The sequence below is a fragment of the Oncorhynchus nerka genome, linkage group LG17 (genome assembly GCF_034236695.1).
Source record: "Oncorhynchus nerka isolate Pitt River linkage group LG17, Oner_Uvic_2.0, whole genome shotgun sequence".
Classification (NCBI taxonomy): Eukaryota; Metazoa; Chordata; class Actinopteri; order Salmoniformes; family Salmonidae; genus Oncorhynchus; species Oncorhynchus nerka.
The window spans coordinates 17,535,123-17,656,401 of record NC_088412.1 but is presented as its reverse complement, the minus strand read 5'-3'; the positions used below and the strand labels follow the sequence as shown (position 1 = coordinate 17,656,401).

At 44.2% G+C, this 121,279-nt stretch overlaps 6 protein-coding genes across 8 annotated transcripts; 3 read left to right on the top strand and 3 right to left on the bottom strand.

Annotated features, from left to right (window-relative positions):
* Positions 1–10,275: 10,275 nt before the first annotated feature.
* LOC115144800 (deformed epidermal autoregulatory factor 1 homolog) lies at positions 10,276–46,979 on the bottom strand. Its single transcript, XM_029685870.2, is given in 14 exon segments — positions 10,276–12,618; positions 12,963–13,052; positions 13,520–13,618; positions 13,836–14,104; positions 28,483–28,620; positions 30,604–30,733; positions 33,660–33,704; positions 33,903–33,968; positions 34,434–34,573; positions 34,974–35,105; positions 35,108–35,119; positions 35,791–35,917; positions 45,546–45,634; positions 46,549–46,979. Coding segments are annotated over 14 exon segments (1,650 nt in total). The 5' UTR covers positions 46,757–46,979; the 3' UTR covers positions 10,276–12,513.
* A 6,258-nt stretch (positions 46,980–53,237) lies between these two features.
* Positions 53,238–55,110, bottom strand: bet1l (Bet1 golgi vesicular membrane trafficking protein-like). The gene is made up of 4 exons (XM_029685869.2): positions 55,029–55,110; positions 54,601–54,686; positions 54,382–54,438; positions 53,238–54,246 (listed from the first exon to the last, which is right to left on the bottom strand). Exons 1-4 carry the CDS (start codon positions 55,045–55,047, stop codon positions 54,079–54,081), a joined length of 330 nt encoding a protein of 109 aa, XP_029541729.2. The 5' UTR covers positions 55,048–55,110; the 3' UTR covers positions 53,238–54,078.
* Positions 55,053–61,036, top strand: ticam1 (TIR domain containing adaptor molecule 1). Of its 3 annotated transcripts, none has more exons than XM_029685866.2 (2): positions 55,053–55,149; positions 56,937–61,036. In XM_029685866.2, exon 2 carries the CDS (start codon positions 57,078–57,080, stop codon positions 59,076–59,078), a length of 2,001 nt encoding a protein of 666 aa, XP_029541726.2. In that variant the 5' UTR covers positions 55,053–55,149; positions 56,937–57,077; the 3' UTR covers positions 59,079–61,036. The 3 variants fall into 3 exon arrangements, with proteins under 3 accessions (XP_029541726.2, XP_029541728.2, XP_029541727.2); XM_029685868.2 differs by having other exon boundaries at positions 55,089–55,193; XM_029685867.2 differs by having other exon boundaries at positions 55,112–56,482.
* A 2,082-nt stretch (positions 61,037–63,118) lies between these two features.
* On the top strand, positions 63,119–73,289 carry LOC115144797 (uncharacterized). Its single transcript, XM_029685864.2, has 4 exons — positions 63,119–64,002; positions 64,290–64,342; positions 64,477–64,565; positions 66,977–73,289. The coding sequence occupies exons 1-4, from the start codon at positions 63,128–63,130 to the stop codon at positions 70,148–70,150; spliced, it is 4,191 nt and encodes a 1,396-aa protein (XP_029541724.2). The 5' UTR covers positions 63,119–63,127; the 3' UTR covers positions 70,151–73,289.
* Positions 73,290–91,140: 17,851 nt separating this feature from the next.
* LOC115144795 (gastrula zinc finger protein XlCGF57.1-like) lies at positions 91,141–100,192 on the top strand. Its single transcript, XM_029685862.2, has 2 exons — positions 91,141–91,422; positions 98,464–100,192. Exons 1-2 carry the CDS (start codon positions 91,233–91,235, stop codon positions 100,098–100,100), a joined length of 1,827 nt encoding a protein of 608 aa, XP_029541722.1. The 5' UTR covers positions 91,141–91,232; the 3' UTR covers positions 100,101–100,192.
* A 4,915-nt stretch (positions 100,193–105,107) lies between these two features.
* Positions 105,108–121,071, bottom strand: LOC115144793 (dihydrolipoyl dehydrogenase, mitochondrial-like). The gene is made up of 14 exons (XM_029685861.2): positions 120,962–121,071; positions 117,125–117,197; positions 116,399–116,478; positions 114,042–114,110; positions 113,850–113,919; positions 113,619–113,719; positions 112,877–113,020; positions 112,672–112,773; positions 112,150–112,340; positions 108,042–108,212; positions 106,046–106,235; positions 105,642–105,779; positions 105,461–105,550; positions 105,108–105,357 (listed from the first exon to the last, which is right to left on the bottom strand). Exons 1-14 carry the CDS (start codon positions 120,998–121,000, stop codon positions 105,292–105,294), a joined length of 1,524 nt encoding a protein of 507 aa, XP_029541721.1. The 5' UTR covers positions 121,001–121,071; the 3' UTR covers positions 105,108–105,291.
* Positions 121,072–121,279: the final 208 nt, after the last annotated feature.

Genomic DNA, 121,279 nt, shown 5'->3' with positions numbered 1-121,279 from the left:
TATACTATTTCACAAAAGTTCCGAACCTATATACATTTTACAGATCCCGTATGTTTTACATTGTTTATCTTGTTATTAGTCCCACCCTTCAGCTCCATTCAACCCCTCATATCTATCTCTCAACATAATCCATTTCGGATTTCTACTTGCCATATATTTTAACTGTGCTGTGATGCTTCACAAAAGAATTGAACCTTTCTATTCTCATAGCTTCTACAGATTGTAAAACAAAATAAAAACATTTTTGCTATAATAATTATTATATTATTGATTGATTATGGCTTTTCAAATCACCCAGTATTGCGGTCTGCAGCATTAGTTCTAGGCAAATGTTGCAATTCTTCAGCCATTCCTGGACCTGTGACCAAAAATGAGCTACATATGGAGAATACCAAAATAAATGATCTAATGTCTGCCTCCTCACAGAAGAATCTGTAGAGCTGGGAAGATTGTATCCCCCATATATATAACATTCTATTAGTTGCAAGAATTTTGTATAGTAATTTAAATTGAAAAATTTGAACTTTTGAATCCGGAGTTGTTTTGCGTATCAATTCATAAACCATGTGCCATGGAATGGGTACATCGAAAATCTCTTCCCAACTATTTAGCAATTTATATGGCACAGTTGTCAGTTTTTAGTCCTTAAATGAAATTGGTATATGTTTTTATTTATCACACTTTTCTTTAACCATTTATGTTCTGTAATACAGGGCCGACATACAAGTTCCTTACTTTTTTCCCCTTCTGCAATTAATTGGTTGTAATTTTAGGTAGAGCAGACATTTCCATATGTCTGTGTTAGCTGCATGTGACATAACTCCACCAGTCCTATTTATGATATCATTCACAAAAATACCTTTTTTAAACATTTCTTCGAAAAATACAGTTTATACAGTATATTTGAATTTAACCACAATATTTGTTGTATTATTTGTTCTGTCTTTTCAGGTGGATTAAACTGAAATTGCAACCAACTTTCTAAGGCTTGTTTAAAAAATAAAGATATTTTGGAGATGATTTCCTTTTCAAACAACCCAAAGTGAGCAGGTGTAATCTGAATAAAGGGAAAAAGGCACTTCTTGAACATGGTATGAATGTCTCATCCAAATTTACTAGAGAACCCGTTTGGATTGAAGTATAACTTTTGTATGACTGATGCCTTTAGTGAGACGTCTAATGCTTTAATATTTAATCATTTCTGCCCTCCGAATTCATATTCGTTATATAAATAGGCCCTTTAAATTTTATCTGGCTTGCCGTTCCAAATAAAATGGAATATTTTCTGTTCATATAATTTAAAAAGCAGGTCACTAGGTGTAGGAAAAACCATAAGCAAATAGGTCAACTGTGATGTGACTAAAGAGTTAAATCAGGGTGATTTTTCCACAAATAGACAGGTATTTTCCTTTCCATGGTAGCAAGATCGTATCTATTTTTTGGGACTTGTATACCGAGTATGTCCACATCTCCGTCAGACCATTTAATTGGTCAACTACATGGTAATATAAAATTTGCATTTTTTTTTAGTGATCCAATACGTAAAATAGTACACATATAATAATTTGGTTTTAATCCAGAGAAGATAGCAAAAGTATCTAGATCCTCTATGAGGCCGTGGAGAGACTAATTGTGGTTTTAAAAGAAAACATGAATCATCAGTGTGACAACTTAGTTTTTAAACCATGGATTTATAATCCTGCCAAAGCCCCCACCATTTCTCCTTTACCCAAATCCAGATAGCTGATGTTCTGAAAGAGCTGCAAAATCTGGACCCCTACAAATCAGCCGGGCTAGACAATCTGGACCCTCTCTTTCTAAAATGATCTGCCGAAATTGTTGCAACTCCAATTACTAGCCTGTTCAACCTCTCTTTCGTATCGTCTGAGATTCCCAAAGATTGGAAAGCTGCCGCGGTCATTCCCCTCTTCAAAGGTGACACTCTAGACCCAAACTGCTACAGACCTATATCTATGCTACCCTGTCTTTCTAAGGTATTAAAAGCCAAGTTAACAAACAGATCACCGACCATTTAGAATCCCACCGTACCTTCTCCGCTATGCAATCTGGTTCAGAGCTGGTCATGGGTGTACCTCAGCCACACTCAAGGTCCTAAACGACATCATAACAGCCATCGATAAGAGACATTACTGTGCAGCCATATTCATCAACCTGGCCAAGGCTTTCGACTCTGTCAATCACCACATTCTTATTTGCAGACTCGACAGCCTTGGTTTCTCAAATGATTGCCTCGCCTGGTTTACCAACTATTTCTCTGATAGAGTTCAGTGTGTCAAATCGGAGGGCCTGTTGTCCGGACCTCTGGCAGTCTCTATGGGCGTGCCACAGGGTTCAATCCTGAGGCCGACTCTCTTCTCTGTATACATCAATGATGTTGCTCTTGCTGCTGGTGATTCTCTGGTACACCTCTTCGCAGACGACACCATTCTGTATACTTCGGGCCCCTCTTTGGACACTGTGTTAACTAACCTCCAGACGAGCTTCAATGCCATACAACTCTCCTTCCGTGGCCTCCAACTGCTCTTAAACGCAGGGGAAACTAAATGCATGCTATTCAGCCGATCACTGCCCGCACCTGCTCGCCTATCCAGCATCACTACTCTGGACGGCTGACTTAGAATACGTGGACAACTACAAATACCTAGGTGTCTGGTTAGACTAGTTAGACTCCTTCCAAATCTAGAATTGCCTTCCTATATCGCAACACAGCATCCTTCACTCATGCTGCCAAACATACCCTTGTAAAACTGACCATCCTACCGATCCTCAACTTCGGTGATGTCATCTATAAAATAGCCTCCAACGCTCTACTCAACAAAATGGATGCAGTCCATCACAGTGCCATCCGTTTTGTCACCAAAGCCCCATACACTGCCCACCATTGCGACCTGTATGCTCTCGTTGGTTGGCCCTCGCTTCAAACGCGTCGCCAAACCCACTCGCTACAGGTTATCGACAAGTCTCTGCTAGGTAAAGCCCCGCCTTATCTCAGCTCACTGGTCACCATAGCAGCACCCACTCGTAGCACGCATTCCAGCAGGTATATCTCACTGGTCACCCCCAAAGCCAATTCCTCATTTGGTCGTCTTTCCTTCCAGTTCAATGCTGCCAATGACTGGAACAAACTGCAAAAATATTTGAAGCTGGAGACTCATCTCCCTCACTAGCTTTAATCCCCAGCTGTCAGAGCAGCTCACAGATCACTGTACCTGTATATAGCCCATCTATCTACCTACCTCATCCCCATACAGTATTTATTTATTTATCTTGCTCCTTTGCACCCCAGTATCTCTACTTGCACATTCATCTTCTGCACATCTACCATTCCAGTATTTAATTGCTATTTTGTAATTACTTCGCCACCATGGCCTATTTATTGCCTTAACTCCCTTATCTTACCTCATTTGCACTCACTGTATATAAACTTTTTGTTTTCTTTTGTCCTACTGTATTATTGACTGTATGTTTTGTTTCATCCATGTGTAACTCTGTGTTGTCTGTTCACACTGCTATGCTTTATCTTGGCCAGGTCGCAGTTGCAAATGAGAACTTGTTCTCAACTAGCCTACCTGGTTAAATAAAGGTGAAATAAAATAAAAAATATTATTGTTTGATCTAATTTTAACAGCTAACATTTCGATGGGTGCGTCACCTGAGTGGGTTGATTCACTGATGTGGTCATCCTGTCTGGGTTGGCGCCCCCCCTTGGGTTGTGCCATGGCGGAGATCTTTGTGGGCTATACTCAGCCTTGTCTCAGGATGGTAAGTTGGTGTTTGAAGATATCCCTCTAGTGGTGTGGGGGCTGTGCTTTGGCAAAGTGGGTGGGGTTATATCCTTCCTGTTTGGCCCTGTCCGGGGGTGTCCTCGGATGGGGCCACAGTGTCTCCTGACCCCTCCTGTCTCAGCCTCCAGTATTTATGCTGCAGTAGTTGGGGCTGGGGTCAGTTTGTTATATCTGGAGTACTTCTCCTGTCCTATTCGGTGTCCTGTGTGAATCTAAGTGTGCGTTCTCTAATTCTCTCCTTCTCTCTTTCTTTCTCTCTCTCGGAGGACCTGAGCCCTAGGACCATGCCCCAGGAATACCTGACATGATGACTCCTTGCTGTCCCCAGTCCACCTGACCGTGCTGCTGCTCCAGTTTCAACTGTTCTGCCTTATTATTATTCGACCATGCTGGTCATTTATGAACATTTGAACATCTTGGCCATGTTCTGTTATAATCTCCACCCGGCACAGCCAGAAGAGGTCTGGCCACCCCACATAGCCTGGTTCCTCTCTAGGTTTCTTCCTAGGTTTTGGCCTTTCTAGGGAGTTTTTCCTAGCCACCGTGCTTCTACACCTGCATTGCTTGCTGTTTGGGGTTTTAGGCTGGGTTTCTGTACAGCACTTTGAGATATCAGCTGATGTACGAAGGGCTATATAAATAAATTTGATTTGATGGCAATAATAAATAGATATGCCGATAGTGGACAACCTTGTTTTACTCCTCTAGATAGTTTAAAACTTTCTGATATGTAGCCATTATTTACTATTTTACACCTAGGGTTACTATACATAACTTTAACCCATTTTACAAGAGATTCCCCAAAATTGAAATATTCTAGGCATTTATATACACTGCTCAAAAAAATAAAGGGAACACTTAAACAACACAATGTAACTACCTCCGCCTCTGTGCAAGGAGGAGCAGGAGGAGCACTGCCAGAGCCCTGCAAAATGACCTCCAGCAGGCCACAAATGTGCATGTGTCTGCTCAAACGGTCAGAAACAGACTCCATGAGGTTGGTATGAGGGCCTGACGTCCACAGGTGGGGGTTGTGCTTACAGCCCAACACCGTGCAGGACGTTTGGCATTTGCCAGAGAACACCAAGATTGGCAAATTCGCCACTGGCGGCCTGTGCTCTTCACAGATGAAAGCAGGTTCACACTGAGCACATAACAGACGTGACAGAGTCTGGAGACATCGTGGATAACGTTCTGCTGCCTGCAACATCCTCCAGCATGACCGGTTTGGCGGTGGGTCAGTCATGGTGTGGGGTGGCATTTCTTTGGGGAGGCCGCACAGCCCTCCATGTGCTCGCCAGAGGTAGCCTGACTGCCATTAGATACCGAGATGAGATCCTCAGACCCCTTGTGAGACCATATGCTGGTGCGGTTGGCCCTGGGTTCCTCCTAATGCAAGACAATGCTAGACCTCATGTGGCTGGAGTGTGTCAGCAGTTCCTACAAGAGGAAGGCATTGATGCTATGTACTGGCCCACCCGTTCCCCAGACCTGAATCCAATTGAGCACATCTGGGACATCATGTCTCGCTCCATCCACCAACGCCACGTTGCACCACAGACTGTCCAGGAGTTAGCGGATGCTTTAGTCCAGGTCTGGGAGGAGATTCCTCATGAGACCATCCGCCACCTCATCAGGAGCATGCCCAGGCGTTGTAGGGAGGTCATACAGGCACGTGGAGGCCACACACACTACTGAGCCTCATTTTGACTTGTTTTAAGGACATTACATCAAAGTTGGATCAGCCTGTAGTGTGGTTTTCCACTTTAATTTTGAGTGTGACTCCAAATCCAGACCGCCATGGGTTGATAAATTTGATTTCCATTGATAATTTGTGTGATTTTGTTGTCAGCACATTCAACTATGTAAAGAAAAAAGTATTTAACAAGAATATTTCATTCATTCAGATCTAGGATGTGTTATTTTAGTGTTCCCTTTATTTTTTTGAGCAGTGTATAAACTCCAGTCATACTTTATCAAAAGCCTTTTCAAAATCAGCTATGAAAACCAGGCCTGGTGTCCCCGATATTTCATACTATTCTATCGTTTCCAGTACTTGTCTTATATTATCTCCATTGTATCGCCCATGTAAAAAACCTGTCTGATTAGGATTAATAATATCTGAGAATACTTCTTAAATACTATGCGCCAAGCATTTCGCTAGGATTTTTGCATCACAACACTGAAGTGTAAGAGGTCTCCAATTTTTTATATACACCACTTGAGTCCTGTTTCAGTAATAATGATATCAGACCTTCTTGTTGCGCATCTGATAATCTACTATTTATATAGTAGTGGTTAAAACATGCTAATAATGGTCCTTTGAGTATATCAAATAAGTTTTGTATACTTCCACTGGTATGCCATCCAGCCCTGGAGTTTTCCCATCCTCAAAAGCCCCAATTGCCTCAAGCAATTCCTCTGTAATTTGGCCTTCACATGAGTCTTTCTGTATGTATGTATGTATGTTAATTTTACATTATCATTAGGGAAAAAATCCATACAATTAGCTTCAGTTAGTGGAGATGGAGGAGACAAACAAAAACATATTCTTAAAGTACTTCCGCTTTCAAAATATCATTTGGTAAATCAAGCGTGACTCCATTTGTAACAAGTTTGAATACATTTTATTTGGTAACATTTCTATATTGAAGATTGAAAAAGAATTTGGTACATTTTTCCCCATATTCCATCCAGTTCGCTTTATTTTTACAATATATTACACGGAGGAACTTATTCAAGAAATATCCTATTTCTTTTTGTTTTTCCTCTAACTTGTTCTGTGCCTCTATGGTACCATTTTTATTGCTTTCTAATTGTACTGTTAGTCCTTCAGTTTCCTTTGTTAATATGGACTCTTGATCTAAATTGCTTTTGTTATATAGAGGAGTAGTGAATTGCATGGCCTCTAAAGGCACACTTAAGTGTCCCATACAATATGGGGATCTGTTGTACCTATGTTATGTCTGGAAAAAGTCAGTTGTAAATTATTCTGTTTAGTCCTAAACAATTTATCATCGAGTAGGCTTTGATTACATTTCCAATATCCTCGCCCACGTGGAAATTCTGTAAGAGTCATATATATGCTAATTATGTGATGATCCGACCGCATTCTGTCCCCTATCAACACTTTTTAAACTTTTGGTGCCAGAGAGAATGGCATAAGAAAGTAGTCAAGACGACTAGCTTGATTAAGCCTCCGCCATGTATATCTCACTAGGTCAGGGTATTTAAGTCTCCATATATCCACTAATTCCAATATATCCATGACATGCATGGATTCCCTTAAGTGCCTGAGGGTGATAGTTTGTAGTGTGATTTCCTTTCCGGTCCATAGAGGTATTTAAAACCGTATTAAAATCTCCCACCATATTTAAAGAGTCTAGTGTTGCTTGTAGAGTTAATAAATTATATATATTTTCAAAGAAGCTTGGATCATTATTCGGACCGTATAGGTTAATAAGCCATATCTGTTTATTGTCCAATAACATATTTAAAATAATCCATCTACCTTGAGGATCTATTTGGACAATTTGCACATTTAGATCAAAAGTATTGTTAATTAAAATCATCACCCCGTTTGAATTTCTTTGCCCATGGGAGAAATATATATTTCACCCCCCCGGTTCTTTTTCCACAAAACGTAATCTAAAATTGTTGAATGGGTTTCCTGTAAACAATAGAGATTATATTCCTTCTCTTTTAGCCAGGTAAATACTGATCGTCTTTTCTTATTATCTGCTAGGCCATTAGAATTGTAACTGGCTATACTTATTTCAACACTTACCATAATGAGACAACTTTCAATTATTTTTATCAAAATCTATGTTTGTAAACGTACCATTAAAAAGTAACATGATGATTGAGTGTCTATGTAGCTGTAACATGATATTTGCATTGCTACTAAGTAAACCTCCAATTGGTCCCTACTATTCTACCCACTAAAAGCCCTCCTCATCCCGAGTTGGGTTGTCATCCCAATGCCTGGCAGACCACCCTCGACCCCCTGTACCCCATAGTCCTGAACCGACTGGGATCCATCCTTTGAAAAGAACAGTGCCATTTACCAAATTGAAGTAGATCAACTGCCAAATGCATTTCCATCGCCCTCACCTCGATGTGTATTATATATAGCTGTGGATCATCCTCTATTGTCCCTAACATCTTTTACTCCTTCCCAACAGTTGTGGAATACACACATACACACACTCAACCCTTTCCTCCCACACAACCATAAGCTCACATTCTCAACAAATGCACCATCCCAGAGCCCACCTCAAGAAAGGTCTCGATTTACAAATGCACTTGATTTTACAAATGCACGAGAAGGCCTGCAAGACCGCGCAAAAAAATGGGCAGAAATTGAGATTTTATTAACCATTGTCACATCCTAGATGATGGAGGTCAAATGTACACCGTTTCCCTGAAACACCCACAATACGGTCCCCCGTATTGACCATATTCCCAAGCATCTCCATGCAGTCAGACTTCGATTTTGTAATAATATACCCCTCTCTGAATGTATGAGTGTGACCCCCCCCCCCCCCCCATGGGATACTGCAGCTAGTGTTGCCAGCACTGCCACATTCATATTTTACCTGTAACCCCCACCCACCCAACCCCAAGAAATTGACAAATGCAAATAAACAGTGATTTTTTTTCTTCTTTTAAAGATAGGTGTTGATCAGAGGCATACAAGAGAATCATTACATTACATTCATAGGAGCTCACAGATCTAGAAAATTGACAAATAACCGCCAACCAGAACCTCATCTTGAAAGACTAATACAAGGCTCCAAATAACAATGCCAAACGACCCAATAGTCGTAGTGTCTTTCAGGGTTATTTCCTCTGGTCAGGTTTCTCATAAGCCGTTTTGATTTAAGCTACTAGCTTGGGTGCTTTTGAGGTGTGCAACATTCCACGAAAAAAGTTCAAATCTACCTTGAGAAAAGCATTAGGGGTTAGAGGGGAGAAGGGAAAACATTGTAGAGGGCTTACACATCCTCCTCCATGGAGGTGGAAAGTGGTAGAGGGTATTTGTCTCACCACATCCATATGGGCCCATCTGCAAATTTCCTCCCCCTTTCTCCTCTACCTTCACACTCTCCCCTTCCTTGCAGCTGAAGTACTTGTCAAATATACCAAATGGGACAAACTCAGAGTGGCTCTCAGTCCAAGGCATCAGATTATAACCACTGTTAATTTCCTTCCACTCTCCCTCCCTGTGCGGTGGACACAGGCTCAGCCCAGTGGTGGTTGGGCAGCCACGGTGCGGTACAGCAGCAGTCCTTTCATGCCTGATACGGAGAGTGACGTGTGAGTTTGACAGATGCAGGGGATTACAACGCCAGACAAGACAAGGATGTGTGCTCAGTGTTGGAGAGCTGAGGCTGGGGTCATTGTGCAGTGCTCCATTGCATAAGGAACATTTTTCTTCCATGAGTCATTCTATTTGGTTAGTTCTCTAATCTAACTAAACGAGGAACAGAAGGGGAGAGTGAGAGAACTCATTGGTGACAACAGCATGTGTCGAGGTGACCTCACAAGAGAACATGACTGACCTCTGTATCTGAAACATTGAAACGGACATACCTGTCAAATTAATATACTGGATAAGGTTAACCTTTCATTCCCAAAATCTGGTTGAAGGGCTTACTGTGATTACTGCCTCCAGAGGCCACAGGAAGTCAGGAGGACTCCCCCAGAAAGTTGGGTAGGTCATTGTGGGTCTCAAAACTCTTCCAATCCCTGAACAGCAGTCTTAATTTATCAATGTAATGGACCCTCTTTTGGACGGGTAGCTGTTGCTCAAATTGACCCTCATTTTTCATACTAGTTCTCCGGTGAGTAGTGATGTTGTTGGTCTTCACAGAAAGATAGCGGGTCGTACTGTATGCAGCACACACATCCTCCCCTCCTCCAGTCACCTGACAGCTTTAATCCATTGGATTAATCCACATCAGTGCAGCTGTGTGGCAGTTGACAGCTATCACTGAGAAAAACTCAGATAATCTCAATCATGTCCACCATCCATTAAATAATAACCATGGCAGTAACACACTTAACGATGATGTCCACAGAGACAGTGGGTGGGTGGATGGCAGTTGCCTATGTGTCAGACAACTCTTGCCCTGCATGAACTCCTGACTCAGGGCAAAGTTCATTCACCATCTCAAGTCAATATCCTTGTGGAAATGTACAAATGAAAAATGTGTTGAAAATGCATTGACTGTATTGCTGTGTTGCAATGTAATCAAAACATATTTTCACCCAGTCAAAACTCAAAGCAAGCTGGTTTGAAAAGCAGTTTGCAGGTTTGTTGCAAGTTACATAGAAAATATGTTAAAATGACAAGCCGTGTGAAATTCTCAGTAGTCATTACCTATCAATGTGACTTTGCAGAATTATTTAGGTCATTACATCCCATAATCTCTCACAGCAGGCAGTCATTGGGAACAAGCAAGAGGACAATCAACAAGGTCATTTATTTGTCATTGTGTTTTATATACACTCCTCAAAAAAAATAAAGGGAACACTAAAATAACACATCCTCGATCTGAATGAATTAAATATTCTTATTAAATACTTTTCTCTTTACATAGTTGAATGTGCTGACAACAAAATCACAAAAAATGATCAATGGAAATCAAATGTATCAACCCATGGCGGTCTGGATTTGGAGTCACACTCAAAATTAAAGTGGAAAACCACACTACAGGCTGATCCAACTTTGATGTAATGTCCTTAAAACAAGTCAAAATGAGGCTCAGTAGTATGTGGCCTCCACGTGCCTGTATGACCTCCCTACAACGCCTGGGCATGCTCCTGATGAGGTGGCGGATGGTCTCCTGAGGGATCTCCTCCCAGACCTGGACTAAAGCATCCGCTAACTCCTGGACAGTCTGTGGTGCAACGTGGCGTTGGTGGATGGAGCGAGACATGATGTCCCAGATGTGCTCAATTGGATTCAGGTCTGGGGAACGGGCGGGCCAGTCTATAGCATCAATGCCGTCCTCTTGCAGGAACTGCTGACACACTCCAGCCACATGAGGTCTAGCATGGTCTTGCATTAGGAGGAACCCAGGGCCAACCGCACCAGCATATGGTCTCACAAGGGGTCTGAGGATCTCATCTCGGTACCTAATGGCAGTCAGGCTACCTCTGGCGAGAACATGCAGGCCTGTGCGGTTCCCCAAAGAAATGCCACCCCACACCATGACTGACCGACCGCCAAACCGGTCATGCTGGAGGATGTTGCAGGCAGCAGAACGTTCTCCACGGCGTCTCCAGAATGTCACGTCTGTCACATGTGCTCAGTGTGAACATGCTTTCATCTGTGAAGGGCAAAGGGCACCAGTGGCCAATGCCAATCTTGGTGTTCTCTGGCAAATGCCAAACGTCCTGCACGGTGTTGGGCTGTAAGCACAACCCCCACCTGTGGACCTCGGGCCCTCATACCAACCTCATGGAGTCTGTTTCTGACCGTTTTAGCAGACACATGCACATTTGTAGCCTGCTGGAGGTCATTTTGCAGGGCTCTGGCAGTGCCTCTCCTGCTCCTCCTTGCACAAAGGTGGAGGTAGCGGTCCTGCTGCTGGGTTGTTGCCCTCCTACGGCCTCCTCCACATCTCCTGATGTACTGGCCTGTCTCCTGGTAGCACCTTCATGCTCTGGAAACTACGCTGACAGACACAAACCTTCTTTCCACAGCTCGCATTGATGTTCCATCCTGGATGAGCTGCACTACCTGAGCCACTTGTGTGGGTTGTAGAATCCGTCTCATGCTACCACTAGAGTGAATGCACCGCCAGCATTCAAAAGTGACCAAAACATCAGCCAGGAAGCATAGGAACTGAGAAGTGGTCTGTGGTCTCCACCTGCAGAACCACTCCTTTATTGGGAGGGTCTTGCTAATTGCCTATAATCTCCACCTGTTGTCTATTCCATTTGCACAACAGCATATGTGAAATGTATTGTCAATCAGTGTTGCTTCCTAAGTGGACAGTTTGATTTCACAGAAGTGTGATTGACTTGGAGTTACATTGTGTTGTTTAAGTGTTCCCTTTATTTTTTGAGCAGTGTATAACCTACAGTTGTTTACCAGCCTGTCCTGCTCCATTCAACGTAGGACAGAGCCAATGTAATACATAAAACATGTTAAATAAAATAAATGTATTGATAGAGCAAGTCTTTTTTCGGCAACAGGCATTCTGTGTTTTTAAACCCTGGTAGTGGACTACATTTGAAATGTACAGTCATTCAGTAATTGATAAATTTACAAATCTAACTAGACACCAGTGTGGGTTGAGGGAAGCAATCACTACTCTTCAAATACTTGATCATCTGAAGCACACAGGCCTCGGAGCTGCATTTGTTAGAGGAAACACATTGACAGAGGTCCCGGGGTGTAATGTTGTGTTTTCAGGAGTCAAAATCTTCACATTTATTTCTTCAGACAGCAGACAATGTAATAGCATACTGCAAAACCTCTGTTTGGTGTAAAATAAATCCCAGCTATCATCAAATGCATGCTCTAGGGACATGACAAAGTCTAGCAACTATCTTTGATGTATTCAAAAGAGCAGCAGCAGCACTTAAATTCCAGCTGGCTGAGTTCTGAATGAGAGGCCATGCTCAAGTCTCCAAGGTATTGAAAGGAGGCCTTTGCTGTTTTTACAGAATCTGTTTTCAGTGTCTATACCTGCTAGACCTTGACTTTGTCCATATCTATGGTTGACATGGGCACCTCCTCCTGGACAGCCACAGTCCCACTGGTCTGGCAGCAGTTGTGCTGGTGTTCCTTCCAGTCCTGCAATAAGAATAAGGCAGACGAAAGGAGTGAGACAAGTGGTCAGTGGTGGGTGAGTTGAGGGGGCGATTCAATCTCGACACAATTTCAGGAAGTAATGTTTTTCCCTCATTTTGCCTGTTTTTGGTTCCTAAGAGTAGGCTGTTTGATTGAATCACACCCCCACCACTGACGAGGGATCAGTAGTGGGGAGGGTGGTGGGCTGTGATCCAATACACAGACTTGATGACATGTTCATGGGTCCTAAGAGACCTTTTATGCCCTGCAGAACGAAATGAAGCCGAGCTGACACGACCCCTGACAACTTAGTTCAGTGACACGGTCTGTAGAGGGTTAAGTCTCACCTTTCTCTGACAGAAGGTGGAACAGTAGTTGACCTTGTGGCATCCCGTGCATTGGCTCATGGCCTCCCGTCCACAGTTCACGCACATTTGCTGTGGGAGAGAAAGTCACAGAATGGAATGGAATTACAATCTAAAAAAGGGATAGAATTGATTTGAAAATGAACTGGAAATCAGATAACGCAGGTCATACTTAGCATGATAGAAGACTTTGCTTCTCCAGGGGAACCAAGAGGCACAAAATGTCACCGCTGGCTTTTTTGTTGATATGATACCAGGGTTACATTTCCCTTTCCCCCATTCTATCTAACAAATGCTCTTAGGTGGGATAAGTCATGTAGCTTCAAGGTTGTTTGTTTCTCTCGTATCTATATTGTTTGTGTGTGTGAAGTAGCAGGCATGATATTTCAACCAGCTCTGACAGTTTTATCCTCCAAGGGGAGACTTGGATAAAATAGTTATCTTTAATGGACTGAATGGAACACAGCCAAGAGAAAAAGAAAGAGAGAACGACAGAAAGGGAAAATGAGAGAAAGAGAGTAAGAGGTCTCTCCATGTACCTTGATGATGATCTCTGTAATTTCTGAGCCTCTCTTCCCCTCTGGGTCGTCTGGGTGCTGGAATGATATCTGACTCTGGAAGGGCTGGGTGAGTGTACACTGCAGGAGGGAAGACCGCAAATAGAAGTCAAACTAAAATTCTTTATTTAAATTTTTTATTTTTTTAAACACCGCAAGACACCCAGCATTTCCCCATGGTCATGTTCAATAGGCACAAAACAGAAGAAAATGCTACAGTGCGAAAACGTTTCACTACATTGTGCCATAATGACCATGACCCTGGACTAACCACCAGGGTCTCCTCCAGTCCCCTCACCTCCTTCCTGCTGCCGTGGATCTTGTCCTGGCTGAAGGCATCATGGCCTGCCTGGCAGTGGCAGGCCTGCTTGGCCTGGTCGATCAGTGCCTTGAGCTGCTGCACCGTGCTCAGCAGGCTGTTGGCCGTCTCCTCCAGGTAAAGCCATGTCCTCTGGCTCTCCCTTACCCCAGACACCTCCAGCCCCCCGTTCACCAGCCCCGGGGATGAGGATGGAGACTCCACCTTGGCCTGGGGGGCCATGGCCAGTGCCGGTAGCGCTGTCAACACTGTAGGGAGGGAGGGAGGGGTTAGATTAAACCTTTCCATTCCAAACGTACAATGAGAGTATTCAATAATAATTTCTTAATCATTTGGAGGCAAGGAATGTAGAATATGGATTATGAACCAATATACTCTCAATAAGGGCATTGGTATGCATACAAACAATCAATACATTGTTTGACAGAAAACAAATATATGCATTTAAATGTGTATTTATTGATAATAGCGATTGATAAGAATGTTAGGCCCGTCCAATTAATATGTAAGCCAGATAAATAAAAGAAATCAGGGCAAAAACTACCTTCTGAAATCATGTCAACCCCAACAATAGCTGCCCTTCCTCAAACCTTGATCGCCCCCACACCTAGTAACTCCTGACATGACTCCTTATTTTATGCTTCCAAAATAAGACTGGAAAAGGGGGAAAACGTGGGTGGAACGAGGGAGAAAATTAGGCCAGATAAGCCTGCGTGCCCCACCCATTGTCCAAGCATCATGGAGGAGGAGAGATACGTCTGTGGCAGTGGCGGTCAGTGTCTTTTAAGATGAGGACAAAAAAAATATTCATGAGCATGTCCTTATTTCTATTACAGCATATTGGATGACTGTCATTCATATTCCATTCACCCAGTTCAATGTAACAGCGACAGGTTTAGACTACTTCATGATACTCAAATTTTCCCTATACTCATCATGAGGTTGCTACAACCTAGCATATGAATGAACATTTACAACGTAGGTGCAGACAGGTCGAGAGACAAGTACAACAGTTGCAAAGTTTCTATTGGCTAAATTAAAGTACATTTATCCCTGTTTTGTTCCCTTTGCTTCAGTTTAAGAAAAGTTTTTCAACAGAATTGGCAGAATGAATACACCCCTGTTCACACTTAAACACAGTTCACTTTCATAGCAGCCATGTTGTATTCCTTCTCGCGTCTATGCACTTTCCTCCTCTCACCTCTTCCCTTCGCTTTTGGACTTAAGTGCACAACACATCAGCTGTATGTGACCAGGCGAAAAAACCTTTCCAAAAAAACCGCTAACAGCCTACATCGTTCTCACCATATTAGCTAAAGTAACATCATAGTTAGCATAGCTAATAGAACTAACGCTGTGCCACTCGGGGCTCCCAAGTGCTTTAGGTAACACTACAGACACCCTGGTTTGAATCCAGGCTGTATCACATTCGGCCGTGATTGGGATTCCCATAGGTCGGCGGCGCACAATTGGCCCAGCGTCATCCGGGTTTGGTCGGTGTAGGCCGTCAATGTAAATAAGAATTTGTTCTTAACTGACTTACCTAGTTAAATAAAGGATACATTTTTTAAAAACATGTTAGTAAACCCAATAGAATCAAGCAGTAAGGTTACAGTGTACAGTCAGTAAGAGTTACACCGGCGGGCCCCGGTGGCAATACATTTGTAAAACCAAAAGCTTACCTTGACTGTTCCAGTGTTGTGTTGGAAAAATATAGCCAGCTAGCTAACATAGCATCCCTCTCTTTGAGCAGGGTGTTTCAGTAGGCTAAACTAGCTAGCTGCATCTAGCTAAGTGACCCTGAAAAAAATACTCTCTTTCATTTTGGATTAAATTAATCTGTTAAAAACTTAAACTATTGTCTCTCTCTCTTTGAGTCAACTACTGACCACATTTTATGCACCGCAGTGCTATTTAGCTGTAGCTTATGCTTTTAGTACTAGATTAATTATCTGATCCTGTGATTGGGTGGACAAAATGTCAGTTCATGCTGCAAGAGCTCTGATAGGTTGGAGGACGTCCTCCAGAAGTTGTCATAATTACTATGGAAGGTGGCGAGAACCATGAGCCTCCTAGGTTTTGAATTTAAGTCAATGTACCCAGAGGAGAATGGAAGCTAGATGTCCTCCGGCTACACCATGTGCTACCCTACAGAGTTCTTTTGAGGCAACTGTAGACCTTCTTTGCAAAATAACAAGTATTTGGTGACACGTGAATATATTTAGTTTAGTTTTACCTAAAAAGGTTAACTTTAATGTTTTACCATTTTTTATTTTTTATGAAATTCACTGAGGAGGATAGCCCTCTCCTTCCTCCTCTGAGGAGCCTCCACTGGTCTGTGGCTGTGGCTCAGGGAAAGGTTTAATAATCATAGGGTTCCACCAAGCAGCACACCGTTGGAGAGATAAATCACTAGTGGGCTTTCATCTTCCTCCAACTGTACCAGAGAGCACAGCAGAACAGACAAAGAGCAACAACAGTCTAAACAAAGAAGCCCCATCTATTCCGGTGGGAGAGAGGGAGATGGAAGGACAGAGAGCGACAAGCGTCATCACATACATCACAGGAGCCCTAACACACACACACACACAGCATGAGATGAGGCTCAAGACACACACAAACACGCACCCTGCATGCAGTCATACGCTCCCCATCCAACCTGAAAGAGCTCAAGAGGATCTGCAGAGAAGAATAAGAGAAACTCCTTAAATACAGGTGTGCGAAGCTTGTAGCGTCATACCCAAGAAGACTCAAGGCTGTAATCCCTGTCAAAGGTGCTTCAACAAAGTACTGAGTAAAGTCTGAATACTTTTGTAAGTGATTTTTTATTTTATTTATACATTTGCAACATTTCTAAAACCCTGTTGTTGCTTTGTCATTTTGGAGAATTGTGTGTAGATTGATGAGGGGGAAAAACGATTTAATCTATTTTACAATAAGGCTGTAAATAATAAGGCTGTAAAATGTGGAAAAAGTCAAGGGGTCCGAATTCTTTCCGAATGCATTTTGTGTGTCACTATGCAGTGTAGTCTCCCAGGCCCTGCCGCTGAAAAACATCCCCACCGCATGATGCTGCCACCACCATGCTTCACCGTAGGAATAGTGCCAGGTTTCCTCCAGATGTGACGCTTGGCATTCAGGCCAAATAGTTCAATCTTGGTTTCATCAGACTCAATCTTGTTTGTCATGGTCTGAGAGTCTTTCAACTCCAAGCAGGCAGTCATGTGCCTTTTACTGAGGAGGGCTTCCATTTGGCCACTCCACAATAAAGGCCTGATTGGTGGAGTGCTGCAGAGATGGCTGACCTTCTAGAGCTCTGTCAGAGTGACCATCAGGTTCTAGGTCACCTCCCTAACCAAGGCCATTCTCCTCAGATTGCTCAATTTGGCCGGGTGACCAGCTATAGGAAGAGTCTTGGTGGTTCCAAACTACTTCCATTCAAGAACAACTGTGTTCTTGGAGATCTTCAACGCTGCAGACATGTTTTGGTACCCTTCCCCAGATCTGTGCCTCGACACAATCCTGTCTCTGAGAACTACAGACAATTGCTTCAACCTCATGGCTTGGTTTTTGCTCTGACATGCACTGTCAACTGTTGGACCTTATATAGACAGGTGTGTGCCTTTCCAAATTATGTCCAATCAATTGAATTTATCACAGGTGGACTCAAAGTTGTAGAAAAATCTCAAGGATGATCAATGGAAACAGGATGCACCGGAGCTCAATTTCGAGTCTTATAGCAAAGGGTCTGAATTCATCTGTAAATAAGTTATTTATGTTTTATATTTGTAATACATTTACAAAAAATTTAATCTGTAAATAAGGGATCCGTTTAATAAACGTGCAAACATTTCTAAAAAACTTTTCGCTTTGTCTTTATGAGGTATTGTGTGTTGATTGATGAGGAAAACATTTAATTTAAACCATTTTAGAATAAGGCTGTAATGTAACAAAATGTGGAAAAAGTCAAGGGGTCTGAATACTTGCCGAATGCACTCTATATACAATGCATTGGGTGGAAAAGAGGACATTCATTTGAGCAAGGAAATATAACAAACAATGACCAGTCCCATCATATCACATCACCAGGTGATGCAAGCTTGTGATTGTTCATTCAAAACAAGGTTTTCCCCCTTCAAACAGCTAACATCTTCCACCTAATCAAACAATGTGTGTGTGTGTGTGTGTGTCAGTGGAGGCTCCTCAGAGGAGGAAGGGGAGGACCATCCTCCTCAGTGAATTTCATTTATTTTTCAAAGCCAAACATTTAAAAAGTTATAATTTTTAGATAAAACTATACTAAATATATTCACTTCAACAAATAATTCAAACAAATTGTTTAGCCATGAAGGTCTACAGTAGACTCAGCAGCACTCTGTAGAGTAGCACCATGGTGTTGCTGGAGGACAGCTAACTTCCGTTCTCCTCCGAGTACATTGACTTCACTATAAAGCCTAGGAGGCTCCGTTTTCAACCCTTTCCATAGACTTACACAGTAATTATGACTGCTTCCAGAGGACATCCTCCAATCTATCAGAGCTCTTGCAGCATGAACTGACATGTACCTAGTACTGAAAGCATATGCTACAGCTAACAAATTAATTTCTTCAAAAATGAAGGTGGAGAAAGAGAGATATTTCAGAATTGTTTCTCTTCTCACTTATCTAGCAAATGCAGCTATCTAGTTTAGCCTACTCAAACACCTGGCTCAAACAGAGGGATGCTATGTTAGCTAGCTGGCTATGATTATCAAAACACTGGAACTCTTTCAAGTCAAGGTAAGCTTTTGGTTTTACTAAATTATTGCCACCGGAGCCGCAGGTGTATCTGTTAAACTGCTTACTGACTGTACTGCATGATTGTAACAGGTTTACTAACGTGTTAGTTCTATTAGCTATGTTGACTATGATGTTACTTTAGCTAATATGGTGACAACGATGTAGGCTGTGTGTAGCAGTTATGATATGAAAGTATGGATTGGAAAGATTTTTTGGCCTGGTCACAAAAAGCTGATGTGTTGTGCAGGAAAAGGTGAGAGGAGGAGAGCGTGAAGATGCGAGAAGGAATACAACGAGCTGTTTGTATGTTTCTATAGAAGTGAACTGCTTGTATATGATTAGGGGTGTATTCATTCCGCCAACTCTGTTGAAAAACTTTTCTTAAGCGGAAGCAAACAGAACAAAACGGGTATAAACATACCTGAATTTGTTCAATAGAAACGCTTGCAACTGTTGGACTAATGATTACACCCTAGATCAGCTAGATGCAGGCAAGAGTGTGCAAGGCGATATTGAATGTGTCACTGTCACCTCAAATGTTTATCTTGACCTGTGTGCACCAACTGTGTAAACTTTCATTTATAGGCAGTAGCAACCTCATGATGAGTATTGGGAAAATTTAAGTAGCCTTAAACTGTCACATTGAACTGGGTGAATGGAAAATGAATGACAGTAATCCAATATGCTGTAATAGAAATAAGACCTTGCTCATATTACATGTTTTTTTAAATATACATATATATACACAAATAAATAAATAGACGTCATCTTAAAAGGCACCGACCGTCACTGGTGTGTGTAGACATGCATGCGGGTGTGTGTGTACGCTTGAGTAAAAGAGATCTGCAGGGAGTACATCAATGCACTTGCACACAGCACGGCTACAGACAAAAGGCTATATTTGCAAACAGACTGATTGTATGCAGTTTCCAGAGCACTGAGACAATCACTCCGGCTGTGTTGATGGACGGCCTGTTTGTGTTGGGGCATCGTAATACAGAATTATTTAAGGATGCTGAGAGAAAGAAAGCGAGAGAGAGAGAGAGAGAGCGCAAACAAGAGAGCGAGATAAAAATAGCAAAGTGAACTATAAAAAGTTGGGGATGAGACGAGATAAATATATGGAAGAGAAAGAAAGTGAAGGAAACAGAGAGAGAAATATGTGGGAGTCAAAGAAAAAGATACAGAATGAGAGCAAAGAGAAAGCGAGACAGAGAGAGAGTGAGGGGAAGAGAAGGAGAGAGAAAGTGTGAGAGGAAGAGGAGAGAGAAAGTGAGAGATAGCGAGTGTGCGAGAATTCAAGAGCTAAAGAGAAAAAGAGAGGGACGGCTAGAGAGAGACTCCTGAGAAGAGTGACACCTGTGATCTCCACCTGTAAAGCCTTGATTAGAGGATCAATGTCCTGGAGGTGCACAACGCCCCATAACATCCACTACAGAGGGAATAAAAGTCAAAAACACTCTCCTAGGATAGGAGAGAAATAATTCCCTGAATAAACTTAGTTCCTCATTGTTCACTTGAATAGACAGACGCATCAGGGGTTGAGAAGAGGACTATAGAACAGACAGTACAGTGCAATCCTAACTAGTTGGCCATGTAAAGAGGGGGGCAATGAAAATAGTCTGGGTAGCCATTTGACTGGATGTTCAGGAGTCTTATGGCTGGGGGGGGTAAAAGCGGTTTAGAAGCCTTTTGGAACTACACTTGGCGCTCCGGTACTGCTTGCCGTGCGGTAGCTGAGAGAACATTCTATGACTAGGGTGGCTGGAGTCTTTGACAATTTTCTGGGCCTTCCTCTGACACCGCCTGGTATAGAGGTCCTGGATGGCAGGACCTGGTCCGTTCGCACTACCCTCTGTAGTGCCTTGCGGTCGGAAGTCGAGCAGTTGCCATACCAGGCAGCGATGCAACATGCTCTCGTGGTGCAGCTGTAGAACCTTCTGAGGATCTGAGGACCCATGCCAAATATTTTCAGTCTCCTGAGGGGGAATAGGTTTTGTCGTACCCTCTTCACGACTGCCTTGGTGTGCTTGGACCATGTTAGTTTATTGGTGATGTGGACACCAAGGAACTTGAAGCTCTCAACCTGATGATGGTGTTGATTTGAGCCATAACCAGCCTTTTCAAGCACTTCATGGCTACAGACGTGAGTTCTACGGGTCGGTAGTCATTTAGGCAGGTTACCTTAGTGTTCTTGGGCACAGGCACTATGGTGGTCTGCTTGAAACATAGTTGGTATTACAGTCTTGGACAGGGAAAGGTTGAAAATGTCAGTGAAGACACTTGCCAGTTGGTCAGCACATGCTCGCAGTACACGTCCTGGAAGTCCGCCTGGCCCTGCGGCCTTGTGAATGTTGACCTGTTTTTAAGGTCTTACTCACATCGACTGCAGAGGGCGTGATCACACAGCTTGTGCTCTCATGCATGTTTCAGTGTTATTTGCCTCGAAGCGAGCATAGAAGTAGTTTAGCTCGTCTGGTAGGCTCGTGTCACTGGGCAGCTCTCGGCTGTGCTTCCCTTCCTAGTCTGTAATAGTTTTCAAGCCCTGCCACATCCAACGAGCCGGTGTAGAACGATTCGATCTTAGACCTGTATTGACGGTTTGCCTGTTTGATGGATCGCCGGAGGTCATAGCGGGATTTCTTATAAGCTTCCGAATTAGAGTCGCGCTCTTTGAAAGTGGCAGCTCTAGCCTTTAGCTCAGTGTGGATGTTGCCTGCAATCCATGGCTTCTGGTTGTACGGTCACTGTGGGGACGACGTCATTGATGCGCTTTTTGATGAAGCCAATGACTGATATGGTGTACTCCAATGCCATTGGAGGAATCCCAGAACATATTCCACCCTGTGCTAGCAAAACAGTCCTGTAGCTTAGCATCTGACCACTTTTTTATTGATCTCATCACTGGTGCTTCCTGTTTTAATTTTTGCTTGTAAGCAGGAATCAGGAGGATATAATTATGGTCAGATTTGCCAAATGGAGGGTGAGGAGAGATTTGTATGCTTCTCTGTGTGTGTAGTAAAGGTGGTCCAGAGTTGTTTCCCCTCTGGTTGCACATTTAACATATTGATAGAAATTTGATCAATCGGATTTAAGTTTCCCTGCATTAAAGTCCCCGGCTACTAGGAGCGCAGCCTCTGGGTGAGGGTTTTCTTGTTTGCTTATGGGGGAATACAGCTCATTCAATGCTGTCTTAGTGCCAGCCTCTGACTGTGGTGGTATGTAAACGGCTATGAAAAATACAGATCAAAACTCTAGGTAGACAGTGTGGTCTACAGCGTATCATGAGATACTGTACCATAGGCGAGCAATAGCTCAAGACTTCCTTAGATATCGTGCACCAGATGTTATTTACAAAAATACATAGTCCGCAGCCCCTTGTCTTACCAGACGCCGCTGTTCTATCCTGCCGGTACAGCGTATAACCAGCCTGCTGTATGTTGATAGTGTCATCGTTCAGCCACGACTCCATGAAGCATAAGATATTACAGTTTTGAATGTCCTGTTGGTAGTTTAATCTTCCACGTAGGTATTTATTCTCCAAAGACTGCACGTTTGCTAGCAGAATGTAAGGAAGTGGAGGTTTATTCAATCGCCTATGAATTATCATAAGGCAGCCCGCCCTCTGGCCCCTTTTTTGTCTCCTCCTCACACAAATCCCAGGGATCTGGGCCTGTTCCCGAGAGAGAAGAAAATCATTTGTGTCGGGCTAGTAGTTGTTTAATAACCGGGGGGAGAACAAACACTAAATCCCAGAAACATCCTGGTGCACTATCAACTATTGGTGCACTATCAACCACCAACTATGGTGAGGGGCTACCTTTCTCTTCACTAGGCGGCTCCTAAAATAACCAGGCATCCATCAGGCATCCATCAGCCGAGAGAGAGAGAGATGGGAACAGAGAGAGAGAGAGATGGGAACAGAGAGAGAGAGAGAGAGAGAGAGCGATGGGAACAGAGAGAGAGCGATGGGAACAGAGAGAGAGAGAGAGTGTGTGTGTGTGTGTGAGCCTATGTAGAGAGAAAGGGGATCATGACAGTACGTCAGAGCAGCACTCTAAATTAGGATGGGGCATCGGTCGGAGGCAGATTCTGCTGACAACCGTCATCCTCGGGCGACCAGGATCTGAACGATGCAGGGAGGAAGAAAGGCTTCTGGAGGACGCATGAGCAGGTAGGAGATGGAGGAGAGTGTTAAGAAACTGGGACTACAACTCAAGGTTAAAACAAAGTACTTTTAAATATCTTTCCATACAAGTCTCCTCCCCTTCTGGCCAATGATCTCATTCTGAAAGTACCACATAGGGGGTAGCGGTATGACCTACTGTATAAGTTCACTACCAAAAGAAGGAACAAAGTACAGGAGAGATGTTAGAGAGACTTGGGACATGGACTCAACACCGCACAGCAGGATCACCATCACAAATCTATACAATAATATCAAAACAGAGAAACGTCATCCACCTCCATCTTTTGAGACGTCTGCGTTCACAACCACATCTTCCACCATCCTCAAAGAGCAGCGTGTCATTTAGTGGCTGCCAGGCAGCCATCAAGGACATAACAGCATTACCATTCAACGCTTCGCATTAGTCGCTTTACAAGAGGGCTCTCTGCCATCCTGAAGAACCACCACTGACACAGAGTTCACTAAATAACTAGAGAAGTTCATTACTGGCCAGGAAAGTGAATTACTGGCTAGCCAACCAACCCACGCTAGTCAGGTCCGTGCTCTGCTCTGCCCGCCAACCAGATGGCTAATTAAGCCCAGAGATCGTCATTAACCTTAACATTAGCAGCAGTCACACAGAGGATGTGGCTCACACCATTACGGCTGGCTGAGTACTCTGTTGGATACCTGTCTTGCTCACAGGGAGGGAGGATGAGTGCGTGGGTCAGTCCCTCTTCTTAATGTAGAGTGACTGAGCAGCAAACGCCAGCCATTCTGCACAAAATGGTTTAAAATCCAGTATAGACCACAGAGAGCAAACTGCAGTTCTTTAAGAGAGGAAAGAACAGTGCAAGCCTGAAAGACACAAAGGGATGCAAATAAATAGGAGAATATCAATGGGGGAGAGGAAATAAGGGGGAGGTTAAAATGGTAATTGTGGCCATTTTTCACACGGGGAGCGGAGCGCGTCGGTCAGACGGGTATCCCTGACAGAGACGCTTAGTTAATATGGAGGCGTCCCCCGGGAGCTCGTTAGCTAGACAGAGGAACGGAACGCACGTCGCTCACACTCAAACCAATCAGGACACATACATGGCCCGGGCATCCCTGGGTTCTGATAGGATGATTAATAGGGGGTGTATACAGACTGCTGTCTGCCGGGCACAGACAGGCAGCCAGAGCGCAGTCTAGTAGAGATTCCACCACTCACTACCAACCACAGGTCACATGACCCTGTCCCCCCTCACTGTCTGTCAGACACACAGAGCAGAGGACTCAAGGACCACAGCTTTCTTAGGGCAATATGTTAAATGTCACACTGGAAACCAGGTTAATACATCTATAGAGTCCACTTTGCTTGTGGAAATAGCTAGCTATGCATTTTGGATCCAGCTGTTAATTCAAAACCACTTTGTTTAATCCGAGGGACTCTGTGATATATCCTCTCAACTGAAGACCTTTGAGAATTCAAATCAAATCTTATTTGTCACATACACATGGTTAGCAGATGTTAATGCGAGTGTAGCGAAATGCTTGTGCTTCTAGTTCCGACAATGCAGTGATAACCAACAAGTAATCTAACTAACAATTCCAAAACTACTGTCTTATACACAGTGTAAGGGGATAAAGAATATGTACATAAGGATATATGAATGAGTGATGGTACAGGGCAGCATACAGTAGATGGTATTGAGTACAGTATATACATATGAGATGAGTATGTAGACAAAGTAAACAAAGTGGCATAGTTAAAGTGGCTAGTGATACATGTATTACATAAGGATGCAGTCGATGATGTAGAGTACAGGATATACGTATGCATATGAGATGAATAATGTAGGGTAAGTAACATTATATAAGGTAGCATTGTTTAAAGTGGCTAGTGATATATTTACATCATTTCCCATCAATTCCCATTATTAAAGTGTCTGGAGTTGGGTCAGTGTCAATGTCAGTGTGTTGGCAGCAGCCACTCAATGTTAGTGGTGGCTGTTTAACAGTCTGATGGCCTTGAGATAGAAGCTGTTTTTCAGTCTCTCGGTCCCAGCTTTGATGCACCTGTACTGACCTCGCCTTCTGGATGATAGCGGGGTGAACAGGCAGTGGCTCGGGTGGTTGATGTCCTTGATGATCTTTATGGCCTTCCTGTAACATCGGGTGGTGTAGGTGTCCTGGAGGGCAGGTAGTTTGCCCCGGTGATGCGTTGTGCAGACCTCACTACCCTCTGGAGAGCCTTACGGTTGAGGGCAGAGCAGTTGCCGTACCAGGCGGTGATACAGCCCGCCAGGATGCTCTCGATTGTGCATCTGTAGAAGTTTGTGAGTGCTTTTGGTGACAAGCCGAATTTCTTCAGCCTCCTGAGGTTGAAGAGGCGCTGCTGCGCCTTCTTCACGACGCTGTCTGTGTGAGTGGACCAATTCAGTTTGTCTGTGATGTGTATGCCGAGGAACTTAAAACTTGCTACCCTCTCCACTACTGTTCCATCGATGTGGATAGGGGGGTGTTCCCTCTGCTGTTTCCTGAAGTCCACAATCATCTCCTTAGTTTTGTTGACGTTGAGTGTGAGGTTATTTTCCTGACACCACACTCCGAGGGCCCTCACCTCCTCCCTGTAGGCCGTCTCGTCGTTGTTGGTAATCAAGCCTACCACTGTTGTGTTGTCCGCAAACTTGATGATTAAGTTGGAGGCGTGCGTGGCCACGCAGTCGTGGGTGAACAGGGAGTACAGGAGAGGGCTCAGAACGCACCCTTGTGGGGCCCCCGTGTTGAGGATCAGCGGGGAGGAGATGTTGTTGCCTACCCTCACCACCTGGGGGCGGCCCGTCAGGAAGTCCAGTACCCAGGGTCTCGAGCTTGATGACGAGCTTGGAGGGTACTATGGTGTTGAATGCCGAGCTGTAGTCGATGAACAGCATTCTCACATAGGTATTCCTCTTGTCCAGATGGGTTAGGGCAGTGTGCAGTGTGGTTGAGATTGCATCGTCTGTGGACCTATTTGGGCGGTAAGCAAATTGGAGTGGGTCTAGGGTGTCAGGGAGGGTGGAGGTGATATGGTCCTTGACTAGTCTCTCAAAGCACTTCATGATGACGGAAGTGAGTGCTACGGGGCGGTAGTCGTTTAGCTCAGTTACCTTAGCTTTCTTGGGAACAGGAACAATGGTGGCCCTCTTGAAGCATGTGGGAACAGCAGACTGGTATAGGGATTGATTGAATATGTCCGTAAACACACCGGCCAGCTGGTCTGCGCATGCTCTGAGGGCGCGGCTGGGGATGCCGTCTGGGCCTGCAGCCTTGTGAGGGTTAACACGTTTAAATGTCTTACTCACCTCGGCTGCAGTGAAGGAGAGACCGCATGTTTTCGTTGCAGGCCGTGTCAGTGGCACTGTATTGTCCTCAAAGCGGGCAATAAAGTTATTTAGTCTGCCTGGGAGCAAGACATCCTGGTCCGTGACTGGGCTGGGTTTCTTCTTGTAGTCCGTGATTGACTGTAGACCCTGCCACATGCCTCTTGTGTCTGAGCCGTTGAATTGAGATTCTACTTTGTCTCTGTACTGACGCTTAGCTTGTTTGATAGCCTTGCGGAGGGAATAGCTGCACTGTTTGTATTCGGTCATGTTACCAGACACCTTGCCCTGATTAAAAGCAGTGGTTCGCGCTTTCAGTTTCACGCGAATGCTGCCATCAATCCACGGTTTCTGGTTAGGGAATGTTTTTATCGTTGCTATGGGAACGACATCTTCAACGCACGTTCTAATGAACTCGCACACCGAATCAGCGTATTCGTCAATATTGTTATCTGACGCCTTGTCGAAACATGTCCCAGTCCACGTGATGGAAGCAGTCTTGGAGTGTGGAGTCAGCTTGGTCGGACCAGCGTTGGACAGACCTCAGCATGGGAGCCTCTTATTTAAGTTTCTGTCTGTAGGCAGGGATCAACAAAATGGAGTCGTGGTCAGCTTTTCCGAAAGGGGGGCGGGGCAGGGCCTTATATGCGTCGCAGAAGTTAGAGTAACAATGATCCAAGGTTTTACCACCCCTGGTTGCGCAATCGATATGCTGATAAAATTTAGGGAGTCTTGTTTTCAGATTAGCTTTGTTAAAATCCCCAGCTACAATGAATGCAGCCTCCGGATAAATGGTTTCCAGTTTGCAAAGAGTTAAATAAAGTTTGTTCAGAGCTATCGATGTGTCTGCTTGGGGGGGATATATACGGCTGTGATTATAATCGAAGAGAATTCTCTTGGTAGATAATGCGGTCTACATTTGATTGTGAGGAATTCTAAATCAGGTGAACAGAAGGATTTGAGTTCCTGTATGTTTCCTTCATCACACCATGTCTCGTTAGTCATGAGGCATACGCCCCCGCCACTCTTCTTACCAGAAAGATGTTTGTTTCTGTCGGCGCGATGCGTGGAGAAACCCGTTGGCTGCACCGCCCCGGATAGCGTCTCTCCAGTGAGCCATGTTTCCGTGAAGCAGAGAACGTTACAGTCTCTGATGTCCCTCTGGAATGCTACCCTTGCTCGGATTTCATCAACCTTGTTGTCAAGAGACTGGACATTGGCAAGAAGAATGCTTGGGAGTGGTGCACGATGTGCCCGTGTCCGGAGTCTGACCAGAAGACCGCTACGTTTCCCTCTTTTACGAAGTCGTTTTTTGGGGTCGCTGCCTGGAATCAATTCCGTTGACCTGTTTGTAAGGCAGAACACAGGATCCGTGTCGCGGAAAACATATTCTTGGTCGTACTGATGGTGAGTTGACGCTGATCTTTTATTCAGTAGTTCTTCTCGACTGTATGTAATGAAACCTAAGATGACCTGGGGTACTAATGTAAGAAATAACACGTAAAAAAACTGCATAGTTTCCTAGGAACGCGAAGCGAGGCGGCCATCTCTGTCGGCGCCGGATGCCTGACTATGGTTGAGGGCTAACCTACTGTAGCTACCTTCTGTGTGATGGTGGTGTGGTAACCTACTGTAGGTGCCTTCTGTGTGATGGTGGTGTGGTAACCTACTGTAGCTACCTTCTGTGTGATGGTGGTGTGGTAACCTACTGTAGGTACCTTCTGTGTGATGGTGTTGTGGTAACCTACTGTAGGTACCTTCTGTGTGATGGTGGTGTGGTAACCTACTGTAGCTACCTTCTGTGTGATGGTGGTGTGGTAACCTACTGTAGCTACCTTCTGTGTGATGGTGGTGTGGTAACCTACTGTAGCTACCTTCTGTGTGATGGTGGTGTGGTAACCTACTGTAGCTACCTTCTGTGTGATGGTGGTGTGGTAACCTACTGTAGCTACCTTCTGTGTGATGGTGGTGTGGTAACCTACTGTAGCTACCTTCTGTGTGATGGTGGTGTGGTAACCTACTGTAGGTACCTTCTGTGTGATGGTGGTGTGGTAACCTACTGTAAGTACCTTCTGTGTGATGGTGGTGTGGTAACCTACTGTAGCTACCTTCTGTGTGATGGTGGTGTGGTAACCTACTGTAGCTACCTTCTGTGTGATGGTGGTGTGGTAACCTACTGTAAGTACCTTCTGTGTGATGGTGGTGTGGTAACCTACTGTAGCTACCTTCTGTGTGATGGTGGTGTGGTAACCTACTGTAAGTACCTTCTGTGTGATGGTGGTGTGGTAACCTACTGTAGGTGCCTTCTGTGTGATGGTGGTGTGGTAACCTACTGTAGGTACCTTCTGTGCTGGTGAAGACCTCGCCATGTGCCGTGCCCTCAGAGAGAAGGGCTGTGGCGTCCCCGGGAGACGTCCGGTCGAAGGTCAGGGTCCCTGACGTGGTGATCTGGCCTGACGGAGACACTGTGACTGGAGTGGAGAAAGAAGACAAAGACAACGCATTGATTGATTTCAGAATAAAAACATTTGAGTGCTTTATATTGTCCCCAACTACAGGGTCAGTGGGACTTGGGAACAACTTTTTATAAGACAAGATACATTGTGTCATGTCATACATAGATACTTTTTTTTTTTTTTTTAACTTTATTTAACTAGGCAAGTCAGTTAAGAACAAATTCTTATTTACAATTACGGACAGGGGACAGTGGGTTAACTGCCTTGTTCAGAGGCAGAACGGCAGTTTTTTTTTTACCTTGTCAGCTCTGGGATTCGATCTAGCAACCTTTCGGTTACTAGTCCAACGCTTTAACCACTAGGCTATACGGCCAATAGAGCTGTGAATCATCTAAAATAAAAACTGGTCTCAGAACATTGACAGCCAAAAACAATGCAGTGTCATAAAGATATGGTCCAATATGCAGGAGATCTAAAACAAATGTGAAAACTATTATATTGGTAATAAAACAATTCAAAAGACTTCGAGTCTGTTTTGGTAGAGAGCAGGATAGAAATCAATTGCCTCAACACAGCAACTGAAGATAAACAAAAGGAAACAGACTCACTATTACAATGGTAAGTGATAAGATAAGAAAATATGGAGCTGGATTGAGGCACAAACAAGCTTTATTTCCCCTGGGACAATGTTGCTCTCAATGGCTATGTTACAGATACAGTTATCCTGTGTGTGTGTGTGTGTGTATCCTGTGTGTTTCTTTTCTCTCCTTCTCCCCTCACAGGTGAAAATCATCACTCCCCAATCAGTCAACAATCAATCATCAATCAGAAGACACACCTCCTCCTATTTCCTACCCTATCACAGTTCCTTCCCCATGGTTTAAAAACCCCATCATTTGTTTGCTCTGGAGCAATCTCTAGCTCAATCTCTAGCTCAATCTCTCTGTAAATGCCATGTCTGTAGGTCTCTGTGTTTCACTCTCGCTTTGTGTCTTAACCTCTCTTTTGTTTAAAGCACCTCCATAGCACTTTGTCATCACCTGTGAGTATTGTTTTGGTTATGGTGTTTTTGTTTGTTGCTGGTGGGAAAAGGGGGAAACCAAGACAAGTCGCCCATGGGCATACACTACCCGTAGGTGAACTTTGTTAAATACACTAGTTAGAACTGGGCGGACCACCCACTGTATTTTTGGTTAGTTAGTTAGCTGTTGTAAAAGTAGGCTAGTCTAGCTTAGGGGTGTTTTTGAATACTTATTGTTTCTTTCCTTGGGTCCAGCTCAGCCCCTTTTCCTGCTCCCCCCATTACCGTGTGTTTATAAATAAACCTGGAGTTTGACGGTAGATTTCTGTTGTCGTGGTTATTTCGTTCACACTTTAATTTGTCACAATAATAATTTGCATGAGTTATGTTACGGGTCTCATTACCATCCCCCCTAGACTGTCGGGCCAAAAGGGACTCGTAACAGGCTAGCTCAGTAGTAGTCCAACTTGTTCAGCGGGGACACCAGTTTTTCACGAGACCTCATTTTTGCACCAGAAATTCTGGAAACCCCAAATCTAAAGTCTGTACATTTTCATGTCAACAAATAACATTCCATTCATTGCATTTTAACCAATAAATGCACATACTCAATAGAAATCTATTTTCTAAATGATCTTTCTCAAAAACATTTGTATATTGTCTTATAAAATCTGCACTCTCAATTCCCCCAAAACGGTGCCAACAGCTACCCCGTGGTCCCATTTTGACAAGGTAATCACAGATGATGACCGAGCAGGATTTACTTTGTCTTCTGTCCTGTGCTTTGACTCGTCTGTAACATATTTAAAGACTTCCCTCTGAATGACGGGACCCATGTATGTCATTCAAGAGGTTAAGGGGAGGACGTCAGAACGTCTGTCTGTGGTATCTGAAGAGTATGTGAGATTAAAGTTGTATTAGTCATCTTCTTCTTCTGTCCTAGTAGACTCATTTAGCTGTGTGTGTGTGTAACTCACATGTTGCCCCCGGTGCCAGTGTGATGTTCTTGGGCGGTGGGAGGGGGAGGTCCTTCTTCTCTGGAGTGGTCGGCTGCTCGTTCTCCTTCTTGCGTCTCTTGTAAGGAACAAACAGTCTGACCGGGCCAGTCTGGACCAGAAGGAAAGGGGAGAATCACAGACAACAGGGGAGACCAGAGTCTGAAGCATCCGTTTACAACTTCCACTCACCACCAAGTCTGGTGGCGGAGATGAGAGAGAGTCTAGTGGCGGAGATGAGAGAGAGTCTAGTGGCGGAGATGAGAGAGAGTCTAGTGGCGGAGATGAGAGAGAGTCTAGTGGCGGAGATGAGAGAGAGTCTAGTGGCGGAGATGAGAGAGAGTCTAGTGGCGGAGATGAGAGAGAGTCTAGTGGCGGTGATGAGAGAGAGTCTAGTGGCGGTGATGAGAGAGAGTCTAGTGGCGGTGATGAGAGAGAGTCTAGTGGCGGAGATGAGAGAGAGTCTAGTGGCGGAGATGAGAGAGAGTCTAGTGGCGGAGATGAGAGAGAGTCTAGTGGCGGAGATGAGAGAGAGTCTAGTGGCGGAGATGAGAGAGAGTCTAGTGGCGGTGATGAGAGAGAGTCTAGTGGCTGTGATGAGAGAGAGTCTAGTGGCGGTGATGAGAGAGAGTCTAGTGGCGGAAAGTAGGAGAAGATGGAGCCAGATGAAACCTTGCCTACATTCTGCTAATTTTCTCATCGATTAAACATTCAATCGCAATACAGTTTTCTGTTACCAAAATTAGAATCTTTTACAAACAGAGTGCACTAACTTTTATAGATTTCGCCCTTTGCAAAGGTTTCAAGAAATTGCGTAGTTTAGGAGTGCAAGGGCGAATTGAGTTATAGAGTACCACAGTATGTGGTCATAATATCCATAAAACCTAGCGGTCAAACAAGGAAAGGGTTCCAATCGTTTTACAACAATTACATTTATCCCATAGGGGATTTTAGATACATGATGAGCTGGATGAGACTCCCGAATCGAGGCAAAGGTAAAAATCTCTGGATTAACCATCTAATGTTAGCTAAATGTAGTAATGAATACATTTAAATAAATGTACAATTCTGTGAACTGTCTTATGCAACTTTTAAATTGACACAATACCTGTCAGCAAAGGTGTCAGCTAGAGATGATGTGCAGGAGCTTGCAGGGATTTGTCTACTTTGATGCTAATTTGCATTTTCAGATCTGAGCGTCAAGAGATTAATATATTGATAAAAGTCAACTTGTCCGAAAGAGATTTAAATGGTTATCAAAACACAGCCCATATTTTCAGTGTTTCTAAAATTCCCTATGGGAAAAATGAATGAATGGTGGATAAACGATTAGAACCATTTCCCTGTTTGAGTTTATTTTTTTATTTTTACAGGGACAGTGCACATTAATCAACGTTTCAGTAAAAGTGCCGGTTTTAGCCAGCCGGCTAATTTTCAACCGCAGTCCCTGGGCAGGTTATTAAAAACAATTACAATATAGACAATAGTAACATAGAACAAGCAAGACATAGCAACATAGGACAAGCAAGACATAGCATACAGACAGAGCAACATAGGACAAGCAAGACGTAGCATACAGACAGAGCAACATAGAACAAAAAGCAGCAAGACAAAATTCATAAAAGCAACAAAGTGTTTCCACACCTCACAAGCTACAGACAACAGACAACATGGAAAGCGGCAACACACAGCTAGGGACCATGTTCACAAATCTGATTGACCTTTAGCCATGTCTTCAAGCATTTTGTGAAAGTGTGATATGTGGTGCAGTTATGTGTGTCTGATGGCCGTGTATTCCAGACATGGGAAGCTCTCACAGAGAATGCAGATTTACTAAAGGTGCTTTTCCTTAGGGGAACTATACAGTCACCTCTCATGGCAGACCTTGTGGATCTGCTGCCATATGTCTGGGTTTTCTGTTTAACAAAAATATTGAGTGGAGGGGGAGCCAGGCCATTAAGGATCTTGAATACAAGACATGCGTCGGTGTATTGCACAAGATTTTCCCAACTCAAGAGCTCATGCTTTCTAAGGATGTGACAATGATGATGGCTAGTGGGCTTCCTATCAAGCACTTTGAGAGCCTGTTTGTAGACAGACTGAATAGGTTTTAATGTTGTACAGCAAGCTTGGGCCCAACTAGTCAAGCAGTATGTTAAGTGGGGGAGTATCATAGATTCGAAGTACAGTTTTGCTACCTCTGTAGTCAAACAATTTCATATAAATCGGAAATTAGCTAGGTTGAATTTGGTTATTTGAATTACCCTTTTCACATGCTTTTTAAAAGAGAGGTTGGAATCAAGTATGATGCCAAGGTACTTAAAATCGGATACCACCTGGAGCTTCTCCCCTGACACATAGACATCTGGCTCAGTAGCATCTGTTGCCCTCACTGCTAGGTTTTATGGGTATTATGACACTTCCACTGTAGGGCTCTATTGCACACGTGCACTTCAGAGTGGGCGTTCCCTAACAGAAATATGCAAATACATACTAAAACACGCCAATAGAATCTTGCTAGCTCGGGCTTTGCTCTGCCCACCTCCTTGCTTGTTCTGCCCACTGCTTCATTTGCTCCCATTGGAAAAGACACCAATGACAAATCTTGGATTAGTTGCCAGTATCTTTGGTATAATGATTAGTCAGCAATAGTCGTGGTAGAAATAATATGTGATCAGTCTTTCCCACACCTACGAGGACTGTTGGTCAGCTTAATTAGTTTCAGTAACAATAAGTAAAAAACAGTTAGCAGTTCTATAACAGTAACGCTTACAGGCAGCTGAATGTTCTCTTTCATGTGATCAACAAAGTTATGAAAGATTGCATTTGATGCAGATGGCAAAAGCAGCTGTGAAACAAAATATATGTTGTACTGTAGGAAACAATTTCTCCCCTTATCTTGCAAACAATAAACCAGTCCCCCAGAGTCTATCCTTTATGTCTGCAACAACTATCACACACTTAGCAGAGACACAAGATTGGCTCATTATTGTTTATATTATGGCTGGCAATGCATGTCATAAATAAATGGTACATACCATATTAATGTTCTCCCCTGCGTAAGATGGACTATCCTTGGTACACTAGGGGAAAATATAAGACAAAGAGAATGTGATTGGACAAAACGTACATGTCATGCAAACCGCACACTGAGAGCCTGTACTGAGCAGTTCTGTTTGTTACACCTATACCCTTGTGGCGTCCTATCCATAGAGCTACCGGCATGTTCAAAAGACATTCATTCACCGACATCTTTGTCTCTGTGAAGTCAATTAACTCACCAACGAGAGGTCGTCACAGCAGGCCGCACAAGTGCAGGACGCGGCATGGGGGTTGAGGATGCGCTCCTGAGAAACCAATCATATGGCTGGTTACTAAACAATTATATATATATATCCTTAATTATATACAGTGGGGCAAAAAAGTATTTAGTCAGCCACCAATTGTGCAAGTTCTCCCACTTAAAAAGATGAGGCCTGTAATTTTCATCATAGGTACACTTCAACTATGACAGACAAAATTAGGGGAAAAAAATCCAGAAAATCACAGTGTAGGATTTTTTATGAATTTAATTGCAAATTATGGTGGAAAATAAGTATTTGGTCAATAAAAAAAGTGAATCTCAATACTTTGTTATATACCCTTTGTTGGCAATGACAGAGGTCAAAGGTTTTCTGTAAGTCTTCACAAGGTTTTCACACACTGCGCCACTGTATATACACCCTTAATTGTCTTCTGACCGCAGGTGGCAGAGTTCCATCAGAGCCGGTCACGACTGACAGACTGTGGCCTGAGTGGACTGGCTTGCTCACCTGGATTAGGCACTGCAGGGGACGGCCTGCATAGCGGATGCTTCTCTTCCAGTCCTTGCTGCTCGCCCGGCCAGACATGCCCTCAAACTCAGTGGGCGTGTACCAGTGGTTGCTGTGCTTGATGCAGCGTCCCTTTCCACCTGGTTGTCAGTCGATTGGACAGGCAGCAGAGACAAGACAACACGGCCGCAATTATTTACATGGAGATGGACATGCATAGTTAGTTATTTAGACTATCCTAGCCCCTTCATTCACCATATCCCATGTATTCTCAAGTTGAGGGAAGAAAATCTGTCATCTGTCAAATATGGCTTCTTTCAGACAACTTTTAGCAGCTGGATTTGTTAAAACAATCAACTCCAGAGAACCACCCCTATTCTGCCACTCCTCAACTTTGTCAACAAGTTCACACATTTATTTCTCCAGTCTTGATACTTCAACTACAGGCCATCAGGGTGGCTGCGGTTTCCAGCCAGGGCTGAGGAAAGCTGTCCTCATCTTCAAACCAAGAGCTCCACCTTGTGGCCCAACTAGCCCTACCTGAGCCCAGTCTGTTCTTGTACAACATGCCGCTGGTGTTCCTGCAGCGCACTGGCAGCTCGTTGTTGTACACAGATGTATCCCAGTTGTACTTGGAGCCATCTTTCTCCTGCCCTGGATTCATTGGGGTGGGGGAGTCTGGGGGGCTGGGGACAACACACAACACTGAAGTTACAGAGACACCTGAAATGTATTTCAGATAGCCTGACAACTCACTAAATTCTTCCGCTGTTCTGTCATTCACTACATACTTTAGTCTGAGACTGCCATCATTGAAGTCATTTGTAGTGAGGGGGGAGCATGAGGGGCGTTGTACAAAACAAAGTCAACAGCAATCGGATCGTCTCTAACCAATCAGAGTATTAAAGCCAATGACATTTTCAAACCGCTGTTTTACCAATGTGTTTACTGACTCTGGCCCAACCCATTAGTTTCTGGACCAATCAGATGGCCCTGAATGTGTTCGCATTCAGTGAAGGGTTGGGAAGGTACTCAGATAGACTCATTGGGGAGAAGAAAGTAACGTCCTTGGGCGTGGCGTAGCATTTGGCCAGAACAAGGAGTCTGGTGGCCAGGCAATATTTTAGCGGCCATATACAGATTTATACATTTAATTTATCCTGTCTTGGTTAGGCATCTCTGGAATATAAGCACACAGGTCAAAGCAGATGCTGCTATCTATTGGCTACAAGTCCATTACAACAACTTTCCCAGCACAGTAATGATAGGTGATGGTAGGAATTTGATACAATACTTTCTATGAAAAGTATCATACAAAATACAGGTCAAGAGCACATTGAGATTCCCTGGTGCATACCAGAGGACAAGGCGGCTGCAGCGTTCTTCAGTCCTGTTGCGTCCACTATTCCTTCAGTGTGAACCACTATCAGAGTGGCCTTCTGGGGATTGAGACCGTCGCCAATCTGTAGGGTGGTCCTGCCAGTCTGTCATGTGATGGAGGATCAGAGAGAAACATTACATTGCACAGTCTGTGCTGCTGGGTAGGTGATGTGACATATGAGTCTAGTTTTCCACGGTCTGTTTCTTTTCAGATTAGTTGTTGGAAAATCTGACACAAATGTGGTCCTATAGTCTAGACGATATACGCCTAGTGAGTGGTCCTATAGTCTAGACGATATACGCCTAGTGAGTGGTCCTATAGTCTAGACTATATACACCTAGTGAGTGGTCCTATAGACTATATCTAGTGAGTGGTCCTATAGTCTAGACTCTAGACCGCCTAGTGAGTGGTCCTATAGTGGTCCTAGTGAGTGGTCTAGACTATATACGCCTAGTGAGTGGTCCTATAGTCTAGACTCTAGACTATATACGCCTAGTGAGTGGTCCTATAGTCTAGACTATATACGCCTAGTGAGTGGTCCTATAGTCTAGACTATATACGCCTAGTGAGTGGTCCTATAGTCTAGACTATATACACCTAGTGAGTGGTCCTATAGTCTAGACTATATACACCTAGTGAGTGGTCCTATAGTCTAGACTATATACGCCTAGTGAGTGGTCCTATAGTCTAGACTATATACGCCTAGTGAGTGGTCCTATAGTCTAGACTATATACGCCTAGTGAGTGGTCCTATAGTCTAGACTATATACGCCTAGTGAGTGGTCCTATAGTCTAGACTATATACACCTAGTGAGTGGTCCTATAGTCTAGACGATATACGCCTAGTGTATGGTCCTATAGTCTAGACTATATACGCCTAGTGAGTGGTTCTATAGTCTAGACTATATACGCCTAGTGAGTGGTCCTATAGTCTAGACGATATACGCCTAGTGAGTGGTCCTATAGTCTAGACTATATACACCTAGTAAGTGGTCCTATAGTCTAGACTATATACACCTAGTGAGTGGTCCTATAGTCTAGACGATATACGCCTAGTGTATGGTCCTATAGTCTAGACTATATACGCCTAGTGAGTGGTTCTATAGTCTAGACTATATACGCCTAGTGAGTGGTCCTATAGTCTAGACGATATACGCCTAGTGAGTGGTCCTATAGTCTAGACTATATACGCCTAGTGAGTGGTCCTGTAGTCTAGACTATATACGCCTAGTGAGTGGTCCTATAGTCTAGACGATATACGCCTAGTGAGTGGTCCTATAGTCTAGACTATATACACCTAGTGAGTGGTCCTATAGTCTAGACTATATACGCCTAGTGAGTGGTCCTATAGTCTAGACGATATACGCCTAGTGAGTGGTCCTATAGTCTAGACTATATACACCTAGTGAGTGGTCCTACAGTCTAGACGATACACGCCTAGTGAGTGGTCCTATAGTCTAGACTCTAGACGATATACGCCTAGTGAGTGGTCCTATAGTCTAGACTATATACGCCTAGTGAGTGGTCCTATAGTCTAGACTATATACGCCTAGTGAGTGGTCCTATAGTCTAGACTCTAGACGATATACGCCTAGTGAGTGGTCCTATAGTCTAGACTATATACACCTAGTGAGTGGTCCTATAGTCTAGACTATATACGCCTAGTGAGTGGTCCTATAGTCTAGACTATATATGCCTAGTGAGTGGTCCTATAGTCTAGACTATATACGCCTAGTGAGTGGTCCTATAGTCTAGACTATATACGCCTAGTGAGTGGTCCTATAGTCTAGACTCTAGACTATATACGCCTAGTGAGTGGTCCTATAGTCTAGACTCTAGACTATATACGCCTAGTGAGTGGTCCTATAGTCTAGACTATATACGCCTAGTGAGTGGTCCTATAGTCTAGACTATATACGCCTAGTGAGTGGTCCTATAGTCTAGACTATACACACCTAGTGAGTGGTCCTATAGTCTAGACTATATACGCCTAGTGAGTGGTCCTATAGTCTAGACTATATACGCCTAGTGAGTGGTCCTATAGTCTAGACTATATACGCCTAGTGAGTGGTCCTATAGTCTAGACTATATACGCCTAGTGAGTGGTCCTATAGTATAGACTATATACGCCTAGTGAGTGGTCCTATAGTCTAGACTATATACACCTAGTGAGTGGTCCTATAGTCTAGACTATATACACCTAGTGAGTGGTCCTATAGTCTAGACTATATACACCTAGTGAGTGGTCCTATAGTCTAGACGATATACACCTAGTGAGTGGTCCTATAGTCTAGACGATATACACCTAGTGAGTGGTCCTATAGTCTAGACTATATACACCTAGTGAGTGGTTCTATAGTCTAGACTCTAGACGATATACGCCTAGTGAGTGGTCCTATAGTCTAGACTCTAGACGATATACGCCTAGTGAGTGGTCCTATAGTCTAGACGATATACACATAGTGAGTGGTCCTATAGTCTAGACTATATACACCTAGTGAGTGGTCCTATAGTCTAGACTATATACGCCTAGTGAGTGGTCCTGTAGTCTAGACTATATACGCCTAGTGAGTGGTCCTATAGTCTAGACTATATACACCTAGTGAGTGGTCCTATAGTCTAGACTATATACACCTAGTGAGTGGTCCTATAGTCTAGACGATATACACCTAGTGAGTGGTCCTATAGTCTAGACGATATACACCTAGTGAGTGGTCCTATAGTCTAGACTATATACACCTAGTGAGTGGTCCTATAGTCTAGACTATATACGCCTAGTGAGTGGTCCTATAGTCTAGACGATACACGCCTAGTGAGTGGTCCTATAGTCTAGACTCTAGACGATATACGCCTAGTGAGTGGTCCTATAGTCTAGACTATATACGCCTAGTGAGTGGTCCTATAGTCTAGACTATATACGCCTAGTGAGTGGTCCTATAGTCTAGACTATATACACCTAGTGAGTGGTCCTATAGTCTAGACTATATACACCTAGTGAGTGGTCCTATAGTCTAGACGATATACACCTAGTGAGTGGTCCTATAGTCTAGACGATATACACCTAGTGAGTGGTCCTATAGTCTAGACTATATACACCTAGTGAGTGGTCCTATAGTCTAGACTATATACGCCTAGTGAGTGGTCCTATAGTCTAGACGATATACGCCTAGTGAGTGGTCCTATAGTCTAGACTATATACACCTAGTGAGTGGTCCTACAGTCTAGACGATACACGCCTAGTGAGTGGTCCTATAGTCTAGACTCTAGACGATATACGCCTAGTGAGTGGTCCTATAGTCTAGACTATATACGCCTAGTGAGTGGTCCTATAGTCTAGACTATATACGCCTAGTGAGTGGTCCTATAGTCTAGACTCTAGACGATATACGCCTAGTGAGTGGTCCTATAGTCTAGACTATATACACCTAGTGAGTGGTCCTATAGTCTAGACTATATACGCCTAGTGAGTGGTCCTATAGTCTAGACTATATATGCCTAGTGAGTGGTCCTATAGTCTAGACTATATACACCTAGTGAGTGGTCCTATAGTCTAGACTATATACGCCTAGTGAGTGGTCCTATAGTCTAGACTATATACACCTAGTGAGTGGTCCTATAGTCTAGACGATATACACCTAGTGAGTGGTCCTATAGTCTAGACGATATACACCTAGTGAGTGGTCCTATAGTCTAGACTATATACACCTAGTGAGTGGTTCTATAGTCTAGACTCTAGACGATATACGCCTAGTGAGTGGTCCTATAGTCTAGACTCTAGACGATATACGCCTAGTGAGTGGTCCTATAGTCTAGACTATATACGCCTAGTGAGTGGTCCTATAGTCTAGACGATATACACCTAGTGAATGGTCCTATAGTCTAGACTATATACGCCTAGCGAGTGGTCCTATAGTCTAGACTATATACACCTAGTGAATGGTCCTATAGTCTAGACGATATACACCTAGTGAGTGGTCCTATAGTCTAGACGATATACACCTAGTGAGTGGTCCTATAGTCTAGACTATATACACCTAGTGAGTGGTCCTATAGTCTAGACTATATACGCCTAGTGAGTGGTCCTATAGTCTAGACGATATACGCCTAGTGAGTGGTCCTATAGTCTAGACTATATACACCTAGTGAGTGGTCCTACAGTCTAGACGATACACGCCTAGTGAGTGGTCCTATAGTCTAGACTCTAGACGATATACGCCTAGTGAGTGGTCCTATAGTCTAGACTATATACGCCTAGTGAGTGGTCCTATAGTCTAGACTATATACGCCTAGTGAGTGGTCCTATAGTCTAGACTCTAGACGATATACGCCTAGTGAGTGGTCCTATAGTCTAGACTATATACACCTAGTGAGTGGTCCTATAGTCTAGACTATATACGCCTAGTGAGTGGTCCTATAGTCTAGACTATATATGCCTAGTGAGTGGTCCTATAGTCTAGACTATATACACCTAGTGAGTGGTCCTATAGTCTAGACTATATACGCCTAGTGAGTGGTCCTATAGTCTAGACTATATACACCTAGTGAGTGGTCCTATAGTCTAGACGATATACACCTAGTGAGTGGTCCTATAGTCTAGACGATATACACCTAGTGAGTGGTCCTATAGTCTAGACTATATACACCTAGTGAGTGGTTCTATAGTCTAGACTCTAGACGATATACGCCTAGTGAGTGGTCCTATAGTCTAGACTCTAGACGATATACGCCTAGTGAGTGGTCCTATAGTCTAGACTATATACGCCTAGTGAGTGGTCCTATAGTCTAGACGATATACACCTAGTGAATGGTCCTATAGTCTAGACTATATACGCCTAGCGAGTGGTCCTATAGTCTAGACTATATACACCTAGTGAATGGTCCTATAGTCTAGACTATATACGCCTAGTGAGTGGTCCTATAGTCTAGACTATATACGCCTAGTGAGTGGTCCTATAGTCTAGACTATATACGCCTAGTGAGTGGTCCTATAGTCTAGACTATATACGCCTAGTGAGTGGTCCTATAGTCTAGACGATATACGCCTAGTGAGTGGTCCTATAGTCTAGACTATATACGCCTAGTGAGTGGTCCTGTAGTCTAGACTATATACGCCTAGTGAGTGGTCCTATAGTCTAGACTATATAGACCTAGTGAGTGGTCCTATAGTCTAGACTATATACACCTAGTGAGTGGTCCTATAGTCTAGACTATATACACCTAGTGAGTGGTCCTATAGTCTAGACGATATACACCTAGTGAGTGGTCCTATAGTCTAGACTATATACACCTAGTGAGTGGTCCTATAGTCTAGACGATATACGCCTAGTGTATGGTCCTATAGTCTAGACTATATACGCCTAGTGAGTGGTTCTATAGTCTAGAATATATACGCCTAGTGAGTGGTCCTATAGTCTAGACGATATACGCCTAGTGAGTGGTCCTATAGTCTAGACTATATACGCCTAGTGAGTGGTCCTGTAGTCTAGACTATATACACCTAGTGAGTGGTCCTATAGTCTAGACTATATACACCTAGTGAGTGGTCCTATAGTCTAGACGATATACACCTAGTGAGTGGTCCTATAGTCTAGACGATATACACCTAGTGAGTGGTCCTATAGTCTAGACTATATACACCTAGTGAGTGGTCCTATAGTCTAGACTATATACGCCTAGTGAGTGGTCCTATAGTCTAGACGATATACGCCTAGTGAGTGGTCCTATAGTCTAGACTATATACACCTAGTGAGTGGTCCTACAGTCTAGACGATACACGCCTAGTGAGTGGTCCTATAGTCTAGACTCTAGACGATATACGCCTAGTGAGTGGTCCTATAGTCTAGACTATATACGCCTAGTGAGTGGTCCTATAGTCTAGACTATATACGCCTAGTGAGTGGTCCTATAGTCTAGACTCTAGACGATATACGCCTAGTGAGTGGTCCTATAGTCTAGACCACATATGTCAGAGTCAAGGCCCGCGGGCCACATCCGGCCCGCAAGAAGGTTTTTTACGGCCCCTGGGATGATCTTGATTTATTATTAGAACCGGCCCGCAGCAAGCCGGCAGCCCGCAGATCTTTTACACGCACCAATACTACATTTCCCACAATGCAAAGGTGACGCACCGAGCAGTAGGCTGCTTCATTTCAATATTTATTGGCACAGCAGTCGTCAGCATCACAGTAAAATTAACTTTCAGATACCCATCAAAAATGGCAAAACGGAAGGTGGATACTGAGAACCGGGGGTTTCAAACAAGGTGGGAGTCGGAGTATATGTTCACGAAGGTAGCTGGAAAACCTGTGTGTCTTCTGTGTGGAGAAAGTGTGGCGGTACTGAAAGAGTATAATCTGAGACGACATTATGAAACGAAACACGCGGACAAAAACAAGAATATGGACATGGAACAAAGGCTACAAAAGGCAGAGGAATTAAAACGAGGCCTCAAATCTCGACAGGCTCTGTTCAAAAAAAGCCAAATCACAAGGCCAGGCTGCTGTCAAGGCCAGTTTTATTTTGGCAGAAGAGATCGCTAAATCAGCCCGGCCATTTACGGAGGGGATTTCATCAAAAACTGCATGATTAAAGTTTGTGACGAAGTTTGCCCAGAAAAAAGGCAACTCTTTTTAAATGTGAGTCTGAGCAGAAACACCATTGCCGAGAGAGTAGACCAGTTGTCCATCAATCTAAAAGAGCAGCTTGTGAAAAAGGGAAAAGATTTTATTGCATATTCCTTGGCTGTGGATGAGAGCACCGACATTTCTGACATTGCCCAGTTGTCAATTTTCATCCGCGGAGTGGACTCCAACCTAAGCGTGACAGAGGAGTTTTTGGCTTTACGTCCTATGCATGGCACAACTACGGGGCATGATTTGTATGAAGAGGTGTCAAGATGTGTAAATGAGATGGAGCTGCCTTGGGAAAAACTCGTGGGTTTGACAACCGACGGAGCACCTGCGATGTGTGGACACAGGAGCGGACTGGTGGCGAAGATACGGGAAAAGATGCAAGAGGAAAACGCGACAGGTGAGCTGACAGCTTATCATTGTATCATACACCAGGAAGCGTTGTGCGGTAAAGCCTTGAAAATGGAGCATGTAATGAGCATCATCACGCGCACAGTTAACTTTATCAGAGCCAAGGTTTGAATCACCGCCAGTTCAAGGCATTTCTGACGGAGTTAGAAACGGAGCATGGTGATTTGCCTTATCACACAGAGGTGCGATGGCTAAGCCAGGGAAAGGTGCTTCAAAGATGTTTCGAGCTTCGTGAGGAGATTTGTCTGTTCTTGGACAGCAAAGGGAAAGACACAACACAACTCCGAGACGAAATGTTTCTGTGTGAAATGGCTTTTCTGTGTGACATTACGAGTCATCTGAATGCAATAAACTTGCAGCTGCAGGGTCGGGATCGTGTCATCTCTGATATGTACAGTACAGTGAAGGCATTTAAAACCAAACTGACTCTGTGGGAGACGCAGATGCGGAAAGAAAATTTGAGCCACTTTCCCAGCTGCCAGACCATGAAAGAGAAGCTCTCTACCAGTGCGTTCCCGAGCACACAGTTGGCTGATAAAATAGGTATGCTTGCCGCTGACTTTCGACGCCGATTTGCTGACTTTGAAGCACAAAAAAGCAGGTTGGAACTGCTCGGTAACCCATTTGCTGTTGACGTGGAAAGCTCACCACCAAACCTCCAAATGGAGTTGATTGACCTCCAATGCAATGATGCACTGAGGGCAAAATATGCGGCAGTGGGTGCTGCGGAGTTCGCCCGTTTCCTCCCGGCACAATGCCCCAGCTGCGCATCCAGGCTGCTCAAACGTTGTCTATGTTTGGCAGCACATACCTGTGTGAACAACTGTTTTCTTTGATGAACCTGAACAAAACATCACACAGAAGTCGACTTACTGCTGAACACCTCCACTCAATTCTGAGGATTTCTTCAGCTCAGAGCCTTACCCCGAACATTGATGAACTTGTGGAAAAGATGGGACACCACCAAGTATCACCCTCAACCTCAAACAAGTGAACATTACTGTGCAATCACATATTTAGAGTTTTTACTCAGTTCAAGTTTAAAAGTTAAAATTTAATATTTGTTTTCACTGCATGTTACTTCTCCTTAAACAAAGTGTTGTTTTTGATTAATAGATTTTTGCACTTTATTTTTTTGTATTTCAATCCAATTATATTTTAAAAATATTTCAGTTGAGTGGATGATAGAAAATTGCTATTATTGTTTTTTCTTTGAAGTAAATTTAGCCCACTTTTGCTAAAATAGAAAATATAGTCTACTGATGGTGCCTTGAATACCGGTTTCTTTCATTTAATGTTCATGTTATGGGGATATTTATATAAAGGAAATTTGTCTTTTGTGTCTGTTGAAAATTAAAGATTACTGACAGAGCCATAAGAAAATATTGCTTTATTTATCTGATCATATTGTAATATATTTGTTAGGTTTTCAGTAGGTTCAATTAGGTTCACTAGACTATATGCGTCATTTAAAAAATTTTCAATGAACATTCGAACAGTCCGGCCCTCGTCTTGTAGCTGATTTTTTTATTTGGCCCTCCGTCCATTTGACTTTGACACCCCTGGTCTAGACTATATACACCTAGTGAGTGGTCCTATAGTCTAGACTATATACGCCTAGTGAGTGGTCCTATAGTCTAGACTCTAGACTATATACGCCTAGTGAGTGGTCCTATAGTCTAGACTCTAGACTATATACGCCTAGTGAGTGGTCCTATAGTCTAGACGATATACACCTAGTGAATGGTCCTATAGTCTAGACTATATACGCCTAGTGAGTGGTCCTATAGTCTAGACTATATACGCCTAGTGAGTGGTCCTATAGTCTAGACTATATACACCTAGTGAGTGGTCCTATAGTCTAGACTATATACGCCTAGTGAGTGGTCCTATAGTCTAGACTATATACACCTAGTGAATGGTCCTATAGTCTAGACTATATACGCCTAGTGAGTGGTCCTATAGTCTAGACTATATACGCCTAGTGAGTGGTCCTATAGTCTAGACTATATACACCTAGTGAATGGTCCTATAGTCTAGACTATATACGCCTAGTGAGTGGTCCTATAGTCTAGACTATATACGCCTAGTGAGTGGTCCTATAGTCTAGACGATATACACCTAGCGAATGGTCCTATAGTCTAGACTATATACGCCTAGCGAGTGGTCCTATAGTCTAGACTATATACACCTAGTGAATGGTCCTATAGTCTAGACTATATACGCCTAGCGAGTGGTCCTATAGTCTAGACTATATACGTTATGACTATATATAGTCTAGACTATATACGTTATGACTATATATAGTCTAGACTATATACGTTATGACTATATATAGTCTAGACTATATACGTTATGACTATATATAGTCTAGACTATATACGTTATGACTATATATAGTCTAGACTATATACGTTATGACTAGATATGTTAAATACTCATGTTGGGCTCTAGTGTGGCAGCTGTCAACATCAACATTTGAGTCACTTAGAAAACGCTCTTATCCAGAGTGACTTACAGTAGTGAGTGCACACATTTTCGTACTGGTCCCCCGTGGGAATCGAACCCAAAACCTTTGCATTACAAGTGTCATGGTCTACCAACTGAGCTACGCAGAAACAATACAAATCCACTAGTAGGCCTAGACCACAAGATATTCAGATCCAAAATGACCACCATGTGAGAACTTACAAGAACATGCTCTGGTATGGACGCTGAGGTGGCAGTGAACACATTGTCCTCGGCTGCTTGGACATCCCCCACAGTGACTGTTGTGACTTCTGTTGTGAGAGATCACATGTTGAAATAGTCAAGTGCACTCTACCTACAGGACTGGCTTGTTTCTCTTTGTAGTAGATCTCACTACGTGAATCACATTAGTTTTGATGTATTTTTTATTTAAGGTGGCCATGATGGTATCAGGGCCAGATTGGGAATTTAGCCAGGACCCCAGGGTTAACACCCCTATTCTCACAATAAGTGCCATGGGATCTTTAGTGACCACAGAGTCAGGACACCCATTTAACATCCCATCTGAAAGACTGCACCCTATAAAGGGCAATCACTGCCCTGCAGCATTGGGATATTTCTTTTTAGGGAAAGGAAAGAGTGTCTCCTACTGGCCCTCCAACACCACTTCCAGCAGTATCTGGTCTCCCATCCAGGGCTACCAGGACCAACCCTACTTAGAATCAGAGGTAAGCCAGCAGTGGGATGCAGGGTGGTACGCTGATAGTTGATTTGATAGGGAAACAAAAACAAGGACTGTGCCCAAATATTTGAATAACAAATATTATGTATAAAACTGGAAAGATGGGAGTCTTGCAATATTACCTGTATTTTACCTAACGTTAAATACAAATATCTCCGGAAAATAACATGTTTGGAGGTACATGTAAGGGGCTATGCTGATAATCAAATGTATAAGTTAGCTAGTTCATGCATTTCAAAATGGGTAACGGTACTATAGCTAATGCAGATGAATTAGGTTAGACTGGTTGATTTAGCTAGATAGCTAACCTGTTTGTGTTTGCCTATGCGTCTAGTATTGTAACTAACAGTACTAGCACAGATGAAAGGAAGTTAGCTAGGAAACATAATGTGGTACTTGCTAACGAGCTAAAACAGGTGTAGCTGGCATTTAGCTAGCTTGACGAGTATCAGTAACGTTAGCTGGCTGCATTCTCAAACTTGCCTGCGAAAGCTGTCTCGGCATCGTCAGAGTTCGGCAAGGACTCGGTCCCAATCTCGATGTTCCCCGGTTCTCCCATTACTGTCATCGTGGTGACTTCGGCCTCCGACTCAGTATCCGAATCCACCCCCTCCTCCACCGGCTCTCCGGCAGCGTCTATGGACTCCTCGTCCAACACTAGTCCCTTCGTTGCCGAGTCCGTCTCGTCCATTTTCCTATGTCTAACGATTTACGCCGAATTTGACCGAAAAATAATCGGAGAATATGGCACCGAACCGATTATATTGTGTTGAGCATAAACCGCTCATGCACTGGAATAAAATAATAATAATTTGTGCCGTCGATTCAATTATTATTTCAAAACAAATGTATTAAAACGGTGAGAAATGGCGCCTTACCTTCGTTGTCTTTACGCTTTTCGGTCAAGTCTCACAGGAAGGAGATGCAGCGGAAATTACCGAAACAAAACGACGTCACACGAATCGACGCTCAAATCTCGTTTCAGTTTTACACCACTAGGTGGTACTATACACATGAGAATAGAAATAGTAAAAAACGTTTATTGAACCTTTATTTAACCAGGTACGCTAGTTGAGAACAAGTTCTCATTTGCAACTGCGACCTGGCCAAGATGAAGCATAGCAGTTCGACACATACAACAACACAGAGTTACACAAAGAAAACAAAAAGTGTATATACAGTGAGTGCAAATAAGGTAAGATAAGGGAGGTAAGGCAATAAATAGGCCATGGTGGCGAAGTAATTACAATATAGCAATTAAACACTGGAATGGTAGATGTGCAGAAGATGAATATGCAAGTAGATATACTGGGGTGCAAAGGAGCAAGATAAATAAATAAATAAATACAGTATGGGGATGAGGTAGTTGGATGGGCTGTTTACAGATTGGCTATGTACAGGTGCAGTGATCTGTGAGCTGCTCTAACAGCTGGTGCTTAAAGCTAGTGAGGGAGGTATGAGTCACCAGCTTCAGTGATTTTGTAGTTTGTTCCAGTCATTGGCAGCAGAGAACTGGAAGGAAAGGCGGCCAAAGTATGAATTGGCTTGGGGGGTGACCAGTAAGATATACCTGCTGGAGCGTGTGCCACGAGTGGGTGCTGCTATGGTGACCAATGAGCTGAGATAAGGTGGGGCTTTACCTAGCAGAGACTTGTAGATGACCTGGAGCCAGTGGGTTTGGCGACGAGAGTGAAGCGAGGGCCAGCCAACGAGAGCGTACAGGTCGCAGTGGTGGACAGTATATGGGGCTTTGGTGACAAAACGGATGGCACTGTGATGGACTGCATCCAATTTGTTGATTGGCACAGCATCTTCCGGGTTAGGGGAGGGTTTGGCTAGGGTAGGCTGTCATTGTAGAATCCGAATTAGTTCTTAACTGGCTTGCCTAATTAAATAAAGGTGAAATAAATCAAATAAAATACCGCCCTATGTTATGTCTAATAATGAACAATTGTTCATCATTAGACCAACAGTAGATTAAGTCCATGAGCCAGGCGCAGGGTTTCCCAAACTAAGTCCTGGGGCCCACCCTGAGTGCATGTTTTGGTTTTTGCCCTAGCATTACACAGCTGATTCAAATAACCAACTCATCATCAAGCTTAGATTATTTTAATTAACTGTTTAGTGCTAAGGCAAAAAACTAAATATGCACTCAGGATGGGGCCCCAGGACCGAGTTTGGGATACCCTGAGCCAGGGGGGTGGTCGGTCGGCTTCACTTGGGCCAACGACGTCTCATAGTGACTTTTTTCAAGGTCTATGACGTCCTTAGAGTTGGAAAATGTGGATATTGGCGAAACTGGAAAACGGTGTCGTACAGGCTGATCCAGAGCATCCCAAACATGCTCAAAGGGTGACATATCTGGTGAGTTTGCAGGCCATGGAAGAACTGGGACATTTTCAGCTTCCAGGAATTGTGTACAGATCCTTGTGACATGGGGCAGTGCATGATCATGCTGAAACATGATGAATGGCACAACAATGGGCCTCAGGATCTCGTCATTGTATCTCTGTGCATTCAAATTGCCATCAATAAAGTGCAATTGTGTTCGTTGTCCGTAGCTTATGCCTGCCCATATCATAACCCCACCGTCACCTTGGGGCACTCTGTTTACAATGTTAACATCAGCAAACCGCTCACCCACATAATGCCACACACGTAGTCTGCGGTTGCGAGGCCGGTTGGACATAGTGACAAATTCTCGAAAACGACGTTGGAAGCGGCTTATGGTGGAGAAATGAACAAAAAAATACTCTGGCAACAGCTCTGGTGGAGACCTCCGCAGTCAGCATTCCAATTGCACGCTCCCTAAAAACGTGAGACATCTGTGGAATTGTGTTGTGTGACAAAACTGCACATTTTAGAGTGGCCTTTTATTGTCCCCAGCGCAAGGTGCACCTGTGTAATGATTATGCTGTTTAATCAACTGCTTAATATGCAACACATCTACCACACTGATCCTCAACACTGGAGCTCCCCAGGGGTGCGTGCTCAGTCCCCTCCTGCACTCCCTGTTCACCCACGACTTCATGGCCAGGCATGCACCATCAATAAGTTTGCAGACAACACAACTGTGGTAGGCCTGATCACCGACAACGACGAGACAGCCTATAGGGAGGAGGTCAGAGATCTGGCCAGGTGGTGCCAGAATAACAACCTATCCCTCAACTTAACCAAGATAATTGTGTGCTACAGGAAAAGGAGGACCGAGCACACCCCCATTCTCATCAACCGGGCTGGAGTGGAGCAGGTTGAGAGCTTCATGTTCCTTGGTGTTCACATTAACTATAAACTAGAATGGTCCAAACACACCAAGACAGTCGTGAAGAGGGCACGACAAAGCCTATTTCCCCTTAGGAAACTAAAAAGTTTTGGAATGGGTTCTGAGATCCTCAAAAGGTTCTACAGCTACAACATTGAGAGTATGGTTGCATCACTGCCTGGTACGGCAATTGCTCTACCTCTGACCGCAAGGCACTAGAGGGTAGCGCGTACAGCCCAGTACATCACTGGGGTTAAGCTGCCTGCCATCCAGGACCTCTACACCAGGCGGTGTCAGAGGAAGGCCCTAAAAATTGTCAGACCCCAGCCACCCCAGTTATAGACTGTTCTCTCTACAACCGCATGGCAAGAGTACGGACAAAAATGCTTCTCAACAGTTTTTAGCCCCAAGCCATAAGACTCATGAAATGGCTACCCGGACTATTTGCATTTACATTGTGTGCAAAAAAAAGATTTGCAGATACAGGCCCATCAGAGAATCCCCGCATTAACCCCACAAAGGCTTTTTCCTATATTTTTCCGCCAAACAACTCAATGTATAAAATATAATTGTAGTATGCCCTAAAATATCTTTCAAATGTTCATAGCGATGTAGAATATACAACCACATGAGCCATTGGTAATCCTGTTGGTAACCTGTTTATAATAGCAATAAGGCATCTCAGGGGTTTGTGGTATATGGCCAATATACCATGGCTAAGGGCTTTGCTGATGACACTGTCAGTGATTTATTTAGAATTCAAGGAACACTTAACCAGCATGACTACTACAGCATTCTGCAGCGATACCTCATCCAATCTGGTTTGCGCTTAGTGGGACAAGACAATGACCCAACACACCTCCAGGCTGTGTAAGAGCTATTTGACCAAGAAGGAGAGTGCTGTAGCAGATGACATGGCCTCCTCGATCACCCAACCTCAACCCAATTGAGATGGTTTGAGATGAGTTGGACCGCAGAGTGAAGAAAAAGCAGCCAACAAGTGCTCAGCATATGTGGGAACTCCTTCAAGACTGTTAGAAAAGCATTCCATGTGAAGCTGGTTGAGAGAATGCCAAGGGTGTGCAAAGCTGTCAAAGGCAAAGGGATGGCTACTTTGAAGAATATAAAATATATTTTGATTTGTTTAACACTTTTTTAGTTACTACATGATTCCATATGTGTTATTTCATCGTTTTGATGACTTATAGAAAATAGTAAAAATAAAGAAAAACCCTTGAATGAGTAGGTGTGTCCAAACTTTTGACTGGTACTGTATAGTATGTAAAATTATTGATAGAAATGTGATAAGAATCTTCCCAAAATGCTGATTTCTGAATATGTTATGATCGATAATTGCAGTATTGCTAATATTCAATCATGTTAAATGGATATGTACAGTGCATGTGAATAGTCACGGATGTGAGCTGATTAAAATGAAATACCACGTTATCCTAGTAGCTGTTTTCATTATGAGGACTTTAGGCTGTACCATACATTCCATTACAGTAGGTTTCCTTCCAATTTGCGACAGATTCTCATGCGAATATTCAAAAATCTGCATAAAACAATATGCTAATTTTCCCACCAGAGATGTTTGGTGCAGCGGTCCAAGGCACTACATCTCAGTGCAAGATGCGTCACTACAGTCCCTGGATTGAATCCAGGCTGAATCACTTCCGTGATTGAGGGTACCATAGGGCGGCGCAGAATTGGCCCAGCGTTGGCCGGAGTAGGCCGTTTTTAACTGACGTGCCTAGTTAAATAAAAATACAAATTTTGGGGGAAAAAGGTGAACATAAAAATAAATGTCACCGTGAAATTCCCATGTACCGAATGAAAAATACAAGTTAAATGAGGTTCCATCTCATTTTCAATTCTACTGATGGTTTTGTCACAAAAACTATTGCATTATATACCGAATGTGCCCACTCTGGTCTTGGCACATGCACTAGCCAACAGCTCCCAGATTAGGGGTAGGCTAACTACATTATGGGACTATAAGAGTACAGTTATTTGTATTTGTCAAAGGGCAGTCAAGCATCTGTCACCAGCATAAGACCCTCGATATTTATTGGAAAGGAGCATCAAGCTCATCACCTTGCACAACATTCACCACCCTTTTACGTTCATCATGACTTCATCTGTAGCCTAATAAACTGCATGCTTTCCCTAGTCGTAGCCGGAGGACCACACAACATATCGTCATGTGACTCCCAAATTTACTTCGATATGATGGTTATATCAATATTTGCGCATAAAGGCGTTTCCACCGCCATTTTTCGCATAATTAATTTCACTGACACAATCATATCTCACCAACAAATTGTCGGCATTTATTCAATTCTACCGGCATTTATAGAATTGTACCGGCAATTCAATTAATATCAGCACTTTCGTGACTTTTTTCATGCATCAGGTAATTCATTCGCATGAAATGGTTGGATGGAAACGTGGTTAGTGTAGTAAAATCCGATGTTGGGCCTGTTCAGGCCAATTACATTCGTATTCTAGTAACAGACCAATGCATCTTCATGTAGATGAACTAAGTGTAATGATTTTCTGCTCTCACCATTAGGTTAAAACGTATGGGCATTCCTATGGAATTTACATTGTAATGCATGCGGCAAATGTCTAGTCCTCTGCTTTATGAAAACATGAAAGGATAACATTGTAATATCATTTTAATCAGCTCATATCCATGACTATTCACATGTACATATCCATTTTACATGTTTGAAGATGAAATGTTGCAACTATTGACCATCATTTCTTCTGAAAACAGCGATTCACAGACAGAATTTTTGGGCACATTTTTCACACAATTCTGTGAATAATTTAACATCTTTATATCTGACACACCTGATACTGGCTGATGTGGTTTTGTATTCTACATCACTATGAATATTTTAATATAATTATATCAATATAATGAATTTGTCAGCATACTACAATAATACTGTATTTCAAACAGGTATGGTCCAATAAGACCCAATTGAGATGTATGGTGGTCATATTGGAAAAAGTCTTCTGTGGGGTTCATGTGTAAAATATGTGCTGGCCCTGTATCTACAAATCTTTAAAAACTGTTCTAGCTGTGTGTGCGCAATTTGGTGCCAATCAGTTAGAATCTATAAATATAGCTGCCCTATTACATGGAATTTTATGGCTAAGCTTCCAAAATGGGCGATTTTTAAACCATATTTGGAGCTGGTGCTTTCAAAGTTAGTTATATATAATTATTTGAAAGGTACTTTTATAACCTTTCTGAACCACTTGTCAAACAAATGTTAAAATGTATCAGTGTTTCCTTTTTAAAGCCATTAACACAGGTCATTCTGATATGTACCCTAGAGGTCAAAGTGTGTCTGTCCTGATCATTTCCAAAAATGTGTGTCTGATGGATAGTTGTGAATCTAAGCTTTCCAATGATACATAATTAAAACCAATAACTCTGTTTATTGAACCAGTGTGAAATGGCAAGCTAGTTAGCAATGTGTGCTAGTAGTGTTTCAATCAGTGACGTTTCTCGCTCTGAAACCTAGTTATTTACCTTCCTCTGCAACGGTTGCGGCTTTTGTGGCGTGATAGGTAACGATGATTTGAGGGTGACTTGTGGATGTGTGCAAAGGGCCCCTGGTTCAAGCACAGGTTGAGGGCGAGGAGAGGGACGGAAGCGAAACTGTTACACATTGTTTATTGTAGGGCAAAATCCCGAAGGGAAAAATGGAGGGATGAAAGAGTGATACACAGAAACCTACCATTGCTGCACTGGTATCACACATTTCCCACCTCTAGGGACATAAATCACTAAAGACGTCGACGATCCATATTTGGTGGTCTGGCTCATGGACTAATTGGATCACTCAGATCTGGATAGTGGTAGATTGAGCAAATTATTACTTACAACAGATTTTTGCAAAATCCCATTTAATATCCTTAAAATCTAAATGTCTTGCCATCTCTGTAAAAATCAACCATCTGTAAACTAGTCGACTCCTGATAAGTGAAATGGCTCCATTGGTTCAGGACTGCATTAACTACACAAACCACTGGAGCAGATATTCAGAGCAAGAAAAATTGAATTGGGACCTGTGGAGTTCACACTTATCCGGAGTCGACTGTAGTATCAAAATGTTTATTACACATACATTACAAGGATTTATACAACTCACTGGAAAAAAGGATCATGTTATGTAGGATCATGTTATGTAGTTGTTTAGGAAATGCAAGAACAGTTCATTACATGCCAGGTGCTGACAACTTACAGTTCAGGTAATGTCTTAGAGATTCTACAGTACTTTTGTATACTGCCTGTCAGTACTGCCTGTCTTGGCTCAGTAATGTGAAAAGGGCACTGGGACATTATTTGACACACTGCCAATCTCTAGGGCTATTTATCAATGTAAATAAAGGACTGTCCTGCTTTTAACTGCATCCTGGTAAGGATGAGTTGTTTTTCTGTGTGTGTGTGGGGTGGGGCAAACATTCAGTTTTACATGACTGGGGTCTTAGATAATGTATATACAATGAAAGTTCTCATATAACTGAGACAAATTATATACACATCTGCACATACTGTATTTCATTTAGAGCAGAAGACATTATTATATCGAGAATTGGAGAGGGGGTGATGGGTGAGATGATTTCCTATCCAAAATCTTCACAATAAAAGTTTATATTTGGTCTTTCTTGGTATAACTGAGAGGGAAGTAGCCAGCCACACTATAAAGTTCCATTCTTGTTAAAGCTCTTCAGTTCTGGACCCTGTAGATGAGATAGTAGAGCAGGAAGAAGACAAAGACCAGTCCTACTGAGACATAGCAGAGGATTTTGCGATTGTCTCTTCCAGATCGCACCATGCCAGAGAACCTCTTCACACTGCCAGTCAACAGTCCTGTAGCACTCAGAAAATTGGAATCCTAAAAACAGAAAAGGAAGAGTGGATTGATGAACTTGCTACTACATACATCAGGAAACTCATTTGATGCAGAACTAGACAGCCACTTGCTACAAACAGCTACATTCAGATTACCCTGCCCCCACTCAAGACTTACCATGCCATCCAAATAGGAATTTTGGTCTTCAGTTTCTTTGTCAATGTCGTAGGCAAGCTTTAAAAATAACAATAAATTATTTTATTTACTTTTTTAAATTAAGTTAACATTAGCAGCTAACTTGTACAACAATACTAGCTATGCCTGCTACTTTATTTGGAAGCGGTTGGTAGCACACCGCCGGTAAATTAGATTTAATTTGTCAGTGGTCATACATACCGATTTCAATCTGGAAACTTTGGACGCCAAATTGTCAGCCATAAGCTTGTTTTCCGCGTCCAACATATCGTCAACAGCACCTTGTCCTATCATAACAAGCACAGGGAGTGAATAATATGATATTTACATACGAGCAAGATATCACGTAAAAAAATAACTTAATGCTTACAAACTTAATATATAACTACGACCAGAGACAAGCTAACGTTAGCTCGACAATCTACACATAAAAAGGTCGATAATCTGCACTTCACACATAAAAAGCTCGATAATCTACACTTCACACATAAAAAGCTCGATAATCTACACTTCACACATAAAAAGCAATCTACATACAATTATTTCAAAATGATTAGTCCGTAAAAATGTTAGATTAAGGACATTGGTCAACAATGTTCATTACGAAGACGTGTCACTTAACAAATTACCTCGATTCCAGTCCGCCATCTTGGCTGTTGACGTATCAGCAAATTTACGGAAGCCCGTTGAAACCACTGCGCTGTTTGGATGCAATGACTGTGGGGGGAAGATTATGGCAAAACAGACAAGGTACATGTCTCTTCGCTCTAACAATGGGAATCTTTGTCCACAAGGTAGCCCAGCTGACTATCTAGTTACCGCCTTTCTTTGGATTGGTGGATACATTTCATTCTTGTAATCTCTTTGAATATTTGATTAGGGTTTTGGACGTCAACCGCATGCATTCAATGAAGAGCGATGTATGCTACTAGCCTCATGGCATAAATATGTATAGCCATCTCGAGACAACTCCGATATGAAGTGTTTTTTTCTCAAAGTTGCTGGGATGTCACGTGTCCTATATTTTTATTTAACTAGGCAAGTCAGTTAGGAACAAATTCTTATTTACAATGACCTACCCCGGACACACCCTAATGACACTGGGCCAATTGTGCGCTGCCCTATGGGACTCCCAATGACGGCCGGTTGTGATACAGCCTGGAATCGAAACAGGGTCTGTAGAGACGCCTCTAGCACGGATATGCAGTGCCTTAGACCGCGGAGCCCCAAAATATCAATATTATATCAGTACACTCGTAACAACTTAAGCATTACGAAACTTATATTTGATCAAATAAACCTCACGTAGCAAATAAACCATTCATTATTTTGTTGACCAAAATTGACAATCTCATTGTCCTCTATGGGCTCCCGAATGGCGCAGTGGTCTAAGGCAGTGCATCTCACGGCCGGTGTAGGCCGTTATTGTAATTAATCATTTGTTCTTAACTGACTTGCCTAGCTAAATAGAGGTTAAAATAAAAACACAACAACTTCTTGCTTGGTGGGCGAAAAAACGCAATTTGCTGGAGGGAGCCAGATTTTCCGCAGAGTTGGGCCTCTCTTTTTCTCTTCCTGCTGTAGGTTGGTTGAGACCAGGGGTGTATTCATTACGGAAACCGTTAACCGTTCAAGAACCAAACGGAAGCCACAAAGACAACTGAACAAAACGGGGAGGGGCATACCTGCATTTGTCCAATATAAGTTGTCCGTTTGGAGTAAAAGTAGACGAAACGTTTTGCAAAGGAATCAGCACAAGGAATAGCTACACCCCCAGAAATAAAAATCGTTTCCTTGGTTCGCGGCGTGTAGAGACAGAATGTGTTCTCGAACGAGGCTAAATTCTGAATGCTGTCGTGCCAAAATGGGATGCAACTTTTGTCAAATTGATGTCTAAAGTTATTTTTTGTTTTGCATTTTAGTTCACCCTAACCATAACCTAATTTGATAAGTCAATTTTGACAAAAGCTGTATATTTTCTAGACAAAACCACAGAACGTAATATAAATTCCGAGAATGTAAACGCGATTTATATCACATAATATGTGACCTGGTGGATTTGTTGTTACTCTTTTCCTTATCGGTAAGTTTTACTGTCAGTTTTACCCGTTTTAATGAATGACTGTTGTCGCAGGGTTTACTACTACTTCAACATGGATTATATGATGGTGGTGTAGGCCTATAATTAGACCACTTTCGTGATTTATATCGATCGCTGACATTGCAATTTCTTAAAGGACTAAATTGATGTACCCAGGTATGCGGCCTAGTAGTAGGCCTACATTTACAGCACCACCTAGGATTATGCAAACTTCAAATAATAAGCAGTGTTGCTGCTTTGTCTTATTTAGTGTGAGTAGAATCAATATCGATGCTCTTGGGGACTTTCATTCTAAATAAACCTATTGCATTAAAAAGGCATTGCAGAAGTATCTAGTTTACAAAGCACAATGTTTTTGTCATTTGATATATCAGGATTTGTATGATGTATTTTGAAATGTTTCCAGTTTACTCACATGTTTGTCTCTACATTTCAGTTTACCTGTCAGTGCTTATGTGGAATAAAGTTGATGAATCGAAGATATGATGCTGTCTACACACCATAAGGGATGAAGTAACTGGCAAAACAATGTTGATCTGATTTCAAATACATTAGTTAAGGATATCATCAGAAAGGGATGTTCGAGATGGACAGGGTAGCTCATGCAGAAGATGAGCCCAGAGGAGGGACTGGGTTAGTGGATGCCTTTAAGATCCTCTCTAAGGTCCCATACGAGAGACAGCTAAGCCTGACTTTCAAGTTGGGTGATAGCCTGGCCGAGGAGCTGGTACATGCCATGTCTCTCATCCGCCTCGGGAAGAGGTCAGAGGCACTGAACAAGCTCCAGGCTTTGGGGGACAACAACATAATTGCTAACCATCTGGCTGAAAAGGTGAGAATGTGTGGAGTCAAGTTGGAGGACTTAACAGTGAGCATTGTTCCTTTCCAAGAGTGTACCGTGGGCACCTTAGCAGACCTAGCGAGGATTTTCAAGGTGTTGGCTGAGGAGAGGTTGTGTGACTCATCTCTGAGGGATTTGGCTTACCAGACAGCTCTAGCCACATTCAAGAACAAGAACAGTGGTGAAGAGAGTTCAGAATCAGAATACATACAGATGCAGCTGAGAGAAGAAGCCAACAGGGTCTGTGGGCCTCAGATTGAGGACACAGTTGGGGGGATGTGTTTCCCTAAGGACTCCTCATCAGGCCTTTGCTCCATCCCGACGCTGGACCAAGGGAGCACAGCTTTACAAAAACCAGGCTTTCCCAATCAGACAAGAAGTGGTCACAGTCCGCCGTCCTCCCTACGGGATGACACCTCCATATGTTCCTACCCTTCTCACTTGGAGATCAGTGTATCTGAAACAGTTGGCTTTAAAACAAGCAACACCCCAGCCTCCTCCAATGAGGAGCCATCCCAGCCTCCTCCAATGAATTTGGAGCCCGTACAATCACCTGTTACACATTATGGTACAAATACAGGAGATGAAGGTGCATTTAAATACTTTTCCAGGGTTACGTCTCGGGATACACCACCCACACAAGATGTGCCTAAGCCTGTTAAAGGAGAAATGGACAGAGTTACAAGTGTTGCAGTGTCTTGTGAACACAGAACAGGGTCAGAGGTGAGAGTTTCACCCCTTTCTCCTGGCAATTTCACTCCAGTTCAGACTAAGTTCGATAACCCTGAGAGTCCAAACGCACATTCCATACCATGCCCAAAAAATAACCTTGTGGCTCCCTCAAACAACAATAGGCCAACTTCTCATCCAACTACCACTGAACCAGTGTCAGCAAGTGCTCCATTGAAAACCCCAAATCAGGAGGAGGAGGAGGAGGAAGTGTTTTTCTCCTTTGTCATCCTGCATGCAGCAGAGGATGTGGATATGGCTGAGAAGTTTAAAGAGGAACTAGAGTCTATAGTTGGTGGTGAAGGAGCAACCTTCTCTCAGGACTTTGCCATCCCAGGCAGGAACACCCTCATGTGTGTGGAGGATGCCATCAACAATTCAGCCTTCACTATTCTGATGCTTACTCGCAACTTCAACACCCGTCTGCTGGAGGTAGAAACCAGTTCTGTGCTCATGAATGCCATTGAGAACCTGCACAAATACAACACTGTCATCCCTTTTCTGCCACAGGAGAACCGTATGCCCCGAGAGAACATGCCCAAAGTTCTGAGGATCTTTATTCCGTTAGAGGAAGGTAATGCCTTTGAGAGAAAGGCAAAAAGGGCCATGGCTCCAGCAAGGATTGCTAAACAGAGGAGGTTGTGGTTGAGCGAGCAGGCAGTGAGGGCGCAGGTTAGGAGACAGGAGAGATTACGACTAGAGGAAAGGCTTCAAATGGATTTAATTCGTGGTCAGGAGACGGAAAGAATGCAGAGATATTTGTTGCAACAACAACTTTCCAATCAACCCTCGACTCCCGCAATGCCCCACTTTACTACTGATCCATTTTTAGGAAGTACACCTAGAAATGTGTCCAATATGTCAGTGACACCACTGCAACATGGGTGGAGTCACCCACCAGGAAACATCCACATCCAGAATGCTCGCTATATCATGTTTGGGAATGACTCTAAAATGACTGTCGGACAAGGAGGGGACAGCAGTGGGGATGAAGAGGACAGGTTCTAAATTGAATATGATGTAATAAAGAAGAGGGTTAAATGTGGTCTTGTGAAAGCTAGTTATTCTGGAGTAATCATTTAGGAGTATATTACACTTTTGGGACAGCTATCCTGTTTATTTTCTTCTTGATGGCCATTTTGTCTATTGATGGTGTTTTTGTATTGAGTATGATCATAATTCAATGTTACATTAGTTGATTACTTAAACAAATAATTTCTGATGCCCTGTTCCATTTATGTGAAAGTTCTCATTTTGAATCAACTGTCATCGCTTGCAAAAGCTGTCATTTTAAATCTGGAGACAAACGTGCAGTCTCAGGTACACTGAGAATGAGGGGATTGGTGCAAACTGGTGAATAGGTAATAAGATACGTTTGTTGTGGTTTAATATAATTGTTTCTCTTTTAAAATGATGTGTTTTTTTTTCATTGTGTTCAATTACTTCTGATATGTAATGAATACATAAGGCTCCAGTTCCTCTTTTCACCTGAACCTATTTGTTGATACTGTGTTTAACTAACAAGGCCAACTATGTTTGGATCACCAATAGAGCAGCATAAAGGAATTCAAGCATGATTACATTTTATTCAATCAATAGTCTAGAGGTGCATAACATTTGATATAAAATACAAACAACAAAGATTTTGATAAATGCAGAGTTGGTAGAAATGTCAGTGAATGTGCATGGGTAAAACATGTAGTGTATGAGAGAGCAAAAGAAACAAGAAGTTTAATGTAGTCAGACATGTATCTGTATCTGTTTTCTGATTGTAATAACCTTTACAACAGGTTGGTAAAATACATTTATTTTAAAATACTGGCTAAGGGAATATAATGTTCTTGAAGACTGGGGACCTCCATTGGCAGCCCGGCAGGGAGTAGAGCGGATGCAGGCTCACTAACACACTATTACATGACTCCTTTTCCCCGGTCATGCACACATGATTTGGGCCATGTTTGTCCCAGCTATGCAGTCTCCATGTGGGTTTCATGGGCCAATCATAGCACCATCTCTCCGGTCGCATACATTTACATTTTACATTTAAGTAATTTAGCAGACGCTCTTATCCAGAGCGACTTACAAATTGGTGCGTTCACCTTAAGACATCCAGTGGAACAGCCACTTTACAATAGTGCATCTAAATCTTTTAAGGGGGGAGGGGGTGAGAAGGATTACTTTATCCTATTCTAGGTATTCCTGAAAGAGGTGGGGTTTCAGGTGTCTCCGGAAGGTGGTGATTGACTCCGCTGTCCTGGCGTCGTGAGGGAGTTTGTTCCACCATTGGGGGGCCAGAGCAGCGAACAGTTTTGACTGGGCTGCGCGGGAACTGTACTTCCTCAGTGGTAGGGATAGCATAGTTCTGTCATAAGAGTCCAGGAACCTCTCGATTGGGTAATAAGTTCCCAGAGATCCCACCACCTCCATGGAGCCTCTGTGAGTGATAGAAAGGCAAAGTCCAGTCCACAAACGCAGTAGTGTCATAATAACCTCTAGGTTCCTGTGGAGGGTACTGTGGCTTCATCCAGCCCCAGGATCCATGCAGCCCACTTCTACCCCCACAGTGCCTCTCCCGATGGCTACAGCCTAGCTCGGTCCAGGACCAGCCCAGAGAGCCAGCTGTACTGTACCCGTCCTCCAGCTCCCTCTGGTGCCTGCTCCTCCTGGCCTTCCTGTGCTGGCTGAAGTCCCCCAACAGGAAGTTTCCCAGGTGGGCTGGGTGGATGCCCCAATGGTGGCCCTTCCAGTCCTCGTAGCGGCCCACCTTGATTTATAGTTTAATACAATTTTGACTATATATATATTTTAATACATAGGTTATACAGCCAATACCTAGTTTAACTATCAAGGATAAAGCAATTACTTATTTCCAATGATGGTCCTTTTATACAGAACAAAAATACAAATGCAACATGTAAAGTTTTGGTCCCATGTTTCATGAGCTGAAATAAAAGATCCCAAAAATGTTCTGTACACAGAAACATTATTCATGTCAAATTTTGTGCACAAATTTGTTTACATCCGTTAGTGAGCATTTTTTCTTTGCCAAGATAATCCATCCACCCGACAGCTGTGGCATATCAAGATGCTGATTAAACAGCATGATCAACACACAGGTCCCCTTGTGCTGGGGACAATAAAAGGTCACTCTAAAATGTGCAGTTTTGTCACACAACACAATGCCACAGATGTCTCAAGTTTTGTGGGAGCATACAATTGGCATTGAATGTTAATTTCTCTACCATAAGCAGGCGCCAACGTCATTTTAGAGAAATTTGCAGTACGTCCAATCGGCCTCACAATCACAGAACATGTGTAACCAGGCCAGCCCAGGACCTAGACATCTGCCTTCTTCACCTGCGGGATCGTCTGAGACCAGCCACCCAGACAGCTGATGAAACAGGAGTATTTCTATCTGTAATAAAGCCCGTTTGTTGGGAAAAACTAATTCTGATTGGCTGAGCCTGGCTCCCCAATGGGTGGGCCCAGCTCCCAAGTGGGTTGGCCTTTGCCCTCCAATGCCCACCCATGGCTGCGCCCCTGCCCAGTCATGAACTCCATAGATTAGGACCTAATGAATGTATTTCAATTGACTGATTTCCTTATATGAACTGAAATTGTTGCATGTTGCGTTTATATTTTCGTTCAGTATACTTTACCTTCACAAAGCACTCGTTTAAGGACAGGTTGTGCCTCACGCTGTTCCTCCAACCTTGGCCCTGAGCCCCCGACCCCCGGGCCTTGAAGTAGGGGAACCGCTCCTCCATGGCCCTGTAGATAGAGGCTAGGTTGAGCTTCAGAGAGGAGGAGGAGAGGATGACTTTGGCGATCAGGGCGACATAGGAGAGTCAGGGCTTTGTAGAGGGATCTGGATCTCCATGTATTGTGTCCTCTCCCTCACGAGTTTTGTTTCTGTCTGAGGGCTCGGACTGAATGTCACCTGGCAGACTGGCTGTTTCTGTGGGGATGTCCTCGCGAACAGTGCTGAGGTCTGTCTTGAGGACCTCAGTCTTTACTGGAACAGTGTCAAGGTCTCTGACTGACCCTGACCACAGCTCTTCCACCTCTGTCTCCTTGGAAATTACTCCACCTACCTTTACCTCTCTGAACATCCATTCTACTGGCTGTAATTCTAACATCTCTTTCTCTGTGTCCATATCTGTTTGTTTGTCGTGAATTTCAGTTGTCAGCTTTGCAGTACAAGAGTGTCTTTAGAGAGTATTCCTACGTGCTGTCTGGTATTAGTAGAAAGGCATTTCTGCTTTTGGCCACCTGTGGCCACCTGTGTTTCTTGTGATGGTTTGATCGGTTTGAGTCTTTTATAGCTACTTTCTTCTTAACCACATTCAGTCCCTGCATGATTTGGGTTGGGCATGCAACATCCTCACAGATAAAAGGTACTCTGATGAAACATTCATCATCAAAAAGGAAACTGTACATAGTGAATTCTGATAAGATGCTAGGTGGTCATTGTTTGCCATTTTGAGTTGCACAATGGGGTTAACCCTTAAATAATGTTATTTCTGATAAGGCAAAGTATGTTATGTTCTGCAGAGTTTTGGACATTATGAAAAAAAAGGCTTTAAATATTTGAAACATTTTGGGGCGTGTTGGCAGTTAACCTGAAGTGTCTATAAGGAGCATCATCTTCAAATCCAACATGTTTTATCCAGTATTTATTACATGATTAACCCTTCAACCCTTATTAGGAGAAGTTGAAGAACATTACTTTCCACATAGGAGACAACAAACTATCATAGAAAACGTTGTTTTGGTTCGAATATAGTCTTTTGTGAAAGCACACACATGAGATCTGGTTCTCGGACTCGAGATTAGTTGGAATCAAATAGGGAAGTTAGTTGAAATCAGCCTATAATTCCAATGCATTACTATGTATATCATTGTTGTAGTGTCTCAAAGAAGAGGCATTGAGATGATGTGTTCTCAGTATTCTCCTGAGCCCACACTGCATAGTTGAAGTCCCTTCTGACCTATTTATAGTGCTGGCCCTTGCTACAATGTCATCTGTAACTCGAATCCATCTGTTTAGTCACAGCATGTTGAATGTCAGTTGCCAGAGAAAAGCAGAGAACTCGGCTCTGCGATTCCCCTTCACTCTGTCACTAGACAGCCCAATGGAGCCTTCTGCAGTCGAACCAATACCCACCGCGGTCAGCAGCCTCCTGGGTGTCCCAGGGCTTATCACCTGGGATGGGGATGAGGCGAACGACGCGGAGGTGATCGGTGGCATCAGGCCCAAGTCCTCTCCTCTCCCACGGAGAAGGAGCGCCAGTGATTTAAAGGACTGTGAGCTCGAGCTCACCCCATCCAGCTCTCGGAGAGTGTCCTTTGCGGACGCCCTCGGCCTAAACCTGGTGAAAGTGAAAGAGTTTGACTCGTGGGACATAACAGTCCCGCTGAACTTCAATGCCATGGAGGGAGAGACAGAGGTAGAGGAATACTACTTGTCCTCATTATACACTCCGTCACCATCCCAAGAAGCCATGGTCCTGAGAGTTCAGGAGCAGAAGCTAGAGCTGGAGAGCATTGAGTTACTCTACCAGACTACAATACTAAGGGGGGTGGTCCGCGTTCTCAATGTCTCCTTTGATAAGATGGTGTACATCCGCACCTCGCTGGATGCCTGGGCCACGCACTTTGACCTGCTGGCAGAGTACATTCCAGGGTCCAGCGATGGAGACACTGACTGCTTCTCATTCAAGCTCACCCTGGTGCCCCCCTTTGGGGAAAAGGGGGCCAGAGTGGACTTCTGTCTCCGGTACGAGACCCCTGTTGGGACTTTCTGGGCCAACAATAGTGACCAGAACTATGTGATGTTTTGTCACCAGAAAATCAAGGTCGAAAAAAAGTCGAAAGAGAAACCAGAAAAAGACAAAAGCGGGCGCAGGAAAAGCATCCTGAAAGCCATCAGGTGAGGATGGTCAGATTAATCAACAGGTTTGTTTTGAGTGTCGATTGATGGAATGATTGAATGCTAGTACTTTTTTATCAAACTAATAGAGGGGTTATGTGTGGTCCAGTAAAGTGACAGCTGCACAATGCTTTCATATTGATATTGCCTCACCTTAACATACACCCTTTTTATTTCCTAAAGATAAATAAACTGACAGTTTATTATAAAATGACGATATTACAGTAAATGTTGGACAATTGTTGTTGGGGTCTTTTTGCCCGAGCTTTCATTTAATTTATTTACAGTCATGACTTTCCCTGTGATGAAAACTGGTCGTCAACCAATGCTGAATCTTCAGGTAATCGTTCATTGTACTAAAACATTCAAAAGTCAAATGACTCAGACGTACAGCGGATAAAATCAATTAGATGAAGTCATTAACTAAAACCAATTACAATAAATCCTGAACTAATGTCAATTATTCCTCTCTAGACGTACACCACCGTGGAGGGAAGATGGCTAGTGTAAACACTTCTGAGTCTCAGTCAGGAGCACTCCAAGATGATCGTCAGAAACTAATGGTGAGTAATACCTGTGCAATTTGGATTTCAGAACATCTAATGATGTCATTTATCTAGTGTTTTCTTACAACATAAGCCTTGTGATACATAGATTTACATAACTTTTACGTAACTTTTTCAAATGGGCCTTTGCAGGGCTTGTAAAGGACACTGGGTCTCGATGAGACTCCTTATTAAAATAAAGGTCTGATTAAAACAAATATATATATATATATACACAGTACCAGTCAAACATTTGGACACACCTACTCATTCAAGATTTTTTCTTTATTTTTTACTATTTTCTACATTGTAGAATAATAGTGAAGACATCAATACTATGAAATAACATATATGGAATCATGTAGTAATCATGTAGCCAATCAGTTGTGTTGTGACAAGGTATGGGTGGTATACAGAAGATAGCCCTATTTGGTAAAATACCAAGTCCATATTATGGCAAAACAGCTCAAATAAGCAAATAGAAACGACAGTCCATTACTTTAAGACATGAAGGTCAGTCAATCCGGAAAATTTCACGAACTTTGAAAGTTTATTCAAGTGCAGTCACAAAAACCATCAAGCGCTATGATCAAACTGTCTCTCATGAGGACCGCCACAGGAAAGGAAGACCCAGAGGACTTCTGCAGAGGTCTGCTGCAGAGGATAAGTTTATTAGAGTTACCCACCTCAGACATTGCAGCCCAAATAAATGCTTCACAGATTTCAAGTAACAGACATCTCAACATCAACTTTTCAGAGGAGACTGCGTGAATCAGGCCTTCATGGTCGTACTGCTGCAAAGAAACCACTACTAAAGGACACCAATAAGAAGAAGAGACTTGCTTGGGCCAAGAAACACGAGCAATGGATCATAGACCGGTGGAAATCTGTCCTTTGGTCTGATGAGTCCAAATTTGAGATTTTTGGTTCCGAATGCCGTGTCTTTGTGAGACGCAGAGTAGGTGAACGGATGATCTCTGCATGTCTGGTTCCCACCGTGAAAAATGGAGGTGGTGTGGGGGTGCCTTGCTGGTGACAATGTTGGTAATTTATTTAGAATTCAAGGCACACTTAACTAGCATGACTACTACAGCATTCTGCAGTGATATGCCATCCAATCTGATTTGCGCTTAGCGGGACTATCATTTGTTTTCAACAGGACAATGACCCAACACACTGACAGGCTGTGTAACGGCTATTTAAACAAGAAGGAGAGTGGTGGAGTGCTGCATCAGATGACCCGGTCTCCACAATCACCCAACCTCAACCCAATTGAGATGGTTTGGGATGAGTTGGACCACGGAGTGAAGGAAAAGCAGCCAACAAGTGCACAGCATATGTGGGAACCCCTTCAAGGCTGTTGGAAAAGCATTCCAGGTGAAGCTGGTTGAGAGAATGCCAAGAGTGTGCAAAGTTGTCATTAAGGTAGAGGGTGGAAATTCTACAAATGAACTTTTAACAAGGCACACCTGTTAATTGAAATTAATTTCAGGTGACCACCTCGTGAAGCTGGTTGAGAGAATGCCAAGAGTGTGCAAAGCTGTCATCAAGGCAAAGGGTGGCAACTTTGAAGAATCTCACATTTTAAATCTATTTTGATTTGTTTAACACTTTTTTTGGTTACTACATGATTCCATGTGTGTTATTTCATAGTTTTGATGTCTTCACTATTATTATACAATGTAGAAAATAGTACAAATAAAGAAAAACCCTTGAATGAGTAGGTGTGTCCAAACTTTTGACTGGTACTGTATGGATATAAAAAAAAACAAGAATAGTGATTTTCTTGTTATTGTGGCCTTCAAGGAGGGTTTAATTTAGTTTAATTAAGGGTTTAAAGAGGGTTTAATTGAGTTACTTTTGAAATATACATAGCATGGTCAAATGCTATGGTTAGGCTTAAACATTTTGGGGTGACCTCTGAAACAAGATAGTGTGAACCCTGTTGCTCTTTCTCAATATGTCATGTGATCACTGCTGTCTGAGCACTTAGGGTCATTACTTTAACATTCTGTCCTAGTTGCATATTTGACACTTGAGGACATACAGGTTGTGTCCCCGTGAAAGAGTTAAATGCCAAGTATTTATACATGTTGCTTTACAGGAGCTAAGAGGGGTCTTACATGGTCACATGAGTGACTGAGCTATACATTGCATTGGTAACACGCTCTCTTTTAAATGTATATTAGTCTCTCGTGAGTCGAGACAAACAAACACATTATAATGTTACTGGCCAGAGGCCAGTGCTCATGTGAGATTTTGTTCAGGGGCCAAGATTAAATGTATATAAATATGTTTTGGCTTAATCATGAGCTATATTTAACCTGAACGTGCCTCTCTAGATATCATCCTCACCAAACAAGCCTAACCATTGAGGAGGCATTGTGTGGGAAAGATTAGCTGACTCTATCCTTCTTCTTGTTTGACAGGTTGAGAGCAGCCGGAACTCCAGCAGAAGAAACCGACGAAAGGCAGCACGATTGGCGAAGGTGCGGGACTACTTCACCCAGAGAGAGGATGAGACCCAAGAGAAAGAGAAGGGAGCAGTGGAACCATCACAGATCCCACAGGAAAGCACATTCCCACAGGAAAAGCTTTCAAATGGGCCTGAGGTACAACCACTGCCACCACAGGGCAGGAAAGGGTTTGGGATGCAGGCAACAGATTCTCTGTCTACGTGCAAACTGTCTCCTGGTATCCCAGACAGCACGTCTTGGCAGGAGTCAGTGAAACCTGAGAAAATAGACCCAACGTTCCGATCAGCCCCATTAGAGCTGAGAGGGAAACAGGCCTCACTGATCCCCAGCAGCAAGTCAGATTCAACTGATCAACCTGCTGCTGTGAGCCAAAATGGTGATACGTCTGTTTTCAGTGTGGAGGGAAGTGCTCTGATGCAGATGGAAACGGAGAAGGGTGGATCTGCCATCAGCACAGACATAACACATTCAGATAACATTGTCAGGTTGGAGAACAGCACAGCAGGCCCAGTCCCAGGCAGCCAGACCAATAGCTTTATGTTTGGTAATGTTGTGGCCCCACCATACTGTCAGGGGTTTGGTAGAGTGGAGAGTGGGAGTCCGAGCTTCACCCATAGAGGGAATCGAACAAGTGGTCAATTGCATGAATGGGATTCAACAGCCTACACAGCCCAGAGTTACCCATCCACAGAGGAAGTAGAAACTCACTCCTGTGTTTCAGCTGATACTCGTGGAACACCTGATGACAAGCCTGTAGATCAACAGGGGTCTCTTAAATCAAACCCAGAACACTTCAGCTCTGGATTAAGTACAGAAAGAGAGTCTGAACCTAAACGTCTGTCAGAAGAGGCAGGAGGTCTCCTCGGGACTCACACTGCCCTGAACACTGCTGCTGCTCTCAGGGCACAAATCCTTAATGTGAACTCAGGCCTCCAGGGGTCTGAGGAGAACATTCTGCCTCCTCAGAACCAGATGCACCAGGACAGTAAGCTTTCACAAACACAAACCCCATTACCAAACACAACACCTTCACAAACTCCAGTAGACACAACACTTTCACAAACACAAACCCCATTACCAAACACAACACCTTCACAAACTCCAGTAGACACAGCACTTTCACAAACACAAACTCTGATAGACGCGACACAAGGCAGTTTCCTACAGTCACAAACTGAAATGGGGTCAAAGCATATCTCTGCTGAGATGACTCTGCAGGGGGCCAGTTGTGGATATGAGAGACCTGATGAGTCAGATGAAATGGAGAACCCTCTCACAGATGAATGGTCAACAAGCCCATTCACAGAAATAGTAGACACACCTATAGCCATGCTAGAGCCTGTGGATGCTGACCTGAAAGTTCACACTTCAGAGACCGAGGAAAAGATCACCACTGAGCACCAAAACTTTGCTGTGCCCCGCACGGACACACTGGAGGAAGAAACCAGTGGGACAGCATTGAAAGATGATTCCATTGTCATTAAGGAATGGACATCATTGGAGAAATTAATGATGAGAAAACAAACAGATCAAGTGAAGGATGAACTATCATTTGAAGTGTCAAACATTTTATGCAATGAAGAAAACCGGCATTCTATTGACAACGAGGATTATGATGATGTAGATGGAGAGATGTCAAACTATGTGAGGTACGATGATGATAAAGACACTGACAAGGGCTCAAAGTTCAAAGAAGAAGATATTCATAAGGAAGTTGAACTGGTAATGATGAACAGTAAGAAGTATTTAGTTGCTACAAAGAAGGAGATAGACACAAGTAATGGACAACCATTTCTAAAGAAAGATCGAATAGTAAAAGACTGGGAGGGGACTGTGGAAGAGGAAGACACGATGGGGGGATATGTGGAGGGGGACGAATGGGAAATAGAAGAAGAGGAGATAGTTGTGGAAGAGGAGATGGTGGTTGGGACAAAGGAGTTGGAGGAGACAGGGGAGGTGGAGGAAACAGAGGAGGAAGTGGAAAAGGAGAAAGAAGAAATTATGATACGGGAAAAGATAGAAGAAATGGTGAAGGAAGGAGCGAAGGTGGTGAAGGGAGAGGGGGAAATGGAGAAAGAAATGGAGGAGGTGGTAGTTGAAGAAGAGATGGAGGATGTTAAGTGGATAGAGTGGGAGGAAGAGGAGATTGTAGAGGAAGAGGAGGATATTGTAGAGGAAGAGAAGGAGGAGGAAGAGATTGTAGAGGAAGAAACTGCAGATGTAGAAGTAAAGGAAATTGTAGTAGATGATCAAAATGAGTTGATAGACGAGTTTAGCATGAACATGGACAATATGAATGAGGGTGAGGGTGGTAAGAGCACAAATGTAAAGGTCACAGAAAAATCTAGCCCAGTAGATAATACATTTATGACAAATGAAGTGTCAAATCCTTGCCACAAAGAAGGTATAAATGACGTAAGGCTGGACACCAAGCATCCTCGAGGTGAAGAAATAGAATCTATCAATGGAGAAGGGGAGACCTGCATTCAATCGGATACATCTGTCAGTGGGCAAGAGGGTGAAGGGGAGACATGCATTCAATCGGATACATCTGTCAGTGGGAAAGAGGGTGAAGGGGAGACATGCATTCAATCGGATACATCTGTCAGTGGGAAAGAGGGTGAAGGGGAGACCTGCATTCAATCGGATACATCTGTCAGTGGGAAAGAGGGTGAAGGGGAGACCTGCATTCAATCGGATACATCTGTCAGTGGGCGAGAGGGTGAAGGGGAGGGTGAGGAGGACCATGCTTCCACAGAGTCTCTGTCAGAGGATAAGATAGAGCTGTACATGCGCAGTCTAAGGGCAGTGCAGAAGCTACGAAACAAGGACTTAGCCTTGAGTCTTGGGAAACGGCCCTCCATAAGCAGAAGAGGCAGCAAACCGTCCATGACGTCCATCAGTGAGTCTGTGGATGAGGAGCACCCGAGCAACCAGGAAGATCAGCCAGACACAGAGACAGTGGAGCATCAGCCTACAAGTACACTGCCCCTAGTGGAGGGAGGGCATGATAGCACCAGGAGCAATATAATGTGGTGGAGAGAATCATTTTCTTGGCATAATCCCTCAAAAACACTGTTATACACCATCCTGTTTGTAGTGTTCTTTTTTGCTGCTTACCATTAGGACTTTCTGGTCTGTTTTAGACAGGCTGGTTTGTCAGGGGGAGAAACAGCCAATGATAATAAATAATACAATAGGTTGAGACCTGTGAAAGTATATTTCAGTGTCTATAAAGTGCACGACAATTAAGTTTCATTATTTGTCATTATGCCTCATCTCTAAATATAGCCTCTAAATAGATGTTAAACAATATAATTTAAGAAGCACGTGCAGTGGCTGATAGAGAAAACAGACCTGGCAATAAGAATAGGCTATAGATAGTCTTGACCATTTGGGACCCGTTGGCAATTTCGCTCAGGACAGGTTATAGCCAAGACTTAATCAATATTTTGTTTTGTGTTATTTATTGATATGGATATAGCCTCTGCGTGATGGGATTGTACAACGTAAATGGTTTTAACAAGTCTTCTTACAGAGTGGAATTCATTAATACAACAGTCAAAATGCCAAATATAAGGCCTACAGTCTGTGCTCCCAAATACTGGAAAAAGTGTGATTCATTAGTTTACATGATCACTACAGTAGCCCCACGCGGCTATACAAATGTATTATGCAATAATATGGCCATTAAATAACACACAACAGCAAGGCATATTCAGATAGTGGAATAAGCCTAAGTCATGTTTACTTTCTATTTTGCAGCTCAGGCGGTTTTTCTAGACAAGGCTCTTCTGTGTCTTCCATAGTATCATTCTCAAACAAGTCATTTTCTGAAGCCCAAGCCTATAGTATGCCATCTACTGATATAACGTCATTATCGAATTGCGTTCTAAAACAAGCTCTAGACATTTATTTTGGAAATGAAACCGGAAGCTGCAAAGCATTTCTAACGTCTGGGCTAGAGTTGCTTGATTGACTAGTTAACTTCGACTAGCTACGTTCGGTTCATGTCCTTTGCAGATGCCACATTCCTAACAAAGGTTTGTATACATAAAAAAGATCTGTAACCGAGTAAAGGGAGACGTAATGTAAGAATTGATAGAATTCTTTGTCCCAACATAGGGTTTGTACATTTACAGATCTAATTTAACAGTTACGTTCCATGTGAAAATATATTTCAGTGTCTAAAGTGCTCCACAACTACGTTTCATTATTTGTCATTATGCCTCATCTGAGACTACATGTAGATGACACAAATCACAAAAGCTAACCATTTTTGGTAAAATGATGTGGGTAAAAAGTAGAATAATAAATGTTGACACCAAATAAAGACTTTGAATTCAGTATATTCCTCGTTCTATCCAGATTTGATCAAAATAAATGTATATATTTTTGAACATTCTTATTGAAATTATATTAACAGGTGAGTGTGTTTTATAATTAACTTATGAGGGTCAGTTAGTTTAAGGCAGACCCTTCAATAGAGCACACAATATTATTTATCCAATATAATGTTTTGTGACGTTTCTTCATAGTGACTATACTAAGGTTGAATCTTGTACAGTACGCTGTTTGTTTGAGCACAAATTAGTTCAAAGCCCTGTGTTCAAATAACTGTTCTTGTCTATTAATGTTCTGTATTATGTCATGTTTCATGTTTTACGTGGACCCCAGGAAGAGTAATGGGGATCCTTATAAAATACAGAATACCCAGTTACAAGGCTGTGGACCATTGCTTGGTGTGGTTACTGTTAACTTTTATTGCATTATTTTATTTGGTGCAAATGAAGCTGATTTTAGATGTATTTTGTACCAATACCTCCAGATTCATAATAGCCATGTACAGTATGTTAAATATGGTTAACAAAAATTGTTTATGAATCTCTTTTTCTGATAATATACTACAGTCAAACGGTCATTTCCTACAGTCTTTCAACAAATAAAGCAAAAATAAAACCTAACATACTATAATTGACCACCATGCATACGTACAGTACACTTGAGACACAGGGTAGCCTAGTGGTTAGAGCGTTGGACGAGTGACTGGAAGGTTGCAAGTTCAAATCCCCGAGCTGACAAGGTACAAATCTGTCGTTCTGCCCCTGAACAGGCAGTTAACCCACTGTTCCTAGGCCGTCATTGAAAATAAGAATTTGTTCTTAACTGATTTGCCTAGTCAAATAAAAAAATTAAAATGTAGAACACATCTGAACATTTCCCACAATGTGACTTATACTGTATGCAGAACTGTTATGATGAAGCAGGGGCAGACTGGGACCATAAATCGGCCCAGGTATTTCTGACACTGTCACATGGGCTGGTCCACTAAACTATTTTAAGCCGGTGCATGTGAAATGGGACAGCAGCCCCTTAGCCAAATAATGATAATTCTGCACCAGTGGAGGCTGTCAAGGACTACCGACTGGGCACAAACTGGTTGAATCAACGTTGTTTCCACGTGATTTCAATGAAATTACATTGGACCATTGTCGAATATTCTTTGAATTGACATCTGTGCCCAGTGGGTAGTGAGTGGCGTTGTATTTAAGCAGAAATTTAAGTCTCTAATATCCCAGTGGTGATTTGCTCTCATCCAGGCTTTTTAAGGCTTTGTAATGACACATATCTTTCCTGTACTCTGGTACCTTCTTTAAATACTGTATTGGGCCTACTAAAATCTGTCAATCTGCCATTGAGCAAGGTAAGCAAACCCTAATTGAACCAGGGTCACCGTCAATAACGGCTGATTCCTGGCCGTGGCCCCACTCTCCAAGGGTGTCTCCAGGGGAGTGGGATATGCCTACATCACATTTTCATTTCACACCACACACTTGTACAGGTTACAGACTTGTACGTGTGTGAAAAATGACAAATATAAGCACCCTTATTTGACCTTTGACCTGTAGAAGCCCCCAACTCCCCTGTGTGAGGTTTACTCTTGGTAAATATACAGATTGGTATGGTTAAACATTTGAGAAGTTATGAAAGGGGTGCATACCTCACAGTAAGATTACAACGCTATCATGTGTCAATGTTAATGAACGGTTGATAGGGAAAACAGAACGTCTTAAAACCATAGTCCACTCCTTACTCCCATCAGCTTTAGACAGCATTGTCTTGAGATTCAAACGGTGTATATTTGTTTTTCTGGTGTGTCAATATGTCTGTCTTGGCTGTGGTCGGATAAGATATATACTCAGGTGCCTGGTTCTTATCTGTTGAAATGTTTGTCCTTCCCTTTAACAATATGAATAAATTGACAGCAAAAAAACATCTTCTTTCACACTGTTCACCCCTTTGTGGTTTCTGATTGCATTCACATAATCAATATTTTGTCACTGAACTAACAGTAACATACACTGACTGTACAAAACATGCTCTTTCCATGACAGACTGACCAGATGAATCCAGGTGAAAGCTATGATCCCTTATTGATTTCACTTGTTAAATCCACTTCAATCAGTGTAGATGAAGAGGAGTAGACAGGTTAAAGAAGGATTTTTAAGCCTTGAGACATGGATTGTGTGCCATTCAGAGGGTGAATGGGCAAGACAAAAGATTTAAGTGCCTTTGAACGGGGTATGGTAGTAGGTGCTAGGCACATCGGTTTGAGTGTGTCAAGAACTGCAATGCTGCTGGGTTTCTCCACTCTAAAACCTAAACTACCCAAAGGACATCCAGCCAACTTAACACAACTGTGGGGGTGTTTTCACATATAGTCCTCTTTGAAATAATCAATCTCAGTCCTCTTTAAAGTGAACTCTGGGGTAAAAAATAAAGCTAAAGAACTTGGTTGTCTTTGTATTCACACTAACCTTGCCTTGGAATGAGGACTCAACTCTTTTGGCAGTTCACTTCACATTTTTTGAAATCTGAGACCTCTTTGCATTCACATTGCTATGTTTATAAAGGAAACAAGAATTGTTCTAACATTCACTCAATGCACTATGGGTAAAAGTACAGGACAAGCCCTTCCATCAGAATGTGTTAATCGGAAAGTTAGATATATCCATGTACATTTTGGATGCGAATAGATTGCATTTAGGTAAAAGATTAGACATAATAATTGTAATCAGAAGATAATATTAACATGTAAATATTATTGGTAACAGATTAAATACCAGTAGAATAAATGCAGGATAAATAATGCTGTAGGCCAATTGAAAATGTTCACCCAATCTAGGCTACTGCCCCTTTAAGAGCTAGAATGGATTTTGTAAGCTATGCTGTGATTTTCATCAAATATGTTGTCTTCTCACACTATTCACCCACACAATCGAATAAACCGTTTATGATGCTCTCAGCATATAGATCTACATATTGCAAACGAATAATATGAACACTGAGTCAGTATAAAACTCTACACATATTTTGGAATGCCTGTACATTCTGACAATCGCTAATCAATATCCAAAAATAGCAAGGTTTTTTCTGCAAACCTGCACATCATCATCTTCTCTCCAATGTGAAGGGGATTTATGGCAGGGGAAACAGCATTGCAGTAGTCTAGTGTGTGGTGAGGGGAAATAACAAGTGAACCTGGGAAGCTTTGTGTTCACATTGCCCTTAAAAAGGGAACCGGACCACAGAATTCAAACAAACCGAACACAGACCACCTCTCGAGAAGCGAACCGCACTGAGTTTACAAAATTTGGTTGAAAGGGACCAAGTGTGAAAACTATGGAGCCAGATAGCTACCAGAAGGTTGAACGTATCTATCATTTGTGTTTTCTTACGATCCTTAGATAAATTGTTAGGATCATAAGAAAAGCCATGTGTTAAACATGGAACGTAATTGTTAAATTAGATCTGTAAATGTACAAACCCTATGTTGGGACAAAGAATTCTATAAATTCTTACATTACGTCTCCCTTTACTCGGTTACAGATATGTTTTATCTGTACAAAACTTTGTCAGGAATGTGGCATCTGCAAAGGACATGAACCAAACGCAGCTAGTCAAAGTTAACTAGTCAATCAAGCAACTCTAGCCCAGACGTTAGAAATGCTTTGCAGGTTCCGGTTTCATTTCCAAAATAAATGTCTAGAGCTTGTTTTAGAACGCAATTCGATAATGACGTTATATCAGTAGATGGCATACTATAGGCTTGGGCTTCAGAAAATGACTTGTTTGAGAATGATACTATGAAGACACAGAAGAGCCTTGTCTAGAAAAAACGCCTGAGCTGCAAAATAGAAAGTAAACATGATTTAGGCTTATTCCACTATCTGAATATGCCATGAACTATGAAAGTGATAGGCTAAAGACTGACTGAACGAAGGATGAATTAAAATGGTCAAATATGTTGGAATGATGAGTTGCACGCGTCATGCATGCTTTGATCTTCATTTGGCTAGTAGGTAAATAGGCCTACATTAGGGGATCATGACTATGGCTGCAGGCCTCCAGAAGGGCATCTTCTGAGGCCGAGGGGTGCTTTTCCAAAGGCGCATGGTGCTGTATGGAGATCACAAGCTCTTTAACTTGGCAGCAGTGTCGCGATGGCAGGAATAGCCTATACGGAGACTACCTAAGACCACCGCAACAGAGTTATTGTAAAGTGTGGGAATAAGCTTATGCCAGACTTAGCCTACGTTTAACCTCTCCATTGTTAATTTTAAAGTCCATATGTTCATGACCTGATTCATATAAATCATGTCAAATTATTTTAAGTTCATATTATTTATTTATTATATTTAACCTTTACTTAACCAGGTAGGCTAGTTGAGAACAAGTTCTCATTTGCAACTGCGACCTGGCCAAGATAAAGCAAAGCAGTTCGACACAAACAACAGAGTTACACATGGAATAAACAAAACATACAGTCAATAATACAGTAGAAAAAGTCTATATACAGCATGTGCAAATGAGGTGAGATAAGAGAGGTAAGGCAATAAATAGGCCATAGTGGCGAAGTACTTACAATATAGCAATTAAACACTGGAATGGTAGATGTGCAGAAGATGAATGTGCAAGTAGAGATACTGGGGTGCAAAGGAGCAAGATAAATAAATACAGTATGGGGATGAGGTAGTTGGATGGGCTATTTACAGATGGGCTACGTACAGGTGCAGTGATCTGTGAGCTGCTCTGACAACTGGTGCTTAAAGCTAGTGAGGGAGATATGAGTCTCCAGCATCAGTGATTTTTGTAGTTTGTTCCAGTCATTGGAACTGGAAGGAAAGGCGGCCAAAGGATAAATTGGCTTTGGGGGTGACCAGTAAGACATACCTGCTGGAGCGTGTGCTACGAGTGGGTGCTGCTACGAGTGGGTGCTGCTATGGTGACCAAGTGAGCTGAGATAAGGCGGGGCTTTACCTAGCAGAGACTCGTAGATGACCTGGAGCCAGTGGGTTTGGCGACGAGTAGGAAGCGAGGACCAGCCAACGAGAGCATACAAGTCGCAGTGGTGGGTAGTATATGGGATGGCACTGTGATAGACTGCATCCAATTTGTTGAGTAGAGTGTTGGCGGCTATTTTGTAAATGACATAAAGTCGAGGATCGATAGGATGCTTTGGTGCGAAATAGGAAGCCAATTCTAGATTTAATTTTGGATTGGAGATGCTTAATGTGAGTCGGGAAGGAGAGTTTACAGTCTAATCAGACACCTAGGTATTTGTAGTTGTCCACATATTCTAGGTCGGAACCGTGCAGAGTAGTGATGCTGGATGGGTGGGTAGGTGTGGGCAGCGATCGGTTGAAGAGCATGCATTTAGTTTTACTTGCATTTAAGAGCAGTTGGAGGTCGCGGAAGGAGAGTTGTAAGGCATTGAAGCTTGTCTGGAGGTTAGTTAACAGTGTCCAAAGAAGGGCCAGAGGTATACAGAATGGTGTCGTCTGCATAGAGGTGGACCAGAGGATCACCAGCAGCAAGAGCGACATCATTAATGTATACAGTGAAGAGAGTCGGCCCGAGAATAGAACCCTGTGGCACCCCCATAGAGACTGCCAGAGGTCCGGACAACAGGCCCTCCGAAATGACACACTGAACTCTATCAGGGAAGTAGTTGGTGAATCAGGCGAGGAAATAATTTGAGAAACCAATGCTGTTGATTCTGCTGATAAGAATGTGGTGATTGACAGAGTCGAAAGCCTTGGGCAGGTCGATGAATACGGCTGCACCCTAATGTCTCTTATTGATGGCGGTTATGATATGGTTTAGGACCTTGAGTGTGGCTGAGGTGCACCCATGACCAGCTCGGAAACCAGATTGCATAGGGGAGAAGGTACGGTGTGATTCGAAATGGTCGGTAATCTGTTTGTTAACTTGGCTTTGGAAGACCTTAGAAAGGCAGGGTAGGATAGATATAGGTCTGTAGCAGTTTGGGTCTAGAGTGTCTCCCCCTTTGAAGAGGGGTATGACCGCGGCAGCTTTCCAATCTTTGGGAATCTCAGACGATATGAAAGAGAAGTTGAACAGACTAGCAAGAGAGGTTGCAACAATTTCATCAGATAATTTTAGAAAGAGAGGGTCCAGATTGTCTAGCCCGGCTGATTTGTAGAGGTCCAGATTTTGCAGCTCTTTCAAAACATCAGCTATCTGGTTTTGGGTGAAGGAGAAGTGGGGAGGCTTGGGCGAGTTGCTGTGGGGGGTGGAGGGCTGTTGATCGGGGTAGGGGTAGCCAGGTGGAAAGCATGGCCAGCTGTAGAGAAATGCTTATTGAAATTCTCAATTATAGTGGATTTATCGGTGGTGACAGTGTATCCTAGTCTCAGTGCAGTGGGCAGCTGGGAGGAGGTGCTCTTGTTCTCCATATATTTGTTCCTAACTTCCCTGAAAAGTTGCATATCACGGGGGCTATTCGATGCTAATGCAGAACGCCACAGGATGTTTTACTGCTGGTCAAGGGCAGTCAGGTCTGAAGAGAACCCAGGGCTATATCTGTTCCTGGTTCTACATTTTTTTGCATGGTTATTTAAGATGGTGAGGAAGGCACTTTTAAAGAATAACCAGGCATCCTCTACTGACGAAATGAGGTCAATATCCTTCCAGGATACCCGGGCCAGTTCGATTAGAAAGGCCTGCACGCTGAAGTGTGTTTGGGAGCATTTGACAGTGATGAGGGGTGGTCGTTTGACTGCAGACTCATTATGGATGCAGGCAATGAGGCAGTGATCGCTGACATCTTGGTTGAAAACAGCAGAAGTGTATTTGGAGGGCAAGTTGGTTAGGATGATACCTATGAGGGTGCCCGTGTTTATAGATTTGGGGTTGTACCTGGTGGGTTCATTGATAATTTGTGTGAGATTGAGGGCATCAAGCTTAGATGGTGGGATGGCCGGAGTGTTAAGCATGTCCCAGTTTAGGTTGAGAATATGCTTAGGCAAGATTTTGAGTGATGAAATACATTTCAAAATATTCTAGAACAAAAATATTTTGGATGGCAAAGACTCCGGTAGTCATACATAATTAAAATATTCACAAAACATCCATTCTTCTTCTTCTATGTTTAATTATTCTTGGTATATACTACTGGTTATGATTACAGACAGAGCCCAGTGAATGGGATGGTGCAATATTAAATTAGTAACATTTTGATAAAGTGCATGCACGGGGATGTCCACGTCTCCCAGATATATGCCCATGCTGTAGAGAGATACACCTAGTGGACTGAAACTTTACGGTTCTAGGCATAACATAGTGCTATCTAGACTTGCGCTGGCAAAGAAATCCATTAGATTAGCTACCTAAATGTGAAGTAAACTCAACTGAGGAGTAATAGAGAATGGAGAATTTCAACTTGAAAACATGCAGGATACCTCTTTCTGGTTTCCCTGACTTTTTAAAATAATGTGTTATGCTTGTTCGCATTGCACTCCTCACAGGCCGTTTTGTAAACATTTTTGGTTGGTGAGATGAAACTGCCAAGTCTCTGAAGGGTTTTATTGTACGTCAGAATTGCAACAAGATTTGTTCAAGCCTAAAATGTTAGACCATAATCGTAACATGGTGTTTGTATGTTCACAGATGAAATTTCCCATTTACATTTCATGTTTCACACATGGGTTTTCTTACAATCCTAACAATTTATGTATGGATTTTCTTACGAACCTAGCAATATGTATGTTCAAACTTTTGGCAGCTATCTGGCTCCATAGAAAACACCCTGGGAAGCATTTGAGTCAACGTGGGCCAGCATCCCTGTTGAATGCTTTCAACAACTTGTAGAGTCCATGCCCTAATCTATTGAGGCTCTTTTAAGGCAGAAGGGGGTACAGCTCAACATTAGGAAGGTGTTCCGAATGTTTTGTACACTCAGTGTATATCCCAGATACATATTTTTGGAGTTTGACTTTTCTAGTTCTTATGGTTCTATATAAGAGGCTTATATCCCACATTACACCCCACTCTTATCTAGCAACTGTATTACGTATGTCAGAGGGGTGTGTCAGGTCTGTCCCTATTCACTATATAGTGCACTACTTTTGACCAGAGCCATATGTTGGCCCTGGTCAAAGGTAGTGCACTATTTAGGGACTAGCATGCCATTTCGGACACAGCCTCAGTTTGACCCAGTTTCGAGAAGTATAAGCACTCAGCATAATGTATTAGTTATTTCTAGGAAAGAATGCTAGTTAATATTCACCCACGGATTTGAAGGAGAATTTACAGCCCCTCTTAAAACTGATGTTATAATTAAGATCACTTTATTTGTCAAATACACACAAGGTCTAACCAAAAACTTCCACTTTAATCCCAACTTTTTCGAAAGAACCACATACAGTCGTGGCCAAAAGTTTTGAGAATGACACAAATATTAATTTTCACAAAGTCTGCTGCCTCAGTTTGTATGATGGCAATTTGCATATACTCCAGAATGTTATGAAGAGTGATCAGATGAATTGCAAAGTCCCTCTTGCCATGCAAACTGAATCCCCCCCAAAACATTCATTGCATTTCAGCCCTGCCACAAATGGACCAGCTGACATCAATGTCAGTGATTCTCTCGTTAACACAGGTGTGAGTGTTGACGAGGACAAGGCTGGAGATCACTCAGTCATGCTGATTGAGTTCGAAAAACAAACTGGAAGCTTCAAAAGGAGGTTGGTGCTTGGAATCATTGTTCTTCCTCTGTCAACCATGGTTACCTGCAAGGAAACACGTGCAGTCATCATTGCATCGCACAAAAAGGGCTTCACAGGCAAGGATATTGCTGCCAGTAAGATTGCACCTAAATCAACCATTTATTGGACCTTCAAGAACTTCAAGGAGAGAGGTTCAATTGTTGTGAAGAAGGCTTCAGGGCGCCCAAGAAATTCCAGCAAGCAGCAGGACCGTGTCCTAAAGTTGATTCAGCTGCGGGATCGGGGCACCACCAGTACAGAGCTTGCTCAGGAATGGCAGCAGGCAGGTGTGAGTGCATCTGCACGCACAGTGAGGGGAAGACCTTTGGAGGACGGCCTGGTGTCAAGAAGAGCAGCAAAGAAGCCACTTCTCTCCAGGAAAAACATCAGGGACAGACTGATATTCTGCTAAAGGTACAGGGATTGGACTGCTGAGAACTGGGGTAAAGTCATTTTCTCTGATGAATCCCCTTTCCAATTGTTTGGGGCATCCGGAAAAAGCTTGTCTGGAGAAGACAAGGTGAGCGCTACCATCAGTCCTGTGTCATGCCAACAGTAAAGCATCCTGTGACCATTCATGTGCAGGCAATACGCTCGACCTCATCTTTACTAGATGCTGTTCTTCCACTAACCTCATTGCAACTCCCCTCCAAGTCTCCGACCACTACCTTGTATCCTTTTCCCTCTCGCTCTCATCCAACACTTCCCACACTGCCCCTACTCGGATGGTATCGCGCCGTCCCAACCTTCGCTCTCTCTCCCCCGCTACTCTCTCCTCTTCCATCCTATCATCTCTTCCCTCTGCTCAAACCTTCTCCAACCTATCTCCTGATTCTGCCTCCTCAACCCTCCTCTCCTCCCTTTCTGCATCCTTTGACTCTCTATGTCCCCTATCCTCCAGGCCGGCTCGGTCCTCCCCTCCCGCTCCGTGGCTCGACGACTCAATGCGAGCTCACAGAACAGGGCTCCGGGCAGCCGAGCGGAAATGGAGGAAAACTCGCCTCCCTGCGGACCTGGCATCCTTTCACTCCCTCCTCTCTACATTTTCCTCCTCTGTCTCTGCTGCTAAAGCCACTTTCTACCACTCTAAATTCCAAGCATCTGCCTCTAACCCTAGGAAGCTCTTTGCCACCTTCTCCTCCCTCCTGAATCCTCCTCCCCCCCCCCTCCCTCTCTGCAGATGACTTCGTCAACCATTTTGAAAAGAAGGTCGACGACATCCGATCCTCGTTTGCTAAGTCAAACGACACCGCTGGTTCTGCTCACACTGCCCTACCCTGTGCTCTGACCTCTTTCTCCCCTCTCTCTCCAGATGACATCTCACGTCTTGTGACGGCCGGCCGCCCAACAACCTGCCCGCTTGACCCTATCCCCTCCTCTCTTCTCCAGACCATTTCCGGTGACCTTCTCCCTTACCTCACCTCGCTCATCAACTCATCCCTGACCGCTGGCTACGTCCCTCCCGTCTTCAAGAGAGCGAGAGTTGCACCCCTTCTGAAAAAACCTACACTCGATCCCTCCGATGTCAACAACTACAGACCAGTATCCCTTCTTTCTTTTCTCTCCAAAACTCTTGAACGTGCCGTCCTTGGCCAGCTCTCCCGCTATCTCTCTCAGAATGACCTTCTTGATCCAAATCAGTCAGGTTTCAAGACTAGTCATTCAACTGAGACTGCTCTTCTCTGTATCACGGAGGCACTCTGCACTGCTAAAGCTAACTCTCTCTCCTTTGCTCTCATCCTTCTAGACCTATCGGCTGCCTTCGATACTGTGAACCATCAGATCCTCCTCTCCACCCTCTCCGAGTTGGGCATCTCCGGCGCGGCCCATGCTTGGATTGCGTCCTACCTGACAGGTCGCTCCTACCAGGTGGCGTGGCGAGAATCTGTCTCCTCACCACGCGCTCTCACCACTGGTGTCCCCCAGGGCTCTGTTCTAGGCCCTCTCCTATTCTCGCTATACACCAAGTCACTTGGCTCTGTCATAACCTCACATGGTCTCTCCTATCATTGCTATGCAGACGACACACAATTAATCTTCTCCTTTCCCCCCTCTGATGACCAGGTGGCGAATCGCATCTCTGCATGTCTGGCAGACATATCAGTGTGGATGACGGATCACCACCTCAAGCTGAACCTCGGCAAGACGGAGCTGCTCTTCCTCCCGGGAAGGACTGCCCGTTCCATGATCTCGCCATCACGGTTGACAACTCCATCGTGTCCTCCTCCCAGAGCGCTAAGAACCTTGGCGTGATCCTGGACAACACCCTGTCGTTCTCAACTAACATCAAGGCGGTGGCCCGTTCCTGTAGGTTCATGCTCTACAACATCCGCAGAGTACGACCCTGCCTCACACAGGAAGCGGCGCAGGTCCTAATCCAGGCACTTGTCATCTCCCGTCTGGATTACTGCAACTCGCTGTTGGCTGGGCTCCCTGCCTGTGCCATTAAACCCTACAACTCATCCAGAACGCCGCAGCCCCTCTGGTGTTCAACCTTCCCAAGTTCTCTCACGTCACCCCGCTCCTCCGCTCTCTCCACTGGCTTCCAGTTGAAGCTCGCATCCGCTACAAGACCATGGTGCTTGCCTACGGAGCTGTGAGGGGAACGGCACCTCAGTACCTCCAGGCTCTGATCAGGCCCTACACCCAAACAAGGGCACTGCGTTCATCCACCTCTGGCCTGCTCGCCTCCCTACCACTGAGGAAGTCCAGTTCCCGCTCAGCCCAGTCAAAACTGTTCGCTGCTCTGACCCCCCAATGGTGGAACAAACTCCCTCACGACGCCAGGACAGCGGAGTCAATCACCACCTTCCGGAGACACCTGAAACACCACCTCTTTAAGGAATACCTAGGATAGGATAAAGTAATCCTCCTCACCCCCCTTAAAAGACTTAGATGCACTATTGTAAAGTGGCTGTTCCACTGGATGTCATAAGGTGAAAGCACCAATTTGTAAGTCGCTCTGGATAAGAGCGTCTGCTAAATGACTTAAATGTAAAATGTTAAATGGGTTGCTTCTCAGCCAAGAGAGTGGGCTCACTCACAATTTTGCCTAAGAACACAGCCATGAATAAAGAATGGTACCAACACATCCTCCAAGAGCAACTTCTCCCAACCATCCAGGAACAGTTTGGTGACGAACAATGCTTTTTCCAGCATGATGAAGCACCTTGCCATAAGGTGGCTCGGGGAACAAAACATCGATATTTTAGGTCCATGGCCAGGTTACTCCCCAGACCTTAATCCCATTGAGAACTTGTGGTCAATCCTCAAGAGGTGGGTGGACAAACAAAAACCCACAAATTCTGACAAACTCCAAGCATTGATTATACAAGAATGGGCTGCCATCAGTCAGGATGTGGCCCAGAAGTTAATAGACAGCATACCAGGGTGGATTGCAGAGGTCTTGAAAAAGAAGGGTCAACACTGCAAATATTGACTCTTTGCATCAACTTCATGTAATTGTCAATAAGTCTTTGACACTTATGAAATGCTTGTAATTATACTTCAGTATTCCATAGTAACATCTACCAAAAATACATAAAGACACTGAAGCAGCAAACTTTGTGGAAATTAATGTCATTCTCAAAACTTTTGGCCACGACTGTACATATACAAATTGGAGAGGTTGGCGCACGGGGCTGCCACACTGGGCTCCCTGTGGACCAGTTGTTGTTCCTTGCTCAAGGGCACAACGGTAGGCAATGGCATCTACTACCAGCAACCCTCCGTTTGCCAGCTCTCCACCAGATTTTTCCCACCAGACCCAGAATTCTGGAATTGTTAAGATATTACTGCCCTATCAGAACTAGAAGCACAAGCATTTTGCTACACTCACATTAACATCTGCTAACCATGTGTGTGACCAATACAATTTGATTTTAACTGGCAACCCACCAGCTGCTGGCTAACTTCTAACAATTAGGATACTGCCTTCCTTTTTTTCACCTGGCCTGGGGCTTGAACCAGAGGTACCACAGAACAATGAAACAGATATTTCACCAGATATATAAATGTGAAAATCCGCTTGGTGTTTCCCCTCAAATATAGTAGTGAGAGGAAGCCCAGTGGCTGGCAGTGGGAAAACATGGAAGGAGATGGTTTTTAACTTCTGGAAATTTTCTCATCAATTAAACATGATCTCAGTACAGTTTTCTGTTCCCAAAACTACAATCGGTTATGAACAGAGTAAACTCCTTTTTTTGTAGACTTTAACCGTTGCCACAGTTGTAAAAAAAAAAGTGGTGTTGTTTAGAAGGGATGGAAAGGCGAATTGCGTTATTGCACACGTGAACTTCAAAGAGTAAGCGGAAATATGCAGATGTATGCTAGAACGGGCTAATTGGATCTCGCTAGCTCGTGCATGGCTCTGCCCACCTCCTTGCTTGTTCTATTCCACTATGAGTCATTTGTTCCCATTGGAAACGACAGGCTGTGGTCTATATTGGCTTGGTTATACAAATATTTGGAGGTACTAACCGGTAACCAGTTCAGGCTACCGCACGTCTACTGAATCTTCCTTCATACGTTGGTACATTATATAGGGACCGAGCGCTAGAAACCCCAAGGCGCCCACAACTGGCTCATGTGAAATACAATCCCGACGTCAATAATCATCGCTTGCGATACGGTTTTCGTAACACATGGCCTTTATCGCTCATCAACGAAAAAGATAAAACAATATATTAACTTAATGCATCTGTTTTGAGTGTCATGATCAAGGGCTACTAAAGGCTAGCCTAACTATAGAGTACTACTACAAAATGATACATCCACATTTACACATATTTTGATATGACCAACCTACATTGAATAAAGCCATCACCACTAAAGTCAAAATCAATATTATTATTTTCTTTTTAGACATTCATAACATAACACATGAATGTGGGCGTCTTCTTCGACGAGGTACATTGATGGCGATTGACATCCAATATTTGTTGCATTACCGCCACCAACCACACTGAAGTATAAATGCATTATACTGTAGCGACCCGCACAGACAGCTGTGTGTTAATGTGCTAGGCTAGGAGGTGGTTGTGTTGTACTGACCAGTACCCGGTGTTCGCGGGGTCCGACATGTCAATCAACCTGCTATCTGCCAATCACGGGAATGCCGGGAATGTTCTGATGCCGGGCATCCTGGTGGTTGGCGGAGTGGCGTGGAGGGGGGTTGGGCAGGGGGGTGGAGCATTGGAAGTTAAGACCAGGTTCAGCCTTTGTTCTCTCTCTCTTACGTCTGGGCTTCACAAGAGAAGGTCACGATTGGCTTGTGGGTTATCTGTCATCTATTTGGCGTGTGCTACGGCCCAAACAGTAGCCTGTGTAAAGTTGGTTTAATAAACCGTCAATTCGCAAACTCAAGCCTCTGTCTGGACAATTGTTCATTTATGATCTAGTCAGGTCATTACATTGGTGTCAGAAGTAAAAACGTTGATACAAGTTAGCCAGCTAGCTAGCTGACTTATGTGGCTAGCTACCGTAGGTGAGAACGGGGATTGAAAATGCTTCGAGGGAATCCGAAAGTGAAGGTGGAGGTGGGGAACGATTATGGCCAAGGAGGTGCGGGTGAATGGACGTCGGGGGTTCTGTCTGAGGAGATCGCCAGGGCGTCGGAGCGCAGAGGCCGCTTGAGGGAGGACGTTAGAGTGATGGCGGCTGAAGCGGGCATGAGTGCTTCGTCGAGTGTATTTCGCGCGGATTCTGGTGGGCGGACCGAAGTGGCGACGTCGACGCGGCGTGACGAGGAATCTGGGGCTCAGGATGTAAACAAACATGGCGGCGCCCAGTTCCCGGCTGCGTCCGTATCTGTTAAGACCCGAAGTATTCCGGTAAGGCGGATTGGGAAGCTTTTCATGCTCAGTTTGAACTGTTAGCTCATTTTAGGGGTGGTCGGATGAAGAAAGGGCACTGCAGTTGGCTTTATGCCTCACGGATGAAGCTCTGGCCTGTTTGATATTGATTAGCCCCGAGGACAGGCATGATTATGGTGCTCTAGTGGGAGCACTGAGGAGGCGCTATGGACAGTGTGTACAGCCCGGGCTACTGCGCTCCGAACTGAGTAATAGACGCAGGCAGCCTGGAGAGCCTCTACGGGTGCTAGCTAATGACATTGAGAGCCTCTCTCGGCGGGCATATGCTCACATGCCCCCTCCGTGCAGAGCGAGCTAGCACGGGACCAGTTCATACAGGCGCTCTCCCCTACGGAGCTGCGCATACAGACCCAGCTGGCTCATCCTGAGTCATTGCAGACAGCCTTGGAGATGGCTTTGGAGAGGGAGCTGGTGTGGGCTGGGGCTTCAGCTGGGGCTTTGGTGGGGGTGCAGGGAGACACACCCTCTGTGCGAGCTGGGGGGCAGAGCAGCCCGGAGCCGGAAAAGCCTGCTTGGATGGCCGAAATGACAGAACTCATTCGGGCTGTGTCGCTACAGGCGGCACGAAACACAAGCCCTGGTCCCAGGGTCTGCTGGGGTTGTGGCCAGCCAGGCCATCTGCGCCGAGATTGCCCCATGTCCCCCAGAGCTCAGGGAAACGGCTCGGGGTCCGCATAGACCGGGTAGTGCGGACCCCTGGCTTTCTATCCCAACCACCATCATCTTCAGGAGGAGCCCACCGGCACAGACGGGAAGCAAGGCTCCACTTCCCCCAGAAGCAGACGAGGGCAAGCGGATGGAGCCTGTTGTTGTGGTGGGCCGGACCTGTGTTGGGGACTTTTGTCATGTCCCTGTCACTGTGGAGGGGGTGCCCTGCTCCGCCCTGGTGGACACTGGGTCCACAGTAACCCTGGTGAGGCCAGATATTGTGCCAGGTTGGACTCAGTGTGAGCCTACAACTATGCAGCTCCGCACAGTCACAGGTGAGCTGGCACCCATGAAAGGGAAGGGAATAATGACTCTGACAGTAGGGGGCAGGACTGTGCGTCATCCTGTGTGGGTGGCGGCTGTGCAGGACCCTTGTATCCTGGGGTTGGACTTTCTTAGGAGCACAGGCTGCCAGTTAGACCTAAATAGGGGCACACTGAGCTTCCAGGGAGGGACGGAAGTCACCATGGCCCCCCCTAATGTCACATTCACTCAACCCAACAAACCCTTTACTCCAACAGTTAAAGCAACAGAGACTCATGGCTGCGCCCCCTCCCCCACAGCTGTGTGTGACTTTTCCCCAGTCCCCCTGTCACCTACGGCGGTGTGTTACATTCCCCCAGCTACCTCCATGACACAGCCCTCTGTGAGCCCGGGCCGCACACCCCCAGCCCAGCTACCCCAGATGGGAGAGGAGAGGACACTGTCTGCAGTGAGGGAGATATGGGGGAGGAACTGTGTTGGTCTTGACCCAGAGCAGCAGGAACGGCTGTGGCAGTTGCTGTTTGAATTCAGAGACAGCTTTGCGTTGAGTGAGGAAGAGGTGGGTCAGACCCATCTGGTGCAGCATGAGATCGACACAGGTGATGCTCGACCCATCAAAAAAGATGCGTCCCCGCCGTATCCCGCTGGCACGCCAGGAGGCGGCAGACAAGGCTGTGTTGGAGATGCAGCGGGCAGACTTCATTGAGCCCTCAGACAGCCCCTGGGCGGCGCCAGTCGTCATGGTTCCGAAGAAGGGGGGCAAGCTGAGGTTCTGTGCGGACTACAGGCGGCTGAATGAGGTAACCAGGAAGGACTCATACCCCATACCACGTATCGATGAGTCGCTGGACCTGGTTAGGTGGTCCTCCTGGTTCTCCTCACTAGACCTCCGCAGCGGCTACTGGCAGGTGCCCCTCTCCCCAGAGGCCAGAGCCAAAACTGCGTTCTCCACTAACAGAGGACACTGGCAGTTCAAGGTCCTGTGCTTTGGCCTGTGCAACGCTCCAGCTACTTTTGAGCGTTTGATGGACAGGGTGCTGGATGGCATCCCCGACAGCAGTGTCTGGTATACCTCGATGACATCCTGGCCCATGGCAGCTCCTTCCAGTCAGCCCTGGGGCGCTACGGCGTGTGCTGGAGAGGGTGGCTGCCGCAGGTCTGAAGCTCCACCCGAGAAGTGCCACTTCATGAGGAGAGAGGTGTCCTTCTTGGGCCACCGAGTGGGGAAGGAGGGGATCAGCACCATGGAGGACAAGGTAGGGGCTGTCAGAGACTGGCCCACCCCCACCGACCAGCGTCAGCTGAAGAGCTTCCTGGGCCTGGCCTCGTACTACAGGAGGTTTGTACGGGGCTTCTCAAGCGTTGCTGCTCCACTGAACCGCCTGCTGCCGAAGGACAAGGCTTTCACTTGGACAGTGGAGTGTGAGGAGGCGTTCAACACCCTCAAACGTGCACTGATCGAGGCCCCCGTGCTCGCCCCCCCTGACCTCACCTTGCCCTTTATCCTGGACACAGACGCGAGCAATGTGGGCATGGGTGGGGTGCTGGCCCAGGTGGGGCCAGAGGGGAGAGAGTGGTGGCGTACTTCAGCAAAACATTTGACAAACATGAGCGCCGCTACTGTGTCACCCGGCGGGAGCTCTTGGCTGTTGTGGCTTCCGTCAAACACTTCAAGTACTACCTGGGTGGTCTGCCCTTTACTGTAAGGACTGACCACTCTGCTCTCCAGTGGCTCATGTCTTTCAGAGAGCCAGAGGGGCAGGTGGCACGCTGGTTGGAGGAGCTTCAGCCGTATGACTTCACGGTGGTGCACAGAGCAGGGGCACGCCACTCCAACGCCGATGCCATGTCCCGTCGGCCCTGTACTGCAGACGGCTGCCGCCACTGTGAACGGAGAGAGGGACGGGAGAGAGAGCTGCGGGCAGAGGAGGGTGTCTGTGCCACAGTGTGTCGGGCGAGCGGGCCTGTCTGCTGTGAGCTGCAGACTGTCGACGTGGCTGAATGGCGACAGCAGCAGGGACGGGACACAGACCTACAGCCAGTGCTACAGTGGGTAGAGGCGCAGGTGAGGCCACCATGGGAAGAGGTGACAGCGCTCTCACTCGCGACCAAAGGGTTGTGGTCGAAGTTTGAGAGACTGCGGCTGGCTGATGGCGTGCTACAGCGGGCATGGAAGGAGTCAGCTACGGGAGAGGAGAGGTGGCAGGTGGTGGTCCCAAAAGCATTGCGGGAGGCAGTGCTCCAGAGTACTCATGGGGGGGTGGGGACTGGACACTTTGGGGTCACAAAAACACTGCGCCGTCTCCGTCAGGGCTTCTACTGGGGGCAGCACAAGAGGGATGTGGAGGACTTTTGTCGACGCTGTGACAACTGCACAGCGAGAAAGGGCCCCCCAGGCCGCTCTCATGCTCAGCTCCAACAGTTCCCAGTGGGGGCTCCCATGGAGAGGGTGGGAGTGGATGTAGTTGGGCCGTTCCCCACCACAGACAGTGGAAACCGCTGGGTGCTCACGGCCATGGACTATTTCACAAAATGGCCCGAGGCCTATGCTCTGCCTGACCAGGAGGCAGAGACCATCGTCGACGCCCTGACAGCGGGGATGTTCAGCAGGTTTGGAGCTGCAGAGTCCATCCACAGCGACCAAGGCAGAAACTTTGAGTCCCGTGTGTTCGCCACCATGTGTGAGAGGCTGGGTATGCACAAGACCCGCACTACTCCTCTCCATCCTCAAAGTGATGGCCTTGTGGAGCGCTTCAACAAAACGCTTGGACAGCAGCTGGCCATCGTCTCTTCCAAACACCAGCGTGACTGGGACAAGCACCTGCCTATGGTCCTCATGGCATGCCGCTCCGCTGTCCAAGACTCCACCTCCTGCACGCCTGCCCTCCTCATGCTGGGGGAGAGATCCGCACCCCTGCGGAGATGGCGTTGGTCGGCCCCTGGATAGCCCTCATGTTCCTCCGGGGCCGGAGTATGCCCGGAGACTCCAGGACCGCCTGGAGACAGCCCACACCTTCGCCAGAGAGCAGCTGGTGAATGCAGGTGTGAGGCAGAAAGGAACTATGACGTGCACACCCGGGAAGGCACTTTGTGGCTGGGGAGCTGGTCTGGGTCTACAGCCCCCTAAGGAAAAAGGCAGATGCCCCAAGTTGGACAGTCACTGGGTGGGACCCTGCAGTGTCCTGGAGAGGGTAGGGAGGTTGTGTACCGGGTGCAGCTTCCTCCCAGGGGGAGAAAGGTGGCACTGCACCGGGACAGGTTAGCCCCATACAGAGGGGCCTCTTCTCCCCAAACCCCAGGAACCCCCACAATTCCCCTCTCTGGCAATGACATTCTCCAGGCACCCACCCTCAGGTGCCGCAGACAAGGCTCCAGACAGCCCACTCCCCCTGTCTCCCCCCCTGTGTCACCGCGTGGTTCCCCAGAGCCACGGACTGTATTACCCGTTCCCGCTTCCTTGTCCCCCATATCCCTGCCTTCATCCCCTGGTTCCCAGAGGGGCACTCTGCGACCATCACGGCCACGCAGGCAAAGGAGACCTCCGGGTCGCTTCAGAGACTTTGTTTGTTCCCTCGGGGACGAGGGACTTTGTGGTGGGGGGGCTGTGTAGCGACCCGCACAGACAGCTGTGTGTTATGTGCTAGGCTAGGAGGTGGTTGTGTTGTACTGACCAGTACCCGGTGTTCGCGGGGTCCGACATGTCAATCAACCTGCTATCTGCCAATCACGGGAATGCCGGGAATGTTCTGATGCCGGGCATCCTGGTGGTTGGCGGAGTGGCGTGGAGGGGGGTGGAGCATTGGAAGTTAAGACCAGGTTCAGCCTTTGTTCTCTCTCTCTTACGTCTGGGCTTCACAAGAGAAGGTCACGATTGGCTTGTGGGTTATCTGTCATCTATTTGGCGTGTGCTACGGCCCAAACAGTAGCCTGTGTAAAGTTGGTTTCATAAACCGTCAATTCGCAAACTCAAGCCTCTGTCTGGACAATTGTTCATTTATGATCTAGTCAGGTCATTACAATACTTTGTACTCATCTGTTCCTACACCAGATCAACAGACAGATGGCGCTGCTCAATGACGTGCACAATACGCACAAGAAGGCGTTTCTGTTTAATTTCATGCTCTCGGATTGGTCATCGTTTGTGTCCAGAGAACGCAACCGGGGCCCGCGTTGTGTACACTTCCTCTCTGAAGTGATTCCTCTTGCGCTTGCCGCCTCCCGCGTGGCCTGAAAGAAATAAACTTCTAGCTAGTTTACCAATCATTCCATAATTTAGCTAGGATTCTCGGAGAAATGTCTAAAATAGAGTTGTTGGGATTGATTTTCAACCAGGGATTTAGAGCGGCTCCTGAGTTGTTTAGAGCCGTTGAGAAAACTATAACAAAGTACCAGGGAAAACATTCCCTATCGAAAGAGGAGAACGCCCGTCTACAGAAACTGCTTGATATCCTCCTGAAACCGGAGATAAAGTTACATAGAACAGGTTTGTTACGCGTTGCATCGCAACGTTTTTTTCTAAACATTTAATTTGGCAATGTTGTTGGTGTGGTCAACCTGGTGAAAGTTGATTGCATTTGTTTTGGAACCGGGCTGGTTCCCGGGCATGACCTACATGAAGCTAGCCGCATTCAAAATAAAACGTCCCGCATTGAAATTATTTTTTAAACTAGGCAAATCAAATAGTAAAATCATGGACTATAAGGCTAAACAACAATGTAACGAATTCAACTAAATACAATAATCAGTTAGTAGAAAATAAATAAAATAAATCAGTTAATTGCACTGTGGATGTATTAGACTAACATTTTTTGGGAGCATACTTATCACTATACAGCCTTACCTATGGATTGTGGATCCATAAAATGGGTACCATACTACTCAGCGACACCTACAGAACATAACTGTTTAGCGTTTAAACAAATAAACAAAAAAATATCCTCACTCTTCTGCGGTTTATTTTCAGCAAACTTCACATGTAAATATTTGTATGAACATTAGATTAAACAACAGACAAATTGAACAAGTTCCACAGACATGTGACTAACAAATGGAATAATGTGTCTGAACAAAGGGGGGGGGGGGTCAAAAGTAACAGTCAGTATCTGGTGTGGCCAGCAGCTGCATAAAGTACTGCAGTGCATCTCCTCCTCACGGACTGCACCCCACTCTTCCACCAAGGCACCTGCAAGTTCCCAGACCTTTCTGTGTGTGTGTGTGTGTGGGGGGGGGGGTTGAGATCCGGGCTCTTCGCTGGCCAATGCAGAACACTGACATTCCTGTCATGCAGGAAATCACGTACAGAACGAGCAGCATGGTTGGTGACATTGTCATGTCAGGATGAGCCTGCAGGAAGGGTACCACATGAGGGAGGAGGATGTCTTCCCTGTAACGCACAGCGTTGAGATTGCAGGCAATGACAAGCTCAGTCCAATGATGCTGTGACACACCGCCTCAGACTATGACGGACCCTCCACCTCCAAATCGATCCTGCTCCAGAGTATAGGCCTCGGTGTAACACTCATTCCTTCGACGATAAACGCAAATCTGACCATCACTCCTGGTGAGACAAAACCGCGACTCATCAGTGAAGAGCATTTTTTTGCCAGTCCTGTCTGGTCCAGCAACGGTGGGTTTGTGGCCATAGGTGAAGTTGTTGCCAGTGATGTCTGGTGAGGACCTGCCTTACAACAGGCCTACAAGCCCTCAGTCCAGCCTCTCTCAGCCTATTGCGGACAGTCTAAGCACTGATGGAGGGTTTGTGCGTTCCTGGTGTAACTCGGGCAGTTCTTGTTGCCACCCCGTACCTGTCCCACAGGTGTGTTGTTCGGATGTACCGATCCTGTGCAGGTGTTACGTGGTCTGCCACTGCGAGGACGATCAGCTGTCCGTCCTGTCTCCCTGTAGCGATGTCTTAGGCTTCTCACAATATAAACATTGCAAGTTTATCAGCATCATAGCTCATATTGCAGGACTTTGAAACCACTGAAATTAGCCACATTTAAGCTTACCTGTCAATCTACTATGAGTATTAGACATTCACATTGCACTGTACAGCCTTATGTATAGATGAATTGATTCACAATATTCCAAACATGTTCAGTATTATTTAGTCAATATGACATGATTACAATATTTCTATAAATGTATCACTTTCAATTAGTAACTTTTTATTTTGAAGGCGTATTGCAAATTCCACTATTTTGGCTTATCCTTATTGTGGCTAGCTTCACATAGGTCAGGGCGTGAGCCAGGTGCCCTGTTCAAAGCAAAGGGCCAGGGTCTTGGTCTAGGGGCGGCAGGGTAGCCTAGTGGTTAGAGCGTTGGACTAGTAACCAGAAGGTTGCAAGTTCAAACCCCTGAGCTGACAAGGTACAAATGTCATTCTGTCCCTGAACAGGCAGTTCTTTTCTAGGCCGTCACTGTTCCTAGGCCGCCTTTGAAAATAAGAATTTGTTCTTAACTGACTTGCCTAGTTAAATAAAGGTAAATAAAATAATCACGGTTTCAACTGCTCATACAGATATACTTCGGTACTGCAGCTTAACTGACCCCATCCTAGAAAGACAATTTCCATAGACGGCCATATAGAGAAGTCAAATTTGAATGTTACTAGTCATTTGTAAGTCATCATTGTACACTAATCATCGTCGCTCAAGCTGGGTTTTTTTTCTAACTCCGATATGAACATTTTATATTCATCCAAAGTCTACCATGTTTTTGGATGATATGATGACGTTGTCGCTGTGCACACTAACGCTCAGTTTGCATATAATGTTGGTCCATATAAACCATAGAGAATGAGAGAAGACTCTTCTGGCCAAATGGCTATATTAGTATGGGCAGCGCCATTGTATGCTTCCACCATTTTAATGTCATCAACTGGGTAGGACTTCCAACTTCATTGGCTGATCCCTCCTTGTGACCCTGTTGGAGGGATCAGCCAATTATGAAGAAGAAAATAGTCTCAATGGCGCTACCCTTGCTGTCACAGATGCTATAATGGCACAGGTACAAAGATGAGTCCTCTAGCTCTATGGTATAAACCGAACGCAACCCGGATATAGAAGTCCATGAATAGGCTATGTGAACATGAGTAGATTACCTTGAATAGGGAGACCCGCCAGGTGCCCAAATTGAAGAGCTATGTTGCGCAGTTGAGTCGATTGGAGACAAATGGATTCAGTTCAGTCCTTGAAAAATAGGGGTTGGGTTGTAGAGAATTGAAAGACCATGAATGTAATGAGAAATCTTAGGTGCAGTATAGCCCCTCCCCTTTAAACGATGGTCAGCCATCTTGTTCTCATACCTCAGTATATACAGTACCTGTTCTCATTATACCTTAGAGGTTAAGGCCACGGCGAAGTCGGCTCAAAACAAATGTTAAGCAGTTTAGAGTAATGAGTAAGATTCTGTTTTCATGTGCGAAAGTGATTACTTTGAATAAAAATGACTTGTATATATGTTGCACCATGCTGCCTTGTTGACAACATAACCAAGCAGCACAGGTTACTGTTCCACTTGAGAAGGCCACTCTTCTCTCTCCACTTTTGCGTGTTCACATCACATAGACCGGTGCCCTGCGGCTCAGCATAATCCAATCCACCCCATATCTATCTGCAGACTGCAGTTACTACAATGAACACCCGACAAGAAACGTCCATTAGCATTCCGTCATTACATGCTACGCCCTTTGCCATTTGAAGCTGCTTGTAAAAGTACTGTGGGTGACAATTATCCACACTATGTGGAAAGTTTAGCATCGGCTTCACACACAAAAACAGACATTAAAGGCTGGGCGCTATTTAAAGAGTTGTGTTTCGATGTGCGAGCAAGAAATAACCTGTGATATTGGTCACCATCTGGATGTCAGTGGCAATCTGCTAACGTTACTGCCTTCGGGAATGACGACGAGCCTGTGCGAATGACCAGTGCACACCTGTGTTGTATCGAAGTGGCTGCCGACCTGAGGTGCTTCCCAATGGACAGCTGTATAAAATCAAACTTTGTCACATGCGCCGAAAACAACAAGTGTCGACTTAACCGTGAAATGCTTACTTTACAAGCCCTTAATCAACAGTGCAGTTCAAGAAGAAAATATTTACCAAGTAGACTAAAAAGTCCTAATTAAAAGTAACACAATACGAATAACGTGGCTATATACAGGGGGCACCGGTACGGGGGTACAGGCTAGATGAGGTAATCTGTACATGTAGGTGGGGGCTAAGTGACTATGCATAGGTAACAAACAGCGAGTAGCAGCAGTGTACAAAAGGGATGGGGGGGTCAGTCAATGTAAATTGCCCGGTGGTGATTTTATGAAATGTTCAGCAGTCTTATTTATGGCTTGGGGGTAGAAGCTGTTAAGAAGCCTTTGTCCTAGACTTAGCGCTCCAGTCCCGCTTGCTGTGCAGAGAAAAGTCTATAACTTGGGTGACTGGAGTCTGACAATTTTCTGGGCTTTCCTCTGGACACCGCCTATTCTACAGGTCCTGGATGGCAGGAAGCTTGGCCCCAGTGATGTACTGGGCCATTCGCACTACCCTCTGTAGTGCCTTACGGGCAGATGCCTAGCAGGTGCCATACCAGGCGGTGATGCAACCGGTCAGGATGCTCTCGATGGTGCAGCTATATAACCTTTTCAGGGTCTGGGGACCCATGCCAAATCTTTTCAGTCTCTTGAGGGGGAATAGGTTTTGTCGTGCCCTCTTCACGGCGGTCTTGGTATGTTTGGACCATGATAGTTCGTTGGTGATATGGACACCAAGGAACTTGAAACTCCCGACCCGCTCCACAACAGCCCCGTCGATGTTAATGGGGGCCTGTTAGGCCCGCCTTTTTCTGTAAGCCACAATCAGCTCCTTAGTCTTGCTCACATTGAGGGAGAGGTTGTTGTCCTGGCACCACACTGACAGTTCTGACTACCTCCCTATATGCCATCTCATCGTTGTCGGTGATGAGGCCTACCACTGTTGTGTCGTCAGCAAATGATGATGTTGGAGTCGTGTTTGGCCACAAAGTTGTGGGTGAACAGGGATTACAGGAGGGGCCCCAGTGTTAAGGATCAGTGTGGCAGACGTGTTGTTGCCTACCCTTACCACCTGGGTGGGCGACCCGTCAGGAAGTCCAGGATCCAGTTGCAGAGGGAGGTGTTTAGTCCCAGAGTCCTTAGCTCAGTGATGAGCTTCGTGGGAACTATGGTGTTGAATGCTGAGCTGTAGTCAATGAACAGCATTCTCACATAGGTGTTCCTTTTGTCCAGGTGAGAAAGGGTGGTGTGGATTGAGATTGCGTCATCTGTGGATCTTTTGGGGCGGTATGCGAATTGGAGTGGGTCTGGGGTGTCCGGGAGGATGCCTTTGTGAGCCATGACCAGCCTTTTAAAGCTCTTCATGGCTACTGACGTGACGTGAGTGCCACAGGGCAGTAATCATTTAGGCAGGTTACCTTCGCTTCCTTGGGCACAGGGACTATGGTAGTCTGCTTGAAACATGTAGGTATTACAGACTCGGTCAGGGAGAGGTTGAAAATGTCAGTAAAGACACTTGACAGTTGGTACGTGCATGCTTTGAGCACACATCCTGATAATCCATCTGGCCCCGCGGCTTTGTGAATGTTGACCTGTTTAAAGGTTTTGTTCACATCGGTTACCGAGAGCGTTGTCATCCAGAACAGCTGATGCTCTTGTGCATGCTTCCGTGTTGCTTGCCTCGAAGCGAGCATAAAAGGCATTAACTAGTTGCTCCTACCCTCTACTTTTTTTGAACATTTTGTTAAAAATCGCGCAACATTTCAGCGCCCTGCTACTCATGCCAGGAATATAGTACGTTCATATGGTTAGAATGTGTGGATAGGAAACCCTCGGACGTTTTTAAAACTGGTTCAATCACGACTGTGGCTATTACATAACGTGCGTTACATCGGAAAGCGCAGGAAAACCTGATCACAGAAAATGGAAATAAATATCCTTGCGCCACTTCCAGCAATTGTTAACAGTGAGCCGAATTAGATAAGACCGAGCATTCAACTCCCACAGCATCCCCATGTTGTCTAGAGTCTTGTGAATTGAATCATCTTTGATTCTTGGTTGAACCGAAACAGGGGAACCACTTACCTCCAGTCTCCGCCCAGATCATTTTGAAGAGCTCTCTCGTGAAATTTTTTCCAAGACGACAGCTAATGATTTTTACATCGCCTCATGATGATTTTTATCGCTTATTAACGTTTACTAATACCTAAAGTAGCATTACAAACGTATTTCGAAGTGTTTTGTGAAAGTTTATCGTCTACTTTTTGAATTTTAAAAAATGACGTTACGTTGTGAAATCGCTGTTTTTTTCGTTTATCACACAGTCTACATATAACGATATCTTGGCTTTATATGGCCCGATTTAATCGAAATAAAGACCCAATAGTGTTTATGGGACATCTAGGAGTGCCAACAAAGAAGATGGTGAAAGGTAATGACTGTTTTCTATTTTATTGTGCGGTTTGTGTAACGCCGAAATGCTAATTATTTTGTTTACGTCCCCTGCTGTGCTTTTGTGTTGTAGTGTATTGGTGCATGCTATCAGATAATAGCTTCTCATGCTGTCGCCGAAAAGCATTTTAAAAATCTGACTTGTTGCCTGGATTCACAACGAGTGTAGCTTTAATTTGATACCCTGCATGTGTATTTTAATGAACTTTTGAGTTTTAACTAATACCATTAGCATTTAGCGTAGCGCATTTGCATTTCCAGAGCTCTAGTTGGGACGCAAGCGTCCCAAGTAGAGGCAAGAGGTTAAGCTCGTCTGGTAGGCTCGCGTCACTGGGCAGTTCGCGTCTGGGTTCCCCTTTTGTAGTCTGTAATAGTTTTCAAGCCCTGTCACATCCGACGAGCGCCAGAGCAAGATTCAATCTTAATCCTGTATTGACGCTTTGATTATTTGGTGTCACCTGTCACCGGCAGAAGTTACAAGTGGCCAAATGTTTTCCGACATGATTGTGTTCAAGTGCTTTTGAAGTCGGGAACAATTTAACCAAAAAGATTTTAACTAGCTAGGTAACGTAGCTAATTATATTATTAGCAAAGTTGCTTAACATTGGCAATATGGTCAAACTAGCTACATTATCCACATTGATAAGTTTGACAATTACAATGTCATCTTTTGGTTGAAAAGGTGTTAGGCCAGAGATCACGACTCTTAAGAACCCCCCCCACCCACTTGTAATTACAACTTGAACGGTCGTTGAAGTGAAATTTCCCAATTGTAACTCAACTTCCAATAGCATGTCAACGCCCCATAGGTCTCTGTAAATCTTCTTGGAATAGCTAGTACAGTTCCATGAGCACACACCGAATCATATATTAAAGAAAACATTTCATACGTAAAAATGTCCACATAAAGCTCTACATGTGCATTCTAAGGACAACATTGTTGTTCAACTAGGACTATTCTAGGACTATTCCCAGGTTTACTGAGACCCCCGTCTCTCATGTCAATGTTGGAGTTCTTGCTAATTCATCCTTTCTCCTTCCCTTCAGACCTCCAACAGCTCAACGTCTCTGAAGAGGAGGTTCCCCCTGAGCAGCAGCACTGTGAGCAGGAGTGGAGCCCCAGTCTGGGACCGGAGGACACAGAGCCCACACAGATTAAAGAGGAACAGGAGGAACCCTGGACCAGCCAGGGGAAAGAGGAACAGGAGGAATGTCAAGAGCTGGAGTACAATACTAAAGACTCTGTGTTCACGCCTCCCTGTGTGAAAAGTGACTATGATCAGTACCCAACTCGGTCCTCACATCTTAACAAAACCCAAAGTAAGGAATGCAAAAATGGAGACTCGTCCACTGAACAGATAAAAACAGAATCTCAAGAAGAGAACTCTTCAAAACCAGCCAGTGACTCTCAGGCCCTCTGTGTAGTAAATCCAGGCTGTTCTGCAGCTCAGGGTGATGACGATGAAAGTGTTCATAGGAAGGAGAGTGCAAAACCATTGTCTGCTTTAAAGACGCACATATCAAAGAGGCGGACAGAAAAAGGACAAAGCCCTGCTGGTCCTCGTTGCAAGGTGTGTGGAAGGCCTTGTCAGTCCTTTGGAGCTTTATTGATACATTTGAAAAGTCACAGAAAAGATAATGAACAAATTTGTGGCGTTTGTGGAAAAAGCTGTCAATCCCTAAAATGTGTGATGGATCACATATTACAAACTCACAGAACTAGGTTTTGTGATGTTTGTGGTAAAAGTTTTGATGCTACTAAGGATCTGGAAAAGCATATGAGGACCCACACAGGGGAAAAACCATATCCCTGTAATGACTGTGCTAAATATTTTGCCAGTATTACAAATCTGAATTCGCATATGAAGACAGTCCACACAGGGGAGAAATCACACTGCTGCCATGAATGTGGCAAATGTTATGCTCAGAGTGGAAATCTGAATGCGCATATGAGGATCCACACTGGAGAGAAACCATATCACTGTAATGATTGTGGCAAAACATTCCGCCTTGGCAATTCCCTTAAAATGCATATAAGGACTCATACAAGGGAGAAACCACATCGCTGCCAGGATTGTGGCAGTTCATTTGCTAGGATGGAGCACCTGAAAAATCATAGCAGGATTCACACAGGGGAGAAACCGTATAGCTGTCCTGAATGTGGCAAATGCTTCCCTCAGAATGGTAATCTAAAATTGCACATGAGAATTCACACAGGGGAGAAATCACATCAGTGTCAAATTTGTAACAAATGTTTCACTTATAGCCATACTCTAACAATGCATATGAGAGTTCACACCAATGACAAACCGTTTCACTGCCAGGAGTGTGACTTATGTTTCAGTCAGAGTTCCAACTTGAATCGGCACATGAAGAGACACAGAGGGGAGAAATCACACCACTGTCACGTTTGTGGCAAATCTTTCTCCACAGGTTATCAGTTGAATGTGCATTTGAGAATTCACACAGGGGAAAAACCACATGTGTGTCCTACATGTCCAAAATGCTTCAGCGACAGAGGGGCTTTAAATAGTCATCAGAAAATACACACTGAGAAGAAGCCATATTGCTATGATTGTCTTAAATGCTTCAGATCAAAGCAACGCCTGAGAGAACACAGAGAGAGAATGCACAAAAACATGACAGTGCCCTGTGTAGGGGAAGGTGATTCGACAGAAGATTGAGAGGCAGTTTTCTTGGGTGGACAAAAATGACTGAATTAACGCTTGAACTATGAGAACGTTGCCAGGCTAACTGGCCTGCTACACTGGACAAGGAACATTTGCACAGCGTGATACACACCTATTCATTTAAATGAAAATCAGGCGTAAGCGCGCTGGGTTTGCAAGAGGAGTCCTTGCTTATTTGACACAAAGGACATTTGAACTGCAGAATTGTATCGGTAATTAACTTAGTGTGTTGTTGATGAGCTTTGTCTAGTAAGCATGAAGTTATGTCCGGCTTCAATCCGATCTAAAGTACATTTCAGATTAAATTGATGTCAAATTAAAAATTAAGCACAGTGCATTGATCTGTGTCTGGGGAATTTTAGTCTAAGTGGCTTGTCTCCTTTTCTGGCAAACCCTTCTGCAGGCTTCCAAATGAGTGAATATGGAGAGGAAGTCTCTAGTCGCATCTTCTTACTGAATAAGCCAAATATGTTCTATTATATTGACAAGATAGTCGAGTGACCGCTCTAATGGAAATGCATGTCCTCAAATATGGAAGGCAGGCGGGAGGTCAGAGGGGAGGTAACTTTGGTCAACTCCAAGTACAACTCGGGATAACCGGTCGTAAGAAATTAGCTCACCTTTTAGCCAGCAAAACTTATATGGCAACAAATCCTTCAGAACTAACCCATGACTAGTTCCAATTACCCTTGAATGAAATGACTGCGCCACGAGTTGTGGTTCAATGCAATCAGATTCCTTCCCTCTTGCAAAGATCGCGTCACCATGCCCTTTATTTGACGAAGAGTACTGATTAAATATTACATTACACTTTTAATAACAGAATGCATTTTATACTTATTTTATGGATAGGAGTGGGAAAAACGTTTGTGGTTGTGCATTGATAAACACAAGTCGTCATTAACATTACTTCTAAAAACCTATTTTGCAAAATAACTGTTTTTGGCCGAATACCTTGCAATCCATGAAGAAACTGCGTGGCAGGCTGACCATCTGTTACGCAAGTGCAGTGTCAAAAGGACCTTGTGGCTGCAATGAGCCAAGGTAAGTTGCTAGCTAGCATTAAACTTAATTAAACTCTTCAATCACTAGTGAACTATATGGTTGATATTAGGTTTATTAGCTTGTCCTGCGTTGCATGTTAATTTATCACAGCCTCATTCAACCTCACCAAACGGGTGATGATTTAACAAAAGCGCATTTGCAGAAAAAAAGTGTTGCACAAATGTACCTAAACATCTGTCTTTCTTAAAATCAATACACAGGAGTATATTTTATTATATATTTAGTTTTAAAAAATGCATGTTAGCAGGCAATATTAACTAGGGAAATTGTGTCACTTCTCTTGCATTCAGTGCAAGCAGAGTCAGGATATATGCAACAGTTTGGGCCTTCTGGCTCGTTGGGAACTGTGTTTCTCCCTAAAAGACTGTAATTGTACATAATTATGACGGTTGTGCAATGTAACAGCAATATTTAGACTTAGGGTTGTCACCGGTTCGACAAAATACGTAATGGTTCCGTATTTCACTGAAAGAATAAACGTTTTGTTTTCTAAATGATAGTTTCCGGATTTGACCATATTAAATGAGCAAAGGCTCGTATTTCTGTGTGTTTATCATTAAGTCTAACTGAGCAGTGGTAGGCAGCAGCAGGCTCATAAGCATTCATTCAAACAGCACTTCACTGCATTTACGAGCAGCTCTTAGCAATGCTTGAATCCTATGAACTTCCAAGATTAGGATGGCAATACTAAAGTGTCTTTATTTCACCAGGTAGGCTAGTTGAGAACAAGTTCTCAATTACAACTGCGACCTGGCCAAGATAAAGCATTGCAGTTCGACATGGAATAAACAAACACAGTAGAAAAAAGTATTGTGTGTGCAAATGAGGTAAGGGAGGTACCGCAATAAATAGGCCATAGTGGTAGATGTGTGTGAAGTTAGTGAGGCTTCAGTGATTGTTCCAGTCATTGGCAGCAGAGAACTGGAAGGAAAGGCGGGCAAAGGAGGAATTGGCTTTTGGGGTGACCAGTGAACTGAGATAAGGTGGGGCTATACCTAGCAATGACTCGTAGATGACCTGGAGCCAGTGGGTTTGGCAACGAGTAGGAAGCGAGGACCAGCCAACGAGAGCATACAAGTCGCAGTGGTGGGTAGTATATTGGTGACAAAACAGATGGCACTGTGATAGACTGCATCCAATTTGTTGAGTAGAGTGTTGGAGGCTATTTTGTTAAGGACATCGCCGAAGTCGAGGATAGTCAGTTTTTACGAGGGTGTTTGGCAGCACGAGTGAAGGATGCTTTGTTTGCGAGAAATAGGAAGCCGATTCTAGATGCTTAATGTGAGTCTGGAGGGAGGGTTTACAGTCCAACCAGACACCTAGGTATTTGTAGATGTCCACATATTCTAAGTCAGAACCGTCCAGAGTAGTGATGCTGGATGGGCGGGCAGGTGTGGGCAGCGATCGGTTGAAGAGCAGTAGGAGGTCGTGGAAGGAGAGTTGTAAAGGCATTGAAGCTCCTCTGGAGGTTAGTAAAACAGTGTCCAAAAAAGGGCCAGAAGTGTACAGAATCGTGTCGTCTGCGTAGAGGTGGATCAGAGAATCACCAGCAGCAAGAGCGACATCGTTGATGTATACAGAGAAGAGAGTCGGCCCGAGAATTGAACCGTGGCAGCCCCATAGACTGCAAGAGGTCCGGACAACAGGCCCTCCGAATTGACACACTGAACTCTGTCAGAGAAGTAGTTGGTGAACCAGGCGAGGCAATCATTTGAGAAACCAAGGCTGTAGAGTCTGCCAATAAGAATGTGATGATTGACAGTCGAAAGCCTTGGCCAGGTCAATGAATAAAGCTGCACAGTATGGTCTCTTATCAATGGCAGTTACGATATCGTTTAGGACCTTGTGCATGGCTGAAGTGCACCCATGACTAGCTCGGAAACCAGCTTGCATAGCGGAGAAGGTACAGTGGGATTCAAATTGGTCGGTGATCTGTTTGTTAACTTGGCTATCAAAGACCTTAAAGGCAGGGTAGAATAGATATAGGTCTGTAGCAGTTTGGGTCTAGAGTGTCTCCCCCTTTGAAGAGGGAAATGACTGCGGCAGCTTTCCAATCTTTGGGGATCTCAGACGATACGAAAGAGAGGTTGAACAGGCTGACCTACTTTCGACTAACCATGTGCAACACGCACGCACAGTTAAAAGCAGACAGATGAGCTGGAATGTGAAGCTAACTGAAGCTGGTTCGCTTTAGAAACCCTGAGTAGATCTATACTGAACAAAAAATGTAAAATCTAGTTATATTGGTCGCAGATGTAGCAAAATACTTGTAATGTGTTGGTTCCATGTGCACAAAAAGCTTATTTCTGTTTGAGAGCATTTCTCCTTTGCCAAGATAATCCATCCACCTGACAGGTGTGGTATATCAAGAAGCTGATTATTACACTGGGGACAATAAAGGGCCACTAAAATGTGCAGTTCTCACACTACAAGTTTTGAAGGAGCATGCAATTGGCATGCTGAATGCCAGAATGTCCACCAGAGCTATTGCTAGAGAATTTAATGTTATTTTCTCTACCATAAGCCACAACCGTCCTTTTAGAGAATTTGCCAGTGCGTCCAACCGGCCTCAACTGCAGACCGAGCCAGCCTAGGACCTCCACATCCAGCTTCTTTACCTGTGGGATCATTTGAGACCAGCCACCCGGACAAGCCGAGGAAACTGGGTTTGCACAAACTTATCAGAAACTGTCCCAGGGAAGTTGGTCGTCCTGTCTGCAGTGGGCAAATGCTCACCTTTGATAGCCACTGGAAAAGTGTGCTCTTCACAGATGAATCTCGGTTTGCTGATGTCAAGAGTGCCCTGTGGCGGGGTTATGGTATGGGCAGGCATAAGCTACGGACACAATTACACTTTATTGATGGCAATTTGAGTGCACAGAGATACCGTGTCGAGATCCAGAGGCCTATTGTTGTGCCATTCATCCGCCACCATCATGTTTCAGCATGATAATGCACAGCCCCATAATCGCAAGGATCTGTACACGATTCCTGGAAGCTGAAAATGTTCCAGTTCTTCCATGGCCTGCATACACAGACGTGTCACCCATTGAGCATGTTTGGGATACTCTGGATCGACGGGCGTGTTCCAGTTCCCGCCTATATCAACCAACTTCGCACAGCCATTGAAGAGGCATGGGATTCATTCTACAATCAACAGCCTGATCAACTCTATGCAAAGGAGATGATTGTGCTGCATATTGCAAATGGTGGTCACACCAGATACGGACTGGTTTTTCTCATTTCCTGGGTAACTGTAAATTGCTGCATTTATATTTTTGTTCAATGTAGCTTGCTTTTTAGGATACCCCTCAGGTTGGACCATTCTAGCCAATGACAGGGCAGATACGTGTGAACAGGTAAAACTCAGAAATTCCACTTATTCCAATGCATTCATAACAACCTGAAACTTATATTCAATCTAATAAGCCTCACGTAGCGACCAAATTCGACACTCATTGACCTCCATGCAAAAAAATCCTCACATGACTGATTAAACCCTTTAAGCTCCCTCTTTTGTTGCACTGAACACAGGAAGCCAATGCGTCACACATCTCTAGAGTTCTGAATCATTACTGCATTTATTTTATTTGCAGAGATCAGAATTAAGCAAAATTGTACACACACACAGACAGTGCACAGCCATATTGCAATTCATACAAGCCAGTTGCTGCTTGGGCCTTTACAACTACCTTTTGAAAAGGTGTTTCGTTATGCTTCAGTCTTAAAAATAAAATAAAACTTGAGTCATGGCTTATCTCTTATTGGTAAATACAGCAGTAGTCCAGCCAACCCACAGTCATTCTCTGAAACTATGAATAATATACATTGAGCACTGCACTAAGAAAGTGGTGTTGGGAAAATGCTAGATATCCTGCGACTAATTTATATAGCAGCGAACCATTCCAAGTAGAAAGTCAAGACTAATCTCCCGTCTGTTTTTACCACCCAAACCCCCTTTATTGAGAACATTTACATACCATATTTAAATGTAGTACACGGTTTGTCTTTATGTATCTAGAGTATCCCCTTGAGGGTGTCACGGTACATTATGTGTGCGTTGATTGTTGGAGACAAAACGGTTATGTTATGTACATAGCTGTGCGGGCAAAGACAGTTGTTAAAAGTTGATAGCTTTCCCGAAGGAGGCTGCAAGGTTAGCTTCTCTGAAGGCCTCGGACACAGTCTGGAAGAGAGAGGTAGATGGGAGAAGAGGTTAGATTGACTCGCATTTTCTGACAGTTGGGTGGTGTGGTTGAACTTCTACGATATGACAGTGTGTAACTCACAGGATGGGCGTGGCAAACTCTGGCAACGTCCTCGCAGGACGCGCCATACTCCATGGCGAGCGCCGCCTCGTTGATTATCTCTCCTGCCCCCTAAACACAAGGGTCACCATGGTTAGCATACAACTCCATACGTTATAACCCAAATTCTCTCTGCTAAGGAGCCCGAGGTGGCATGACTCACAGAGCCCAGGATGTGAGCGCCCAATATCCTGTCAGTCTCCTTGTGGCCGAGGATCTTCACCAGGCCATCGGTGTCTGCGTTGGTTTTGGCTCGGCTGTTGGCGGCAAACGGGAACTTTCCCACCTTGTATGGGATGCCCTGGGTAATAGAGTTGGAGGTTAAAGTTCTGTTTTACTGTCACGTTTCAGTGTTGATACGACATGTGCAATACTTTGTCTCCTTTAGGAGGTCAACCATTTTGGGGAAGGTATCTCGCCACCCTGTAGCTAACTCTTACACCTGAAGGGATTTCAATGTAGCAACTGAAATCCAAACAAGTCATTTATCATTATATATAAAAAGCCATGTCCACTACTTAATTTGGTCAAAATTATTAGTGTTTATGTGGTGGGGTTGGTGTCCACCTCCTCTTTGAGCTGCTCCTCTGTCTTCCCCACCCATGCCACCTCGGGGTGTGTGTAGACTACAGAGGGGACACAGTTGTAGTCGATGTGCACGGCGCCCCCGGCCATGCCTTCCACGCAGATGATGCCCTCGTCCTCCGCCTTGTGTGCCAGCATGGGCCCGGCGATCACGTCACCAATGGCATAGATACTTAGAAAGGAAAGAGATTACATTTAGTCCTTTTTGAAAGATCTTGGTGAGAGGCGGTTGGAGTAGTAGGTGTATATTGAAAAAGCAGTCATTGAACAGTGTACAAAACATTAGGAATGTCTCTTTCCATGACAGACTGACCAGGTGAAAGCTATGATCCCTTATTGATGTCACTTGTTAAATCCACTTCACATCAGTGTAGATGAAGAGGAGACAAGTTAAAGAAGGATTTTTAAGCCTTGAGAAATGGATTGTGTGCCATTTAGAGGGTGAATGGGCAAGCCAAAATATTTAAGTGCCTTTGAACAGGGTATGGTAGTAGGTGCCAGGCACACCGGTTTGTCAAGAACTGCAACGCTGCTGGGTTTTTCACACGCAACAGTTTCCAGACAACTTTCTTTACAACTTTAAACTAGGCAAGTCAGTTAAGAACCAGTTCTTATTTACAATGACAGCCTACCCCGGATGACGCGGGGCCAATTGTGCGCCGCCCTATAGGACTCCCAATCACAGCCAGATGTGATGCAGCCTGGATTCTAACCAGGGACTGCACTGAGATGCAGTGCTTTAGAACGCTGCGCCACTCGGGAGCCCTAACTTGACACAACTGTGGGAAGTATTGGAGTCAACATGGGGCAGCATCCGTGTGGAACAGTTGACACCTCGTAGAGCCTATGCCCCAACTAATTGAGGCTGTTCTGAGGGCAAAAGGGGATGCAACTCAATATTAGGAAAGTGTTCCTAATGTTTTATACACTCGTTGTATATTACATAGGTCTACACCCCTCCACCTTGGGGATGTTGTATATTACATAGGTCTACACCCCTCCACCTTGGGGATGTTGTATATTACATAGGTCTACACCCCTCCACCTTGGGGATGCTGTATATTACATAGGTCTACACCCCTCCACCTTGGGGATGTTGTATATTACATAGGTCTACACCCCTCCACCTTGGGGATGTTGTATATTACATAGGTCTACACCCCTCCACCTTGGGGATGTTGTATATTACATAGGTCTGGGGATGCTGTATATTACCCCTCCACCTTGGGGATGTTGTATATTACATAGGTCTACACCCCTCCACCTTGGGGATGTTGTATATTACATAGGTCTACACCCCTCCACCTTGGGGATGTTGTATATTACATAGGTCTACACCCCTCCACCTTGGGGATGTTGTATATTACATAGGTCTACACCCCTCCACCTTGGGGATGTTGTATATTACATAGGTCTACACCCCTCCACCTTGGGGATGTTGTATATTACATAGGTCTACACCCCTCCACCTTGGGGATGTTGTATATTACATAGGTCTACACCCCTCCACCTTGGGGATGTTGTATATTACATAGGTCTACACCCTCCACCTTGGGGATGTTGTATATTACATAGGTCTACACCCCTCCACCTTGGGGATGTTGTATATTACATAGGTCTACACCCCTCCACCTTGGGGATGTTGTATATTACATAGGTCTACACCCCTCCACCTTGGGGATGTTGTATATTACATAGGTCTACACCCCTCCACCTTGGGGATGTTGTATATTACATAGGTCTACACCCCTCCACCTTGGGGATGTTGTATAGGTTACACCTAGGTCTATAGGTCACCCCTCCACCTTGGGGATGTTGTATATTACATAGGTCTACACCCCTCCACCTTGGGGATGTTGTATATTACATAGGTCTACACCCCTCCACATTGGGGATGTTGTATATTACATAGGTCTACACCCCTCCACATTGGGGATGTTGTATATTACAGACGTGTGGTGCGCTAATTTAGGTCTACCTGGGTACTTTGGTCTGGAAGCGGTTGTTGACTGGTATGCGTCCCCTGTTATCCAGCTCCAGGCCCACGGTATCCAGGCCCAGGTTCCTGGTGAAGGGCCGTCTGCCGATACACACCAGCAGCACGTCACACGTCAGAGTCTCGTTCTTCCCTCCGGCTGCCGCCTCCACACTAGAGACAACACACACGGTTAGGTTTGGTTAGGTCTTGATCATTAGGGCTGTCCCCGAACAAAATACATCTTGGGTCGACAGGAGTCATTTGTTCTTTCAATCGATCGATACAATGCTCAAAAAAATAAAGGGAACACTTAAACAACACAATGTAATTCCAAGTCAATCACACTTCTGTGAAATCAAACTGTCCACTTAGGACGCAACACTGACAATACATTTCACATGCTGTTGTGCAAATGGAATAGACAACAGGTGGAAATTATAGGCAAATAGCAAGACACCCACATTAAAGGAGTGGTTCTGCAGGTGGGGACCACAGACCACTTCTCAGTTCCTATGCTTCATGGCTGATGTTTTGGTCACTTTTGAATGCTGGCGGTGCTTTCACGGAGTCTACAACCCACACAAGTGGCTCAGGTAGTGCAGCTCATCCAGGATGGCACATCAATGCGAGCTGTGGCAAGAAGGTTTGCTGTGTCTGTCATCGTAGTGTCCAGAGCATGGAGGCGCTACCAGGAGACAGGCCAGTACATCAGGAGACGTGGAGGAGGCCGTAGGAGGGCAACAACCCAGCAGCAGGACCGCTACCTCCGCCTTTGTGCAAGGAGGAGCACTGCCAGAGACCTGCAAAATGACCTCCAGCAGGCCACAAATGTGCATGTGTCTGCTCAAATGGTCAGAAACAGACTCCATGAGGGTGGTATGAGGGCCCGACGTCCACAGGTGGGGGTTGTGCTTACAGCCCAACACTGTGCAGGACGTTTGGCATTTGCCAGAGAACACCAAGATTGGCAAATTCGCCACTGGCGCCCTGTGATGAAAGCAGGTTCACACTGAGCACGTGACAGAGTCTGGAGACGCCGTGGAGAACGTTCTGCTGCCTGCAACATCTGGGACATCATGTCTCGCTCCATCCACCAACGCCACGTTGCACCACAGACTGTCCAGGAGTTGGTGGATGCTTTAGTCCAGGTCTGGGAGGAGATTCCTCATGAGACCATCCGCCACCTCATCAGGAGCATGCCCAGGCGTTGTAGGGAGGTCATACAGGCACGTGGAGGCCACACACACTACTGAGCCTCATTTTGACTTGTTTTAAGGACATTACATCAAAGTTGGATCAGCCTGTAGTGTGGTTTTCCACTTTAATTTTGAGTGCGACTCCAAATCCAGACCTCCATGGGTTGATAAATTTGATTTCCATTGATAATGTATGATTTTCTTGTCAGCACATTCAACTATGTAAAGAAAAAAGTATTTATAAGAATATTTCATTCATTCAGATCTAGGATGTGTTATTTTAGTGTTCCCTTTATCTTTTTTTAGCAGTGTATATATTAGCCGAAGTCAGAAGTTTACATGCACTTAGGTTGGAGTCATTAAAAATTGTATTTCAACCACTCTACAAAGTTAAACTAATAGTTTAACTTTCAAAACTATAGTTTTGGCAAGTCGGTTAAGACATCTACTTCGTGCATGACCAAAGTAATTTTTCCAACAATTGTTTACAGAGATTATTTCACTTAATTCACTGTATCACAATTCCAGTGGGTCAGAAGGTCACATATACTAAGTTGACTGTGCCTTTAAACAGCTTGGAAAATTATGTCATTGCTTTACAAGCTTCTGATAGGCTAATTGATATCATTTGAGTCAATTGGAGGTGTACCTGTGGATGTATTTCAAGGCCTACCTTCATTAGGAAAATCAAAAGAGATCAAACAAGACCGCATAATTTTTTTATATTTTTTTTTTAGACCTCCACAAGTCTGGTTCATCCTTGGGAGCAATTTTCAAATGCCTGAAGGTACCACATTCATCTGTACAAACAATAGTACGCAAGTATAAACACCATGGGACCACGCAGCCGTCATACCGCTCAGGAAGGAGACGCGTTCTGTCTCCTAGAGATGAACGTACTTTGGTGTGAAAAGTGCAAATCAATCCCAGAACAGCAGCAAAGGACCTTGTGAAGATGCTGGAGGAAACGGGTACAAAAGTATCTATATCCACAGTAAAACAAGTCATATATCGACATAACCTGAAAGGCCACTCAGCAAGGAAGAAGCCACTGCTCCAAAACAGCCATAACAGTAGTCTGACTTTTTTTGCAACTGCACAAAGATCGTACTTTTTGACCCCAAGCATACTTCCAAAGTTCTGGCAAAATGGCTTACGGGCAACAAAGTCAAGGTATTGAAGCGGCCATCACAAAGCCCTGACCTACAAACCTGACTCAGTTACACCAGCACTGTCAGGAGAAATTTGCCCAACTTATTGTGGGAAGCTTGTGGAAGGCTACCCCGAAACATTTGACCAAAGTTAAAACAATTTAAAGGCAATGCTACCAAATCCTAATTGAGTATGTAAACTTCTGACCCACTGGGAATGTGATGAAAGAAATAAAAGCTGAAATAAATAATTCTCTACCATTGACATTTTACATTCTTAAAATAAAGTAGTGATCCTAACTGACCTAAAACAATTTTTTACTAGGATTAAATGTCAGGAATTGTGAAAAACTGAGTTTAAATGTATTTGGCTAAGGTGTATGTAAACTTCCGACTTCAACTGTGTGTATGTATGTATGTATGTATGTATATGTTTGAATACAATCAACTATATGTAGGCTACTGAGCTTGTCTGATGCTTTAAGCACTGTGATTAAAAATGAAGACACAAATGACTAAAGCCAGAGATCAACAACCTAACCAGAAGAAAAACCCTGCTCTGGACCTGCCTGCCTTTGCAGATTCTTGCTGTTAGAAGAGCCTGAAGTTGCCAGTAATAGGCTACACCAGTGGTCGGCAACCTTTTCCATTTGGAGCGCAAATTTATCCTACCATTTCTAATGATCTGCGTGCCAGTTATGATATTTATATGCACGTTTTTGTGGAACAATTTAATTTATAATAAAGTCTTCATATCTCAAAATCAATGTCATGTGGTTAATCAAAATTCTACATGAAACAAATGTATAAGTAGCTTCTATTGCCAATATGTAAAAATAGCCAAATAAAAACATTGCAGTCAGAAAATATTCGGATAAACATTTCCTACAAATCACATTGACAGACACAGCTGTAGGCTATTTTGTGCAAGGGATAAGAACTAATCAGATAGGCCTATTTTATGACGTTTCCAACGGATCAGAGCACAACATGTCATTTTTCCCCTCTTCAGGCTGAGTGGTAATCGAAAAGGGAGAGCGAGCTAGAAAGATTTTTCAAATAGGATTTGTTGAGGAACTATTGTCATACTCAATGGATGTAAAAACAGACTGTTCACTTGCTGTTTGAGGCAAAGAAAAACTTTCTTTGAGAAGCTGTTGAGTCGACAGTCAGAAATAGTATCAGATCCCCAAATGGGCACATTTATAAGACTACATTTGTGCGCAGGCTAGGTACACTATTCGTAATCACTGTGAGTCCTTACTCTAGATTGACAGGACCGCGCCAAACAAAAGAAAATGAATAAATTGACAACTTGTAAATGGAATTAAATAAACAAACTTTTAGCCTAGGTTGAGATCTGCAAACAACATATTCACTCCTACAATGACAATGGTAAGGCTTTGTTAATAATATATTGACTGCATTAATAAAATTTACTGTAACCAAACAAGCATTGTAGATTAGAAATTATGATAAATCTACTACTGGTGATACTGTTGTGCTGTTGTCCCTGCGGCCTCCATAATGGATTAGTCCACTCAGACAGGTGTCTCGTGTGCCATAATTGTATATAATATATTTGCCACAAAAATAATCTTGGTCGACAAACAGCCTATCGACCAAACAATGGAACAGTCGACTAAATGGGGTCAGCCGTTTAGTATGACCTAATGTTTAACCAGAAACTTGCAAGCACATTCATTTGTGACTTAGTTCATTCAGATCCACACACACACTCCACTGGGGGATGGAACTCACGCCACGTCAATCTGGCCGTCGGGCCTCTTGGTGGCGCCCATGACCTTGGTGCCCAGCTTGAACTTTATGCCTTGCTTCTGAAGGATGCGTTGGAAGTTCTTGGAGATCTCCATGTCGATGCCCAAGCCGCCCACGTGGCCCAGGAACTCCACCGCTGTCACCTTGGAGCCCAGACGCTGCCACACTGACCCCTGGTGAACAGGAGGCCAAACAGGATGTTAGACTGGACCCTGGATATTCCCTAAGAGATGCCTGTGGGGAAATCTGCACGGAGTGATCTGGCAGCTGGAGGGTTACTGGCTTCAACATCCCTGTATACTACCTACCACCATTGTGCCCTTGAGTAAGACACTACCTCTAAGTGCTCCAGGGGCGTTGCTCTGCCGCAGCCTGTGATGTGTGTCAGGTTGGGTACTGAGACAGCAAAACACCAGTGCAAATGGACAAATAAAGCAATTATTGTATGGACCCTTGCTGTAATCCTGTGTGTGTGTGTGTGTGTGTGTGTGTGTGGTCCCTCACCAGCTCCACCCCGATGACTCCGGCTCCGATGACGATGAGATGCTCAGGCACCTTCTTCAGGTCCAGGGCTCCCGTGGAGGACACCACCGTGTCCTCATCAACCTGACAGCACAGGAGGTTAGGAGAGTTAGGACACGGCTTTGCCAAGGACTACTAACATCTGGTCGCCTGCTAAAAACTGCTACTTAAGAGTACAGTAACATACCTCGATCCCCGGAAAGGGCGTGACCTCGGAGCCAGTGGCAATGAGGATGTTCTTGCTGTTGATGACCTGCATGCTGCCGTCCTCAGCCATGGCCGTCACCTGGTTCTTGCCTGTGATCTTCCCATAGCCGTTCACGTGCGTCACCTGAGGAGAAACCGCCACATTACATCATCAGTTACATCAATTAAAGACGTGGTCAAGATCACTACTGACCCTGTAGTAACACAAACAAATACAGCGGGAAGCATCAAAACAGCCTGCTTTGGTATCAAATTTATGGATTCAAATTACAAGTGGGTTTAAGACAAAGGACAAGTCCATTGACAATGTAATACCCATAGAAGGTAGCGTCCATTCAAAGAAGATAGATTATAGTCAAAACTGCTGTTTCAAGCTTATCCTGCCGAGGCGAAATCTCTTGGCTCAAAGCTGAAGGAGCTTAGTCATACTCTTGCTGTCAGGGCTTTTGGTGGTTATAAAAGGATAGAACATGGGTTGGAGTTGATTTCAGAATGCTATTTGGAGCCCGCTGACAGGTTCTACCACTCCCATTGTTTTGCATGAGCTAACAACGCAGGACCCATACTAATACCATACTGACTAACTAATCTGATGCTGACTGGCAGGATCCCTATATTAGTTGCCATTTATCCAAAAAGTGAGCTACATTTGTATAATTTGTGAACTAGGTCTGTCATTAACAATGTAAGTAGGGAGGGACTGACTGTAGGTAAGGCCTCACCTTGTTCTGTTTGAATAAATGTGCAATGCCTCCAGTCAGTGCTTTGACTGCCCCGCTCTTCTGTGACATCATCTTCTCCAGGTTCAATGTGATCCCAGAGACTGGCACAGACAGAGAGACAAGTGAAGTTCATAACTGGCATCCCTAAAAACTCAAAAGCCTGCACACCCTTCAGTTCTCTAGGCAGTGGTGACCACTGCTTGGGTTTAGCCAATGTTAGTTAGCTCTTACTTTCAATGCCTCTGCTTTCAAAGTCCTTGCCATTGGCCTGGTGGTACAGGTAGGAGTTGTTCAGCAGGGCCTAGAACGTGACAGGAGAAAACAGACGTTCTACATTCATCCTCAACTCACAGACGAAGTTGTGCAGTGTTGCACATTAACACCCAGTAAAAGCTATATAAATTCCTGATTGACAACGTTTACCTTTGAAGGGATACAGCCGACATTCAAACAGGTCCCGCCTAGGGTGGGATTCTTTTCCACACACACCGTCTGTAAAGTAGAAAACGTAGTTGTTAAACAATTCTCACAAGATTGGCATCACTATTAAATAGGCATAAACCTACATTTACTCCTTGCGCTTCGTTCACTCGATAGAGATCAGAATGAATGGTTAGCCTAGTTAAAACCAAATTGTATTAGTCACATGTGCCGAATACAACAGGATACTTACAGTGAAATGCTTAGTAATGCTTACTAACGAGCCCCTAGCCAACAACGCAGTTTCTAAAAAAATATGGATATGAATAAGAGATAAAAGTAACACGTAATTAAAGAGCAGCAGTAAAATAATAATAGTAAGACTATACATAGGGGGGTAGCCAATACAGAATCAATGTACAGGGGCACCGGTAATTTGAGGTAGTATGTACATGTAAGTAGAATTATTAAAGTGACTATGCATAGATGACAACAGAGAGTAGCAGTGGTGTAAAGGGGGGGGGGGGGGGGGGGCAATGCAAATAGTCTGGGTAGCTATTTGACTAGATGTTCAGGAGTCTTATGCTTGGGGGTAGAAGCTGTTTAGAAGCCTATTGGAACTAGACTTGGTGCTCCGGTACCACTTGCCGTGCGGTAGCAGAGAGAACAGTCTATGACTAGGGAGGATGGAGTCTTTGACAATTTTTAAGGCCTTCCTCTGACACCGCCTGGTATAGAGGTCCTAGATGGCAGAAAGCTTGGCCCCAGTGATGTACTGGGCCCTTCGCACTACCCTCTGTAGTGCCTTGCGGTCGGAAGCTGAGCAGTTGCCATACCAGGCAGTGATGCAACCAGAATGCTCTCGATGGTGTAACTGCAGAACCTTTTGAGGATCTGAGGACCCGTGCCAAATCTTTTCAGTCTCCTGAAGGGGAATAGGCTTTGTGGTGCCCTCTTCACGACTGTCTTGGTGTGCTTGATCATGTTTAGGGAGAGGTTGTGGCACCACACGGCCAGGTCTGACGTTCTCCCTATAGGTGGTCTCGTTGTTGATCAGGCCTACCACTGTTGTGTCATTGGCAAACTTAATGATGGTGTTGGAGTCGTTCCTGGCCGTACAGTCATGAGTGAACAGGGAGTACAGGAGGGGACTGAGCACGCACCCCCGAGGAGCCCCTGTGTTGAGGATCAGTATGGCGGATGTGTTGTTACCTACCCTTACCACCTGGGGGAGCGGCCCGCCAGGAAGTCCAGGATCCAGTTGCAGAGGGAGGTGTTTAGTCCCAAGGTCCTTAGCTTAGTGATGAGCTTTGAAGGCACTATGGTGTTGAACGCTGAACTGTAGTCAATGAACAGCATTCTCACATAGGTGTTCCTTTTGTCCAGGTGGGAAAGGGCAGTGTGGAGAGCAATATAGATTGCATCATCTGTGGATCTGTTGGGGCGGTATGCAAATTGGAGTGTGTCTAGGGTTTCTGGGATGATGGTGTTGATGTGAGCCATGACTGGCCTTTCAAAGCACTTCATGGCTACAGATGTGAGTGCTACGGGTCGCTAGTCATTTAGGCAGATTACCTTAGTGTTCATGTGCACAGGCACTATGGTGGACATCGGCTGCGGAGAGCGTGATCACGGTCTTCCGGAACAGCTGGTGTTCTCATGCATGTTTCAGTGTTATTTGCCTCGAAGCGAGCACACAAGTAGTTTAGCTCGTCTGGTATGTTCGTACTACTGGGCATCTTTCGGCTGTGCTTCCCTTTCTAGTCTGATGGTTTGCAAGCCCTGCCACAGCCGACGAGAGTCAGAGCTGGTGTAGTATGATACGATCTTAGTCCTGTATTGACGCTTTGCCTGTTTGACGGTTCGTTAGAGGGAATAGCGGGATTTCTTATAAGCTTCTGGGTTAGAGTCCCGCTCCTTGAAAGCGGCAGCTCTAGCCTTTAGCTCAGTGCGGATGCTGCCTGTAATCCATGGCTTCTGGTTGGGGTATGTACGTACGGTCACTGTGGGGACGACATCGTCAATGCACTTATTGATGAATCCAATGACTAATGTGGTGTACTCCTTCCTCAATGCCATCGGAGGAATCGCGGGAACATATTCCAGTCTGTGTGAGCAAAACAGTCCTGTAGCTTAGCATCTTAGCACTTCTTTATTGATCTCGTCACTGGTGCTTCCTGCTTTAACTTTTGCTTGTACGCAGGAATCAGGAGGATAGAATTATGGTCATATTTGCTAAATGTAGGACGAGGGACAGCTTTGTATGCGTCTCTATGTTTGGAGTATAGGTGGTCCAGAGTTATTTTTCCTCTGGTTGCACATTTAACATGCTGATAGAAATAGTTTAGAGTTAGCTTTACCTTGAAACCAAGCTGGGCTGCTTTGATTGCGGCAACATATCCACCAGGACCAGAGCCCACCACTGTGACATCAGCATCAACTGCAGGAGAGCAAAGAACATGTTTATCAGAGGGGCAACAAGTTAAAGAGGCACATACTGGTATTGCATTCACATTGTGAATATGTTTGCATACAGTTTGATAAGTGCAGTGCAGCAAATTATCTAATTGGATTTCCTGGAAACCCGACATTGAATTGTATAAAATATTACGTCAGGAAGAAATTAGCGTTTGAGTCAGTGAAGTTCTCTCACGACCGCTACAAGCCTGAATGTTGAATAAAATGATATTTTAACGTACTTTACCGATTGTCTATGTGGATAGTCCTTTTGGCAGTATGAATGTGAGACAATATATCCACAGGAAAGTATAATTACATCAATGTTTGAAAGCGCAGGTAGTGCTTCAGGTGATAGAAATCTGAAAGTGCTATCAGCGCTTTCAAACATTTATGTAATTATACTTTCCTGTGGATATATTGTCTCAGATTCCTACCGCCAAAAGGACTAACCACATGGACAACCAGTGAAGTACGTTAAAATATCATTTTATTTAACATTCTAACTTGTAGAAGTCGAGAGCGGAAACTTTCCTGATTCAAACGCTCATTTCTGCCAGATGTAAAATTCAATGCAATTCAACATCAGGTTTCCAGGCAAGACATTGTAGTGATAAAAGTTGACTTACTTTGTGCTTTGTCAGAGTATGTTCTGACAGAGACAGTTGCACCCTGGAGCCTATTCGGGAGTTGGTGGCTACGCTGTATGTGATAGGAGAGGATAAATGGGGACAATCAGTAAGATTTTACCATAATGTCAGCATTTGCTGTAGGCATGTAGCTCTTCTGTGTGACCGGCTGTTGTCATCCATGTCGAAAGTCAGTATAAAATGTTGGTTATCTTTTTCTAAATCAGTGCTCTAGAATGAGACACAAATTCCTGTAAAGAAAATAGGTAATAAAATCTTAACGTCAACAAATAGCAAGTGTTAAAGATGATTCTCACTACAGTAGCTTGTTTTCAAGTATTGATCAAAAGCTCAAATATATACAGTTGAAGTTTACATACACTTAGGTTGTAGTCATTAAAACTCGCTTTTCAACCACTCCACAAATTTCTTGTTAAACTATAGTTTTGGCAAGTTGGTTAGGACATCTACCTTGTGCATGACAAATCATTTTTCAAACAAATGGTTTACAGACGGATTATGTCACTGTATCACAATTCCAGTGGGTCAGACGTTTACATACACTAAGTTGACTGTGCCTATAAACAACTTGGAAAATTCCAGAAATTATGTCATGGCATTAGAAGCTTCTAATAGGCTAATTGACATCATTTGAGTCAATTGGAGGTGTACCTGTATTTCAAGGCCTACTTTCAAACTCCGTGCCTATTTGCTTGACACCATGGGAAAATCAAAAGAAATCAACCAAGATCTCAGGAAAAAAATTGTAGACCTCCACAAGTCTGCTCCATCATTGTGAGCAATTTCCAAACGTCTGAAAATTCCATGTTCATCTGTACAAACAGTAGTACGCAAGTATAAACACCATGGGACCATGCAGCCGTCATACCGCTCAGGAAGGAGACGGGTTCTCTCTCCTAGAGATGAACGTACTTTGGTGTGAAAAGTGCAAATCAATCCCAGAACAGCAAAGGACCTTGTGAAGATGCTGGAGGAAACAGGTACAAAAGTATCTATATCCACAGTAAAACGAGTCCTATATCGACATAACCTGAAAGGCCACTCAGCAAGGAGGAAGCCACTGCTCCAAAACCGCCATAACAGTAGTCTGACTTTTTTTGCAACTGCACAAAGATCGTACTTTTTGGAGAAATGTCCTCTGGTCTGATGAAACAAAAATATCACTGTTTGGCCATAATGACCATCATTATGTTTGTAGGAAAAAGGGGGAGGCTTGCAAGTCGAAGAACAACCATGAAGCACGGGGGTGGCAGCATCATGTTGTGGGGGTGCTTTGCTGCAGGAGGGAGTGGTGCACTTCACATAAATAGATGGCATCATGAGTAGAAGTCGACCAATTAATCGGAATGGCCGATTAATTAGGGCCGATTTCAAGTTTTCATAACAATCGAAAATTGGTATTTTTGGGCGCCAATTGATTTATTTTTTATATACCTTTATTTAACGAGGCAAGTCGGTTATGAACACATTCTTATTTTCAATGACGGCCTAGGAACGGTGGGTTAACTGCCTTGTTCAGGGGCAGAAAGATTTTTCACCTTGTCAGCTCGGGGGATCCAATCTAGCAACTAGTCCAACGCAATGACGACCTGCCTCTCTCTCGTTGCACTCCACAAGGAGACTACCTGTTACGCAAATGCAGTAAGCCAAGGTAAGTTGCTAGCTAGCATTAAACTTATCTTAAAAAAACAATCAATCATAATCACTAGTTAACTACACATGGTTGATAATATTACCAGATATTGTCTAGCGTGTCCTGTGTTGCATATAATCTGACTGAGCATACAAGTATCTAAGTATCTGACTGAGCGGTGGTAGGCAGAAGCAGGCGTGTAAACATTCATTCAAACAGCAATTGCGTGCGTTTTGCCAGCAGCTCTTCGTTGTGCGTCAACATTGCGCTGTTTATGACTTCAAGCCTATCAACTCCCGAGATGAGGCTGGTGTAACCGAAGTTAAATGGCTAGCTAGTTAGCGCGCGCTAATAGCGTTTCAAACATCACTCGCTCTGAGCCTTCTAGTAGTTGTTCCCCTTGCTCTGCATGGGTAACACTGCTTCGATGATGGCTGTTGTCATTGTGTTGCTGGTTCGAACCCAGGGAGGAGCGAGGAAAGGGACGGAAGCTATACTGTTACACTGGCAATACTAAAGTGCCTATAAGAACATCCAATAGTCAAAGATTAATGAAATACAAATGGTAGAGGGAAATAGTCCTATAATTCCTATAATAACTACAACCTAAAACTTTTTACCTGGGAATATTGAAGACTCATGTTAAAAGGAACCACCAGCTTTCATATGTTCTCATGTTCTGAGCAAGGAACTGAAACGTTAGCTTTCTTACATAGCACATATTGCACTTTTACTTTCTTCTCCAACACTTTGTTTTTGCATTATTTAAACCAAATTGAACATGTTTAATTTTTTATTTGAGGCTAAATTTATTGATGTATTATATTAAGTTAAAATAAGTGTTAATTCAGTATTGTTGTAATTGTCATTATTACATGTATATATATTTTTTTCAATATTTTTCTTTTATCGGCATCGGCTTTTTTGGTCCTTCAATAATTGGTATCAGTGTTGAAAAATCATAATCGGTCTACCTCTAATCATGAGGCAGGAAAATGATGTGGATATATATTGAAGCAACATCTCAAACATCAGTCAGGAAGTTAAAGCTTGGTCACATATGTGTCTTCCAAATGGACAATGACCCCAAGCATACTTCCAAAGTTCTGGCAAAATGGCTTAAGGACAACAAAGTCAAGGTATTGGAGTGGCCATCACAAAGCCCCGACCTCAATACTATAGAACATTTGTGGGCAGAACTGAAGAAGCGTGTGTGAGCAAGGAGGCCTACAAACCTGACTCAGTTACACCAGGTCTGTCAAGAGGAATGGGCCAAAATTCACCCAACTTATTGTGGAAAGCTACCCGAAATGTTTGACCCAAGTTAAACAATTGAAAGGCAATGCTACCAAATACTAATTGAGTGTATGTAAACTTCTGACCCACTGGGAATGTGTTGAAAGAAATACATGCTGAAATAAATCACTCTACTATTATTCTGACATTTCACATTCTTAAAATAAAGTGGTGATCCTAACTGACAGACAGGGAATTTTATCCAGGCTTAAAATGTCAGGAATTGTGAAACTGAGGTTAAATGTAATTGACTAAGGTGCGTGCAAACTTCCGACTTCAACTCTAGCTAAATGTACTGCGTTAGTTAGCTAACAACAGTGCTCAAATCTAATTTGAATAGCTACATAATTAATCAAATAACTTTACAAATCAGGTTGAATGCGCAGTTTGAGTCACTGATGTACCATTGTATGCAGTCAAAGCAGATGGTGTTCTTTACACCCACAAACAAGCCCGCGAGTTTGACAGCCAGTCGGGCATGATGTCACCTTCGACATTCGCGATGGGATGCTTGTTGGCTAATGGTGCTTAGGTAGCTAGCTAACGTTACAGTAACGTTAGCTTGATTGGAAATGTAATATTTCGTAATGACATTAGCTTATGAAAGCAATTTAAACCTAACCAGCTGCAATGTAAGCACATTCCACACACCACGGCTCGCTTGGGCGGCTAGAAAGAGCTAACACTGCTAGCCAATTTAGAGTTCTAGTACTCCTAAGGATAGGCTAGCTAGCTAATGAAGTAATGGAGGGGTTCAACTAGCAAGGCCTGGACTCCATAAATCACGTTGAAAAACTACCAAGGTAACTCTACAAGTTGTCGCTTTTAGTTATATTTATTTCGGACAACTTGAACTACTAATTGGCATGTCATTATTTTTTCCTTACCGTTGCCAGAGTGCGATATACTTGATTCCAGCTCTGCATTTTGTCGGTGTCCCTTTGCAGGCTGCGTAACCTACAGCAGGCGGATCATCCAAGGACTCACGGGATTGCGCTTGCGCACTAACAATCCAGGAAACGCAAATACTGCCGGTTGTCCAAACAAGCGTTATAGAAATATTTCACCCTTAAAATTTAAATAGTACCGAGTTAGGTAGGAGGACTTAGAAATGTTGTAAACCGTGATTGACTACACACGCCAGCACAGTAGGTGGCGGGATGCAGCTTTAACGTTGGTTAGCGGCCGCCATTATGTCACAGAAT

What these genes read in the sequence shown, in the direction of transcription:
- LOC115144793 (XM_029685861.2), bottom strand. Translation starts at nt 121,000, where the DNA reads ATGCAGAGCTGGAATCAAGTATATCGCACTCTGGCAACG. An exon ending in ATTTATTCAAACAGAACAAG is followed by an intron (nt 113,021 to 113,618) that starts GTGAGGCCTTAC and finishes GTTTCTCCTCAG; the next exon opens with GTGACGCACGTGAACGGCTA. An exon ending in GAGTCATCGGGGTGGAGCTG is followed by an intron (nt 112,341 to 112,671) that starts GTGAGGGACCAC and finishes CCTGTTCACCAG; the next exon opens with GGGTCAGTGTGGCAGCGTCT.
- ticam1 (XM_029685866.2), top strand. Translation starts at nt 57,078, where the DNA reads ATGTTCGAGATGGACAGGGTAGCTCATGCAGAAGATGAGCCCAGAGGA.
- LOC115144795 (XM_029685862.2), top strand. Translation starts at nt 91,233, where the DNA reads ATGTCTAAAATAGAGTTGTTGGGATTGATTTTCAACCAGGGATTTAGA. An exon ending in GATAAAGTTACATAGAACAG is followed by an intron (nt 91,423 to 98,463) that starts GTTTGTTACGCG and finishes CCTTCCCTTCAG; the next exon opens with ACCTCCAACAGCTCAACGTC.
- bet1l (XM_029685869.2), bottom strand. An exon ending in AAGTTTCCAGATTGAAATCG is followed by an intron (nt 54,439 to 54,600) that starts GTATGTATGACC and finishes TTATTTTTAAAG; the next exon opens with CTTGCCTACGACATTGACAA. An exon ending in ATTCCTATTTGGATGGCATG is followed by an intron (nt 54,247 to 54,381) that starts GTAAGTCTTGAG and finishes TTCTGTTTTTAG; the next exon opens with GATTCCAATTTTCTGAGTGC.
- LOC115144797 (XM_029685864.2), top strand. Translation starts at nt 63,128, where the DNA reads ATGTTGAATGTCAGTTGCCAGAGAAAAGCAGAGAACTCGGCTCTGCGA. An exon ending in AACCAATGCTGAATCTTCAG is followed by an intron (nt 64,343 to 64,476) that starts GTAATCGTTCAT and finishes ATTCCTCTCTAG; the next exon opens with ACGTACACCACCGTGGAGGG. An exon ending in ATGATCGTCAGAAACTAATG is followed by an intron (nt 64,566 to 66,976) that starts GTGAGTAATACC and finishes CTTGTTTGACAG; the next exon opens with GTTGAGAGCAGCCGGAACTC.